Raw genomic sequence first — 144179 nt, 5'->3', positions numbered from 1 at the left:
AATCACAGATCCTGAATCAGCAGAATATACAAAATAAATAGATATTACAATAAATGAGTAGATAAATATCCCTGTATTTCCCAAGTTTATAATGTAACATGGTAGCTCTATCAAATTGAAGCAATAGCTCTGAAACTATGAGTAGATTATTCATTATGCATAAGAGGAAGACAATTTACAGTCCCTAATAGTTACAAATAAAATAAATCAACTAGTACATTCATTCCTTTTCATGGTCCCAAATCTAGGGATTCTTAAATACTGTAATCCAATTATAAAAGATGCATACTAATACTGTATTATGATTGTGATGTGATTTGTCTTTCTATTCAAACTTATATAAATATGTATGAAAGCAGTAAGAACATTGAGCCTTTATTCATGGCTACACTAGTGATGAAAAGATCTGCCATGCAAAGTAAGCAGCAAGGTGGATGACAATCTATGACTTCTTCGGATTAGTCTCAATTGCAGGTTATGTTGGCTTGATCTGACCTTGTCTCCACCATTAAGGAGTATATCATACATTTTAGCATAAAAATAATACAGTACATTTGTAATATTTCTGAAAATTTATGTTAAAAATATAACTATAACTCACCTCCATAAGAGTTTTAGAAGGTGCCATTTCCTGTACATTTTCCTTTCCAATTCCCGAATCATCAGTATCAATAAGACTGGTTACTGGGACATTTTGAGTAGGTTTTAGAAAAGTGAAGTCACTTTCATTTGAATCCAAGGCTACACAAACGTCGTATGAGAATGGTAGTGGCAAAGTGACATTATTATATGTGGAAAGAAATCTGGGATCAACTTGAGAATATATATTTGTACTTAGAGAGTTGAAAGCTTTGGAAGGTTTTAGTTTTCTGCACTTTGACACAATCGCCAACATCACAGTCAACATGAATAAAAAAGAAATCAGAGCTAAGGCTATAACTAAATAGAATTGTAAATTAGACTGAGAGTGGATATCTGTGGATTTGTTACTAAGTTCAGGAAGAACTTGTTGAAAATTTTCTGCGACCACCAGGTTTAAGATAACTGTGGCTGAGAGAGAAGGGGTGCCATTGTCCTTCACCATAATGACAACCCTTTGCCTCAAAGAATCTTTCTCTTGAAAGACACGGGATGTCCTGATTTCTCCTGTTTGATGACCAATGTTAAAATAGGATGGTTCTGTAGTTTGTATAAAATTATAAGAAAGCCATGCATTGTGTCCAGAGTCTTCATCCACTGCTACCACTTTAGTTACTAGATAACCTTGTTCAGAAGCAACAGGAACCATCTCAAACACAGCTGAAGAATCACTTTCTGGTGAAGGGTACAGAATGTTCGGTGCATTATCATTCTGATCAACTACACAAATCTTCAGGGTTACATTGCTGTACTGAGGCGGAGATCCATTGTCTTGAGCCATTATTTCGATGCGAAATTCCTTCTGTTGCTCATAATCAAATGATCGCTGTGCATAGAGAACTCCAGTCTCTGGGTTTATGGACAGATACGAAGATGCAGGAAATGCCTCTATATTTGTGTAGATAATTGAATATTTAACTTTAGCATTTTCTTCAATATCAAGATCTGAAGCATGTATGCTGTATATTGAGGCTCCTGGTGAATTATTTTCTGGCACATAAGCAACGTAGGAATTCTTTTCAAATATAGGTGGATTATCATTTACATCGGATATCTCCAATCTGATGGTTTTTCTAGAGGACAATGGAGGAGATCCTTTGTCAGTGGCTACCACAGTGATATTATAATGTGATATCGTTTCTCTGTCCATGGACTTTGATGTAACAATTTTATAATAGCTGCCGGATGAGGATATTAATTTAAATGATAATGTATCTTGAATTTGACAGATCACGTCACCATTTTCTCCAGAATCTTTATCATGGACATTGATTAGTGCTACCACTGTGCCAGGTGGTGAATCCTCAGAGATTGGAGTGGAGATGGAAGTAATAGTTATCTCAGGTGCATTATCATTTGAATCTATTACTTGTATTACAACTTTGGCATGAGACGCCAAACTCCTCCCAAGACCCCCGCCATCCTGTGCTTGTACAAACATCTCATAACTCTTTGTCCTCTCAAAATCAACATTTGCTTTAGTTATAATTTTACCATTGTTAGGATCGATACTAAAAACATTCAGTGCATCTTCTGGAATATTACTGAAAGAATACGTGATTTGTGCATTTGAACCTTCATCTTTATCACTTGCTTTTACGTGAAGGACGGAAATATTGGCGGAAGCATTTTCATTCAGACTAACTTTATATACCTCTTGAGTGAACATAGGGAAGTTATCATTAGAATCAGCAACAAAGATCTTAACCAGTGCAGTGCCAGTTTGTATGGGATTTCCTCCATCAGAGGCTGTTAAGATCAGTTCATAGGAGCTTTGTGTTTCACGATCTAAAGACTTCTCTAAAACCATTTCTTGAAATGTGATCCCTTCCGCATTAGTCTTTTCCTCCAATGTAAAATATTGGTTGGCACTAAGCTTATAATTTTGAATTGAATTAACACCTAAATCAGGGTCTCTTGCATTTTGTAAGACAAATCGTGAACCTGGTGAAGTGGATTCAATAATATCTAATCTGATTGTTTCATGAAAAAATGTTGGTGGATTATCATTTGTATCCTGAATTTCAACCTTCACATGGAAAACATTTAAAGGATTTTCAACCACTGCATCAAAGGTTAGAAAGCATGGATCTGTTGCCCCACACAATGTCTCTCTGTCTATTCTGTCTCTAACATACAGATTTCCATTTTCTAAATTGACAGTGAAATATTTCTCTGAAACATGAGAAACAATACGGAGTTTTCTAAATGACAAATCCTTAATATTCAATCCCAGATCCTTTGCTAAATTTCCTACAGTAGAACCTTTTCTCATTTCTTCAAAAATGGAATAATGAAGCTGACCAGAGACTGAATGACAAAGACAGGAAAATAGGAAAGAAAACATTACTTGCCATCTGATTCCTTTGTAAGTGTTCATCCTTGCCATTTGTATTTGAAATCTCCCAGTGCAGTTTCCTTTTGGATCAACAGCTTTGTAATCCAGTGGGGAAAAATACAGTAACAAATCCAATTTCTAAGGAGAACATGAGCTGATAGATCCTGTTTGTAAGAGAAAGTAAAAAATGACTGTGTTTCTTCTTGCAGATCTGCACTGTGTGTCACTGATAGAAGTGCCAGTGGATCTCTCCATTTCCAGTTTCTTCTCCTTATTGGTGAGCAGCGGCGCTCTGAGGCACAAATGTGGAACTGCAGCTAAGTTACTGTAGTTATTTGTTCTGTACAACACATATTTGGATTAAATAATCAGTAAAACATATTGCAATCAGTATTTTAAATGGTGTAATATAATAGTAATTGCTTTTATTTCTGTATTATTTTCTTTCACTGTATTAATAGCCACCAAGTATTACATCAGTGAACATTTAGTGTCAGTGGTTGTAGCGAAATGTGTTTTCTTTGTTGGTAAAACTCTAAACAATAATAGAATTTCAGGGTAATTTTAATTTGATATGAGTCACATTTCAAACCTGAATCACAGAGATATACAACACTGGGTAATTAAGTTAAGATAATATTTCTGCCTACATTTTGAGCACTTTCACCCAGATCACAACGTTACGTTATTGACTTAACGAGAAGTTAACGTAAGTTAACACATCGTTAAGTGGTAGTGTGTATCTTCAAAGCTCAGTAACACAGTGTTTAGTGATATTTTCACCCGTAACGGGCCCTTGCGTTACTATAACTGATGTTAGTGCTAATTATATGCAAAAGAGGTGCTCCCCGATTCACAGAGCTCGGGTATAATTAACGCAGGAATTTAACAATGCGTTACTTAGGTCATATAGAAAGGGATATATATATTTATCCCTGGGATAAAGGCTAATAGGATATGCAAAGAATATTTTAATTTCTCCTTCTAATCTCTGTTGTTTACGCATAGAATCAGCTTTGCGATTTGCGTTCACACCAGAGAACATAACGTCCATTACTGATAAAGAAGGTTCCTCCTGATAAGTTTAATAATTTCCTCCCGCTGCTCTTGCCACTGCTGTAGCTCATCCTCCACCTACTCCAGCCTCAGCACCTGCTTCCCTAGCCATGGCTCATGCTGCCCGTGCTGCATTTCCTGCTGCCTGTGTTGCAGCTGCTACTGTTCCTGCTGCTGCTCCTCCTGCTACACCAAGGCATCCTACTGCAGCACCCGGAGTAGATGTAGAGTAGACTTCAAGATACCAATTCCGTGTCATCAGCCACTTGATGCAACAGCACAGCCGAGCTATGAGCAACAGCGTGGGCCAATTAACAGGAGCACTGAATGGGCTGACATGGGCTGACATGGGCTGTGCAGTAGGGGATAGAGAGCCTGTGAGCTCCTTCCATGATGAGCACACTGGTAGGATCAAGTGAGTCCCTGCCCACATCAGGAGTCTTCTTGGTTCTGTCCACTCCACCTCCTCATCCATCCTCTCTGGAGTCACCCAAGCCACCTCCAGTGCCCGTCGCAAGAGTGAGGTGTAATAGGCCTTGCACAAGGGGGCCTAGTCAGCCTAGCATTTCGGCATAACTTTGTAAATAGTTTGTTCTTTATTGTTGTTGTTTTTGTTATATATTTCTGCATGAATTAACTGTGTGTGAATAAAGGTTTTGTTCCCAGCTTCTGTCTCATGGTAATTATTGTTATAATATGTACACACATTATTATACACCATACAGTCAAGATTATATACCATATAGGTCAGGCAAACATATCGCACATCCAGGCGTCTTTTCTTCAATGAGATTGTTGTATCGGAATTATTCTACTTTTTGGAGCTTTCCGACTGAGGAGCTAAAGGGAAATACCACTGGGACTTACCGTGTGGAAATGGGCCTGAAGACGTTGTCCCCTTATTTAATTTTCTCAATTTTTGCTCCTTGTACCTTTATTTCCCCTTTTCTGTATATCCCCCTCACATTTGTGCACTTTATTTGGCACGTTTTTGTGTTTATCCCCCTCCCGTATTCTCTATGTAATTTTGTATTCTCCCCCATTTTTTTGCTCCTGTGTATTCCACATCATCGCATTAGTGGATAAGTATTATTATTTCTTTTTTTTTTCACTATTCTGTTTTGCTCGGTTTGACTGTCAGATGTAGTATGCACTAGCCTCTTTTTTCCGGATTCTAATGTGTCTTTATTTTTCTGTTTGAGTGCTGGCCTGCTTTTTATTATTAATATTGAGGGGAGTATAGTCTCCCTAAGTTCTCATTGCACCTCACATCAGGCATATTTTGCTGTTCATATTTTTTCTGTAGTGCTGTATATATCATATACTTTGTGTATATCCTACATTCAATTTAATCACAAAAAACCATAGTATACACTGGCGACACACTTTATTTGAGCTTGGCTAGTCCCACGAATTCGGGTATACCCGGGTGTATTGAGGTTTGTGACTGTTTTCTGCCCGAGTGCATTGAGGTATTTTCCAAGCAGGGATTGAAGCATTTTATTTCCGCTGGCTGCAATACTGCACAGTATATATATATATACTGCATTACAATTCATGAATTTATGCCATCTGGTAGACACGCGAAGCATTGCAGCCTATTAAATCCTAATCATTATCATTTAACAGATCAGCCGCCCGTCAGCCAGGCATGAACCCAGGCAGGGAAGGCAAATGCAACGGGGCTTGTCAGAGGTGAGGAGCGGCGCATTCCAGGTATCTGCCAGGTACATACCGGGTATTTGCTCGAATAAAGTGTGTCGGTGCAGTATTTTATTACATGAACAAGGCACAATAAGGGCCCATAGTTTCCAAGCGAGTTTGAAAAATAAACTTGTGAAGTCTTGAACTGCTTGTGCTGTACAAGCTACATCTATAGCAACATGTTATGTATGTCCATTAAAACACATCCTAACTGCAGGTACTAAAATGCACATTATAAGATGAACTCTATTTTTTTTTACAGTATGTTAGAAAATAAAGAAAACATTGACAACTTTAGTAAAGTTGTTGTCTAAATCAATACTATTCATACTTGATGGATTTTTATCATAGTGAATGGGATGTAAGGTGTTCTCCAGCACATTAATGTGTCTCATGCCCTTTATTTCCTGAGATATCTCTGGTACCATTAGTTGCACTGGCTTTGCCATATTTTTACAGCTTGGAGACTCAGATAAATAGATGTAATTCTGGTTCGACAAACGGCTCAAAGAGCTGACACAGAGATTTAAACCAGATTCACCAACTTCAAAGATAGTGACTATATCACTAGACTATAGCACAAGTTTCACATTTTGGAAAAACACATAGGGTGATTGTGACAGTAGGGGGTAACCAGGCTACATAATAAATGTTAAGCCCTCTGGTTACCCCTAAACCTGTGGGGTCCCTGGTAGCTCCATAAGCCAGGGAGCAGGGATAATACATGTGGGAAATAAAGTGACCCCTGCTTTTTTTGGTTTTCATGTTCCCTTAACCCTAGAACTGTGACATTTCTTATGTGTCAGTTTTAGGTGGGATATTTGGGTGGAAATGCAATCCTTTTGTTTGCAGGAGTTCGGGGGCCAAAGACACCGGTAGTTGTTTAATTCTCCCTGGTGAGCAGGCATAATTTGTCGGTACGTGGGGTGAATTACATCGGGGCTACCCAGTGTTCCCCACACTTCTCGATTTTGAGTCCAAATATCACCAATCCATTTCTCGTATAAGTATAAGGTTCCCCAAAGTATATTCTTTATTAAAGTGTACTTTATAATGTGTTTTACATTTACTATAAGGCTCTCTGCAGTCCGCCAAGGCATATGTTTAAGGTGCCAGCAAGTCTGCATAGAGTCCATAGTTCAAAGGGGAGACGAGATGTTGAGAGGCGTCAGGGTGGTAAGTGGACGGGGCAGGGCGGAGAACTGAGTCCGAAGAACAGAGACCCCCTGCGGAGATGACACGCTGGTTTGCTAGATTCAGTGGAGCCTGTGCAGTAGATGGCAATGGGTTGACTGAGGGAAGCGGTAGAATGTCGGCACATTTCCCATTGGTCAATCCATATGTCCCGCCCACGGGGCATCCCGAGCCAGCTTGACACGCCCCCTCCTCTGACATCAGCCAAAGTATGAGCCAGTTTCTATTGGCTGGCAGGGAGGAATTTTCACGCTCTGATTGGTCGATCCTCCTTCCTCCATGCTGAACATAGGTCAGCAGAGAGTATGTAAGGAGAAGCCCCAGTCAGAGAACAAGACAATTTTGTGGCTTGAGTTGATGAAGCTAGGGCATGCTTCTCAAAGTTGCTCTTTCCCAAATAGCAGAGCAATCGGCTTCGTTTTGAAGCCAGAAAAGTCTAACTCAGACGCAAGGACCAAGTTCTCATATGAGAATGTAGCGGTCAAGAGTTCATGCCGAATACAGTTCCAGGAGTATCGGGACTAGGTCCTGGTCAGGAGGTTTTGTGGAATCTCAGTCCAGGACGGCCGGAACAAGGTTCCGATCAGGGAAAGCCCTTGCAAGCTGGTGGCCTGCACCTAGTAAAGGCTAGATCTCACACGCCAGACCCCAGTAAGTGTGTATATTTATGTATTTTTTTGTATTTCCAAGGTTTTATCCAAATAAACCCATTTTATTTCACTGCCTTGTTTTTCCTATTGAATGATCCCTGAAATATAAATGTGTTAAGAGACCTGGTCGACCATGACTGCAATATTTACTAAGCAGAACTCAGCCATAAAACACCTTCCAGTTCTGGAACACACCATACAGCCCATTTAAGCCATTGGTTTGGAAAATGTCTTTCAGCTCCGGAAGATGTCTTATAATCCTCTAATTAAAAATGCCAGTGGGAGCAGCCGGATCGGCATATCATAAGTCTGAAATTAAAGTCAGACAAGTAAAGATTAAAAGTTTACCACACTTAACAGAAGAAAAAAAATGAAAGGGTAAACTCAGAGGTGAAAGTTTACAGAATATACAGTATGTAGATAAGGAGGTCATTTAGATGCACAGGACATTTTTCAAAGTACAAAGTTAGATGAACAAACTGTTGTAACACACTAAAGGGTGCAAGTTACTGTATATACAGTACAGTAGTTGCTCATGTGAAAATTGCACTAAACTGCATTAAACCAAAAGCTAAGAATGCAGCAAATTGGACTGGATGACTACTAGCATAGGCTCCGTGTCATAAAAGCACAGATCCTGAATTAGTAAAATGTATGAAATAAATAGATGTTTACAATAAATGAGAACATGAATATCCCTGTAGATATCAAGTTTCTAATGTAACATGGCAGGTCCCACAAAATTGAAACAATAGCTTTGAAACTATGAGTTCATTATTCATCCAAGATGAAGAAAATGTACAGTCCATAGTAGTTACAACCACAAGAAATCAACTTGTACATTCAATTCTTTTCGTGGACTCAAATCTGGGGATTTTTAAATATTCTAACCCAATTATAAAAATACATATTCAATATTATGATTAAGATGTGATTTGTATTTTTATTCAAAAAAAGACAAAAAGGTTCTGAGCTTTCTGGGGTGGTGTGTGTTTGTATTTCTATTCCAACTTAAGTAATTATGCACGAAAGCAGCTAAAACACACCTCGTCAAAGGTTGCTATTCGTAATTGTAAAACCTTCTATGCAAAGTAAGCAACAAGCTAGAAGGAGAAAATCAACGTGGCTTTATTCTGTAAGCTCGTTAGCGCTGATCCTTGCAATCTGCACGGAAAGCCCTATTGACATGAATGGGGCTTTCCATGCAGATCGCACGGCACAGCGCTAACAGAGCTTAAAGTTTAAGCCCCTATGACGCTACTTTGTATGAGTAGCTTAAATTGCAGGGACGTCAAAGGCTGAAAAAGTTCCTGGCTTGTCTGAAGGATATACTTTATCTGCAAAATTTGTGACTTTGTCTCCACTTAAAATAATAATAATATTATAAAAATAATAAAATAATAATTTTTATAGTATTTATGAAAAATCATGTTACAAATATAACTACAACTCACCTCTATAAAAGTCTTAGAAGGTACAGTTTCTTGTACGTTTTCATTTCCAATTACTGAATCGTCTGCATCAATAAGACTGGTAACTGGGACATTTTGAGTAGGTTTTAGAAAAGTAAAGTCACTTTCATTTGAATCCAAGGCTACACAAACGTCGTATGAGAATGGTAGTGGCAAAGTGACATTATTATATGTGGAAAGAAATCTGGGATCAACTTGAGAATATATATTTGTATTCAGGGAGTTGAAAGCTTTGGAAGATTTTAGTTTTCTGCACTTTGACACTGTCGCCAACATCACAGTCAACATGAATAAAAAAGAAATCAGAGCTAGGGCTACAACTAAATAGAATTGTAAATTAGACTGAGAGTGGATATCTGTGGATTTTTTACTAAGTTCAGGAAGAACTTGTTGAAAATTTTCTGCAACAACCAGGTTTAAAATAACTGTGGCTGACAGATAAGGCGTTCCATTGTCCTTTACCATAACTACAACTCTTTGCCTCAAAGAATCTTTCTCTTGAAAGACACGGGATGTCCTGATTTCCCCTGTGTGGTGACTAATTTTAAAATAAGATGGTTCTGTAGTTTGTATAAAATTATAAGAGAGCCATGCATTGTGTCCAGAGTCAGCATCCACTGCTACTACTTTAGTTACTAGATAACCTTGTTCAGAAGCAACAGGAACCATCTCAAACACAGCGGAACCAACGATTTCTGGTGAAGGGTACAGAATGGTCGGTGCATTATCATTCTGATCAACTACACAAATCCTCAGGGTTACATTGCTGTACTGAGGCGGAGATCCATTGTCTTGAGCCATTATTTGGATGTGAAATTCCTTCTGTTGCTCATAGTCAAATGATCGCTGTGCATAGAGAACTCCAGTCACTGGGTTTATGGACAGATATGAAGATAAAGGAAATTCCTCAATATTTGTGTAGACAATTGAATATTTAACTTTAGCATTTTCTTCAATATCAAGATCTGAAGCATGTATGCTGTATATTGAGGCTCCTGGTGAATTATTTTCTGGCACATAAGCAACGTAGGAATTCTTTTCAAATATAGGTGGATTATCATTTACATCTGATATCTCCAATCTGATGGTTTTTCTAGTGGACAACGGAGGAGATCCTTTGTCAGTGGCTACCACAGTTATATTATAATGTGATATTGTTTCTCTGTCCATGGACTTTGATGTAACGATTTTATAATAGCTGCCGGATGATGATATTAATTTAAATGATAATGTATCTTGAATTTGACAAATGACTTCACCATTTTCTCCAGAATCTATATCATGGACATTGATTAGTGCTACCACTGTGCCAAGTAAGGAGTCCTCAGAGATTGGAGAAGAGACTGAAGTAAGTGTTATCTCAGGTTTATTGTCATTTGAATCTATTATTTGTATTACTACTTTGGCATGAGACGCTAGGCCCCCTCCATCTTGAGCTTGTACAAACATCTCATAACTCTTAGTCGTCTCAAAATCAACATTTGCTTTAGTTATAATTTCACCATTGTTAGGGTCGATACTAAAAACTTTCAGTGCATCTTCTGGAATATTACTGAAAGAATACGTGATTTGTGCATTTGAACCTTCATCTTTATCACTTGCTTTGATGTGAAGAACGGAAATGTTGGCGGAGCCATTTTCATTCATACTAACTTTATATACCTCTTGAGTGAACATAGGAAAGTTATCATTTACATCAGTAACATAAATCTTAACCAGTGCAGTGCCAGTTTGTATGGGATTTCCTCCATCAGAGGCTGTTAAGATCAGTTCATAGGAGCTTTGTGTTTCACGGTCTAAAGACTTCTCTAAAACCATTTCTTGAAATGTGATCCCTTCAGCATTAGTTTTTTCTTCCAATGTAAAATATTGGTTGGCACTAAGCTTATAATTTTGAATTGAATTAACACCTAAATCTGGATCTCTTGCATTTTGTAAGACAAATCGTGAACCTGGTGAAATAGATTCAATAATATCTAATCTGATTGTTTCATGAAAAAATGTTGGTGGATTATCATTTGTATCCTGAATTTCAACCTTCACATGGAAAACATTTAAAGGATTTTCAACCACTGCATCAAAGGTTAGGAAGCATGGATCTGTTGCTCCACACAATGTCTCTCTGTCTATTCTGTCTCTAACATATAGGTTTCCATTTTCTAAATTGACAGTGAAATATTTCTCTGAAACATGAGAAACAATACGGAGTTTTCTAAATGACAATTCCTTAATATTCAATCCCAGATCCTTTGCAATATTTCCCACAGTAGAACCTTTTCTCATTTCTTCAAAAATGGAATAATGAAGCTGACCAGAGACTGAATGACAAAGACAGGAAAATAGGAAAGAAAACATTACTTGCCATCTGATTCCCTTGTATGTGTCATTTTGCTGGATGATCATCCTTGCCATTTGTATTTGAAATCTCCCAGTGCAGTTTTCCTTCTGGATCAACAGCTTTATAATCCAGTGGGGAAAAATATATACAGTAATATATTCAATTTTTGTAAGAAGAACATGAGCTGATTGGTCCTGTTTGTAAGAGAAAGTAAAAATGACTGTGTTTCTTCTTGCAGATCTGCAGTGTGTGTCACTGATAGAAGTGCCAGTGGATCTCTTCATTTCCAGTTTCTTCACCATATTGGTAAACAGCGGCGCTCTGAGGTATAAATGTGGAACTGCAGCTAAGTTAGTTTTTTGTTCTGAACAACATATACAGTATTTGGATTAAATAAGATCAATATTCAGTAAAACATATTGCAATCAGTATTTTAAATGATGTAATTGCTTTTATTTCTGTATTATTTTCTTTCACTGTATTAATAGCCACAAAGTATTGAATCTGTGAACATTTAGTGTCAGTGGTTGTAGTGAAATGTGTTTTCATAGTTGGTAAAAATGCTAAACAATTATAGAATTTCAGGGTAATTTTAATCTGATATGCATCCCATTTCAAATCTGAGTCACAGATATATACAACACTGGGTAATTAAGTTAAATTAATATTTTTGCCTACATTTTGGGCACTTTCACCCAGATCGACAAAGTTATATTATTGACTTAACGAGAAGTTATCTTAAGTTAACTCATCAATAAGTGGTAGAGTGTATCTTCAAAGTTCACTAATGCTGTGTTAAGTGCTATTTTCAGCCGTAACCGGCCTTTGCGTTACTATAACGGACGTTACTTCATCACCGATTCACATAGCTCCAGAATAGTTAACGCAGGAATTTAACAATGCGTTACTTAGGTCATATATAAAGGTGGTGTTAGCTCCCTGGGATATATACTAATAGGATTCTGTATGCAAAGAATATTTTAATTACTCCTACTAATAGCTGTTGTTTTTGCATAGAATTAGTTTTGTGGATTCACGTCCACATTAGGGAACATAACGTCTATTACTGATAACGAAGCTTTGTGGATCTGGGTCTAAGGGACTTAGGGGGTCATGCACTAAGCTCCGTTAAGTCATTTTTAGAGCGCAAAGTGCTCTTAGAACGTGATGTTGCGCTGAACACGATGCACTAAGCCACGCAAACAGGCACTTTGCGCTCTAAAACTGACTTTTTTCAGGAAACTTTTCTAAGTCCAACTTTGCTCGTTCGTTACCCTGTTTGCGTTAAATTCTTCCCTTAAGCGGGATGCACTAAGCAACGCAACCTTAGCGTACGCTGACGTGTTCTGTTGAACGCAACTTTCGCGTACGCTAAGGTTGCGTTGCTTACAACAATTCATCAACAATTAATTAATTAAACCATTAACCAATGAAACCAATTAATTCCTAAACCAACTCAAAATGAATAGTAACACTAACCAATCAAACCAATGAATTACTACAAAATTAATGAATATAAACATTAAAAGACAAAGAAATACATTCAAACAATATCTGAAATAACCATAAAACGCATTAGCTAACATAATACAACATTAACTACAAACGAACACCAATCGCAAATATTTTATTACATTAAGCAGGAAAAAAAACAAACAATCACATCCACATAAGAAATTGAAATTAAAAAAACCAACAGCAATACCAAGCCACAAATGCCCCCCAAATATTGTCATAATAATATTAAAGGGAATGATGCCAGCCAATCAGAATGGCTGTGCTTCATTTGCCTTTAACACAGCAGTGGTCCCTGGCATATTGTTAAAAATGACTCTGTACTGGGAGAGATTGTCCCAGACAAACCATCTGTAATTTTCAAAAGAGCCAAAGTGTTAAAGGGACCCATGCTGTTTATCCGATGGGCCATTAGTCTGTTTGCAGAAATGTCACTGCAAATGTCACTGAAATGTTGCAGCATGTACCCAGCATGTACCCATACAGGACAGATGACAAATTTGGTTTTACATCATATGTGACAGGAAAGCGGTTCAGTATTAAACAATTTCTAACATGTAAAACTGATCATGTAGTATACCTTGTTTCTTGCCCTTGTGGGCTTCAATATGTGGGTCAAACTTCAAGAAAAGTACAAACACGTATACTTGAACATATTGGGAACATAAGGAGAGGTATCACAACACATTTTCTATCTAATCATTTTATCCAAAAACATAACGGAGACACATCGGGTCTTAAGTTTACTATATTAGAACAGGTGTTACCACACTGGAGAGGTGGGAATAGAATCATCTCTCTAAAAAAGAGAGAGAGCTTCTGGATTTTCACCCTTAAAACACTGGTTCCTTTAGGACTTAATGTGGATTTCGAATTAAGTGCTTTCCTTTGAAGTTTTAAGTAAAAGCTTTCTTTATATGAAATATACACTAGAGAGTAAAAAGATTTGTGATGTTATGCATATTGTCTTAAATCACTCATAGTGTTTTTCTTTTCTTTTTCTTTTCCCTTTGGAGATACATCAATCGACGTTTTTAATTAAAGAAACATGTGGGGATTATCTTATGCATTTTTAGTAAATTTTATTGAGTTAGATATGTTTGCCATTTATTATATAATTTTTAGTTATGAGTAAATAATTATTTTTATTAGCACATTTTGTATTAAAGTATAAATTGCATTTTAATATATTTGTATAATATTGTGATGAGATCTGTTAGACTGGTGATTGCAAACAAATTACCCAATTAATTAGATCGTCATATGCTGTGACCTATAGGGAGAAAGGTCATTGTAATTGGGAAGGGTATATATAGTATCCTCCTATGGGTCTACGTCACTCCTGACAAAGCCGTCAACCCTGCACGGCGAAACGCGTAGAGCGTAACCCTCACTACAACATCCTGAGGGAGACAGTCTCCAGCTGATGCTCCGGTGGCGCCAACTACATCCGTGAAACCCGGAAGTGACGTATCGGCATCCAGTTTGCAGCACAGACAAGATACTGGTGGAGAGGGCGGACGCGCTGGAGGTTCACGAGGTCGCGACTCGGTGTATCATCTTTAACCTGTACCAACGCCCGTTATACTCTGGTATCTTGTAAGCCTTGATTTTTACCATTCCGGATAAATTTATTTGGCTTTTTAAATCCTTGGCTGTGTTGTCTCTCTTCAGGGATATAGTTCTCCCTACTTTTCTGCTGTTTATGGACATATTCTTTATCTAGCACCTCTATTTGCTCCTTGGAGCACTGCCATGTCTCATGTTTATATTGCTAAACAGTACACACTATGGTAGTTTGTATATATTTTCCAGGTACTGACGCTCCCCTGATTTCGTTCCATTATCTTGATTGAGGACCCTGAAACAGTCCCAGAAGGGTTTGAGTGTCTTTACTTTTATTTTTTTGCACGGTGAAGTTATATATTTATTATAATTTATTGTTTATCACTGTTATTTGCACTTAGATATAGTGTTTGAGCGCCATCTAGTGTCTTTTGTATGTTATGTACCCAGCATGTACTGGGTCTTGTTGGTGATTGCCCCAGATTTGTTTTAGAATACTCGTCGGCACTACAGTACTGTATGGGTATGGACTTTTTAAACACTAACTATTACATCAACCCCTTGCAAGGATAATAATAAGACATAGCAAAAAAAGGGTGCTAACTACAGAGAATTTATTTGGCCAATTTACAGTATGTTTTTTTATGCATTTGAATAATTCATTTTGTAAACATTAAGGGGAATTTCACTATCTCACATTAGTGAGTAAAGTACAAAAAGTAGTATGAAAATCAGACAATCATTGCACAAATATATGTTTTTTAAAAGACCAAAGTATCTTGTTCAAGGTGGCATGGAGATTGCCCTGGTTCATTACACCTAAAAGACAATGCTGTAGGCATCACTAGGTCATTACTATTTTTTATATACTATACAATACTGTAGTTGGATGAATCCTTGTGTTTTAGGTAATGTAAAAATTATTATTGAAGAAGGCATTTTTTTCTTATACTTAATAACTATATGCATGGTAATTTTAAGAAAGCTTAACCATTTGTGGACAGATAGTGCATTTAGGGGTAGATACTAAAAGGTCTATTAATTTTGCCTACTAATGTGACGCTACCTCAATAGGTAACGTCCATTAGTTTTCCTCAATTTAACGGGTATCTTCAAAGCTAATGATATGCTAAATCAACTGCCATTCGGCAAACTAGCATTGTTACATTACCTGTATGTACGGGGATTATTGTTGCACTGAAATGCATTAAGCAATACACTGCACATACAGATTGGGAAAAAATATAACATGTATTCTAATTAACGCACATGCGTTCCACATGCGCATTACCTAAAAATGCCCATGAGCATGTTGCAATTTCAAATAAATACATATTATGTACTGAATTACTCAGCAATATCAGCTAGACAGTTGACATGGCTGAGCAGGCATCCACCTCTGCTGCTGGTACTGGTGCTCCAGTTTCTGATGCAGCATGAATTAGAAGTCTCAAGTTCACCGAGGAGGATTCTGATAAATTGAGTGGTGGACAATCACTCCAAGTGATTGGGGGCTTGGTGCTCACACACTAGCACCTCAGATAAACAAAGGATTTGGGGAAGGATCCTCAGCAAAATAAATGCCCTAGGAACACAGTCCGCACAGTGGACATGTTGTAGAAGCGTTGGGCGGACAGCAAGCGCAAGCTGTCTGACCATGAGACCTATGTCAGGAAGACAGGAAGAAGTCCGCCTGCTCCCCTTCATCTCCGCTATAGAGCAGCACCAGAGTGAGGTAATTGCCACCTCCCAGGTAGTGGGACATCCTGGACTGGTGGTCATAGATGATCTGGAGAGACATAGTAACTGAAACTACAGTACATATTTTATACACTATATATCAATCTAATGTATAAATGTCACTTTATACAAACCTTGAAGATCAGAACAGAGATTACCGTATTATTTAAAGTGCAGTCACACATACAAGCGCTGAGTAGTTCGCTAAATAACATTTGTGACATGCTTAGATGTCTGCCCTCATAAGATGAGCAAACACTATAGGCCAGGGGAGTGCAAACTTTTGTGCTGCGCCCCTGTCTTGCTGCCCTGGTTCTCCCCCCCCCCCCCACCTTGTATCTGTGTCAAATGACGCTGCGGGGTCATGTGATGTCACATCATGTGACCCGCGGCATCATTTGACGCATATAACGTCACGTCACATGGCCCCGTGGCGTCATTTGATGTTGCGTTGCCATGGCGACGTGTCACATAGCCGGCTGAATCACGGTAAGTGGAGTGTTGCAGGGGCCTCATGCGATCCCCGGCATTTAATTTAGATGCCTTGGGGAAGATCGTGGGGCCTCTGCAACTGCCCGTGCCCCCAAGAAAATTCTCCTACTCCCCTTGGCGGCGCGCCCCCCAGTTTGCGCACCCCTGCTATAGGCCATGCCTTGCACATTGCAGTAAGGTAGCAATCAGTATACTGTTATCCTTTTCCTATTTGAGGACCATATAACTGCTCACTAATCAAAATAACACTAGTTTAATCAACACGTAATGAGTCTCAGCATCTCAAAGAGTTAATGTAAAAGCCGATTAATCATCTAATTAAAGGTATCTAAACACCCACTGTACACAGCCCTTATCTCCAAAGACTCATCACCAGTAACCTGTTTATAGTCTTATGGTTCACGGATGAATGTTGTTCGCTTCCTTCAGCTAATGAGCACCCCACTTCCTTAGCTATATACCTGTGTCCCTCATATCATCTTCCTGTCAAAATGCATTCCATATTTGTCATGTTTAGCATTGCAAACACTTTTAAGGTACTTAACTTAGTGGATACGGTAGAAGGAGTCTGGTGCTATCAGACATCCATCCAGTACGATACTTTATATATGAGAGAATGAGTTATCTCCATAAGTCAAGTATACCATATCAACAGCAGATATAGGGAGACTAATGTCTAGTGTATCCTGTTGGTATACCCAAGCAGCAATTACTGACACAAAGAGTAATCTCCCATCCACTAGTATAGTAGCAATAGTAACAACATGAACATAACTCACTATTGTGGAGATCTGGATCAGTCCTAGGAGGTCCAATGATGTTCAAACATAAAGGTAAGGTAGCAAGATGAGTAGAGAAAAACGGAGCACTATCCACGATGAAAAGAAGGATCCAGAGGGGGCTCAATCATAAAAAATAGTAGACTTTATTGGACCATACAAAAGACCCCAAACAAGGCAGCAAAACACACCACGTTTCGCACGTATAGCGCTTGAACAGAACAACATGAACAGAACTCATCATTGTGGCGATCTGGATCAGTACTGGGAGGTCAAATTATGTGCATCCATAAAGGTAAGGAAGCAAGATGAGTAGAGAGAAATGGAGCACTATCACGATAAAAAGAAGGATCCAGAGGGCTTACTCATAAAAAATAGTAGACTTTATTGGACCATACAAAAGACCCCAAACGAGGCAGCAAAACATAACTAGTTTTGCACGTCGCACTTCATCATGAAATGAACGCGACGCCACATGACTTTGTGACATCATACAGAATAACGCCGCCGTAGTTCAGAGAGGGTAAGGGGAGGGGGGCACGAGCAGGGGGAGAGGGCTGACAAGGGGGCGCAAACAGGAAAGTTTGCTCGGACCTGCACTAGAGGGTGGTAATTACTCTATATACTGGAGTTGCTCCAGTTAAAAATGCAACAACTTGGACTGGGTGAGTCTAATAGCATAGGTTCAGTGTCATAAAATCACAGATCCTGAATTAGTAGAATTTATTAAATAAATAGATGTTTACTATAAATGAGAACATGAATATCCCTGTAGATATCAAGTTTCTTAGGTAACATGGTACAGTAGCTCCAAGGAAATTGAAACTATGAGCTGATTATTCATCCAAGTTGAAGAAAATGTACTGTCCATAGTAGTTACAATCACAAGAAATCAACTTGTAAATTCAATCATTTTCATGGTCTCAAATCTAAAAAATTAAATATTCTAACCCAATTATAAAAATAAATATTACATATTATGATTAAGATAAAAAAAGACAAAACTGTTCTGAGGTTACAGGGGGGGAGTGTGTTTATATTTCTATTCAAATTTAAATAATTATGCACGGAAGCAGCTAAAACACACCTATTCGAAGGTTGTTACTTATAATTGTAAAACCTTCTATGCAAAGTATGCAACAAGCAACATTTGAAGGAGAGAATCTATGTGGCGTCATTCTGTAAGCTCCATTAGTGCTGATCATTGTGATCAGCACAGAAAGCCCCATTGACTTGAATTAGACTTTCTGTGCAGATCACACAGTACAACACTAACAGTACTAAGCCCCTATGACGCTACTTTGTATGAGTAGCCTCAATTGCAAGGACGTCAAAAGCTTATAAAGGTCCTGGCTTGTCCGAAGGACATACTTTATCTGCAATATTTGTGACTTTGTCTCCGTCTGTGAGTAAACATACAAAACATTTTAGCATAAAAATAATAATTTTTATAGTATTTATGAAAATCATGTTATAAATATAACTACAACTCACCTCTATAAGAGTGTTAGATGGTACTGTTTCTTGTACGTTTTCATTTCCAATTACTGTATTGTCAGCATCAATAAGACTGGTAACTGGGACATTTTGAGTAGGTTTTAGAAAAGTAAAGTCACTTTCATTTGAATCCAAGGCTACACAAACGTCGTATGAGAATGGCAGTGGCAAAGTGACATTATTATATGTGGAAAGAAATCTGGGATCAACTTGAGAATATATATTTCTATTCAGGGAGTTGAAAGCTTTGGAAGATTTTAGTTTTCTGCACTTTGACACAATCGCCAACATCACAGTTAACATGAATAAAAAAGAAATCAGAGCTAGGGCTATAACTAAATAGAATTGTAAATTAGACTGAGAGTGGATATCTGTGGATTTGTTACTAAGTTCAGGAAGAACTTGTTGAAAATCTTCTGCGACAACCAGGTTTAAGGTTACTGTGGCTGACAGATAAGGCGTTCCATTGTCCTTCACCATAACTATAACTCTTTGCCTCAAAGCATCTTTCTCTTGAAAGACATGGGATGTCCTAATTTCTCCTGTGTGGTGACTAATTTTAAAATAGGATGGTTCTGAGGTTTGTATAAAATTATAAGAAAGCCATGCATTATGTCCAGAGTCTGCATCCACTGCTACCACTTTAGTTACTAGATAACCTTGTCCAGAAGCAACAGGAACCATCTCAAACACAGCTGAACCATCACTTTCTGGTGAAGGGTACAGAATGGTCGGTGCATTATCATTCTGATCGACTACACAAATCCTCAGCGTTGCATTGCTGTTCAGAGATGGTGATCCATTGTCTTGAGCCATTATTTGGATGTGAAATTCCTTCTGTTGCTCATAGTCAAATGATCGCTGTGCATAGAGAACTCCAGTCACTGGGTTTATGGACAGATACGATGATACAGGAAATTCCTCCATATTTGTGTAGACAATTGAATATTTAACTTTAGCATTTTCTTCAATATCAAGATCAGAAGCATGTATGCTGTATATTGAGGCTCCTGGGGAATTATTTTCTGGCACATAAGCAACATAGGAATGTTTTTCAAAAATAGGTGGATTATCATTTACATCTGATATCTCCAATCTGATGGTTTTTCTAGTGGACAATGGAGGAGATCCTTTGTCAGTGGCTACAACAGTGATATTATAATGTGATATTGTTTCTCTGTCCATGGCTTTTGTTGTAACAATTTTATAATAGCTGCCAGAAGATGATAATAATTTAAATGATAATGCATCATTAATTTGACAAATGACTTCACCATTTTCTCCAGAATCTTTATCATGGACATTGATTAGTGCTACCACTGTTCCAGGTGGTGAATCCTCAGAGATTGGAGTGGAGATGGAGGTAATAGTTACCTCTGGTGCATTATCATTTGCATCTATTATTTGTATTACTACTTTGGCATGAGATGCTAGGCCCCCAACATCTTGAGCTTGTACAAATATTTCATAACTCTTAGTCATCTCAAAATCAACATTTGCTTTAGTTAGAATTTCACCATTGTTAGGATCGATACTAAAAACATTCAGTGCATCTTCTGGAATATTACTGAAAGAATATGTGATTTGTGCATTTGAACCTTCATCTTTATCACTTGCTTTGATGTGAAGAACGGAAATGTTGGCGGAGGCATTTTCATTCAGACTAACTTTATATACCTCTTGAGTGAACATAGGAAAGTTATCATTTACATCAGTAACATAAATCTTAACCAGTGCAGTGCCAGTTTGTATGGGTTTTCCTCCATCATAGGCTGTTAAGATCAGTTCATAGGAGCTTTGTGTTTCACGGTCTAAAGACTTTTCTAAAACCATTTCTTGAAATGTGATCCCTTCAGCATTAGTCTTTTCCCCCAATGTAAAATATTGGTTGGCACTGAGTTTATAATTTTGAATTGAATTAACACCTAAATCTGGATCTCTTGCATTTTGTAAAATAAATCTTGCTCCTGGTAAAGTGGATTCTAAAATTTCTAATCTGATTGTTTCATGAAAAAATGTTGGTGGATTATCATTTGTATCCTGAATTTCAACCTTCACAGGGAAAACATTTAAAGGATTTTCAACCACTGCATCAAAGGTTAGAAAGCATGGATCTGTTGCTCCACACAATGTCTCTCTGTCTATTCTGTCTCTAACATATAGGTTTCCATTTTCTAAATTGACAGTGAAATATTTCTCTGAAACATGAGAAACAATACGGAGTTTTCTAAATGACAAATCCTTAATATTCAATCCCAGATCCTTTGCAATATTTCCCACAGTAGAACCTTTTCTCATTTCTTCAAAAATGGAATACTGAAGCTGACCAGAGACTGAATGACAAAGACAGGAAAATAGGAAAGAAAACATTACTTGCCATCTGATTCCCTTGTATGTGTCATTTTGCCGGATGTTCATCCTTGCCATTTGTATTTGAAATCTCCCAGTGCAGTTTCCTTCTGGATCAACAGTTTTGTAATCCAGTAGAGAAAAATATATACATTAATATATTCAATTTCTAAGGAGGACATGAGCTGATAGATCCTGTTGGTAAGTGAAACTCAAAATGATTGTAGATCTGCAGTGTGTGTTACTGATAGAACTGCTAGTGGATCTCCAGTTACATTTTCTTTGGTAAACAGCGGCGCTCAGAGGCATAAATGTGGAACTGCACACATAATTTTTTGTTCTATACAACATATTTATTAGATTAAATAAGGTAAAGATGTACTATATTGAATAATATTAAAAACACATACTGTATTTTGATAATTGTTTTAAATTGTGTAAAATAATTCCCTTTATTTCTGTATTGTTTTCTCACTTTATAATAGCCCAAAAGTTTTGCATTTGTGAATATTTAATGTCAATGGTTGAAGCGAAATGTTTTTTTCATAGTTATTAAACTCCTAAACCATTCTAGAATTGACTTTCATATCTGAGTTTTTGCTGGGTGAAACACAAGAATAAGAATGGATAATAAGACAATCCAATATTGTTTGCCTACATTTTGGGCACTTTGTCTAAATTTGTTATTTAACTACTTTGCTGGCTAAGAGAGCTGCAAAGTATTGTGCTGCAGTCAAATGGTTGAAGTGCCTCTTTAAAGAAGCATATGACCCCGGCTGTCGGTAGCAGCTGCTGCTGAAAGGCGCTGAAAGGAGGAAGAGAAGGGAGCGCGAGGTCCCTGGACCGGCAGAGAATTAGGTGTGTGTATGTGTGTGTGCTCTCTTACCTTCTCTGCAGCGGGCCGCCTTCTGCAGCATCATATGATATCACATTGTGACATCACATGATGCTGTGATGTCAAGATGCCACAACACTGCTGGAAGAGGGCTGCTCGTCAAAGTAGGACCCCTTTATATTTTACATGGGAGTCCCTATACCTGCATGCCGCCTTGGGCCTCCCAAAACCTAAGGTAAGCCCAACTTCTGGCTGTTCCCTCAGTGGGGAAACCCTATAACCACTGCTGCTGATCCGAGTTTGCCAGTTCGTCTTTGTGACTTTTCTTGCAGAGTTGCTGTCAGGATAGGCGTAGGTGTCTAGACCCTGTACAGTGTGTTAGTCTCAATGATTGAGATAAACGTGGACTTTGCTTATTTCTTCTCCCATACGGATCCCGGAGGAACACTGAAGGTAAGTTGGCTTCAGCAGAGCCTTGCATCTAGTCATCTAGGAATTTTCCCCATATTCCAGTTGTGGATAAGTATTTTTTGTACCTGTTGTATTGTGTTTATTTTACTGTTAGCTCCGGCTAAATTAACTCTGGTTTATTCAACACTTGCATTCTATCTAGTGATTGTATGATCCCTGATTGTCAGGATCAAGGTTCATCAGACTGTTACGGTTTTTAAATATAGTTTAGTATTGAGTTTATACATGGTATATACTTCTGACGCCCTGAAATTCCTTCCACAAGCTATATTTATTGGGCGCTTTCTTGTATGTACGGTACATTAAAACACATCCAAACTACAGTACAGCTACTACACATGCACATTATAACATGAATGTCACGGGAGCCCAGTACTTTAACACCAAAACCACCGGCATCACTAGCACCAGACAGGACAAAGTTATTGAATAAAATGGAGTTTATTCTGGCACGCTAGCAGACAAACAAAGATGTACAAAACATGATACAATACCAACTGGGGGCCTGGGGAGTAGATTCTAGCCTCGCTAGGTGCAGGGGCCTGCTTCAAGAAAGCTTGTCCTGTCTGCTTCTCGGTGAAAGAATAGGAGTCCAAACTCCTATGCAATGCTCTCAAGGAACGTCCATGTATCAATGATATATAATCAAATGTCTTTCCAAATACACACAGCGTTGTAATCCATAACCATGTAAATTGTAACCTATTTCAAGCCACTCTGTGTGGACTCCCACTAACATTTGTAAGAGGTAGATTTTGTATGGGTGTCACTGGCTGAGGTACACTGGTACAAAGTGAATAAAGCAGGAATAACTCGCAAATAACTGAAGATCCAGATGCTGTGGGGCGTGTTCCTACCGAAGTGGTATGCAATGCAAAGAATTTCGTGGATGGCGGTGCAACTGCCTGGAAAAAAATAGCCTGGGACCAAACTTGCAGGAACTGGGTACAAAAGAAATTTATTGGCACATAAAAAACAGCAACAGCAACTCTGACGCGTTTCAGCTGCACCGGGCCTTTGTCAAAGAGTTCTGTCTGTCTGTCTGCTTCTCGCCAAGGATCTCAGAGGGCTGATCACACAGCAGCCCCTCTGAGATATCTCTCCAGCTGGTCACTGTAAAAGATCAAATTCCTTTACAGAATGTCTCTCAGTCTCTCAGATAATCCTCTGAGGGTAGATCTCTACACTCCTTCCCAGAGTGTCTTTCAGTCGGTTAGCCTCTCTGCTCTCAGATGCTCTCTGAAGGCACTCTTTCCCAGAGTGTCTCTCTGAAGGTAGCTCTCAGATGGTTCTCTGAGGGAATCTCCACACTCCTTCCCAGAGTGTCTCTCTGAAAGTAAATCTCCACACTCCTTCCCAGAGTGCCTCTGTCTGTTAGCATCTCTTGCTCTCAGAGGATCTCTGAAGGTAGAACTCAGATGGTTCTCTGAGGGAATCTCCACACTCTATCCCAGAGTGTCTCTGTCTGTTAGCCTTTCTTGCTCTCAGAGGCTCTCTGAAGGTAGAACTCCAAACTCCTTCCCAGAGTATCTCTCTGAAAGAAGATCTCCACACTCCTTCCCAGAGTGTCTCTCAGAAGGCAGAACTGATTCTCTGATCAGCAGCACCCCTTATATAGCCCTCGGTGGCGATCCGTTACATGGGAGATTCTACTGGACAATCAGAGCCCAGATTAAGCACAGATTAAATTAGTGCCACACAGTCAGAGGGCATGCTAAAACCCATCCCTGATTAAATCAGAGTCTATGCAATACAATTCTCTTACTCCCAGATCTGATCAGCAGCCTTTCACCTCCTCCCAGGAGTCCCGACACCTAGCTGTCCCTAATCCTATCAATTCTATAGAAAGCTTCAACTAAGTGGATTGCATTCTCCATAGAAATTACAGTAACAATGGAATATCTCATTTGCTTTCTGGCAGGGCTGACACCCAAAATGTTGATTCACTAAACTATGGGATTGCATTTACAGGTAATAACAAATACAGACTTTGAAATACATTCTTACAGACATGGAAATACATTTTCACATTCCCTGTTCTTCCCCAGATGTTAAATACATTTGGCCAAAATAAGCCTTACAAAGGTGGCCAAGTTACATAGATTTAGGGCTAGCTAGCTGGGTTTCATAACAGTTTTGTGATGCCAGCAACCCCTACCGTCACAATGAACACTATTTGTTATGTGCTACAACATACAGGAAACATTGAAAACCTTAGTAAACTTGTTGTCTAAATCAATACAATCCATACTTGAAACGACATTTTTAATTATGATTAGTAGCAATATTAATGTTTTTTCGTACAGTATGCAGCCCTGCCATACATACAGTTCTGCATATACTGTAGAAGTCTTGAGGCACAAATACAAATATTTGCCTGTTGAGCGTTTATATTCATATTTTTTTTCTTGAAGTACAATGAGATACAGTATACTGTAGATGGATAAACTTTTTGCCAAAGTTCAAATCCGCTGCAGAAGCATAATTTCTTCACAAACAACTTTTCACAAAGTTGTCTGAGTTTGGAAAAGATTGCCTTTTAAAAAAAAAATTATGTGAAAATTTGCTTAATTATAAAAAAAAATCAGTAATGCGAAATCGAAAATTTGCTTCAAAAGTTTGCTTTGACTAACTTTAAAAAACATTAAAAAAGCAACCTCGCAGCCAGAATTGCATGCTTTTGTGCGGTATTTGAATAGCAAAGGTTTCAAATAAACCTTTGCCGGCTTGCAAAGAAATAGAAAAGTTAGTCTGGAATTTCACAGGCTGAACTTTGGCACATTCACCTATTGCTATTAAAAAGTATACTTTTCACAGTACTTTTAGTGCTATTTAGAACCTGACCCAAAACCAAAATACCAGATAATCTAGGTCTGCCCCCACTAATTGATGGTTCTCATGCTAGAATCATGATTTTCTTTCAGAGTGTACTTTCCAATTTGTTTGGAAAGATTCTGTATCCAAATATATACAACTTAAAAGAGCAAAGTTCTTATGTAGATGACATTTCATGGAATAAGCTACAGTACACTGGGTACTAGAAGAGAGAGGCACTACCCTACAAAACAGTAAGATGTTCTTATGGATATACAAATATGTTGGAATAAGGAAATACTAGGTGTAAATATCCTTCCTACCTATCTGCCTATTACGGGCGCAGCCCTCCCAGTCATGCCTAACTGCTAGGGGCTGTTCTTGAATAGCCTAAAACTGAAGTCAAAGATAGGTAAAAATCACAAAAGAGAAGTAAATGTACGGTAAAAGGTAAAGTCAGAGGTGCAAGCTTAGATAAGCTTAAAAGATATGTAACTAATTAGGTAATTTAGAAGCATAGGAAAACATATGAAGAACACGTTAGATAAAGAAGCTGTTCACCACACTAGAACATGACCAGACAGTTACATAATTGTTCTATTCAGGAATGAACTTCATGAAGACATTGATTAGAACTTCAGAAACTTGTACTAGCTAACTCTCCCAGAGGTCCAGTGACATAAAATCACAGTATCAATGTAACGAATAAATACGTGTAGATGTTAACAACAAATGAGAACATGCCCCTGTAGATCTCAATTGTAGCTCCCACAAATGAAAGCAACAGCTTTAAAACTATTAATTAAAATCAAAATATTTCTGGGCAATAACAGCCATTTTCACACAGATTTGCATCTCACCATATTCCTTAAGCACTTATGTCCAAACTGTGCAAAAAACAACCCCATCAATTCTTTTATGCAAGTTGTTTTTGGCTATGCAATTACATTTATTTATTTATAAAATATTTTACCAAGAAGTAATACATTGAGAGTTACCTCTCATTTTCAAGTATGTCCTGGGCACAGAGTAAAACAAATAATACATGGTTACAAGTACAGTTACATAAATGAACAGGGTATACATTATATACAAGACATTGCATGCACAGTTAAAGAAAATATATATTATGAGCGTTTGAAACAGTTACAGACCAGGTTAAAATGTGAGACAGCCTTAGATTTGAAAGAACTTAAACTGGTGGTGGATGTGAGAGTCTCTGGTAGGTTGTTCCAGTTTTGGGGTGCACGGTAGGAGAAGGAGGAACGTCCGGATACTTTGTTGAGCCTTGGGACCATGAACAGTCTTTTGGAGTCTGATCTCAGGTGATAAGTGCTGCAAGTGGTAGGGGTGAGGAGCTTGTTCAGGTAGCTGGGTAGCTTGCCCATGAAGAATTTAAAGGCAAGACAGGAAAGGTGAACTTTGCGCCTAGACTCTAGTGTTGACCAATCTAGTTCTTTGAGCATTTCGCAGTGATGTGTGTTGTAGCTGCATTGGAGAACAAAACGACAAATTGAATTGTAGAGGGTGTCAAGTTTGCTAAGGTGGGTTTGAGGTGCCGAGCCATATACTATGTCTCCATAGTCAATAATTGGCATTAGCATTTGCTGTGCGATACGCTTTCTGACCAGGAGACTTAGGGAGGATTTGTTCCTGTAAAGTACCCCTAGTTTGGCATAGGTCTTGGTTGTCAGGGTATCAATGTGCATCCCGAATGTTAAGTGGGAGTTGAACCATACGCCCAGGTATTTAAAACTAGTGACAGGTGTTAGGGTGGTGTTAGCGTTGGTTCTAATCAGGAGCTCAGTCACTGGAAGCTTTACAAATTTAGTCTTGGTCCCAAATACCATTGTTACAGTCTTGTCAGTGTTTAAAAACAGTTTGTTTTGGGAAATCCAGTTTTCGAGTCTCAAAAAATCAGACTGAAGTATGTATTGAAGGTCAGAGAGGCTATGGCTGTGTGCATATAGGATTGAGTCATCTGCATACATGTGTATTGAGGCTTCCTTACAAGCTGTGGGAAGATCATTAATGAACACTGAGAAGTGTAGGGGCCTCAGAACAGAGCCTTGCGGGACACCACAGGTGATATCCAGGGGGTTGGAGTTAGAGCCTGAGATGGACACATGTTGGGATCTTCCTGATCTTAGGACTGAAACCAGTTTAAAGCATGCTTCCCTATTCCAGAGCTCTGGAGTTTGTTAAGCAGGATAGCATGATCAACTGTGTCAAAAGCCTTTGCAAAATCTAGGAATACTGCACCAGTGAGTTGTCCCCGTTCCATTCCACACTGGATTGATTCCATTGCAAACTTTTAGCAGGGTAGTTACGGTGGAGTGTTTGGGACGAAAGCCAGATTGGTATTGGCTAGGGAAATTTGTCTTGGTATAGAAATCGCTTAATTGGGAGTGGACACATTTTTCCATGATTTTGGATAGAATTGGGAGAAGTGAGATTGGCCTGTAGTTTGAGACAGTGTTTTTGTCCCCACTTTTGAAGATCGGGACAACTCTGGCAGTTTTCTAGGTCTTAGGGATATGGCCTGCAGACAGGATAGAGTTGACTATGGATGCAATTGGTTTGGCAATGGCTGGGGCACCAAGTCGTAGGAACCTAGATTGTAGTAAGTCGGGTCCACATTGGCTGCTTAGTTTTAGTTTGAGGAGCGCTTGTATAATCTCCTCTTCAGATACTGGGCCAAATTGAAAATTGTGGGCAGTGTTGGGAGGGGGTGGGACTATAGGGGTACTCCCAGGATGAGATTCAGGTTTGTGGTTTGGGCTGCGTTTCGCTAATAAGTTAGTGGCACACCCCACAAAGTAATCATTGAATGCATTTGCAATGTCAGTGGGGTTTGTCAGAGTAATATCCCCCTTAGTGATATTACTTGGTTGTTGATGGTTAGGAGGCTGGAATATATTGTTGATAACCTTCCAGAAGTTAGCTGGGTTTGATGTATTCTGGAGGAGATTGTCAGAGTAATATTGGGCTTTTGCATGCCTTGTTTGTCTTGTGCACATGTTCCGCAAGCATCTGTAGTGATTGAGATCCTTGGTGGTGGCAGTTACTTTGTAGCTTTTCCACAAGGCATCCCTGAACTGGTAGAGTGCTATAAGGTCAGGTGTAACCCATGGAAGGTGGGTATGCAAATAAGTCAAACACACTCAATAACATATTTATGGGATATTCATGAGGCTGAGAGATGCAGGTTACCCTGATAGTCGCAACTCAAAATCTTGCCTTCTTCAGGATCATTTACAGTACCTAGTAGCAATCACAGGAAATCAACTCATACATTTATTTATTTTCATGGTCCACAAATGTATATACTGTATTCTTAAACACTTTTATACGATAAAAAATGCATATGAAATATTATAATTAAGATGTGATTTGTCTTTCTATTCACACCTAAAACGTTCTGCATGAAAGTAGCCATAAAACTGAAGAGGTACTTTATTGGTAGGACTACTAGTGATTGTGATACATCACTCCATGCAAGATCTTAAAGAAAGGAGAGAATCTATGGCTGCTATTCATTCAACTGCTACATTGCCAATCCGGCCAGTATCACAGGAAAATAGTTCCTGTCAATTTGAGTTTCTGTGAGATAGTGCCCCAATTGGCACCATCGTAGTTCAATAAAAAAATTCCCTATGATTCTACTTTGTTTGAGTAGTCTCAACTGCAAGGTCCTTTCTATTTTTTGGACATTAAAGACTTAGTTAAGACCTGGTCTGTCTGAAAGCCATGCTTACTCTGCAAAATATCTTCCCATGTTTCCACCAAGCAAGATGCATACATTTAAGTATAACTCACCTCTTTCCGGATGTTAGTGGGTATGGTTTCTTGTACATTTTCATTTCCAATTCCCGAATCGTCGGCATCAATAAGACTGGCTATTGGAACATTTTGATTAGGTTTTAGAAAAGTAAAGTCACTTTGATTTGAATCCAGAGCCACACAAACATCATATGAGAATGGCAGTGGCAAAGTCCCATTATTATATTTGGAAAGGAATCTGGGATCAACCTGAGAATATATATTTGTATTTAGAGAGTTGAAAGCTGTGGAATGTTTTAATTTTCTGCACTTTGAGACGATCGCCATCATCACAGTCAACATGAATAAAAAAGAAATTAGAGCTAGGGATATTACTAAGTAGAATTGTAAATTAGACCGAGAGTGGATATTTGTAGGTAGGTTACTAAGTTCAGGAAGAACTTGTTGAAAACTTTCTGCAACAACCAGGTTTAAGGTTACTGTGGCTGAGAGGGAGGGTACTCCATTGTCCTTCACCATAACTACAACCTTTTGCTTCAAAGTATCTTTCTCTTGAAAGACACGGGATGTCTTGATTTCTCCTGTGTGATAACCGATGTTAAAATAAGATAGTTCTGAGGTTTGAATAAAATGATAAGAAAGCCATGCGTTATGTCCAGAGTCAGCATCCACTGCTACCACTTTAGTTACTAGATATCCTTGTTCAGAAGCAACAGGAACCATCTCAAACATAGCCGAACCATCGCTTTCTGGTGAAGGGTACAGAATGGTCGGTGCATTGTCATTCTTATCCACTATACATATCCTCAGCGTTGCATTGTTGCTCAGAGATGGAGATCCATTATCTTTAGCCATTATTTGGATTTGAAAAACTTTCTGCTGCTCGTAGTCAAATGATCGCTGTGCATAGAGAACTCCAGTCACTGGGTTAATAGACAGATAAGAGGATAGTGGAAAGTCCTCCATATTTGTGTTGAAAATGGAATACAATATTTTAGCGTTTTCCTCAATATCGAGATCTGAAGCATGTATGCTGTATATTGAAGCTCCTGCTTGATTATTTTCTGGCACATAAGCAACATAAGAATGTTTCTCAAACATAGGTAGATTATCATTTACATCTGAAATCTCCAATCTGATGGTTTTTTCAGTGGACAATGGAGGAGATCCTTTGTCGGTGGCTACAACAGTGATATTATAATGTGACATTTTTTCTCTGTCCATGGCATTTGTTGTAATAATTTTATAGTAGCTATCAGATGATGACATTAATTTAAATGATAATTTATCTTTGATTTGACAGATGACTTCACCATTTTCTCCAGAATCTTTATCATGGACATTGATTAGTGCTACCACTGTGCCTGGTAAGGAGTCCTCCGAGATTGGAGAAGAGATTGAAGTAAGGGTTATCTCAGGTGCATTGTCATTTGCATCTATTACTTGTATTACCACATTGGCATGAGATGCCAGGCCACCTCCATCTTTTGCCTGTACAGACATTTCATAACTCTTTGTCACCTCAAAATCCAACCTGTCTGCAATCCTAATTTCACCATTATTTGAATCAATGCTAAAAACATTCAGTGCTTCTACTGGAATGTTACTGAAAGAATATGTGATTTGTGCATTTGAACCATCATCTCTATCAGAAGCACTTAGGATAAGAACTGAAGTGTTGATTGGGGCATTTTCATTTAATCCAACTTTATATACATCTTGAGTGAAAATAGGAAAGTTGTCATTAACATCAGTAGCTAAAATCTTTACTAATGCAGTGCCAGTTTGTATGGGATTTCCCCCATCTGAGACTGTTATTATCAGTTCATAGGAGCTTTGTGTTTCACGATCTAAAGACTTTTGTAACACCAATTCTGGAAATGTAATCCCATCAGTGTTGATCTTTTCCCCAAGTGTAAAATGCTGGTTGGAACTAAGCTTATAATTTTGCACAGAATTAACCCCCAAATCTGGGTCTCTTGCATTTGGTAAAACAAACCGTGCACCTGGTGAAGTATATTCACTCATTTCTAATTCAATTGAATCATGAAAAAATCTTGGAGGATTGTCATTAATATCTTGAATTTCAACTTTAACATTGAAAACATTTAGGGGATTTTCAACAACTGCATCAAAAGTCAGAAAGCAAGTATCTGCTGCCCCACATAAACTCTCTCTGTCTATTCTGTCTGCTATATACAGGTTACCATTTTCTAAATTGACAGTAAAATATTTCTCTGAAAGACGAGAAACAATTCTGAGTTTTCTAAATGACAGCTCCTTAATATTTAATCCAAGATCATTTGCTAAATTTCCTACTGTTAAACCCTTTCTAGCTTCTTCAGAAATGGAGTAGTGAAGCTGACCAGAGACTAAATGACAAAGCCAAGAAAACAAGAAGAAAAATATTACTTGCCATCTGATTCCTTTGAATGTCTGTGCTTGCTGGGTTTTCATTCTTGATATCTGAAATCACCCAGTGTAGTTTCCTGTGATAGCAACAATTTTGTAATCCAGTGGAAATGAAAAATTACAGTGTGATAAAGCCACTTCCTTGGAACAAGAGGAGATAGGTTCTGTTTCTAAGAGAAGCTAAAAATGGTTGTATTTCTTCTTGTAGATCTGCACTGTGCAGGATTGGTGAGGATGACAATGGATCTCTACTTACAGTTTCATCACCTTGTTGGTGAACAGCGGCGCTTTGAGGCATAAATGTGGAACTGCAGCAGAACTGAGATTTTTTTTAGTTCAGAACATATTTTGGGAATAAGATAACTAAATCCCGGTGCCTTGAATAAAAATAAATATGGCAAACAGTGTTTTAAAATAAACAAATATTTATTTTTAATTCTGTGTTACTTTGCCTCACTTTATAAGTAGCTAAAAAAGTGTTGAATTTACGAAAGACTAATGTCAGCATAACAGCCAAAATGTTAATTTCGTTTACAAAATTCATGTTTTTAAATATGGAACAAGACACAAGATTTCAAATAAAATTATAAATATATACTTCAAGAAAGTAACAGAAAAAACGTGTAACTAAACACAATAATTTAGAAAAGACTACATATACCTTCCTCTTTGTAAGGCAGTAATGTATCCTTAACATTTAAATTGTTGTGTTGTTTTTAACATTAATAATATAGGTTAAATTAAACTCTACAAATAACTTAAACAGTATGTAGATTTTCCTATGAAGAAGCCAACCATTAACAACTATTAATAAATGTCCAGCAATCTCTTAGAAAAAAAATGTAACACAGGGGAGTTTATTTATTATAGCTATTGTTAAAACAAATTTTTAATTTAATTTTTTTGCTTTGTTTATATGTCTATTACTGTACCTACGGTACTCTTAACTTGCTTGCTGTGAGGGTGACATGTTTGCTGTGAAGGTGACTTGTTTGCTTTGAAGGTGACTTGTTTGCTGTGAAGGTAACTTGCTTGCTGTGAATGTGACTTTTTGCTGTGAAGGTGACTTGCTCACTGTGAAGGTGACTTGCTTGCTGTGAAAGTAACTTGTTTGCTGTGAAGGTGACTTGCTTGCTGTTCATGAAGGTGACTTGTTTGCTGTGAAGGTGACTTGTTTGCTGTGAAGGTGACTTGTTTGCTGTGAAGGTGACTTGCTTGCTGTGAAGGTGGCTTGCTTGCTGTGAAGGTGACTTGCTTGCTGTGAAGGTGACTTGCTTGCTGTGAAGGTGACTTGTTTGCTGTGAAGGTGACTTGTTTGCTGTGAAGGTGACTTGTTTGCTGTGAAGGGAACTTGCTTGCTGTGAAGGCGTGCAGACTTGTTTTAAGAATTAGTTTCACTGTTTTATGCTCATTGTTTATTTATTTTTCCTGTATTGGAATCCTTAAAGCTGTCTAATTCTCAATTTTTTTTGGAAATATGAAAAAATATTCAGGGCAATTTCACGTATTTTATAATTACATATATACTATTTTCAAACCTTCTGTGCTAATTATTTTATTATTTTTCACCAGATGTAAAGGTCAATTTACCTTAACATGTTGGGGTAACTCTTTTGTTCTTTTTTTAGTCTGTATATTTGTGTTGCTCATTTCCCTCAAAACCTAATCATCACTTTCCATAACTTTCTGGACTCCAAAATACTCATAGAACTGTCTCCAATTAACCACATTTATTTCGATATTCTATACCGTATACACTTGAAGAAAACACACGGGTGAATCTTGACATCTCTGTACACTATAATGCCCAGTTTCGCAAAGCACTTATTCAATGTGACATTCAGTTAATCATAACGAAGTATTCACTGAAGCAAAAATGTGACGGATTTCTCCCATTAAAAAAAGCATGACATTATTTGTAATAACTAGTGATGCACCGGGTACCTGGAAATTACCCGGTACCCAGCATATCCGGCCATATTTTCAGACCCTGGAAATTACCAGGCGCTGGGTACTGGGACCAGTATTGAGTACTGTTGTCCTGCACTGCTCCGTCTGTCCTCTTCCTCTCTCAGCCCCTTCCTCCTCCTCCTCAAACACCCCCTCTCCTCTTCTTCCTCTCTCACCCCCATCCTCCACCTCCTCTCACCTACCTGGCTCCGGTGGTCTGAGGTGGATGGCAGTAGCAGGGTTAGCAGAGGAGGAGAACATCAGGCAGTGGGAGATGACCACATGAGCAGAGCAGTAAAACAGGAGTGGCAGGAATGGCAGACACCGTAAGTCAGTGAAGACTTCCAGGTCTGACCGCTTGGGAGTGCTCCTCCACAGCTGTCCTGCTTTGCCACCCAGCTCCCTTCCCACGATCCTCCGCCATCTTCTCCCGCCGCCTGACGTCCTCCTCTCCCACCACCGCCTGCTGTTATCCTCCTCCTCTGCTGCAGTTGCCGCCGCCCTGCACTTGCAGGCCTTTTCCGACGCCCCCCAAACCTACCCGGCCGGGTACTCAGATGCTCGGCCAGGTAATTTTTCCTTGCTTCCCTGGTACCCGGTATTTTTTAGTACCCGGTACGTCATTAGTAACAACCATTATTCTAACTGACATGCAAATGAGCTCATTACACCTTCAATAATATTAACCAGGAAATAGAGAGATGTAATTTAAGTAATATGTAGCTCTGGGATTGCTCCCAGCCAGAGTGAAATAGGGCATATCCCAACCTCGCCTTCAGCATTCACCAATTGTCAGCAAGGGATAACATACCAAAAATCAGTAACACAGTTTGACTTCATTATTCACTAGTCACTCCTCTTGTTATGATATGTTTAAAAACTTAAGATGTTGATGTAATAGGTCTATGGTTGCTGCCCACAGTAGTTCCACGTCACCCAAAGACGCCCATCTAGGCCAGATTTTACAACGTATGATGGTTGTTAAAAAGGCCTGTATTGGATAAAGCTTCACTATTCATTTGTGGTGTGGATCCATGGATATATTGAACCATTTCATGCTATTACATTACTCAACCCATATAAACATAGTTGGGTGTTAATTCTAGACAGAACGCTTGCTTTGGTGATATTACATTGAGCACATTACCTAATCAGTAGTATAGAAAGAGTATATATGAAACTGCAGTACAGTAATGAGTAATAAAACATGATATACAGTATGGATTGGTGAGAAAAACAACACATTCTTCAGAAGAAGACATTTAAAAAAATGTTCTACAAAAAGCAGTAAAGTACATAATATGTATTACAAATGATTACTAGTTTATGGTAATTGTGAATTTGTTAAAAAAATCTCACACAAACTGATGTAATCTGGAGATTACGTTTTGCTTTATATTTAAGTACTTATGTCATTTACAATCTATTTAGCAAAATAGTGATAACTAAAATAATGTGATTTCGGAAAACTAAAATGAACAATAAGTAAAGTTTGAGAAATATTTTTTTAACATTATAACCCAATATACCAAACACGGGCTATTCCATAAAACACCTTCCAGCTCTGGAAAACATCAGCAAAATCAGTCTTAGACTCTGCAGGAACTAGCAACATTTCGCAAGGCTGAAAACTCCAGGTATGAAATACTGTAAGGCTTTTGTTAAAACAAACAAGTCCTATTTAGTAGAGAACCCATTGACTTATATACTTCTCAAAACACTAATTGAAATACATAGAGAGATACCTGTGCACACAACTGATATACCTGCGTACTCTACTAAATAGGACTCTTTCCTTTTCTTCTCCATGAAAACCCATATTTCAGGGTAGATGTCAGGGTAGATGTCAGGGTAGAAATGTAAAATCTCGATCTAAACTACAGTATTAACTTGTGCTTCGACTTTGTCAATTTTGCCCAAACGTTTTTGGCTAAAAGTTGGAGCGAACTTTGTGAAACGTAAGCAAACCGATTTTGGTCAAGTTCTCACATCTCTACTTCTTAGTAAGTATGACCCTGCTTATATATATATATATACTAAGACAGAGTATTATGGAAGTGCAGACAACTTTGTGAAAATAAGGAGACCAATTTTTGTCAAAGAGCCTAACACGAGCGAAATGCATCAGAGTATTGCTGCCCATCATATCCCTGATGTCACCCTTCCAATAAATTGATTTGAACCTTTTTAATGTGCTGAGCTCCATCATTTTTCCTGCTGCTGTGCACCACTGGTTATCTCCGTGGGAATACAATACTATCATCATTTTGGTGGGAGCATGCCAAGAGTACAGTCTAAGTGGTTACTCCATTTAAGTGGGGTTGAGAACAGGTCACACCAGTTTTACAGGCTATATCTGTCCTATTATCCAACAATCCCCACTTTGGAGAAAATACTGGCTTTGGCCTGCCCACTATGCTGTTAACATCTTTTGCTATCATCAGATCAGGTGCATTCAAAGATATTATTCAACATCCTGCAAGCATTATTTCCACTTGACTCACACGGGAATTTATATATGTATACTGTACTGTACATATCCATCATATGCCCTGTAGCACTATTTTTGCTATTTGATAGTAAGATCTTTGGAGCAGGAAATTATTTTGTCAAGCTACACTTTTTTATTTGATACACTTGTCCCTGATAATTATGTATAACATCTCTGCAAAGCATGGTGGATAAGATTGGAGCTATATGAATTAAATACCCAATACAATACAGGACCATACTATGTTCATGGTGTGATTTGTATTTCCATTTAAAAGTATAAATTCTACACAAACATGGTTGAAATTTCATGCAGGTTCTTAATCATATATTTCTTTTAGAGATGATAAGAACTCCTGTTTAAATGGAGGCATGCAGCTGACCTTTTGCTCATAAATTGACCTGTAACTATTTTGTGATTTCTGGAGGTAAATTAAATATAGCAATAGATATTTGCAGTAATGTAGATTTGGGCTAGATTCTGACCAATTCGGCCAATTTTCTGTTGATTTCTGGCAAACAGTTTTCAGATCCTTACTATTTTGGGACATCAAAGGCTTAGTTAAGACCTGAAGGCCATGCTTAATCAGCAAAATAACTGACCGTATTTCAGCCAAGGAAGAAACATACATGTTAGCATAACTCACCTCCATCAGGATGTTAGTGGGTAAGTTTTCTTTTACATTTTCATTTCCAATTCCCGAATCGTCTGCATCAATAAGACTGGCTATTGGAACATTTTGATTAGGTTTTAGAAAAGTAAAGTCACTTTGATTTGAATCCAGAGCCACACAAACATCGTATGAGAATGGCAGTGGCAAAGTCCCATTATTATATTTGGAAAGGAATCTGGGATCAACCTGAGAATATATATTTGTATTTAGAGGGTTGAAAGCTGTGGAATGTTTTAATTTTCTGCACTTTGAGATGATCGCCATCATCACCGTCAACATGAATAAAAATGAAATTAGAGCTAGGGCTATTACTAAGTAGAATTGTAAATAAGACTGAGAGTGGATATCTGTGGACCGGTTACTAAGTTCAGGAAGAATTTGTTGAAAATTTTCTGCAACAACCAGATTTAAGGTAACTGTGGCTGAGAGAGATGGGTCTCCATTGTCCTTCACCACAACCACAACCCTTTGCTTCAAAGCATCTTTCTCTTGAAAGACACGAGATGTCTTGATTTCCCCGGTGTGCTGACCGATGTTAAAATAAGATAGTTCTGAGGTTTGAATAAAATGATAAGAGAGCCATGCATTATGTCCAGAGTCAGCATCCACTGCTACCACTTTAGTTACTAGATATCCTTGTTCAGAAGCAACAGGAACCATCTCGAACACAGCCGAACCATCGCTTTCTGGTGAAGGGTATAGAATGGTCGGTGCATTGTCATTCTTATCCACTATACATATCCTCAGCGTTGCATTGTTGCTCAGAGATGGAGATCCATTATCTTTAGCCATTATTTGGATTTGAAAAACTTTCTGCTGCTCGTAGTCAAATGATCGCTGTGCATAGAGAACTCCAGTCACTGGGTTAATAGACAGATAAGAGGATAGTGGAAAGTCCTCCATATTTGTGTTGAAAATGGAATACAATATTTTAGCGTTTTCCTCAATATCGAGATCTGAAGCATGTATGCTGTATATTGAAGCTCCTGCTTGATTATTTTCTGGCACATAAGCAACATAAGAATGTTTCTCAAACATAGGTAGATTATCATTTACATCTGAAATCTCCAATCTGATGTTTTTTTCAGTGGACAATGGAGGAGATCCTTTGTCGGTGGCTACAACAGTGATATTATAATGTGACATTTTTTCTCTGTCCATGGCATTTGTTGTAATAATTTTATAGTAGCTATCAGACGATGACATTAATTTAAATGATAATGTATCTTTGATTTGACAGATGACTTCACCATTTTCTCCAGAATCTTTATCATGGACATTGATTAGTGCTACCACTGTGCCAGGTAAGGAGTCCTCCGAGATTGGAGAAGAGATTGAAGTAAGGGTTATCTCAGGTGCATTGTCATTTGCATCTATTACTTGTATTACCACATTGGCATGAGATGCCAGGCCACCTCCATCTTTTGCCTGTACAGACATTTCATAACTCTTTGTCACCTCAAAATCCAACCTGTCTGCAATCCTAATTTCACCATTATTTGAATCAATGCTAAAAACATTCAGTGCTTCTACTGGAATGTTACTGAAAGAATATGTGATTTGTGCATTTGAACCATCATCTCTATCAGAAGCACTTAGGATAAGAACTGAAGTGTTGGTTGGGGCATTTTCATTTAATCCAACTTTATATACATCTTGAGTGAAAATAGGAAAGTTGTCATTAAAATCAGTAGCCAAAATCTTAACTAATGCAGTGCCAGTTTGTATGGGATTTCCCCCATCTGAGACTGTTATTATCAGTTCATAGGAGCTTTGTGTTTCACGATCTAAAGACTTTTGTAACACCAATTCTGGAAATGTAATCCCATCAGTGTTGATCTTTTCCCCAAGTGTAAAATGCTGGTTGGAACTAAGATTATAATTTTGCACAGAATTAACACCCAAATCTGGGTCTCTTGCATTTGGTAAAACAAACCGTGCACCTGGTGAAGTATATTCACTCATTTCTAATTCAATTGAATCATGAAAAAATCTTGGAGGATTGTCATTAATATCTTGAATTTCAACTTTAACATTGAAAACATTTAGGGGATTTTCAACAACTGCATCAAAAGTCAGAAAGCAAGTATCTGCTGCCCCACATAAACTCTCTCTGTCTATTCTGTCTGCTATATACAGGTTACCATTTTCTAAATTGACAGTAAAATATTTCTCTGAAAGACGAGAAACAATTCTGAGTTTTCTAAATGACAGCTCCTTAATATTTAATCCAAGATCATTTGCTAAATTTCCTACTGTTAAACCCTTTCTAGCTTCTTCAGAAATGGAGTAGTGAAGCTGACCAGAGACTAAATGACAAAGCCAAGAAAACAAGAAGAAAAATATTACTTGCCATCTGATTCCTTTGAATGTCTGTGCTTGCTGGGTTTTCATTCTTGATATCTGAAATCACCCAGTGTAGTTTCCTGTGATAGCAACAATTTTGTAATCCAGTGGAAATGAAAAATTACAGTGTGATAAAGCCACTTCCTTGGAACAAGAGGAGATAGGTTCTGTTTCTAAGAGAAGCTAAAAATGGTTGTATTTCTTCTTGCAGATCTGCACTGTGCAGGATTGGTGAGGATGACAATGGATCTCTACTTACAGTTTCATCACCTTGTTGGTGAACAGCGGCGCTTTGAGGCATAAATGTGGAACTGCAGCAGAACTGAGATTTTTTTTGTTCAGAACATATTTTGGGAATAAGATAACTAAATCCCGGTGCCTTGAATAAAAATAAATATGGCAAACAGTGTTTTAAAATAAACAAATATTTATTTTTAATTCTGTGTTACTTTGCCTCACTTTATAAGTAACTAAAAAAGTGTTGAATTTACGAAAGACTAATGTCAGCATAACAGCCAAAATGTTAATTTCGTTTACAAAATTCATGTTTTTAAATATGGAACAAGACACAAGATTTCAAATAAAATTATAAATATATACTTCAAGAAAGTAACAGAAAAAACGTGTAACTAAACACAATAATTTAGAAAAGACTACATATACCTTCCTCTTTGTAAGGCAGTAATGTATCCTTAACATTTAAATTGTTGTGTTGTTTTTAAACATTAATAATATAGGTTAAATTAAACTCTACAAATAACTTAAACAGTATGTAGATTTTCCTATGAAGAAGCCAACCATTAACAACTATTAATAAATGTCCAGCAATCTCTTAGAAAAAAAATGTAACACAGGGGAGTTTATTTATTATAGCTATTGTTAAAACAAATTCTTAATTTAATTTTTTTGCTTTGTTTATATGTCTATTACTGTACCTACGGTACTCTTAACTTACTTGCTGTGAGGGTGACATGTTTGCTGTGAAGGTGACTTGTTTGCTTTGAAGGTGACTTGTTTGCTGTGAAAGTAACTTGTTTGCTGTGAAGGTGACTTGCTTGCTGTGAAGGTGACTTGTTTGCTGTGAAGGTGACTTGTTTGCTGTGATGGTGACTTGCTTGCTGTGAAGGTGACTTGCTTGCTGTGAAGGTGACTTGCTTGCTGTGAAGGTGACTTGTTTGCTGTGAAGGTGACTTGTTTGCTGTGAAGGTGACTTGTTTGCTGTGAAGGGAACTTGCTTGCTGTGAAGGCGTGCAGACTTGTTTTAAGAATTAGTTTCACTGTTTTATGCTCATTGTTTATTTATTTTTCCTGTATTGGAATCCTTAAAGCTGTCTAATTCTCAATTTTTTTTGGAAATATGAAAAAATATTCAGGGCAATTTCACGTATTTTATAATTACATATATACTATTTTCAAACCTTCTGTGCTAATTATTTTATTATTTTTCACCAGATGTAAAGGTCAATTTACCTTAACATGTTGGGGTAACTCTTTTGTTCTTTTTTTAGTCTGTATATTTGTGTTGCTCATTTCCCTCAAAACCTAATCATCACTTTCCATAACTTTCTGGACTCCAAAATACTCATAGAATTGTCTCCAATTGACCACATTTATTTCGATATTCTATACCGTATACACTTGAAGAAAACACACGGGTGAATCTTGAAATCTCTGTACACTATAATGCCCAGATTCGCAAAGCACTTATTCAATGTGACATTCAGTTAATCATAACGCAGTATTCACTGAAGCAAAAATGTGACGGATTTCTCCCATTAAAAAAAGCATGACATTATTTGTAATAACTAGTGATGCACCGGGTACCTGGAAATTACCCGGTACCCAGCATATCCGGCCATATTTTCAGACCCTGGAAATTACCAGGCGCTGGGTACTGGGACCAGTATTGAGTACTGTTGTCCTGCACTGCTCCGTCTGTCCTCTTCCTCTCTCAGCCCCTTCCTCCTCCTCCTCAAACACCCCCTCTCCTCTTCTTCCTCTCTCACCCCCATTCTCCACCTCCTCTCACCTACCTGGCTCCGGTGGTCTGAGGTGGATGGCAGTAGCAGGGTTAGCAGAGGAGGAGAACATCAGGCAGTGGGAGATGACCACATGAGCAGAGCAGTAAAACAGGAGTGGCAGGAACGGCAGACACCGTAAGTCAGTGAAGACTTCCAGGTCTGACCGCTTGGGAGTGCTCCTCCACAGCTGTCCTGCTTTGCCACCCAGCTCCCTTCCCACGATCCTCCGCCATCTTCTCCCGCCGCCTGACGTCCTCATCTCCCACCACCGCCTGCTGTTATCCTCCTCCTCTGCTGCAGTTGCCGCCGCCCTGCACTTGCAGGCCTTTTCCGACGCCCCCCAAACCTACCCGGCCGGGTACTCAGATGCTCGGCCAGGTAATTTTTCCTTGCTTCCCTGGTACCCGGTATTTTTTAGTACCCGGTACGTCATTAGTAACAACCATTATTCTAACTGACATGCAAATGAGCTCATTACACCTTCAATAATATTAACCAGGAAATAGAGAGATGTAATTTAAGTAATATGTAGCTCTGGGATTGCTCCCAGCCAGAGTGAAATAGGGCATATCCCAACCTCGCCTTCAGCATTCACCAATTGTCAGCAAGGGATAACATACCAAAAATCAGTAACACAGTTTGACTTCATTATTCACTAGTCACTCCTCTTGTTATGATATGTTTAAAAACTTAAGATGTTGATGTAATAGGTCTATGGTTGCTGCCCACAGTAGTTCCACGTCACCCAAAGACGCCCATCTAGGCCAGATTTTACAACGTATGATGGTTGTTAAAAAGGCCTGTATTGGATAAAGCTTCACTATTCATTTGTGGTGTGGATCCATGGATATATTGAACCATTTCATGCTATTACATTACTCAACCCATATAAACATAGTTGGGTGTTAATTCTAGACAGAACGCTTGCTTTGGTGATATTACATTGAGCACATTACCTAATCAGTAGTATAGAAAGAGTATATATGAAACTGCAGTACAGTAATGAGTAATAAAACATGATATACAGTATGGATTGGTGAGAAAAACAACACATTCTTCAGAAGAAGACATTTAAAAAAAATGTTCTACAAAAAGCAGTAAAGTACATAATATGTATTACAAATGATTACTAGTTCATGGTAATTGTGAATTTGTTAAAAAAACCTCACACAAACTGATGTAATCTGGAGATTACGTTTTGCTTTATATTTAAGTACTTATGTCATTTACAATCTATTTAGCAAAATAGTGATAACTAAAATAATGTGATTTCGGAAAACTAAAATGAACAATAAGTAAAGTTTGAGGAATATTTTTTTAACATTATAACCCAATATACCAAACACGGGCTATTCCATAAAACACCTTCCGGCTCTGGAAAACATCAGCAAAATCAGTCTTAGATTCTGCAGGAACTAGCAACATTTCGCAAGGCTGAAAACTCCAGGTATGAAATACTGTAAGGCTTTTGTTAAAACAAACAAGTCCTATTTAGTAGAGAACCCATTGACTTATATACTTCTCAAAACACTAATTGAAATACATAGAGAGATACCTGTGCACACAACTGATATACCTGCGTACTCTACTAAATAGGACTCTTTCCTTTTCTTCTCCATGAAAACCCATATTTCAGGGTAGATGTCAGGGTAGATGTCAGGGTAGAAATGTAAAATCTCGATCTAAACTACAGTATTAACTTGTGCTTCGACTTTGTCAATTTTGCCCATACGTTTTTGGCTAAAAGTTGGAGCGAACTTTGTGAAACGTAAGCAAACCGATTTTGGTCAAGTTCTCACATCTCTACTTCTTAGTAAGTATGACCCTGCTTATATATATATATATATACTAAGACAGAGTATTATGGAAGTGCAGACAACTTTGTGAAAATAAGGAGACCAATTTTTGTCAAAGAGCCTAACACGAGCGAAATGCATCAGAGTATTGCTGCCCATCATATCCCTGATGTCACCCTTCCAATAAATTGATTTGAACCTTTTTAATGTGCTGAGCTCCATCATTTTTCCTGCTGCTGTGCACCACTGGTTATCTCCGTGGGAATACAATACTATCATCATTTTGGTGGGAGCATGCCAAGAGTACAGTCTAAGTGGTTACTCCATTTAAGTGGGGTTGAGAACAGGTCACACCAGTTTTACAGGCTATATCTATCCTATTATCCAACAATCCCCACTTTGGAGAAAATACTGGCTTTGGCCTGCCCACTATGCTGTTAACATCTTTTGCTATCATCAGATCAGGTGCATTCAAAGATATTATTCAACATCCTGCAAGCATTATTTCCACTTGACTCACACGGGAATTTATATATGTATAATATCCATCATATGCCCTGTAGCACTATTTTTGCTATTTGATAGTAAGATCTTTGGAGCAGGAAATTATTTTGTCAAGCTACACTTTTTTATTTGATACACTTGTCCCTGATAATTATGTATAACATCTCTGCAAAGCATGGTGGATAAGATTGGAGCTATATGAATTAAATACCCAATACAATACATGACCATACTATGTTCATGGTGTGATTTGTATTTCCATTTAAAAGTATAAATTCTACACAAACACGGTTGAAATTTCATGCAGGTTCTTAATCATATATTTCTTTTAGAGATGATAAGAACTCCTGTTTAAATGGAGGCATGCAGCTGACCTTTTGCTCATAAATTGACCTGTAACTATTTTGTGATTTCTGGAGGTAAATTAAATATAGCAATAGATATTTGCAGTAATGTAGATTTGGGCTAGATTCTGACCAATTCGGCCAATTTTCTGTTGATTTCTGGCAAACAGTTTTCAGATCCTTACTATTTTGGGACATCAAAGGCTTAGTTAAGACCTGAAGGCCATGCTTAATCAGCAAAATAACTGACTGTATTTCAGCCAAGGAAGAAACATACATGTTAGCATAACTCACCTCCATCAGGATGTTAGTGGGTAAGTTTTCTTTTACATTTTCATTTCCAATTCCCGAATCATCTGCATCAATAAGACTGGCTATTGGAACATTTTGATTAGGTTTTAGAAAAGTAAAGTCACTTTGATTTGAATCCAGAGCCACACAAACATCGTATGAGAATGGCAGTGGCAAAGTCCCATTATTATATTTGGAAAGGAATCTGGGATCAACCTGAGAATATATATTTGTATTTAGAGGGTTGAAAGCTGTGGAATGTTTTAATTTTCTGCACTTTGAGATGATCGCCATCATCACCGTCAACATGAATAAAAATGAAATTAGAGCTAGGGCTATTACTAAGTAGAATTGTAAATAAGACTGAGAGTGGATATCTGTGGACCGGTTACTAAGTTCAGGAAGAATTTGTTGAAAATTTTCTGCAACAACCAGATTTAAGGTAACTGTGGCTGAGAGAGATGGGTCTCCATTGTCCTTCACCACAACCACAACCCTTTGCTTCAAAGCATCTTTCTCTTGAAAGACACGAGATGTCTTGATTTCCCCGGTGTGCTGACCGATGTTAAAATAAGATAGTTCTGAGGTTTGAATAAAATGATAAGAAAGCCATGCATTATGTCCAGAGTCAGCATCCACTGCTACCACTTTAGTTACTAGATATCCTTGTTCAGAAGCAACAGGAACCATCTCGAACACAGCCGAACCATCGCTTTCTGGTGAAGGGTATAGAATGGTCGGTGCATTGTCATTCTTATCCACTATACATATCCTCAGCGTTGCATTGTTGCTCAGAGATGGAGATCCATTATCTTTAGCCATTATTTGGATTTGAAAATCTTTCTGCTGCTCGTAGTCAAATGATCGCTGTGCATAGAGAACTCCAGTCACTGGGTTAATAGACAGATAAGAGGATAGTGGAAAGTCCTCCATATTTGTGTTGAAAATGGAATACAATATTTGAGCGTTTTCCTCAATATCGAGATCTGAAGCATGTATGCTGTATATTGAAGCTCCTGCTTGATTATTTTCTGGCACATAAGCAACATAAGAATGTTTCTCAAACATAGGTAGATTATCATTTACATCTGAAATCTCCAATCTGATGGTTTTTTCAGTGGACAATGGAGGAGATCCTTTGTCGGTGGCTACAACAGTGATATTATAATGTGACATTTTTTCTCTGTCCATGGCATTTGTTGTAATAATTTTATAGTAGCTATCAGATGATGACATTAATTTAAATGATAATGTATCTTTGATTTGACAGATGACTTCACCATTTTCTCCAGAATCTTTATCATGGACATTGATTAGTGCTACCACTGTGCCAGGTAAGGAGTCCTCCGAGATTGGAGAAGAGATTGAAGTAAGGGTTATCTCAGGTGCATTGTCATTTGCATCTATTACTTGTATTACCACATTGGCATGAGATGCCAGGCCACCTCCATCTTTTGCCTGTACAGACATTTCATAACTCTTTGTCACCTCAAAATCCAACCTGTCTGCAATCCTAATTTCCCCATTGTATGGATCAATGCTAAAAACTTTCAGTGCTTCTTCTGGAATGTTACTGAAAGAATATGTGATTTGTGCATTTGAACCTTCATCTTTATCAGAAGCCCTTAGGATAAGAACTGAAGTGTTGGTTGGGGCATTTTCATTTAATCCAACTTTATATACATCTTGAGTGAAAATAGGAAAGTTGTCATTAACATCAGTAGCTAAAATCTTTACTAATGCAGTGCCAGTTTGTATGGGATTTCCCCCATCTGAGACTGTTATTATCAGTTCATAGGAGCTTTGTGTTTCACGATCTAAAGACTTTTGTAACACCAATTCTGGAAATGTAATCCCATCAGTGTTTATCTTTTCCCCAAGTGTAAAATGCTGGTTGGAACTAAGTTTATAATGTTTCACAGAATTAACCCCCAAATCTGGGTCTCTTGCATTTGGTAAAACAAACCGTGCGCCTGGTAAAGTAGATTCAAGAATTTCTAATTCAATTGAATCATGAAAAAATCTTGGAGGATTGTCATTAATATCCTGAATTTCAACTTTAACATTGAAAACATTTAGGGGATTTTCAACAACTGCATCAAAGGTCAGAAAGCAAGTATCTGCTATTCCACATAAACTCTCTCTGTCTATTCTTTCTGCTATATACAGGTTACCATTTTCTAAATTGACAGTAAAATATTTCTCTGAAAGACGAGAAACAATTCTGAGTTTTCTAAATGACAGCTCCTTAATATTTAATCCAAGATCATTTGCTAAATTTCCTACTGTTAAACCCTTTCTAGCTTCTTCAGAAATGGAGTAGTGAAGCTGACCAGAGACTAAATGACAAAGCCAAGAAAACAAGAAGAAAAATATTACTTGCCATCTGATTCCTTTGAATGTCTGTGCTTGCTGGGTTTTCATTCTTGATATCTGAAATCACGCAGTGTATTTTTCTTTGATAACAAGTTTGTAATCCAGTGAAAATTAAAAGTTGCGGTGTGATAAAGCCACTTCCTTGGAACAAGAGGAGATAGGTTCTGTTTCTAAGAGAAGCTAAAAATGGTTGTATTTCTTCTTGCAGATTTGCACTGTGCAGGATTGGTGAGGATGACAATGGATCTCTACTTACAGTTTCATCACCTTGTTGGTGAACAGCGGCGCTCTGAGGCATAAATGTGGAACTGCAGGAGAACTGAGATTTTTTTATTCAGAACCTATTTTGTGAATAAGATAACTAAATCCCGGTTCATTGAATAAAAATACATATGGCAAACAGTGTTTTAAAAAAAAAAATATATATATTTATTTTTAATTCTGTGCTACTTTTTCTCACTTTCTAAGTAGCTAAAAAAGTGTTGAATTTTCGAAAGAAATAAAAGAAAAAACGTGTAACTAACCACAATAATTTAGAAAAGTCTACATACTGTATACCTTCCTCTTTATAAGGCAGTAATGTATCCTTAACATTTACGTTTTTGTGTTGTTTTTAAACATTAATATATAGGATAAATTAAACTCTACAAATAACTTAAACAATATGTAGATTTTCCTATGAAGAAGCTTACCATGAAAAACTATTAATAAATGTTCAGCAATCTCTTAGAAAAAATGTAACTCGGAGGAGTTTATTTATTATAGCTATTGTTAAAACAAATTCTTAATTTAAATTTTTGTTTTGCTTATACTGTATGTCTCTTACTTTACCTACGGTACTCTTGACTTGCTTGTTGTGAATGTAATTTGTTTGCTGTGAATATGACTTGCTTGCTGTGATGATGACATGTTTGCTGTGAAGGTGACTTGCATGTGAAGGTGACTTGCTTGCTGTGAAGGTGACTTGCTTGCTGTGAAGGTGACTTGCTTGCTGTGAATGTGACTTGCTTGCTGTGAAGGTGACTTGCTTGCTGTGAAGGTGACTTGTTTGCTGTGAAGGTGACTTGCTTGCTGTGAAGGTGACTTGCTTGCTGTGAAGGTGACTTGCTCGCTGTGAAGGTGACTTGCTTGCGGTGAAGGTGTACAGACTTGTTTTAAGGATTTTTTTCTCTGTTTTATGCTCATTGTTTATATATTTGTTTTTTGTATTGGAATCCTTAAAGCTGCCTAATTCTCCAATTTTTTGTAAATATTAATAAAATATTCAAGGCAATTTCACGCATTTTACACTTACAGATATACAATTTGCAAACCTTCAGTGCTAATTATTTTATTATTTTTCACCAGATGTAAAGGCCAATTTACCTTAACATGTTGGGGTAACTCTTTTGTTTATTTTTTTATTCTGTATATGTGTGTTTCTCTTTTCCCTCATAACCTAATCATCACTTTCCATAACATTCTGGACTCCAAAATACTCATAAAATTGTCTGCAATTGACCACATTTATTTTGATATTCTATACTGTGCACTTGAAGAAAACACATGTGAGGTCTTGAAATCTCTGTACACTATAATGCCCAGATTCGCAAAGCACATATTTAATGTGACATTAATCACGACGCAGTATTCACTGAAGCAAAAAAATGATGGATTTCTCCCATGAAAAAGCATGGCATTATTTGTAATAACTAGTGATGCACCGGGTACCCCGAAATTACCCGGGAACCCAGCATATCCGGCCATATTTTCAGTACATGGAAATTACAGGCGCTGGGACCCGGTGCTAGGTACTGGAACTAATATTGAGTACTGCTGTCCTGCACTGCTCCGTCGGTTCTCATCCTCTCTCACCCCCTTCCTCATCCTCAATCACCCCCACTCCTCCTCTTCCTCTCTCACCCCCATCCTCCACCTCCTCCTCTCACCTATCTGCTTTTGGTGGTCTGAGGTGGAGACCGCAGGAGCACGGTAGCAGAGGAGGAGGACATCTGGCAGTGGGAGAAGTGGACCACAAGAGCAGAGCAGGACAACAGGAGTTGAGCTGCGCTGTAGCAGCGGCAGACACCGGAAGTCAGTGAAGACTTCTGGGTCTGACCGCTGGGTTGTGCTCCTCTATAGCTGTCCTGCTTTGCCACCCAGCTCCATTCCCACGATCCTCTGTCCTCTTCTCCCACCGCTTGGCGTCCTCCTTCTTTCTCGCCACCGCCCGCTGTCATTCTCCTCCTCTGCTGAAGTCGCTGCTGCACTGCACTTACCGCCCTTTTCCGATGCCCCCCAAACCTACCCGGCCAGGTACCCGGATGCTCGGCTGGGTACCCGGATACTTGACTTGGTAATATTTCCTTACTTCCCTGGTACCCGGTATTTTTTAGTACCAGTACATCACTAGTAACAACCATTATTCTAACTGACATGCAAATGACCGCATTTCAACTTCAATAATATTAATTTCACATTCACTAAGCTCCATTAAAGTTAACACCAGGAAATAAAGAGATGTTATTTAAGAAATATCTAGCAATGGGATTGCTCCCAGCTAGACTGAAACAGGGCATATTCCAACCTCGCCTTCAACATTCACCAAATGTCAGCAAAGGATAACATACCAAAAATCAGTAACACATTTTGACTTCATTATTCACTAGTCACTTGTTATGATATGGTTAAAAACTTAAGATGTTAATGTAATAGGTCTATAGTTGCTGCCCACAGTAGTTCCTCATCACCCAAAGATGTCCAACTAGGCCAGATTTTAAAATGTATGATGGTTGTTAAAAAGGCCTGTATTAGCTAAAGCTTCCCTATTCATTTGAGGTGTGGCTCCATGGATATATTCAGACAGTTCATGCTATTACATTACTCAACCCGGATAGGCATATTTGGCTGTTAATTCTAGACGGATCACATGTTTGGTGACATTACGTTGAGCACATTACCTAATCTGTAGTATAGAAAGAGTATACATGAAACTGCAGTACAGTAATGAGTAATAAAACATGATATACAGTATGGATTGGTGAGAAAAACAACACGTTCTACAGAAGAAGACATTAAAAAAATGTTCTACAAAAAGCAGTAAAATACATAATTTTTAATTACAAATGATTACTAATTTATGGGTAAATGTGAATTTGTTAAAAAAAAACTCACACAAAATCATGTAATCTGGATATGTCGTTTTGCTTTATTTTTAAGTACTTATGTAATTTACAATCTATTTAGCAAAATAGTGATCATTAAAATAATGTGATTTCTGAAAACTAAAATGAACAATTAGTAAAGTTTGAGGAACAATTTTTAACATTATAGGCCAAAATACCAAATGGTGCTATTCCATAAGATACCTTCTGGCTCTGAAAAAGATCAGCAAAATCAGTCTTAGATTCTGTAGGTATTGGCGAAATTTCACAAGGCTGAAAACGCCAGACATGAAATACTGTAAGGCTTTTGCTGAAACAAACAAGTCCTATTTATTAGAGTACCCACTGATTATATACTCCCAAAACACTCATTGAAATACATAGAGAGATACCTGTGCACACAACTGAGATACCTGCGTACTCTACTAAATAGGATTATTTCCTTCTCTTCGCCATGAAAACCCATATTCCAGGGTAGATGTCAGGGTAGAAATGTCAAACCTCGATCTAAACTATCAACTTGCGCTTCAACTTAGTCAATTTTGCCCAAAGTTTTTTGGCTAAAAGTTGTTGCGAACTTTGTGAAACGTAATCAAACCGATTTTGGGCAAGTTCTCACATCTCTACTGATTAGTAAATATGATCCTGGAGGTGTGTGTATATCTATCTATCTATCTATCTATCTATCTATCTATCTATCTATCTATCTATCTATCTATCTATCTATCTATCTATCTATCATATATATATATGTATATATATATATATATGAGTTCTTCAGTATTAGGTGATATCTTTTTTATTTGGACATAAATTGTTAGTCCAAATAAAAAAGATATTACCAAATACTGAAGAACTCATTTATTCTGCAGTATCACAACTGGACTAACACGTCTATCTCATCCCAGCCTCTGTCTAAAAGCTGTGTTTAAAACAGTATGCATTGGTTTGAGGATTTGCTTGTGTAATATGAGCTTGAGACAAAAGGTGACACTGTGTGCTCATTTGCATGTCATTTCCCAGAATTCCTTGCTGCAGTGGAAGCGCTGTGTGCTGGGCGATAATGGGGAAGATAGGGTTGCAGACCTGTCTAAGACATGGAGAGAGAGAGAGAGAGAGAGAGAGAGAGAGAGAGAGAGAGAGAGAGAGAGAGAGAGAGAGAGAGAGAGAGAGAGAGAGAGAGAGAGAGAGAGAGAGAGAGAGAGAGAGAGAGAGACTGAAACAGAGTATGATGGAAGTGCAGAGAGATAGAGAGAGAGAGAGAGAGAGAGAGACTAAAACAGAGTATGATGGAAGTGCAGACAAAAAAAGAGATAACTAAATAATTAGTTGTTGCCGAGAATTATTGGTCAATTGAAACCAGAAGAAACTTGGAAGCATATATTGAAACCGAAGGCTACACTCCTTAGTGCATCTACAGATTTTTATTATGAAGACTAGGAAGGACAAAAAGTAGACTTTAAGAAAAACATTTTGATATTACATGTGTAATATTATTGTGCTATAATTAATCACTTGATTCACTTTTTTTTATTTATTTTCACATTTTCACTTAATTTTAGCACTTGCACTAATCATTGGGCCATTTATTCAGTTTCACAAAAGCGCCCGATTACATTTTTCAAATCATGTGTAATTTGTGCCTGGTGGATGAAAAGAAGGCAAGTTTTTCTTAAATGGTGTGGTGCACATTTATAACCAAGGTAAAGCAAAAAGTGTTATACAGTATAACCCAACTGAACTGAATAGTTATAATATAGACACACTGATGTAGTGAAACAAGTCGGACGCTGGTATAGAGAAGTTTCCTCTGATTTAAGTAAAAATATACAACAATAAACAGTGTTAACTCAAATGGGAATAAATGGGTATAATAGATACATTGGACTGGTGGTAAGACAAGTCAGATGTTGGTATAGTCTTTGCCAACCTCAGTAATATACCACAAGGTCAATGCATAGTTTTAACCCAACAGCAGCTCAATCGGTATAGTAGTCTATAGACATACTAGACTGGTAGTGAGACAAGTCAGGTGTACCCATAGGTAAAATAATGGTAGAACCCAACTGGAAAGAAATGGGTTTAATAAACACGCCTGGGGAGTGAAATGACCCACCATGTTGCTATATTCTCTACCCACCAAAGTAAAAATATACCCCAAGGTACACACTAGATGTCATGCATTTAACTAAAGGTAAGAAAATGCAAAGTATTAGCCACAATCAAGGAAAACCAGATGTAAATCGGGAACATAATTAGTGTTTCCTTGCTCAAATTTCTGGAAACAATAAACGTCTTATATACAGTGATTAAACATTATTGGCCCCATGTATCAAATTAATCTGGCTGCAATGCCAAGTTTTTAGAAGAAAAAATACCAGCTTCAGGGTTGGTTTTATTTTTTTGCAGCTGGTAGACTTGATAGTAAGATCTTTGGAGCAGGAAATTATTTCGTCAAGCTTCACTTTTTTATTTGATACACTTATTATTTGATATACTTATGTATAACACCTCTGTAAATCATGGTGGATAAGATTGGAGCTATATGAATTAAATACCCAATACAATACAGGACCATACTACTGTATGTTCATGGTGTGATTTGTATTTCCATTTAAAATTCTACACAAACAGGGCTGAAATTTCGTGCAGGTTCTTAATCATATATTTTTTCTAGAGATGATCAGAACTCCTGTTTAAATGGAGGCATGCAGCTGACCTGTAACTATTTTGTGATTTCCCGGAGGTAAATTAAATATGTAGCAATAGACATTTGCAGTGATGTAAATTTTGGCTAGATTATGACCAATTTGGCAAATTTTCTGGTGATTTCTGGCAAACCATTTTCAGATATGTACACAACACATATGCAATTACTTACACTGTATCTACAAAGAATTCTAAAATGTTCTTATGAAGTTGTTACTCACCTCTATAAAGTTGCTAGTAGGTAATGTTTCTTTTGTGTTTTCACTTCTAATTCCTGAGTCGTCAGCATCAATAAGACTGGCAACCGGGACATTTTGATTTGGTTTAAAAAAAGCAAAGTCACTTTCACTTGACTCTAAAGCTACACAAACATTGTACGAGTAAGGCTGTGGTAAAGTTTCATTGTTGTATTTAGAAAGGAATCTGGGATCACCTTGAGAATATATATTTGCATTTAAAGAGCTGAAAGTTGCAGGTTTTGTTTTTTTGCATTTAGATATAATTGCAAGCATCACGGTTAAAATAAATAAAAAGGAAATTAATCCTAAGGCTATGACCAAATAAATTTGTAAGCTAGACTGATCACCTGACTTTCTTGGTTGGTTGTTAACTTCAGGAAGCATCTGCTGAAAATGTTCTGCAACTATGAGATTTAAAGTAACTGTGGCAGAGAGAGAGGGACTTCCATTGTCCTTCACCATAACTACAACTCTGTGCCTTAAAGCATCTTTCTCTTGAAAGACACGTGATGTCCTGATTTCACCAGTGTGGCAACCAATTATAAAGTGGGACGTTTCTGGTACTTGTACAAAATGATAAGAGAGCCAAGCATTGTGTCCAGAATCCACATCCACTGCTACCACTTTTGTTACAAGAGAACCTTGTTCAGAGGCAAATAGAACCATCTCAAACAAAGTTGAAACTTCCGTTTCTGGTGATGGGTATAGAATATTTGGAGCATTATCATTCTGATCGACAACACAAATCTTCAGTGTTGCATTGCTGTTCAGAGGTGGGGATCCGCTGTCTTTAGCCATTATTAGGATTTGGAATTCCCTGTGCTGCTCATAGTCAAATGATCGCTGTGCATAAAGAACCCCAGTAACTGGGTTGATGGAGAACTGAGAAGATACAGGAATCTCCTCAATACTTGGATTTACAATTTTGTAAATAATACGAGCATTATTATCGATATCAAGATCTGAAGCATGTATATTGTATATTGAAGCTCCTGGTAGATTGTTTTCTGGAACATAAACAACATAGGCCATTTTATCAAAAACAGGTGGATTGTCATTTACATCCAAAATCTCCAAACTGATGGTTTTCCTTGTGGACAGTGGAGGAGATCCTATGTCGCTGGCTACCACAGTGATGTTATAAAGTGAAATTTTTTCTCTGTCCATGATACCTGTTGTAACAATTTTGTAGTAGCTTCCAGAAAATGAGATTAACTTGAAAGGCAACATATCTGTGATTTGACAGTCGATTTCACTGTTCTCTCCAGAATCTCGGTCTCGGACATTGATCAGTGCTATTTCTGTACCAGGTAAGGAATCCTCAGCAAGTGCTGAAGATATTGAGGTGAATATTATCTCAGGTGCATTGTCATTTATATCAGTTACATGAATTATTATCTTGGAGTGAGCCACTTTTCCCCCTCCATCTTTTGCTTGCACCGATAGTTCATAGCTCTTGGCCACTTCAAAATCCAAATTTTGTTCAGTTTTGATCTCACCACTGTTGGAATCAATACTGAAGACATGGAGGGCATTTTCTGGAACATTAGTGAAAGAATATGTTATGTGTGCATTGGAACCTTCATCTTTATCACTCGCACTTAAATAAAGCACTAAAGAATTGATTGGGGTATTTTCATTTAGGCTAATTTTGTATAATTCTTGCGTGAATATAGGAAAATTGTCATTAGCATCATTTACAATGACCTTAATCAGAGCAGTTCCAGTTACTATAGGATTTCCGCCATCAGAGGCTATTAAAATTAAATCATAGCTGCTCTGCATTTCACGGTCTAAGGGTTTTTCTAGCACCATTTCCGGAAGTTTAGTGCCATCAGGGCTGATCTTTTCTCCCAGTCTAAAATAGTTATTGTCACTAAGCTTATAATTTTGTATAGAATTGATACCCACATCCACATCTCTTGCATTTTGTAACATAAACCGTGCTCCTGGTAAAGTAGATTCAATAATGTCTAACTCAATCATTTCTTGAAAAAATGTTGGCGGATTGTCATTTATATCCTGAATTGTAACTTGAGCATGGAAAACATTTAAAGGATTTTCAACAACTGCTTCAAAGGTTAGAATGCAGGGATTTGTTGCTCCACACAATCTCTCCCTATCTAGTCTCTGTGAAACATAAAGGATACCATCTTCCAAATTCACAGTAAAGTATTGCTCTGTGGTACCATGAGCAATGTGGAGGTTTCGAAATGGCAAGTCTTTTACATTCAATCCCAGATCATTTGCAATATTTCCTATTAGAGAACCTATTTTTATTTCTTCAAAAATGGAGTAACTTAACTGACCAGAAACAGACTGAGGGAACCCAAAAAATAAGAAAGAAAACATTACTTGCCACGTCTTTGTCCTGTAGGAATGCTTCTGCTTGAGTCTAATTTCAGCCATGCCTGGTAGTGTAAATATTTCAGTCTTCTTTCAGTTTATAGCAACAACCTTTTGAATCCAGTAGAGAAAATAAATATACTGTGTAAAATCCAGGTATTTTGGAGAATAGCAAGGTTTGGAAGAGTAAGAGGGAATGATTGCTTTTCTTCTTGCAGATGAGTATAGTATGTGATTGGTGGAAGCTACTGTGGATGGATCCCAATATCTACTGTATCTCTTTCGACTTATTGGTGAACAGCGACACTCAGAGTCAGAAGTGTAGAACTGCAACAAAACTTATTTTTAAAATAATTTATATTCAATCTACACAATACTGTATGTAAAATTAAGGACGCTGTGAGATTTTGTACAATATAAATGTGTATAAAGTATCCATGATACAGCTGAATAAAGACATATGGCAGAAAATGTGACTTTGTTCCATTTTTTTAAACAATGTCTTTTCAGTAAAACACAGAGCAACAATGTTCAAACATTGAAACTAAATTTAAGCAACCAAATATATCATTGCCAATTGCTTTTGGTCTCACTGAGTTAAAAAAAAAAAAGTTTACATACAGTACTGTACAATTGGCTATTTCTATTTTAAATAAAAAGTAAATTTTGGATAAGAACAAGAAAGAAAATGTAAAATTGCCTGCCTATTTTAAGAGGTCCAGAGAAAATTACTATACATACAGTATAGGCCCAAATACACTATGCTCTGTCAAATCAGTGCAAATAACATCAGGTTACCTAAATTAGCAACATACATTATTTTCCCTCTGTTATTATGAACAGCCTTTAGTGGATATACAATATTAGGGGAAATCCTCTTTTGCATAACATTAGCACTAACAGCCCCAAAAATGTAACCAATACGTTATTTCAAGGAATAACACTGGATTAACGTTAGGTCTCTCTTGGAAATGCATTACGATTAGCATAACATTATCCGGGTACTTACAGTAGCTTCACTCTAGGATTCCATAGGAATTCTGTGTGAGACACACAGTATATATCACATATACAGCCTTTACATTATCCACTGAGATTCCATCTGTATATACTTACTCTATGACCAACGTTTTGGCTCCTCTGCGGTTTGAATCTGTTTAAACTTCTGTTGAGCACCATTTTCTATGCTATGATGGATTAATAGATATTGTATTTATTTTTTGACGTACATACTCCGTGGGAGCCCTGTTTACAAGAGGTTCTTTCTCTCCTCTCTCTTGAGGTTGTTTGTTACACAGAGAAATATAGAGTGTGAATATGGAAGTGAATTATGACTTTTATGCAAACAGGTACAGTACATCAATGTTTGAAGTAACTTGCAGTATTGAAAGGGACTGCCAGAGGTAGGAAAATATTACGGGTAAAAAGGCAATAGAAACGTTGGTCAGAAAGTTGAAAACATAGCCCGAGATAAAGAACTGTAATCTTCTAAAAAGACAACATTTCAATACCACAATATCTAATTAAACCTGTTTGTATTCAAGAAAACAAAAACTCTTTTTAACGTGCATCCTGTTTTTCGATTTCTCCAAGGGGCAAAATATAAGATTTAATAGGAACTAAACTGAACAAGAGCCCATTGGTGCTAAAAACCTGTACCTTCTTTAATTAAAACTTTTAGTCCAATGGAAAATTCCATTTATCTACCTTATTAAAAAAATGGTGATAACAAGACTGCATCGAACTACAGTACATCACCATGGACCACAACATCCAATGTTACAAATGCACTCCTTCTCAATAATTTAAACTTTCCCAATTCCTTTTTTATCTCATTGTGTAGCTAAGGTTTGTTTCAGTCCAACGTTTTTCCAATATATAGCTCAACATTTAACTTTCCACAACAAAGTTCCGTTTTCTAGGGTTTACTGGACAACTCAAAACAAACAATTTTTATCCTTACTATTCTCTAATCTACTATTCTTGAAACATGACAAACAAATAAAGCTACAAGAGCTAAATAAATAAATTACAAGGTAGAGATGGGCATAACCAAGTTTGCGAAATCAGAAATGACGAGAACTTTATATTCCAAAACCCTTACGATTTTAAAAACCAAAACCCCAAAATGATTTAGAACCACAAACCAGACCATAAGGCCAAGTGGTCATCTCAGAATTCTCACCATGTTTTTTTTTTTTTTTTTTTCTGTAATTTGGTAAAAATCAAAAACCAAACAAATCAAAGCAAATTTTGACAAAACCAGAACCAAAACAAATATATTTTTAGAACCAAAACATGAGTGAAAATGGCCAACCTTACTATAAAATACAATCGTCTTTTGTGGTCTTATGTTAAAGTTACGGTAATATTTATTGCTTGACTGCTACTTGACATATTGATAAACTGGCATATAACACCTCACGATGAGGCTACTGTACATGTAGTTTTTGTCCTTTAAGAAAGGAAGAACAGTGGCAGGATGCAATGGTAATATCAATCATGACTTAAAAAGTGATCCAAGTATCCACCATTGTGGTGCAAAGCACGTACTGCTGATGAAGGTGCTTTGCACCAAAACATTGGATGCTTTGATGATTTTTTAAGACATTAAATGACCTTTTCTTTGCACTTCATTGATCTCCTGAGTTTTTGGTGTTCTTGGCAACTGCTTGTCCATATTTCATGTATCTTGACCAGATTATTTTTACCTTAGCACCAGATCTATTTCGTATTATCTCTTTAGACCCCAGGTAGGGGCATCCCCCGTTGCTGGCCCTGAGACACTTTTTTGGAAATTCAAATACATAGCATAAGAACCAAGAGTAAATTACATTAGTGCTTCCTCAGTTTTGGTTCTGAGAATTTGAAACCCAATAGTAAAAGGTATGCATCTTTACTGTTTAAAACTATGAAAAGGATTGTTCCATTCAAACAGTACAGTCTGGCACTCAAGTCACTGATTTTCTAGCAGTCTAATAGTCTATGGGCAATGTCAATAAAAAAATTAATTAGTCAGCACTCCTTATATTGAATGCTCAATAGATCCTTTACTACTTGCATCTGTTCACCATGGTATATGTGAAAAGAAAATATTTGTTGAATGCAACAAAAAAGTAATAAATAAAGTAAATAAATAGTCAAATATAATACTAAAGGTGTATACTTCTCTGCGTGAAGGACAACAGTTAAAAAAAATGCATTGTCATGCATCCAGAGAAGTATCCATCATTACTAAAATATTGGATTATTCTTAAAGCGTTGCATTGGACTGTTCCTCTCTTCAAATATACAGTTGTGCGAAAAAGAAAGTACAACCCTATTTGAATTCTATGGTTTTACATATCAGGACATAATAACAATCATCTGTTCCTTAGCAGGTCTTAAAATTAGGTAAATACAACCTCCGATGAACAACACATGACATATTACACCGTGTCATGATTTATTTTACAAAATATAAAGTAATACTACTTCCTCTGTATTACCCTTTGAGAAAGTTGCACGTGCGCGACGAAACGCGTCAGGGGGCGTCATTACGTATCACGCACTGACATTATGTCACTACGCATGCGCACGATCAGGCCGGATCGAGCGCGGGACACTATTGCGGCTGACTACAATAGGAGATTTCTTTTGAAACTGCAAATTGGACTTTTTATATATATTAAATATATCATGGAGTTCGGAGGAGTTTAAGAAAATTGCTCTTTTTTCATTTCTATGCACTCAGGGAGGAGTTTAATTTCCCTACATGCACCTGCTGATGTGAATGACCTTGATTGGTCACAAATCTACTTGTAATGCTGGCTTAGTTTAGAAGGAACTTCTGATTGGACAAAGTAATATCAGGTTTTCTCAGATAGGTTTCATCACACAAACTGCATACAAAATAAATAATTATATATGTAACCATTGAATTCTTACATATTGAATATGTAAATCATCTTCACATTTTAAGATTTTACCAAAGCATTTCATAATTGTATCTGTAAAAAATATATAACTGTGACCCACCTCCATATGATTTCCAGTAGGCAATGTTTCTTTTATATTTTCATTTCCATTTCCTGAATCACTGGCGTCAATAAGACTGGCTGTTGGAACATTTTGATTAGGTGTCAGAAAAGGAAAGTCACTTTCACTTGCATCCAAGGCTACACAAACGTCGTATGAGTAAGGTAGTGGCAAAGTTCCATTACTATACTTGGAAAGGAATCTGGGATCAACTTGAGGATATAGATTTGAAGTTAAAGAACTGAAAGTTGAAGGTTTTGTTTTTTTGCATTTTGATAGGATCGCAAGCATCAAAGTCAAAATAAACAGAAAAGAGATTAAAGCTAAGGCTATGAACAAATAGATATGTAAACTAGATTGAGAGTCTGACTCGTTGGATTGCTTACTAATTTCAGGAATAACCTGTTGAAAACTTTCTGCAACTACCAGGTGTAAAGTAACTGTGGCTGAGAGAGAAGGTTCTCCATTATCCTTCACCATAACCACAACTCTTTGCCTCAAAGCAACTTTTTCTTGAAAGACACGTGATGTCCGGATCTCACCAGTGTGGCGACCAATAATAAAATTAGGTACCTCTGGTACATGTATAAAATGATAAGAAAGCCAAGCATTATGTCCAGAGTCTACATCCACTGCTACCACTTTAGTTATTAGAGATCCTTGTTCAGAATCAAATGGAACCATTTCAAACAATGCTGAACCATCAGTTCCTGGTGATGGGTACAGAATTGTTGGTGCATTATCATTCTGATCTAGTATACAAATCTTCAGCGTTGTATTGCTATTCAGAGATGGAGATCCATGGTCTTTAGCCATTATTACAATATGAAATTCTTTGTGCTGTTCATAGTCAAATGATAACTGCGCATAAAGAACCCCGGTAACTGGATTGATGGAGAAATGAGAGAATACATGAAGTGCTTCAATATTTGTGTTGAAAATGGAGTATATAATACGAGCATTTTCATCAGTATCGCGATCTGAAGCATGTATACTGTATATTGAGGCTCCTGATGGATTATTTTCTGGAATATAAACAACATATGAAGTTTTCTCAAAAATAGGTGGATTGTCATTTACATCCAAAATCTCTAGTGCAATAGTTTTCCTTGTAGACAGTAGAGGAGATCCTTTGTCACTGGCTATAACTGTGATATTATAAGAAGATATTTTTTCTCTGTCCATGACTCCGGTGGTAACTATTTTGTAATAGCTTCCAGAAAATGAAAGTAACTTGAAAGGCAACATATCTGTGATTTGACAGTCAATTTCACTGTTTTCTCCAGAGTCTCGATCACGGACATTGATCAGTGCTATTACTGTGCCAGGTAAGGAGTCCTCATAAACCGATGAAGATATTGAGGTAAAAATAATCTCAGGTGCATTATCATTTACATCAATTATTTGTATTACAATCTTGGAATAAGAAATGTGTCCCCCTCCATCTTTTGCTTGTACGGACAGCTCATAGTTTTTGGTGACCTCAAAATCCAAACTTTCTTTCGTTTTTATCTCGCCACTGTTAGAATCAATACTGAAGACATTGAGGGTATTTACTAGAATATTACTGAAAGAATATGTGATATGTGCATTGGAACCTTCATCTTTATCTCTCGCACATACATGAAGCACTGAAGAATTAACCGGGTAATTTTCATTTAAACTAACCATATATAATTCTTGAGTGAATATAGGAAAGTTGTCGTTAGCATCATTTACAATTATCTTTATCAAAGTAGTTCCAGTTTGTATAGGATTGCCCCCATCAAAAGCTGTTAAAATGAATTCATGTGTACGCTGCTCTTCCCGGTCCAAAGGTTTTTGTAGCACCATTTCTGGAAGTTTATTGCCATCAGGGCTGATCTTTTCTCCCAGTGTAAAATAATTATTGGAACTAAGTTTATAGTCTTGAATAGAATTGATGCCCACATCCACATCTCGTGCATTTGGTAACACAAATCGTACTCCTGGTAAAGTAGATTCAATAATTTCTAACAAAAATATTTCTTGCAAAAATTGTGGTGAATTATCATTTATATCCTGAATTTCAACCTTTACATGGAAAACATTTAATGGATTTTCAACTACTGCTTCAAAAGCTATAACACACAGACTTATTGCTTCACACATTATCTCTCTATCAATTCTGTCTGTAACATATAGGTTACCATTTTCCAAATTCACAGTAAAGTATTGCTCTGTGGTGCTATGAGCAATATGGAGCTTCCGAAATGCCAGTTTGTTTATATCCAAACCTAAATCTTTTCCAATATTTCCTACTAGAGAACCTTTCTTAATTTCTTCAAAAATGGAGTACTGAAGCTGACCAGAAAAAGCCTGAGATAGCAAAGAGAATAAGAAGGAATATGTTACTTGCCATGACATTGTCCTGGTTGAATCCTCCTGCTTGATTTTCATCTTAGCCATTCTAAGCAGTTCAAATATTTCAGTTTTTCTTTCAGTATACAGCAACAATCTTTTAAATCCAGAGGAGAAGAAAAATCTAACATTGGAAATCCACTTTTCTGGTAAAATGTTAAGGGTTGAAGGAGATTTTGGAAATCACTGCATTCCTTCTTGCAGATCTGAATGGTGTCTGATTGGAGGAAGTGCATGTGTATCTCATGTTCTGTCCCAGTCTACTTCTTGGTAAACAGTGACACTCTGAGACAGAAGTGTAGAACTGCAGCAGCACAGATCTGGTCTTTTTAAAAGAATTAGTATTTAAACTACTTACTTTATCTTATAGTTAAGGATGCTGTGGAATTTTATAAAATAGAAAAGCATTTATCACTTTCAATAATACCAGCTGAAAAAAGATGTAACAGAAATTGTGTCATACAGTATCTCTATTTTTTGGCCAAACTATTGTAACTAAAACTATGTAAAGAGTAAGGAGCCAGGGTGTGTGGCAGCCCTGGCTCACCTTTAGAGGTATTTCTCGATTAGACCATGCTACAGTGCTGCGCTGAGCTTTAACGCACCAGGGTCCCTCTTTAAAGATGGGACGAACCCGGGATCGAACCGTCAGGGTAGACCCAGGACGGATCCCTCAGGGTAGAACACCCCACATTCCCCTCCTATCTTCATGCGGGAGCCTTGTCCCTTTAAAAAGTATGAGTCACCCTTGTAGTTCTAATTGTGTCATCTATCCCTATGGGTCATCACCTGCTCTCATGGCCCAAGGTTTACAACCCTGGCCAACTTGGAGGCCATGTTGAACGTACAGTCTTGTTTATCTGAGTCTGCATGAAAATGTGTATATATGTCAAGTGAATGTAACACCCCATCCCGCCTTATTTGTCTCCTTTATGTACCCACCCTCCCGATTTTGTGTTTTTTCCACATGAAAATCTCAATAAAATCTGAGGTATTAAAAAAGAAAAACAAGGAGTGTGAATACCTGTGCATGGCTTCTCAGGCAATCGGTCAGGAGCCTAACACTGGTGCTGGCAGGATTAAGAGAGAGATTCTGGTTTTGCTTTATGAAACTGTTTGTATGGAGTATCCACAACACACAAGCAATAAACTGCAGTTATGCGAACATTTCTCTCTTTTACTCGGCAGAAACAGACTGGGAACACAATGTTTTGGCGACTGGCCCCTTCATTAGGTTGAAAAAGCATAGATTTATTTGTACAGGAAATGGAGAATCAATGAATAATTTATGTGTGCAAAAGAACAAAATCCATGATCTTGTTACAAACACTAACTCTAGATATTTAGAACAGAACTACGCAAACAATTAACACTTGACCAGGGGAACGTAAATGCCTACACTAACTAAATCTAACTCTGCCTACAGCTAGTCCAGGCTCTCACCCAGAGAGAAAAACCTCTAACAGCGCTCAAAGGAGGTATTTGAGTAATAGATATAATGTGATTTAAACAGTGATATAATGATGAACAATAATGTGCAAATCAATAGCAAACAAGTGCAATAGGTGAAAATAAGAATAAATGCTGCTCAAAACCCATAGAAGGATGGTCCACAGAAATCCTTCTTGCTGGAACTTGTGGGATGAAAAGGGGAGCGCAACTCGTTCAGTGGTGGATATGTGGAATAAAAAAATTATACAATAGTGCAACACAGTCTTTGTAGGTTATACTCCAAATTCGGTAGATTTCTATAAATTCAGAACTCACATTTTCTCATAAATTAACGAGCATGTAACCCAAACTGATGTGGGTAGTGTGGTAAATTCGTGTAGGTTCTCTCTCTCTCTATTTCTCAGGGTTCTTGGGGGTACTTTGATTCTCTCAGGTTGCCATGGTATCAGCCATATATATGGGAAAACGGAAAGCCAGACATAGTGTGTTCAAAAATGAACACTTTAATTACTAAAAACCCATATAGGTGTATGCTTACATCAATAAAACTTATACCAGACACATAGGAAAAGCGAACTCTGTGTCTCAATCCTCACCCCCTCTGCCCGACTCTCCCGTCGCATCACTTCTGGTTCACCGGCGTCTCACTTCCAGTATCGCGGCACGGCTGAAATTCACCGAATGGAGGGGAATCTAAGGTGCAGATCGAGTACAGGTGAGCAGCGACAGCAGGGCGCTTCCGACTCTACGCGTTTCGCTGTCGTCGCTTCAGCAGGAGTCTATGATTGGCTTCTCATTCTTCCAACTTATAGCAGTCCTCTTGCTCTCATTGGTCTGTAGGTATATCTATAAGCAATGTCTTCCAGGTGGGGGGAGCGCTCAGATCTCGAAGCGTAGTGCAAGGAAAAAAGATGGAAGAAATACTGATAGTGCAGATCAATAAATAAATGAATGTATGTGCAAACAATAACCTCTAAATCGGTCTCACTCACAATGAAAGGACTAGTTACAAGCGTGTCAGAGATCCTTCTCTCTCTGACAAGAGCCCTTTGGTGGTAAAAGCCCTCTGGTATAGTTCTGTTAAGGCTGTATGTCAGGTGGGCTAGATGTGTCCATACATGCTGGGTGTACCTCCCGGGGGAATAGCAAAAAAAGAGAGCACACAACGGTGTAGTACATAAGGTTATAATGTAGCACAAAACGACACAATAGTAATGCACTCACATTGGTACAAAGTAAGCAGGCGTTGGAGAGGACCGTTGGTGACTCGTGGGGGAGACGCTGCTGATACTGTCACTTCGGAGATCCTTCCGCATGCGTCACATCCGGTGCACTCACATTGGTACAAAGTAAGCAGGCGTTGGAGAGGACCGTTGGTGACTCGTGGGGGAGACGCTGCTGAAACTGTCACTTCGGAGATCCTTCTGCATGCGTCACATCCGGTGACGTCACTTCCTGTGACGCGGCGGTCAGGGCGGAAGAGGCTCTCTACTGCTCCAATCTCCACAGCTTTCTTGCCAGCACCTCCTCACACTAATTCTCTCCAAACACTGTCCTCCAACAAGGAATTTGGAGAGAATTAGTGTGAGGAGGTGCTGGCAAGAAAGCTGTGGAGATTGGAGCGGTAGAGAGCCTCTTCCGCCCTGACCGCCGCGTCACAGGAAGTGACGTCACCGGATGTGACGCATGCGGAAGGATCTCCGAAGTGACAGTATCAGCAGCGTCTCCCCCACGAGTCACCAACGGTCCTCTCCAACGCCTGCTTACTTTGTACCAATGTGAGTGCATTACTATTGTGTCGTTTTGTGCTACATTATAACCTTATGTACTACACCGTTGTGTGCTCTCTTAATTTGCTATTCCCCCGGGAGGTACACCCAGCATGTATGGACACATCTAGCCCACCTGACATACAGCCTTAACAGAACTATACCAGAGGGCTTTTACCACCAAAGGGCTCTTGTCAGAGAGAGAAGGATCTCTGACACGCTTGTAACTAGTCCTTTCATTGTGAGTGAGACCGATTTAGAGGTTATTGTTTGCACATACATTCATTTATTTATTGATCTGCACTATCAGTATTTCTTCCATCTTTTTTCCCTGCACTACATTTCGAGATCTGAGCGCTCCCCCCACCTGGAAGACATCGCAAGAATTGTGGACCTGGACAGTCCTTAAATGGTGTAGAGCTTCTGTTTATTATACTATTCACATTTGGTGAAGGATATTGTATTCACTATATTTATTTATATATTTGTAGTTCACATTTGTATATCACTTTATTTAATTTTTATCACTTTATATCTATTAAGTTTATTATTAGAAGCGCCCGGTATCATTTTTCTTTGTTATATCTATAAGCACCATGATTGGTCTATGTTTAACCAATGGGAGCGCTGTGTGTATGAAGTATAGTACAACATTCTGATGCATTATCACATGCATATACAAATTATTTCGCAAGATACAATACATTATATCTCCTACTGCTGCGACGCATCTGAGTCTAACACATCGCCGGTTTTTCCCTGGCTTTTTCCTGGAATGCAACGCACTTCACCTGGAGCATGCCGCATTCATTTTGTGTTCTCAGCCACGGATCATGCGCGGTTGACGCGCGGTTGATGCGTTTATTGAGAATGGTTCGGATTTAATAGGTTGCAATTCTTCGCGTGCCTGCCAGATGGCAGATATTCATGAATTGTAATGCGCATGCGCTTCAGTAATGTGTCGACTTGCAGGTGTTTCGTTTAAAAAAGATACCACAGTGTGCTATTGTAACTTGGCCTTGAGACTGAAGGAAGAGGTTGCAAAAATGTATCAATTTAGGCTTTTCATATTAAAGAAAGACAAAGACCAGTTTCGGTTACAGTATTCTCCAGAGACCCGCCGCCCGCCATGAGTGTTCAAGTGCAGCCCATTTTCCAAAAACCCGACAGAAGTTACGCGTATTTGATATGGGCCGCGATTAATGCAACAGATGATAAGATGGCAACAGTTGTTCAAATGTATCAGTATTTTATCGAAAACTATGACTTTTACAAATTTTCGCCAGCTCCTCATACGTGGAAGCGTGCAATAAGGAAAAGATAATGTAGCAATCCCTGTTTTTATTGTATTGAGCCACAATTTGTTGGAGGGTATTGGTGTGTACCACCGGCTTTTTCCTGTATCTATGATCATGCAGACAGCAAAAGGCGAAGGGTCGTGTTAAAAACAATTAAGAAACGACAGTCGCTGCAAAGCAATGCACCGGCACCGGCTTCCGATAACGGTCCCACCGTCAGTGACAACCCTAAGCCTGAGTCGAATTTCGCATGCAGTTTCGATCAAGCTTGCATGTACCTAAGCAATTTCCAGCCTCATCAGCTGACTACAGGTGGACTAGTCCCCCTGCAAACTGCAGTGGACCGGCGCCGGCGCCAGCTGAATGGGAAATTCTATGGTGAGTATTGTTGCCGTATTATTTTCTGTGTTTTTTTTTATTTTGACAATACAGTATCAATATCGGTGCGATTCAAAAGTCAAGCGATTCTCCTGTAAGCAATATCATTGGCTGAGCGGCTTCAACAGTACTGCAGATACTGAACAATTGGTGGAACGCTAGGCACATGCGCATTGGAACCTTCTTGAAACGCATATGCGTGTCATTACATCCACGGTAGGCGCATGCGCATGTGAACAGGAGACGCCCCCCAAGAAAATTATTGGTGGGACTGGCTGGTAACTTCTTTAGACCATTACAGTAAAACTTTTCTTTTTGTTTTTCCTCAGAAAAGAAAGTGGCTAATGGAGGGATTTCGATGGATAATATCGCTTTGTGTAACAATGCCTGCACATTGCTGAATCGGATTTAAAAAGCCACGTACCGGAGTCTACAGTTTAGTGGCCGTTGTTATTGATTAGGATAGAATACTGTACCTGAAACAGTATGCTGATGTTTTCCGGCCATACAGTATACAATACTTTTTTATAAACAGTATACTGTGTAATAAACCCGAAAAAATAAAAACTATGCATTTATTCTACATGTATTACCGTACTGTACATACTGTACAGTATGTGTCTTCTATACAGTGCCAGTACATACAGTACAGTACTGTATGTGTCTTCTATTTTTATTTTAATACTCTTGTACTGAGCATGCCTACAGTATACAGTACAGTGTGCCTGGACAGTAGTGTACATTCTAGAAACACTGTATTTTGTTACAGTAGCAAAGGAGCCAATGGAACAATGTAAAATAAATCAACATGTTCTTTTATTGGTGGAGAAAGTACAAAAACATTTATTTACAAATACTGTACAATGTAGAAACATTTTAAGTGCACAGCAATTCAAAACATCAACAGGTGTATGGTTTACTGCTACAGTAGTTAAAATATTTATGTATAGAAAGTAAAAACATTTACAGTCAGTCAGTATGGTTTACAGTCACATGTTTTAAAAAAACAAATTCTTTATTCATAAAATATACAAAACGCAACATCTCCTTTATTAAAGTCAAAACATATACAGTGGGATGGTGTGCAAAACAGTCTGCACCAGTACAGTCCTCGAGGGCAGCAGACAGGCCCGGTTTTCAGGACAACCTTGAAAACCGTGCCTGTTTGCGCCCCTCCGGGACTGGAATTGTGCAGGTCCTGTGTGTGTGTACAGCAGGTTAAAACATTTCTGTATAAATACAAGTTAAAAAACACACAACAACATCTCCTTTATTTAAGTACAGCAGGTCAAAACATGTACAATACAGTTCAGCACAACAGTATGGTCTTACCTGTGATTAAAAAAATTCTTTATTCATAAAATACAGTATACAAAACGCAACATCTCCTTTATTAAAGAAACATACAGAATACAGTACAGTGGGATGGTGTGCAAAACAGTCAGTCAGGCCTGCACCAGTACAGTCCTCGAGGGCAGCAGAGAGGCCCAGTTTTCAGGACAACCTTGAAAACCGTGCCTGTTTGCGGCCCTCCGGGACAGGATTTGTGCAGGTCCTGTGTGTGTGTGTACAGCAAGTTAAAGAAGTAAGTTAAATACAGTACAGCAGGTCAAAACATCTCCTTTATTTAAGTTCAGCAGGTCAAAACATGTATAGCACAGTTCAGTACAATAGTATGGTCTTAGAGTTCCCGTGATTAAGCCATAAAGTTCACCACATTGTCCATCCATGGCCGATTCCTTGCATGGCGCAAAACGCCATTAATGCAGTCTCGAACGCCTTTCATTACAGGATCTGTAATTGGATAAAAGTGCCGCATTTCATCCTGAATGTTCTTTCTTAAATTGGCAGGAAGTGCCTTTTTTACACGATTTCCGTCGTAGTTCACTTTGAAGGCCCAGTCACAGTAGGGAACATGGTGCTTAAAAAGTAACAAGGCATACTTGTGGGGTGCACCAGCACTCATCACCCTATACTTCTCCCTGAGCGTCGGTGGCTGATCGCACAGGGTGATGTCGGGCACCGTATCGATGCGAGCGAATGTAGGTCTTCTGCGAGCGGGTGTGCTTGAGGCGACGGGCAATGTTAGGTTGTCTGGGAGGAAGCTTTCCTCCGGTCTTGGTCGCCGTGTTGTCTCCTGGCGTGGTCTTGACGGGGTTGTCATGTGCTCCTCAACGGCATACATGTACATTACATCTTCTGGTGGAGGGGGTACGCTTGGTGATGGAAGGGGGTCGATGCTCCCATTCATCACATCCATGTCACCCCCCTGCTCCGGCGTCGGGGAAACAAGGGCATTAATACCGAGCAAATGATGTATACCTGCTATGTCAGCCTCTATCTTCTCCATCCGTCGATCCATCCGTTGATTCATATCTAGCATCCGTTGATCCATATGTATCATCCGTTGATCCATATGTAGCATCCGTTGCTCCACATTTAACATGGTCTCCAGAAGCAAATCTATCTTTGCTAGCACAATAGAGTTCCCGGAGAGATCCACACTTATCCCATTCAGCATCTGGTCTAACGAGCTGCTTCTTGTGCATGGCGTGTGGACATCTGGGTGGATGGGTGCAACGGAGGATGAGATGGGGGTTCCATGGAGAGAAGCGGCAGCGACGTCGAAGAAGGGTGGAGGAGGTGACCTGTGGATATCCGGTAAAGGAGAAGCGGCAGCGTCGTCGAAGAGGGATGGAGAAAGTGACCTTTGGATTTCTGGGCAAGAAGCAGAGTCGTCTAAGAAAAAAAGGAGAAAGTGACCCGTGGATTTCAGAGGCGGCAGCGTCGTCGGATAGAACCGGAGAAGATGACCTGTGGCTTTCCGGGAGGGCGGCGGCAGCATCGAGGACGAGGGGCGGAGAAGACGGGCTGAAGATTTCCGGGACAGCGGCGGCAGAGTCGTCGAAGCGTATGTGAGGAAGTGGTCTGCGGGTTCGATGGGTTGGCTGCCAATCGTTTTGCGTCGAGAGTACATCACCGTATATCTTCTTGACATAATAAGGCTGACGTCTATGAAAGCCCTTAGCCTTTGGGGTCAGCAGAAGGTTTGCTTTATTGGCCTTAGCCTGTCGCTTTTGCCTTGGCGTGGAAACAGCAACTGCCTTTCGCTTTTTCTGCATGACAGGCATGGCAGAGGCGAGTGGGTTCCTGCATCCGTAGAATCGGGGTTGCTCCATGGAAGCAGGTGGCACAATGCAGTATCTGGACAAGGGCAAGTTCAGATAAAGATCATCGAGTGGTGGGCTATGCAAAGTGTGTAACCTTTTATGCATTGCGACGAGGTACAGGTGTTGAAAGTGGCGTACTCTAATGTGAGTCATAACCGTATAAATACACCATCCATTTTGTGGATTCACTGCACATTGAATACACATCGACTAAACATCGAATATACATTCTTGTGTTTGTATTTCTTTCTACTCGCAGCAATGGTTGTTAAAAAGATTTCCAAGGATCTCAGCATACGAATTAAGGAGATGTACACGAGCGGACACCGAATTGCTGCTATCCAACGCTGGTTAGCTACTTCTGGGCTCGTTGTGCCAGCAACCACCGTGAGCTATCGTGCACACGGAAAGAACAGAGAACGCAAAAGGGCACCAAGGGTAACTAACGCGTAAGTATATTTATAACACTTTAAAAAAAAAAATTAGATCCAAAAATGTACTGTACATCTACAGTACTGTATCTAATATTTTGTATATTCATATTTATATTATAACAGGATATATATTTTGTATATTTATATTACAACAGGATATATATTTTGTATAATTATATTTATTATTACAACAGTATATATTTTGTATATTTATATTTATATTACAACAGGATATATATTTTGTATATTTATATTTATATTACAACAGTATATATATTTTGTATATTTATATTTATATTACAACAGTATATATATTTTGTATATTTATATTTATATTACAACAGTATATATATTTTGTATATTTATATTTATATTACAACAGTATATATATTTTGTATATTTATATTTATATTACAACAGTATATATATTTTGTATATTTATATTTATATTACAACAGTTTTATATTCTGCATATTAATAGAACAATATATTGTATCCTGTTGATCTACTGTCTCTAATATTTTTACTTTCCGGAATGTTTTTCTTTACAATGTAGGGAGACAACTCTTCTGGTGGACAAAATAAGTGAGGAGAATGATGAGAAGAGTGCATTAAGGGTCAAATACACTCTGCATGCAAATCACAATCTCACTGTATCCGAGACCAGCATAAAGAAGATGAGACGCAGCATTGGATGGAAATATGGACGTGTGAGGTTAGTACTGGACAGTACAGGAGGTAAAAGTTTTGTTTAGGAAACTGTACTGTACCGCTAAAATTATTTAAGTAAGATTTGATGATAATGATTATTCTAGGAGAGATACCTCAGAATCTAGGCCCAATAGAAGTGAGAGAGACACATATAAAGATAATAAAAGACCATCAGAAACAGTAGGGGGAGCTAGAAGTAAAGAAAGATCTACTATGCATTTTTTAGACCAGGGAGCGTCTTCCAGTTCATGGGAGACGAAGAACAAATATGCACCCCTAGAAGACAGGGACAACCAAGTAGGAAACAGAAGGTCAAGAGATTCAGAGGAAAGAGAGGAGGATGTAAGAGGTAAAAAGAAGAAAACAGGAGAGGGGGGAATATGATCACGAACAGGAACATTTTTAATTTAAGTACAAAAGTCCTCACTAACACTCAGGAGGAGGTCATTTCTAAAGGGTTGACATTTGCTCCAACCAGAGGGCCAGACAATTTCAGTCTATTTATTGATGCCAACAGATTTCTAAGGAAATTGACAACCAAAAGGTTTTTTTATCCAAAAATAAAGGTATTTTAAGTAATGTTGAAGAGAGAAGTCAGTCAAAGGAAGATATTTTCCAACACACAAAAATAAGACAAAAATCCACGTTTTACCCCAGTTTCTCAAAGGGACATCATTTAGAAGTATTTTTTCAATTGATAACTAAAGATTTTGAAAAGATAGTGAGTCAAGAGAATAAATATAGGAACAACCTCAGTAAAGAACAAAGAGAAGCAGTCAAACAACTAAGTGAAGATAAAGATATCATTATAAAACAAGCTGATAAGGGGGGTTTGTAATAATGTATAGGGAATTCTACATCAAAGAAGCAGAAAGAATACTAATGGATGAGAATACATATAGAAAATTACCCAAGGATCCAACAAAAGAATTTCAGGCAGAAATAGAGAAGTTTTTACAAGAAGGAAGAGAATTAGGGATACTCACAGAAGAAGAACTAAGATATTTGAAAAATTAATATCCTATGATGCCGATATTCTATTTCCTGCCTAAAATACACAAGAATAAAACCAACCCCCATGGTAGGCCCATTATTTCAGGGATAAACTCTATGACGGCAAATATCTCAGAATATATCGATTATTTTTTGCAAAAATATGTTGTCCAAAATAAATCACATTTAAAAGATACGAGTGAAGTTCCAAGGATTTTAAATAATCTGACATGGAATAATGAGTTTATCCTTGTAACATGTGATGTTTCAGCTTTATATACTTCAATCAGACATCAGTAGGGTATAGAAGCAGTGAAACATGTATTATCAAGAGATTTAAATATATTGGAAGAACAGATGGAGTTTCTATTGAAAGGAATAGAGTTTATCTTGACACATAATTTCTTCAATTTTGATGGCGATCATTTCCTCCAGCTGTGTGGCACGGCAATGGGGACCAGGTTCGCACCGAGTTATGCCAACATTTTCATGGGAATATGGGAAGAGGATGATATTGGTCTAACCATGAATTCGGTGCGAACCTGGTCCTATGGAAGAGATACATCAATGATGTGCTCATAGTTTGGAGGGAAAGTGAACAAGAGCTGGATAAGTTTCTGGAATATATAAATAAGAATGACCGCAACTTATGTTTCACATCAAATAATAGTAAATTAGAGATATAATTTCTGGATCTGATAATATATATAGAGGATGGGGCTATTAAAACTAAAAATCTATTTAAAAAAGTAGATGTCAATAATTATATCGATAACTCTAGTTGCCACCATCCTAAATGGTTAGCAAATATCCCCTACGGACAGCTGCGTCAGATTAAAAGAAATTGTACCGATGATAAATGCACAAACAACAGTCAGAAATTCTGATAGAGAAGTTTAGAGAAAAAGGATATTGTGAAAGTAACATAAAGAAAGCGGTAATGAGAACAAATGAGTTACAAAGGGAAAAAATCCTCTATCCAAATATAACTGATGAAAGGCCATCAAAAAAGAAGATTGACTTCCAGTCGACATTTATCACACAATATAATCGAGAAGCAAATAAAATGAAAGATGTGATTTTTAGACATTGGCATGTCCTTAGAAATGACCCAATCCTAGGAAGTGAGATACCAGAAAGACCACAAGTTATTTTTAAGAAAGCAAACAATTTGAAGAGTAGACTAGCTCCAAGCACTTTTAAGAAAGGAAAAATAGAAATTTCGAGTACTACATGGCTGAAATCTCCTATAGGTTTCCATAAGTGTGGCAGATGTAAGGCCTGTGAATATGGTTCAAATGAGAAAACACATTTTTATTCAAATACAACAAAAGAGAAATTCAGTACAACAGATTTCATCAACTGTACAATGGATTTTGTAGTTTATTTAATTGAATGTCCATGTGGACAACAGTACATAGGCCGCACGACCCGCCCACTGAAAATCAGAATATTAGTACATATAGGAAATATACGAAGAAAACTGCAGAGCCATACAGTACCGAAACATTTTGAATTATGTCATGGAAGTAATCCAAAAGGTCTGACTTTCAGAGGGATAGAGAGAGTGAAGGCTCATTGGAGTGGCGGCAACAGGGTGTCTCTCTTATAACAAAGGGAGACATTCTGGATACATAAAATGAAAACCATGAGCCATCAAGGCATGAATGTCGATATAGACATTGCCGCTTTCCTGTGACCCTTTGCCATCACTATACCCTTATAGAGATAGGACAATCTTCATGTATTTTTTATTTCATTTTTATTTTATATTATATGTAAAGTTTTGCTTTTTTATATCCCTAGTGAGTGATTACATTGATTTTATAGTATTTTGATTGTTTAGAATTTATTCATAGGATTGATATGATGATTTGGATATAATTCCATGTACTTAATCCTGTTTTCTTCTTCTTTTCCTCTTTTTCCCTTCATCTACCTCGTCCTCCATCTCCTCTGTATAATATGAGGAATATGCATTTATAGTCTATATTGTCAATTTTAGATAATAAAGTAATATGTTCCCGTTTCCCAAAGATAATCATGATCGCTTTTGGATGGTGTGAGATGTCGGCCACATCCTATAAATAATAGACAGATTTGTTTATATCATTTTATTAGAGGTAGGAGATATAATGTATTGTATCTTGCAAAATAATTTGTATATGCATGTGATAATGCGTCAGAATGTTGTACTATACTTCGTACACACAGCGCTCCCATTGGTTAAACATAGACCAATCATGGTGCTTATAAATATACCTACAGACCAATGAGAGCAAGAGAACTGCTATAAGTTGGAAGAATGAGAAGCCAATCATAGACTCCTGACGAAGCGACGACAGCGAAACGCATAGAGTCAGAAGCGCCCTGCTGTCGCCACTCACCTATACTCGATCTGCACCTTAGAGTCCCCTCCATTCGGTGAATTTCAACCGTGCCGCAATACCGGAAGTGAGACGCTGGTGAACCGGAAGTGACGCGACGGGAGAGTCGGGCAGAGGGGTTGAGGATTGGGACACAGAGTTCGCTTTTCCTATGTGTCTGGTATAAGTTTTATTGATGTAAGCACACACCTATATGGGTTTTTAGTAATTAAAGTGTTCATTTTTGTACGGTACACACTATGTCTGGCTTTCCATTTTCCCATATATATGGCTGATACCTTGGCAACCTGAGAGAATCAAAGTACCCCCAAGAACCCTGAGAAATAGAGAGAGAACCTACACGAATTTACCACACTACCCACATCAGTTTGGGTTACATGCTCATTAATTTATGAGAAAATGTGAGTTCTGAATTTATAGAAATCTACTGGATTTGGAGTATAACCGACAAAGACTGTGTTGCACTATTGTATCAGTTTTTTATTCCACAAATCCACCACTGAACGAGTTGCGCTCCCCTTTTCTTCCCACAAGTCTCACCCAGAGAGAATGTCAATTTTGTAAAGAAAAAATAGGACCAAAAATGCACAGGAGAAATAGAAAAAAAAAAAAACATAGTGTAATCTGTATATACTACAGGCAAAAATCCTGCTATAAATTATTGCACTTAAAGGATAGTAAATCAATATCAGCAAAATTGATTAATCTTAGCTGCTTCAGTTGTATTGAGAAGATCTTGAACGTCAGGTTCAGCTGGGGTCCAAGTCAAAAATACAACTGCTGGGCTCAGCCGGACTGGGAAAATTGGCTCAGCTCTCAGAGGAATTGTTTAGATAAGGAAAGAAAGGATTGTACAGATGTACAAACAATTTATTAAGCTAAAAAACACACATACAGTAAAAAGATATATCTGCCACAATCAATGCACACATCAGCCGAATCCACCGACTTGCTTAGTCTCAAGAAAAACATCCTGCGTTCTTCTCCCACTGTCTTGTCCTACACACGATCTTTCCCAACACACAGGGGTCTTCGGGAGCTCAAAGGGACGCCACGTGTCCTTTTCTACCAGTATCTCCGTGCACCCGGATCGCTTCCGCTTCACGTGAGTATTCAACTCACGTCTCGCGAGATTTCCGTTGGATAGTCAGTCATTCGGCAATACTGCATGCATGTCCTCCTGGGAATTCTTCAAACATACTCAGTATCCACATCATCTACCCAACTAGTTTCACCTATTGGCTTCATCAGGGGCATGTAAGGGAGCTACTCACCCTCTCCCTATTTATACCTTTTCAAGATGATGTTGTCAAAAAAGGTATTTATTCAAACCCTGTGAAGTAACCGAACACAGCTGTATGCACAACGTTTCGGACCACCATAGGTCCTTTATCAAGGTCCTATTTTTCTTTACAAAACTAACTAGATATATTTGAAAATATCACATAATGTTGTGCATCGGTATATGCAAAAAAATCTATCTCAATATAACATTTTGAACATAATAAAATAATCTTTAACTAGTCATCTAGTTAACCTTGGTGACTTGGGGATAAGTGTTAACCCCAAGTGTACTGTAAATACCATTAAAATTCCAGCAGAGACAATTGTGTTGTACAAGCATCTATGATAATATACAGTATACCCGATATAAACAAAAGTCTTGTCTGATATACCAATATTCTGTATGTTACATGCACCTAGTAGAATTGTGAAATGTGTAGGTCTTAGCATGATTAGTATACATACAGATGTAGCAGCCGTTATTGCTTCAGCAGGCATGTTGCAGCGGGACACACACAATGCGGCAGCGGGAGCAACTGCCAATGTAAACGCATTGGCCTTGTGAAAAAAATGAGCAGGCTAACGTGACAGTGGGTGCAATAACGCCTGCTACAACGGCACATCCATATTGTCTACATTTGGTAAATACAATCGTAGTAATATCATACTGAGTCAATAGACATGTGTTTCTAAACATGGTAATAATAGAGGCAAAATGGTACACCAAATTACGGACAACCACAAACAAATGTAACTAAAAACCATGGGGAGAGTGGCAACAGAATCCAGTACAATGAAAAAAGATAGTGACCCATGTGGGACTGCTACAGTAGATTGGACACAAGTGGGGACTTGAGCAAGGAATGAAGATAAAACAAGAATGCATGACGCTCTGAAAACAAAGGAAATGGAAGAAAGTAACTCTAGGTTACCAATCAGATGATCACAGAGCCGGCACCTCAATTAAAGGGAATAGCTCTGATCTGGCATACTGTAATCTGAACAAATAATGCCTGTAGATTATACATAAAGGAGTAAAGGTATACAAGCGTACTATGCCAGGTCTTCATTATCAATTGAAGATAAAATGTTTTCAAACAAAAAACTATGATATATAAAGGATTACTCGTTATATTCATGCACTAATACGGAAAATCCCATTGGCTTTAGTTGTATATAGTAAAAAATAAATAAAGTAGTCTATACTTTGTAAGATAAAATGATACCAACAAAGTTGATAAGAACATACAGTAAATATATTCATGGATACAGACATATCAAGTTACAGATATACATTTTATTTATTTATTTATTTATCAAATGTTTTACCAGGAAGTAATACATTGAGTTACCTCTCATTTTCAAGTATGTCCTGGGCAAAGAGTTATGATGACAATAAATAGTTACATTAAATGAATATAGGTTATACATTCAATTTATAGATATTTCATGGACAATTAAAGATAACATATGAATTGTATCAGAGCATCTTTAACATCAGAGAATGGCAGCAAATGGCTGACTCCTGTGTTCTCATATCAAAGAGAGCCCTGAGGTTACGTGATAGCAGATGAAAGCAAACAGACATACCCAGCAAAACTGCAGGAGTGGGGGGAGGAGGAAGAGATGGTGACAAACTCCAGGATTTTCAAGATGTGCCTGCCCTTTCTTGATGAAATTAACCCTGCTCACGCTGGCTTAGTGGACGTGAGCAGTAAAGGGGAAGATTGGTGGGAAGCCACTATATGGGGAGCCACATTTGGTGTGACTCCCGTGTTCTCGTATCAAAGAGAGACCTGAGGTTAAGTGACAGCAGATGAAAGCAAACAGACATACCCAGCAAAACTGCAGGAGTGGGGGGAGGAGGAAGAGAAGGTGACAAACTCCAGGATTTTCAAGATGTGCCTGCCCTTTCTTGATGAAATTAACCCTGCTCACGCTGGCTTAGTGGACGTGAGCATTAAAGGGGAAGATTGGTGGGGAGCCACTATATGGGGAGCCACATTTGGTGTGACTCCTGTGTTCTCGTATCAAAGAGATACCTGAGGTGAAGTGATAGCAGCTCAAAACAATCAGGGCCTCCCAGCAAAATGCAGCATGAGGGGGGGGGGTAAGGGGGATGGGGGGAGGTGTTAAAGGATCTACTTGACAACTAGGGATTGATAAAGTAGAAAATGATAAATGAACTCCATAGGCATTGGTACAGCAGTGGGTGCTTAAACCTAATCTAGTGTAGACTAGGTCCCTACATTCAACTAGCGAGCAAGACAAGATGATCGAGCCATAGAAAATAAACTGCATCGGTCCGAAACTTGATTTCCAGAGTGTCAGAAGCATCATAGAAAAATGATATCATTGATTATTATATTATATTATATTAATGAATCTGTTTAGGAAATAGAGCTCCTAATGTATGGAAGCAGTATATTTCTCTATGGCGCAGGATTCTCCTATGATCACTTACTGTAGGAGGATTTTTTTTACAAACCTGAAACTTTATATGCACATGCAAAGAAATGTTTAGATACAGGTGAGTCTGCTACCTCATTACATTACATTTGTGTTGATAAAGGTGTTACTTCATAGATCTAAAAGCATAGAGTTTATCACATAGACCTTTCAATGCATACACTACAAAAGGTGTGTTACATGTAAAATACCTTAGTTTGATCAATTTAACAGTAATTTATTTCTATCTGAGGGTGTTTAAATATGTGGCTAATTTATCCTTCACCTTACGTATTGAAACATTCAGGAGATGTATTTTCTGCCTATCAGATTCCAATGTGAATTTAATTGTTGAATGGGCTGTTTTAACTTCCTCTAACATGGCGTGTAATTGTTCCACACGCCTTGTTCAGATAAAGAAAATATCGTCACTATACCGTCCCCAGTTATGTATGTGCGCATTATGGTTTTAATTGTTAAGAAACAATTATTTTTCAATTATATACTGTACATAAAAATGTGTTCATGTATGAGGGGGCACTATGAACCCTCATGGCTGTACCTTGAATCTTCATATAATCAGTATCAAAACTAAATATATTTTTTTGGCAACACAATTTCCAAAAGCCTTAATAGGGAGATTATCACAGATCATAGTAGATTTCAATGCTTATTTTACAGCAAAAACTCGTTCCTTATGTGGGATAGCAGTATAACATTTTTGAACATCAATTGTACATAATATCAGACTCTTTAAGATCAGAAATCATTGACATATTGTTCAGAAAATATGTGGTGTCTTTAATATAAGTATTGAATCCCAGCATTTGGCTTTAGGAAACAATCCAAGTACTGTGAACGCGTTTGTAAGAGGTTATGCATCCCTGAATCTATCAGATAGACCAGTTGGTTTGACATATTTTTGTGTATTTTGGCATTTATATAGAGCACTAGAGTGATGATAAAATTCTTCAAAAAGAACTCTGCTGTGTTCTAGTAAATAATGCCCTTATCAAGAGCCTACACTACCACCTCTTTGACGTTAGTTTCAATCATACACGTTGAGTCAGAGGAAAGTAGTCAGTCATTTTCTGTATTACTTAATTGGCATCTAGTCCCTGCGATGTACATATATCCCTGTCCATCACTATTACTCTCCCTCCTTAGTCGGTGTTTTTTAACAATTATGTTTTTGGGAAGTGTGTCGTGTGAACATACAGTAGCTTTAACTTCTCTTTTTGATATTAGAGTTGACCTTTTCATTGTAATTTATTGTTCTGAAATCATGATGTTCAGTTTGTTCTTTATTTTATACAGTTGTACATGTCCCCATGTTCCTTTGGATATCATTGAGTGATACAATTTATGATATTATTTCTCACTGTCCTGCCAAACAGTTTTTATGGTCAAGTATTGTGATACACTGTTCTGCATTTGTACTTTGACATTGTAACTCATTCAGTCCGAGTTATCTTTTTGATAATGATCCTCATACAGTACTGTACATGTCTTCTGATCATCATCATCTGGAAGAAGTCCTCCACCTCCAAAATGATCTTCCAGGAACAGTACTATGGCTCAAAGACTCTTTTCTTCATGTTGCTCCAACACATTTTCTGATTTCATCCACCCATTTTACTTTTGGTCATCTTCTTGGTCTTTTGATATCTCTTGGAATACAGTTGAGTACCATTTTATCCAACGATGGTCAAATCGACTAGTGAAATTTCCAGCCATCTATCACTTTAATTTCACCTACTGTATGTGACAATGTCAGACTTTTGTTTGCTTCCTAACCCATTCATTCTTTCTCCCATCTCTTCGTGTTCTACCCACCACCATCTCTTCATACTTCTTTTAGGTGTCTGAACTATCTTGACATTTCACATCCATACAGTATGTGAGGAAATGTAACCCTTTTTACAGAGTTCAAGGAAGTGGCACAGTGACTTGTTTAAAAGTTCTGCGAGTTTCAAGTCCCAACCAGAAGTAATGTTGTATACAATCATTTTCTAATTACTTGTAAAGTGAGTTTTTAGAATATTGACAAGCCTGTACAATTTCAATTCTTCCTAATAACATAGCAAGTTAAGATCATCTTTAATTCTGACTATAATTATCATTAAGAATGTTATCCTTACTGTGTTAAATATTTGGGTTGTATTAGTACTGCAGAGGGCTAGAACACCAGCAATATATACTATTGGTATTTCAGAAAACACTGAGGGAAATCAGTTGTAAATTTATGAAATGATAGGTGAAAACTCACTATTTAAACTATGGGGAAATACAGGGATAGTCTGACCAATATATACATATGTTATACTGTACATATGTATTGCTTTTAGTGCAAACTTGGACTTACTTTCAGAATGTACAAAATAGAGAAGTTAATTATTAGAAGAGGTTGACACAGAAATTCTGCGCATCAAAAAAAGCCAATAGTGGCAATTGACAAAATAGGGAGCAATTTAAAAATAACATGCCAGAAGCCTAGTCCGTTGGTATTTCAATAATACCAATTTCCATTTGGAATCCTGAAGTTCAGTTTGTTCCAAGTACAAAATATGACACAGACAAATACTATCATCTTCTCCAACCAAGTGTTACTATCCTTAACTCATTTATCAACAGCATTAGTGTAAAAGACTAACTCCACAGATGCTTTAAAATTGAATTTAATTAACACCTTCAAAGTTGTTCGTGTTAGCAAACTGTGGCCACTATTAGATCTCTGTGTCCCTGAATATCTATAATCCTAAATCATATCAGAAGATCAAAGTTTAATGTCCATTTGGGCCATACTTTCTAAGCAGTTTACTGCTTTAAGATACCTTAAAGCCCACTGACTTAAAGACGACTGCTTATTAAATATATTCATTATCTCTTCTTCAGGGTGAGATTATGGAATAATGTAGCATTCTCACACATTAATAGATTTATGACCCGACAGGAGGAAAGAAACAAACAATCTTCCTCTTCCTGTGTTTGACTAGAGATTTTATACTGTAATGCTAATCGTCACAGTTCAGAAGTCACTTGGGGTGGACAAAGCAGCATCATGGTTTTATAGTAAGTCTGCGACAACAAAAATGCATGTAGTTTATATACACAACCTTCAGTGCATTCCTAAATATCATGATCTAAAAAACTTTAAATTTTTCAAGAAAATAATTAAAACAAATACTAAAAAAGAGTAACTTACCTCCATAAGATTGCTAGTAGGTAATGTTTCTTTTATATTGTCATTTCCAATTCCCGAATCATCAGCATCGATAAGACTGGCTATTGGGACATTTTGAGCCGTCTTTAGAAAAGCAAAGTCACTTTCACTTGAATCCAGAGCTACACAAACATCATAGGAGTAAGGTAGTGGTAAAGTCCCATTATTGTATTTAGAAAGGAATCTGGGATCAACTTGAGAATAAATATTTGTACTTAAAGAATTGAAGGCAGAAGATTTTGTTTTTTTGCAATTGGATACTATCGCAAGCAACACTGTTACAACAAATAAGAAGGAAATCAAAGCTAAAGCTATGACCAAATAGAATTGTAAACTGGATTGAGTGTCAGACTCATTGGATTGGTTACTAACTATGGGAATCAGCTGTTGAAAGCTTTCTGCAACTACCAGACTCAAGGCAACTGTGGCTGAAAGAGAGGGGTATCCATTGTCCTTCACCATAACTACAACTCTTTGCCTCAAAGCATCTTTCTCTTGGAATGCACGCGAAGTCCTGATCTCACCTGTGTGGCGACCAATAATGAAATTGGACTTTTCTGGTACTTGTACAAAACGATAAGACAGCCAAGCATTGTGCCCAGAATCCTCATCCACCGTGACCACCTTAGTTACTAGAGATCCTTGTTCAGCATCAAAAGAGACCATCTCAAACACAGCTGACCCATCATTTCCCTGTAATGGGTACAAAATCTTTGGAGCATTATCATTCTGATCTTCTACACAAATCTTCAGGGTTGTGTTACTGCTCAGAGATGGGGAACCATTGTCTTTAGCCATTATTTGGATTTCAAATTCCCTGTGTTGCTCATAGTCAAATGATCGCTGTGCATAAACAGTCCCAGTTAAGGAGTTGATAGAAAAATAAGAAGATGTTGGAATTTCCTCCATGTTTGTATAGTAAATTGAGTAAACAATTTGAGCATTTTCATTATTATCTATGTCTGAAGCAAATATATTAAATATTGAAGCTCCTGGTAAATTGTTTTCTGGAACATACGATACATAAGCCGATTTTTCAAATACTGGTGGATTGTCGTTTACGTCTGCTATTTCAAATCTGAGGACTTTACTTGTAGAAAGTGGAGGAGTTCCTTTGTCAGTGGCAAAAATTGTAATATTATAGCAAGATAGCTTTTCTCTATCCAGGGCTCTCATTGTGACAATTTTATAGTAGCTTCCCGAGGATGAAATTAATTGAAAAGGATATGTATCTGTTATTTCACAATCAACTTCACCATTTTCTTCAGTGTCTTGATCATGAACATTGATTAGTGCCACAACTGTTCCAGGTAAGGAATTCTCCAGAATTGGATTACTAATGGAGGTAATTATTATCTCAGGTGTGTTGTCATTCGCATCTATTATTTCTATCACGATCTCAGAATGGGAAACTAGGCCACCACCGTCCTTTGCTTCTACAGAGATTTCGTAAATTCTGATTAGCTCAAAATCCAATTTTTCGGTAGTTTTAATCTCACCAGTGTTGGTATCAATACTGAAAGTATGTAGAACATTTTCTTGAATGTTGCTGAAATTATATGAGATTTTTGCATTGGAACCTTCATCTTTATCAGTAGCATTTAGACGAAGAACTATAGAATTGATAGGGGTATCTTCATTTAATATAACTTTGTATAGCTCCTGACTGAATACTGGAAAATTGTCATTGGAATCAGTAACAAAAATCTTAACCAGTGCAGTGCCCGTTTGTATTGGATTTCCTCCATCAAAGGCTGTCAATATCAATTCATATGTGTTTTGTGTCTCACGGTCCAAGGACTTTTCTAGCACCAGTTCTGGAATTTTACTGCCGTCAGAGCTGGTCTTTTTACCTAATGTAAAATGCTGATTGGAGCTCAGTTTGTAATTTTGTAAAGAATTGATACCCACATCTAGATCTCTTGCACTGTGTAAAGCAATTCGTGCTCCCGGTGAAGTAGATTCAATAATATCTACCTGAAAGGTTTCTTGAGAAAATCTTGGAGGGTTGTCATTTATATCTTGTATTTCAACTTTCACATGGTAAACATTTAAGGGATTTTCAACCACTGCATCAAAGGTTAGAAAGCAAATAGCTGCTGTTCCACACAGTGTCTCTCTGTCTATCCTACCTGTAATATAGAGGTTTCCATCTTCTATATTCACATTAAAGTACTTCTCAGATAAACGGGAAACAATACGGATTTTTCTAAATGACAATTCCTTAATATTTAATCCCAGATCGTTTGCAATATTTCCTATGTTGGAATCCTTACTTATCTCTTCAAAAATAGAGTAAACAAGCTGACTAGAAACCTCCCTACAGAGCCAAGAAAATAAGATGTAAAATAATACTTGCCATTTGATTATCCAGTATGTCTTTGTTTGCTGGATTCCTACTTTGGCCATTCCTCAGCAGCTGATATTACCAAATCCTTTGCAATCCAGTGTAGAAAAGAAAACCACAATGCACAGGAGAAAACACAATCCAGTGTAGAGGAGGAAAACACAATATACAAGCAATTTCCTTTTCAGAAAAATAGTATATTGACTCTGATTTAAAGGGAAAATGAAATACTTGCTTTCCCTTAGAAGATCTGAACTGTGTATGGCTGGTGAAAATGGCAGTGGATCTCCATTAAATGTTGTTTCACCTTCTTGGTAAACAGTGACACACTGAGTCAGAATGTGGAACTGCGGGACTGAACTGATCAGAACAAGAAGTGTTGCATTTAAAAAGGACATTTTTAAAATGAAAACAAAAGTGCATTGGATTTTAAGTAATCTAACTGTAAGTAAAATAATATTGCCTCAAAGATAACTGAAAATAATGGTGGCTATCATTTTTCTTTTAATCTTATTGAAAGCATACCCTTTACACCACAATAAGAGTTGATCTTTATGGCAGATATAAAAATATTTTATTGGTTTTATTATTATATTTACCTTATCTTGGTCAAAATCTTTCATTATGTTAACACCAAAAACATCTTGGTTTAAGTTAGTTTAATGCATTTAGATGCGAGTCAGTTGAATAATTATTTCTAAATAAACAAAATATAAACATGGGTTTTAATAAAACCTGAATGGTAACATATACTGTACTGTACCAAAGTTGTTTTAAAAACAAAAGAGTTCATGTCAAAGCCCCAAGTTAAAAGCACTTAGCTAACCCACACACTTAGTCAGTCACTCTCTGGCAGGACCTTCATGTCCTAAGTGCATGAAATATGATGCACTTATAAAGTTCCTGAAAATAGTCTCTCACACACAAAATGCAAATCATACAGGTAATGCTATCACAGATAGCCGGCCATATTTTCTTTCATTTAATTAAATAACCAGCTAGACTTAGCAAACGGTTGGAAATAGGTACAGATGTAGGTACTCACTGTTTTCGGTACAGTGGCGGCCGCTTTCATTCTCCTGCGGCCGCCACCACAATGTGCGGGCAGACGCAGCTGATTTATTTTTTTCGACGCGTGACGCGCGTCACTGGTGCGCCGGTCACGCGTGCCAGGGTGCGTGCGCGCGTGCCAGGGAACCGCCGGCATCCCCGAAGGTTGAAGGGGTGGCGGGGTAAAGGGGGGATGTGTGTGTGCGCCCCCGGAACCCGGAGAAACAGAGGCGGAGGAGCCAGGGGGTCGCGAGGGGAGGGGAAGATGCGGCTGGCGCGCGGCCAAGTTCGGCGCCAGCCGAAAAAAGCCATGGGAAGACACGGGTAAATCTTATAATGAAGCTGGCCGCAGCAGTACCGTGATGAGGCGTGAGATTAAACCCGCAGGAACACTTTGTTGATTGCAGTCCGACCAGGTGCAGTCAACAGAATTATTTGTGGGGTTTATTTATGTAATTACAATTCAGTATGTGTTCGGCAGATGGACATTATAACTTCATACAGAAATTGAATTGCCATATTCACAGATACTATAGAACAAGGCTAATCTTGATCAGAACTCTTCTGCTGCATCGCTTTTCTTCATATTCAATGATGGATCAAACCAGCTTCTACTGACACAAGAACCTTCTGAAGGCTGTGCCATTGAAAGGTTTAAGGCTCAGGGTACACGTGACCCTAACACTGATACAAATACTAAAGTAGGAAAAGAAAACACTGTAGAACCAAAAATTCCAAAGGTGAAAACTCTATGACAGGGAAGAAGCTAGGGAAAACCATAGGTATTAAATTGCCCAGAAAAGCTGCATCTGCACCAGATGCCCCAATAACCATCACACCCAGCTCACCCCACATCAGACCAGTGCATCCCACTCCAGACAAACCTCACCCCACCTCACACCCAACTCAGCCCAACTCTAACACAGTTCACCCGACTCCAGACCCAGCTCAACCGAACTTGGACACAGCTCATCCAACTGCAGACCCAGCGCACCTAACTCTAGACCACACCCATCCCAACTCAGAATCTTCTCACCCCAGTCCACCCCCATCTCAGCCCAACTCGGACCCAGCACACCCCAACAAGTACCAAGCTCTAGTTTAGCTGTAACTTGTGTCTTGTTCAGGAACAGCATGGCATTGTCAAGTGATATTAAAATTGACTATTGCGATGCCACTATACAGTACAGCATTCTGAACATTGCGCACCAGTGACCAGACCTGTCACTGATGGTGCCCGGGCACTGCATGTGGAGCTAAGACCGAATAAAATGGAATTAAAATTTGACCTTCTTTTGGGGAAGATGGACTGTATGTTGAGGCGCATGGATGGTCTCTGTTGGCAGCAAGAGAGACCATGACATCTGGAGGAAGTCTCTTCTTCCCCATGTGCCTGCATGCAATACCGACATCATGGGAAACCTGTACAGCCCAAAAATAGCATCCATCTCATTCAGGGAACATGACATGGTGCCTATGATCCCCCATGTTACTGATGCTGACCTGCAAGAAAGTGGTATCCCGGAGCAGTTACCTTTGCTTGTTTGCCAAAGCATACCTGCGGCACCTGAACAATGGAGGCATAAACTAACCTATATCACATTCAGTGGGGATCCAGAAGATGACATCCCTCTTGCAGTAATACCCAGGGAAATTTTTCAAATGTATGTGACACGCTGCAGGGAACAGCCACATCCATTTGCCCAGCTAATCTTCCAGCCTCACGTGAAGTGTCAACATTATGTTCAGTGGGCCAGACATGTGAACTTTGACGGCTCCAGAGGTAAGAAGGCAATTTCTAACAATTTGAGGAGAGTTATTTTAGATGAACTTGGGAAGCAGTGTACATGCACTACTGCTGAATTCAAGATAGTGAAAGACACCATCAATAGACTTTTCCAACATGAGGACAGTGGGCTGATTTTTTTTTTTTTTTAAATGAATAAAGTTTTTAATAATAAGTCAGGTGGTGTGCAATTGTTAAGGTGTGTGCAATTGTTTTGTCATTGTTTTAGTCCTTGTTTTGCAGATACTGCAGGTTGATCAACGTCAACACCTTATTCGTGTAGGTAACACATCCAGCGACACAGAACATCACTATTTGATAATTAAGGAAATGTAAGCCTTACATTCAATTGGCATATATAGCACCTGTACCACAAATGCACACACATTAATCAAACACATATGCTTTCCATACAGCTCACAGAGCGCGCGCATGCACAGCAGTGTAACGACAAGGCAGCACAGTTTAATGAATGCATCTATTTTTTCTTGATTATCTTACAGGTGAAACTTTACAAAAGACTGACAGAAGATAATGTTGGCAGAAGAGTGTATTATTATTATTGAATTATTGTAAGAAGATGACATTTTCCAATGTCGGTATTAATTTTCTCTGTCATTTACTGCAATAATAAATTCTAATCTATCATTAAAGTTTTAGTGATCTGAAGTTTTTTCTTTTTTTTTGCAGATGTGGGTTACATTGAATTTACAATAAAGACACACTAGCATCACCTAGCGTTACTGCAAAATACTATGATAGCTGCCAAACTCTATTTGCAAGCCGCGGGTCACCCTCAGGCCCGGGGATGCGACATGCAAAGAAATCCTGAGGGATTGTATTTGACTTATTGTGGTGACCAATAAAGTAAATATTGCTACATCTGTACAAGAGTGGATGTGATCATTTACAGTTTAATGAACCATTTCTTGACAAACTACTATATGCTAATGGAAACTATTTATGGCATTGGGACAGGTTGTACAGTAGGTTCAAGGAAATATGGGACCTAACCCAGTGAGTACAAAGATATTAAAAAGGCAAGTAAAGCATAGAAAGTGGAAGGGCGCACTCTCTTTTAATCTTATTATGTTGCTGTTGATTGTGATGTTCTAGAAATATTGGGGGGGGTGGGGAGGACTTTAGCTGCTGAGCAAACTAAAAGACGCAAAAATGGAAATAAGTAATAATATTAATAATATAAGTTTTCATTTGTATATGAGAGTAGAAAATATGATACATGCCCAACAAGTTATAGGTTTATAACTAATAAATGGCAGATTTCAAAAGCAAATGACCCAATTATGGTTCCAATGTAGTTGTTATTAAAGTATTCAAAAAATATAACGCACAGGTAAGGTTGAACAGATACATTCTTTGCTGCAGTCAGTGCCGTCTTAACTCCCCACCAGACCTGGACCGACAGCACACTACGGGTCTAATTGCTCTATAGATCATGGAGTGTGGGTTCAGTGGCGTCTGGATTTTGGCTTGTGAGTGATCCATCCTGAAACCTTGGTCATTTCTACCTACCTCTGTCCAGTCCCTAAACTGTGGGTAAGTCTCTGATCTCTTATCTTTCAGTGACTTATTCAGTCTTTTCTCCTATGGTCTATTCAGATTTTTATATTGCATTGATTTTATCTATTTCACTGGGTCTCTTAGTGAAGGGGGCTATCTGGTATCTTTCATTTAGACAGGGTCATATATTGAGTCCAAGTATTGAATCAGTACTAATCTTATTGTGCTCTACATCCCTTATATGTTTTCCCTACAAGTGACTGCGAGAGCATCAAGCACCACAAGGTGGAGCTGCTGTACTGACCACCAGGAGTGCTGTCTTCACTTTCTCCTGCATCACTGTGAGACTGTGCTGTTTACTGGAGTCAGAGGCAGATCGAAATTACTTGCACATGCGCAGTGATGTCCCTTCACGATCAGAGGGGGATAACAGCTGACGCACGCGCAGTTAGGACATGCCACGTTGGCAGATGCTAGCCTGCAAGAGGAGAAGTTCCATCGCGTGATGTCATTCACAGGACACTGCGGAGCGGCAGCCAGAGCTACTACATATAACAGCTGAGACTGCTATCTCACTCCTCGGCACTCCACACGAGCACAAGGAGCAGAGCCACAGGGTTTGATTACTGTCTTCATACAGGGTTTGATTACTGTCTTCATTTGCTATTCCCATTAACCTTTCATTGACTGTTGTGGACTCCTGGTGCTTCTTTGCCAGCTGCTTTCTTGCAAGCCGTGTTCAGCCTTTACTGTACCATTGCCCACAGTTTCTTGTGGTACTTGAACTACTGGCATTGACTTTAGTGGATTCTTGCTGCCCTGCTATTAGCTGTTTAACTGTATTTAGCCTACACTGTATGTTTGCTATCTATTTTCAGGGGTGTCTGAGTTGACCAGTTATAGGGGAAGGGAGGCTTAGGGAAGTACCTCTGGGACCTTTTGGACCAGGGGGAATGGGCCAGATGAAGAGGCAGTCCCTCGAAACGTCGCCCCCCTAGCATACTTGCCGTTCTCCGTTTTTTGTGTATATTCCTTGTGTTTCATGTTTTTTCCCCTTTTCCTTTCCCCCCCCCCCACCCCTCACTTTGTGACATGCCCATTTGTGATACTGGTTTCTGCAAACACATTTGATTTATTTCTGGTTCGTTTTATTATTAAATGTTTATTCTGCATTACAACTGTTTTCATCATTTAGCTATTAGACAGTGAGTGCTGGTACTTACGTAGATTTGTTAGTACTATACAGGGGAATAAGGGTCCCCTTTGGTTCCGTGCACCCTGCAATTGCATAAATTTAACACTATCAGAATGCTGTCTATCGTCCCCTTTTACCCTTAGGTTGTACAGTAGGTTCAAGGAAATATGGGACCTAACCCAGTGAGTACAAAGATATTAAAAAGGCAAGTAAAGCATAGAAAGTGGAAGGGCGCACTCTCTTTTAATCTTATTATGTTGCTGTTGATTGTGATGTTCTAGAAATATTGGGGGGGTGGGGAGCACTTTAGCTGCTGAGCAAACTAAAAGACGCAAAAATGGAAATCAGTAATAATATTAATAATATAAGTTTTCATTTGTATATGAGAGTAGAAAATATGATACATGCCCAACAAGTTATAGGTTTATAACTAATAAATGGCAGATTTCAAAAGCAAATGACCCAATTATGGTTCCAATGTAGTTGTTATTAAAGTATTCAAAAAATATAATGCACAGGTAAGGTTGAACAGATACATTCTTTGCTGCAGTCAGTGCCGTCTTAACTCCCCACCAGACCTGGACCGACAGCACACTACGGGTCTAATTGCTCTATAGATCATGGAGTGTGGGTTCAGTGGCGTCTGGATTTTGGCTTGTGAGTGATCCATCCTGAAACCTTGGTCATTTCTACCTACCTCTGTCCAGTCCCTAAACTGTGGGTAAGTCTCTGATCTCTTATCTTTCAGTGACTTATTCAGTCTTTTCTCCTATGGTCTATTCAGATTTTTATATTGCATTGATTTTATCTATTTCACTGGGTCTCTTAGTGAAGGGGGCTATCTGGTATCTTTCATTTAGACAGGGTCATATATTGAGTCCAAGTATTGAATCAGTACTAATCTTATTGTGCTCTACATCCCTTATATGTTTTCCCTACAAGTGACTGCGAGAGCATCAAGCACCACAAGGTGGAGCTGCTGTACTGACCACCAGGAGTGCTGTCTTCACTTTCTCCTGCATCACTGTGAGACTGTGCTGTTTACTGGAGTCAGAGGCAGATCGAAATTACTTGCACATGCGCAGTGATGTCCCTTCACGATCAGAGGGGGATAACAGCTGACGCACGCGCAGTTAGGACATGCCACGTTGGCAGATGCTAGCCTGCAAGAGGAGAAGTTCCATCGCGTGATGTCATTCACAGGACACTGCGGAGCGGCAGCCAGAGCTACTACATATAACAGCTGAGACTGCTATCTCACTCCTCGGCACTCCACACGAGCACAAGGAGCAGAGCCACAGGGTTTGATTACTGTCTTCATACAGGGTTTGATTACTGTCTTCATTTGCTATTCCCATTAACCTTTCATTGACTGTTGTGGACTCCTGGTGCTTCTTTGCCAGCTGCTTTCTTGCAAGCCGTGTTCAGCCTTTACTGTACCATTGCCCACAGTTTCTTGTGGTACTTGAACTACTGGCATTGACTTTAGTGGATTCTTGCTGCCCTGCTATTAGCTGTTTAACTGTATTTAGCCTACACTGTATGTTTGCTATCTATTTTCAGGGGTGTCTGAGTTGACCAGTTATAGGGGAAGGGAGGCTTAGGGAAGTACCTCTGGGACCTTTTGGACCAGGGGGAATGGGCCAGATGAAGAGGCAGTCCCTCGAAACGTCGCCCCCCTAGCATACTTGCCGTTCTCCGTTTTTTGTGTATATTCCTTGTGTTTCATGTTTTTTCCCCTTTTCCTTTCCCCCCCCCCCACCCCTCACTTTGTGACATGCCCATTTGTGATACTGGTTTCTGCAAACACATTTGATTTATTTCTGGTTCGTTTTATTATTAAATGTTTATTCTGCATTACAACTGTTTTCATCATTTAGCTATTAGACAGTGAGTGCTGGTACTTACGTAGATTTGTTAGTACTATACAGGGGAATAAGGGTCCCCTTTGGTTCCGTGCACCCTGCAATTGCATAAATTTAACACTATCAGAATGCTGTCTATCGTCCCCTTTTACCCTTAGGTTGTACAGTAGGTTCAAGGAAATATGGGACCTAACCCAGTGAGTACAAAGATATTAAAAAGGCAAGTAAAGCATAGAAAGTGGAAGGGCGCACTCTCTTTTAATCTTATTATGTTGCTGTTGATTGTGATGTTCTAGAAATATTGGGGGGGTGGGGAGCACTTTAGCTGCTGAGCAAACTAAAAGACGCAAAAATGGAAATCAGTAATAATATTAATAATATAAGTTTTCATTTGTATATGAGAGTAGAAAATATGATACATGCCCAACAAGTTATAGGTTTATAACTAATAAATGGCAGATTTCAAAAGCAAATGACCCAATTACGATTTCAATGTAGTTGTTATTAAAGTATTCCAAAAATATAACGCACAGGTAAGGTTGAACAGATACATTCTTTGCTGCAGTCAGTGCCGTCTTAACGCATGGGCACGCTGGGCAGTTGCCCGGGGGCTCCACGAGCATAGGGGCCCCATGCGAATCTATGCACAGACTGGAATTTAACACTAATTTTCCGATCACCCGCCTCAAGATTCAAATCTCCCGCTAACTCGGTAGAAGGAGAAAAATTACGACTTGTAGCGGAGAGTTGGCAGGGCCCAGTGCACTGCTTTGCCCGGGGGCCAAAATGCTGTTAAGACGGCCCTGGCTGCAGTGTTCTTATAGGAAAAGGACGTGTGTACTGTATCAACCTCCAATACAGTTGAACACCAATTCTGGGGACTCCACACAGTATGTTGTTAAAATAAATTACCTATCTTTATGGACTCTCTTCCCTTCACCAAGAAGAGTCATCAGGATCAATTTTGCCAGCACAAGTTGGAAAGGAAAAGTTCAGATTGAACAACATGATATGTCAGTAAAATGTTCTGAAAAAATATGCTGAAGTAAAATATTGTAAATGGAAAGAAAAGTTTAACAAGAAAAAGGTAAATATTATGAACACTGTTAATGATTTGGTTGTTATGCCAAGCTCTATTGCATTTACAGAATTGTGCTCAGCTTCAGAATAACAGAGGTTTCCACAATTACAATTCCCCCCAGGTCTACTTCATATCGATAGTCCCAAGAATGATAAACATATTTCCACAATGGCACAAGAAAGGAAATTTTGATTGACAACAACCTGACCTTTACTCCAGAGAATGGGTGATCGATGCCACCGCCATCGCTCCGTAGTACTAAGACTCACCAGGAAGTGGTAGGCTTTAAAAAAAACTTTATTCAGCTACATAAAACAGATACTGGAACAAGGACAGACAACTAGGAGGAGGTTCCCTAGTTGTCTGTCCTTGTTCCAGTATCTGTTTTATGTAGCTGAATAAAGTTTTTTTTTAAAACCTACCACTTCCTGGTGAGTCTGAGTACTACGGAGCGATGGCGGCGGCGGCATCGATCACCCAGTCTCTGCTGTACATCGGATCGTGGCCACGCACTGAGGAATACAGGTCTCCTGCCTTGGGGATCCGTTCATGCCAGGAGAAGAAGGAAAAGAAGTTCGGTTGTCAATGTGAGTATTGCTACTCCTTACCGAAATTGCCTGTGTTTATTGCAGCTATACTCTTAACAGTATAAGGGTCTGCACACAGCTTACACCTCGCGCTACAAGCGTCTCCAATAGGCTATTAACTCCTCATTCAAGCTCCACTATAAACACCATTATCTACTGTCATTACCCAGTGTGTGGAACCTTGAGCTACAGACGGCCTACACTGCTTCTGACCTTTACTCCAGGTTCATCCAAAAGGACTACAGATGCCGTGAGTCAAATCAGCATGGACCTAACCAGGGTCCCATAAATGGCAGGCACTTCTTTTCTTAAAAACAACATTTTTGACATTGATTTTAGTAAATTCATTGATTTTACCAGCCAAACTCTCCAAGCTGAGGATTGATTTGCCCTATTAGCATTGGGACAATTAGATAAAGATTGTTGGATGCCTCGGCTTGAGGGTAAAGCCTCTAGATGACTAAAGATCTGGAGATTATAATTGTCATTTTATCAACTGAACTGATTTTGTAATCTGCCTTAAATTATTTTATTGCCAAACATTTCCTCCCCTGCAGGGTCCCTCAAATTAGTAATATCTCCCCTCAATCTGTCACAAATATAACCATAAATCGCTGCCACCAAAACCAAGCTAGCATGACCCCTATTAAAACAATACATGTATTTTTAAGATGTAACTTGTAACTCATGTTACTGATTGTGTGCCAGATTATACTGAATATTTTAATGGTATTAACATAACACATATTTAAAGCTACCCCTGCTCCCTAGTAAAATTCCCCTCTGTATATTTCAGATATAATTTTTTTAAAGTCAACACTTAAGTGCTCACTTAAGATCCCTTTTGTAGGGCTTATTCATCACACTGTTAGAAATGGTCGTTCGTTGTGAAAATCCACACTTTTGCCTGGAAATACATCTCGCAGTACCCATTAAACAGTTCTCATATCAACAAATCTGTTCCGTTTAAAAATGAAAATGAGGAGACTACTACAGTAATTACTCTCTTTCTTTATACAGTGTCGAGAAAATGTTTGTGAACCCCAATGATAATTATGGAAATTCCACAGTGTTTCCATGATAACCTTCTTGAATCAAAATCAGTCATTTCTTAAATATCCAATAGGGTTAATATTAACCAATTCTATGTCTTTTGAAACAAAATGATGTATGAATTAGCCAAACAACAAGTAATTCAGTCAGAGTATGTGTAAAAGTAAGTGAAACCCTGATTTTATCAGCAAAATTAAAGAGGATCATTAGAATCAGGTGTTTAAATAATTAGGTAGATCTTCAGGTGTGAGTTTGGGAGGACCCACCCTATATAAAGATCAGAATCTTGTGGATTTTGGCCTTTACCATACAGGTGTGTGGAAACACATCATGCCACGGTCAAAATAAATCTCTGAGGACCTCAGAAAAGTAGTTATTGATGCTGATCAGTCTAGAAAAGTTTACAAAACAATTTCTAAGGATTTGGGGCTCTGCCAATCCTGTCAGACAGTCTACAAATGGAGAAAGATCAAGACCACAGTCACTCTACCCAGGAGCGGTCATCCTAGTAAAATCTCTCCAAGAACAAACCAGCAAATCATCCAGGAAGACACAAAGAACCCCAGAGTAACATCCAAGGATCTGCAGGCCACTCTTGCCTTGGTTAATGTGAGTGTTCATTACTCAACTACAGTGTATCAGGAAAAGACTGAACAAGAATGGTGTTCATGGAAGGATACAAAAAAATAGATGAATCAGAGCACTACAGGATTTATTTAAGAAAATGTATTGTCCAAATAGAAGCACAATGTTTCGGCCCGTAGCTGGCCTTTATCAAGTGACAGTGGCATGATAACAGCCAGCTACAGGCTGAAACGTTCATCATCATTTCCCCAGGACAATGCGGCTACTAGAAATTTTTAACTTTCTTCCTACAAGAAAATAACCAAATGATGATAGTGTAAGCAAAATTTTCCAGTTGACAGACTTGTGGAAACCTGAATCAACATTTTATCAACTACTAAACCCATTGTTACATTTTTTGATTTAAAACCTTTGTCCTGTTACTCGTTTTTTTACTACAGTATATGAACATGTATATGTGAGTATACTATTTAGACATGTAGCATGTGATACTGTCTTTAGTCACTCACATTGCCCTGTTCTTCTTAAAATAATAGCACCACATACATAAGTTACAATAATAATACAATGAGAATACAGCTTTTGGGAAAACTAACATTATCTATTTGCTATTAAGTTACTATTATATATTTTTCTCCATTTCCAGTAATGAACCTGTTTCTAGAAAATGAATCCAGCAATGCATTTTTAAACATAACAATGAGTTTAGAACGTTCAGGGTAAATCCCAAGGACCAGCACTCCATGTAATCCAAAAATTATGGTGAAAAATGGAGTACTAACAAAGGCAGACATCACAGGGTGGCCTCAATAAAAAAGTTTTATTAACGTCTCATGGACTCAGAACAAACAAAAATGCACCACCTACGCGTTTCGCACTATAGGAGCACTTTATCCATAAAAGAATGTAATAGACATTCTGCTCAATTCCTGATATTGGAATATCCTTATATTCCTGATAATAATGCTGTATTGGGGAGTGAGATTGGGCCATGAGCAATAGTTATTATATAGCCTAGGACTAGAGCCAGAATGTCTCTTGCACTCTATGGCGACATGTACTGTGGCACTGGAAATGTTAACTCAATTACAAATTTAATTGGATCTCACCTGTATAGTTCCAGTAGGTAATGTTTCCTTCACTGAATTGCTTCCAGTCGCTGAATCGTCAGCATCAATGAGCCTCTCTGTTGGGACTTGTTGGTTAGGTTTAAGGAATGCAAATTCATTTTCACTTGAATCCAGGGCAACACAAACTTCATATGAGTATGGCAATGACAATGTCCCATTATTATACATAGATGAGAATCCAGGACCAACTTGTGAATAAATATCTGTATTGTGAACTCCAAAAGCATGGGGAGACTTTGATTTTCTGTATCTTGATATGATAGAAAGCATTACTGTCAAAATGAATAAAAATGAAATCAGAGCTAATGCTATTACCAAATATATTTCTAAATTAGATTGAGAATCCATGTCAATGGAGTGGTTGATCAATTCAGGAATTGCCTGTTGAACATTCTCTGCAACAATCAGGTTTAACATAACTGTGGCTGAGAGAGAGGGACTTCCATTGTCCTTTACCATAATGATAACTCTTTGTTTCAAAGCATCTTTGTCTTGAAGGACACGTGATGTCCTGATTTCACCTGTGTGGCGACCAATATTAAAGTAAGTCTGTTCCGAAGCTTGCAGAAAATTATAAGATAGCCATGCATTGTGTCCAGAGTCGGCATCTACTGCCACCACTTTAGTCACTAGATATCCTTGGTCAGAAAATCGGGGAACCATTTCGAACAGAGATGACCCATCAGTTTCAGGTGAAGGATACAGAATCTTTGGTGCATTATCATTCTTATCAACAATACACACCTTCAAAGTAACATTAGTGCTCAGAGGAGGAGAACCACTATCTTTGCTCATAATGTGAATTTCAAATTCTTTGTACTGCTCATAGTCAAAAGATTGCTGAGCATAAATAACACCAGTACGAGAATTAATTGAGAAAAAAGAGGATATAGGGAATTTTAAAATAGTTAGGTTAAGAATGGAGTAAATTATTTGAGCATTTTGATCAAGGTCATAATCTGATGCATGTACACTACATACTGAGCCTCCTGGTAAATTATTTTCTGGAACATAAGCAACATAGCTTTGTTTCTCAAATATAGGTGGGTTGTCATTGACATCGGAGATCTCCAATTCAATGGTTTTGTTGGTGGACAGGGCAGGAGAACCTTTATCTGTGGCTAGGAGATTTATTTTATAATTAGATTTGTTCTCCCTGTCCATGGCACTTGTAGTGAGTAATTTGTATGATCCCCTTGAATATAATGTCAATCTAAAGTGTACTATGCCTATAATTTCGCAATCAACCTCACCATTTTCTCCAGAGTCTCGATCGAGTACATTAATTAATGCTATTACTGTGCCAGGTAAGGAATCCTCAGGAATATGTGGAGTGATAGAGGTGAGTATTATCTCAGGTACATTGTCATTTGCATCCATAATCTGTATAACTACTTTACAATGTGCCACTAGGCCACCTCCATCTTTTGCCTCTACAACCATCTCATAACTTTTCATCACCTCAAAGTCTAGCTTTTCTCGGTTCCTTATTTCCCCGATTGTATGATCGATACTAAAAATACTGTGGGCAGCACTTTCAATGCTCCTAAAAGAGTATGTGATGTCTCCATAAGAACCTTCATCCTTATCACTTGCAATGACTTTTATGACTAAAGAGTTATTTGGAGCATCTTCCTTTAAACTCACATTATATATCTCTTGACTAAATATTGGAGAATTATCATTGGCATCAGTGACAACAATCTTAATCACAGCAGTTCCCGTTTTGATAGGATCCCCCCCATCAGAGGCTATCAAAATTAATCCATGTGTGTTCTGCTGTTCACGATCCAGTAGTCTCTCCAAGACAAGTTCTGGATATTTATTTCCATCATTTCCAGTCATTTCTCCCAATGCAAAATGTATGTTGGGGCTTATTGTATAATTCTGTAAGGAATTGATGCCTACATCAGGATCTTGTGCCTTCTCCAGAATAAAACGTGTTCCAGGCAAAGTAGATTCAACAATTTCTAAGTCTATAATGTTTTTAAAAAAGCTTGGGGAATTGTCATTTATATCTTGAATTTCTACTTTGATCTGAAAAGCATTTAATGGATTTTCCACCACTGCTTCAAATGTTACAGAACAAATTGTTGTCCTTCCACACATACTCTCTCTATCTATCCTGTCTTTCACATATAGGTTTCCATTTTCTAAATTGACTGCAAAATACTCCTCTGATGCTCTATGGGTAATACGAAATTTCCGATGTGTCAGGTCCTTTATATTCAAGCCCAAATCTTTTGCAATATTTCCCACAATAGAACCTATTCTCATTTCTTCATAGATTGAGTATTGCAGCTGACCAGAAACCACCCACCAGCAACAGAAAAACAAGCAAAATAGTACTTGCCATTTTACAGTCCTCTCTTTCTCTCTTTGCCAGATTTTCATTTCAGAAATAGTTGCAGATAGAATCCACTCCGGCAATTCACTTTTACTTTAAAATTCTAATGCTTCAGGTATTTCTGAGAATGTCAGCAGAATGATTCAGATTGCAAGAGAAGCTGAGAAAAATGGTCCTCCTCTTGTTTCCCTGGTATATAATGTATCTGCAGATCTGCAGTATAATACCAATTCAAACAACTTATTGGCCAACAGCGGCACACTGAGTATTAAGATGGTAACTGCAACAGAACTGCACATCATTCTCAGAACCTAGGGCTAAACACATTATAGTTATTGATACTGCAAATAATATTTAATTTCTATAGGTTTTTAATTCCACTAATTCTTTGTCCTGACTCTGAGGATCTCATAGCTGAATCATTCTTGACTAAAATCTACCTTACAAAAGTGGCAAATCAGCTGTTTCCTGCTACAGTTATCATGTTTCCTTCTATTTTCCACTCTTATATTTCAAACTAGACAATGCATTGGATTCAATATTAGTAGAAGTGTATGAGCTATTCTATAAAAGGAATAAACAGCTCTAGGTTAAAATACTGTGTATTTCTCTAGAAATAAACACCTGTAGGAAAACACTTTCTTTAAAGTGAACTATTGCATACATGTAAATTGCATTCATGCGGCAAGTGCCTTTTAAACAAATGCTATTATTGCATTGATACTATTTAATATATAGGGGCAATGTTTAAAAGTCTCATGGCTGAAAAAGTAGAGCAAAAAAAAAAGATTTAGAATTATCAAAATGATGTACAGGATACAATGGGATTTTTTGGTTTTGACAAATATAGAACAGGTTTTTTTGCTCCATACAGTTTTCAGACTTGTCAACTATCACTGATTTTCTGTGGTTTTCCTGATTTGTTGACAGTCCTGATGCCTTCAATGGAGTCTTCTTGATATAAAAAAGAGCACTTTTTCATTATAATTATTATCACTGTTTCTTTGTAAATCGCCAACTTATACCGCAGCATGGTACAATGGGGGTACGGAGTTATGTATATTACATAAACAGAATGACATGCCAAATAAGGATAAATAAGCACAGACACATACGGAAGGTAATGGTGGGTCCTGTTCATGAAAGTAGAGAGAGAGTGTGGGCAATGTTGGAATCAAAGGTAGCGATTGTTCATAGTGGGACAGAATATGCCTCAGGGTGGAATATGGTCCAGTCGCACAGCTAATCCCATTAAGGTTTGGGGGTGAGGATGTTAATGGGTGTTAGCGTGGAATTCGGTCCAGCCGCACAGCTGGTCTTCATAGGGTTGGAGGGGGTTGGATGTTAGGGATATGCCAGATAGGCTTTCTTGGTAAGGTGGATTTTCAGAGAGGTTTGAGTCTGATTGTGCGTGGTAGGGAAATCCAGAGAAAGGGTGCAACATGGGAGAAGTCTTGTAGGTGGGAGTGAGTGGAGATAATAAGGCAGGAGGAAAGGCAGATTTCATGGGCAGAATATAAGGGGTGTTCAGAGATATATTTTGGGATGATGGTTGAGATGTAAGGGGGCAGCATTGTTGAGAGCTTTGTAGGTCAGAACTAGGATTTTAAATTTCATTCTAGAGCTTATGGGAAGCCAGTGTAGGGATACGCATAGTGGCACAGCTGAAGTGGAGCGGTGAGTGAAGTAGACAAGTCTTGCATTTTGGGTGGATTGGAGTTGGGATAGGTGGACAAGGGAAATGCCATCTAGGAGAAGGTTTCAGTAGTCAAGGCGGGTCAAGATGAGTGAGTGAATTAGGATTTTAGTTGCATCATGAGTGAGAAAAGGGCGTATCGAGCGATATTTCGATGCTGCAGATGGCAGGACTTAGTGAGAGAGTGAATTGGAGAAATTAAGGAGAGGGCAGAATCAGCGATGATCCCTAGATAGCGGGCTTGTGGTGTTGATGACATTGTGGTACGATTGAGAGTCAGAGAGAGTTTGGGTATAGGGGTGGCAGTGGAGGGGTGAAAGAGTGGGACATTCAGGAGGAGAAAGGGGGGGGGGTCAGGGGATAAGAGGTCAATTTGGTTATCATCGGCATAGAGATGATACTATAAGCCAAAATATTGTATTAGTTCACCAAGAGAAGACGTATAAAGTGAGGATAGCAGAGGGCCAAGGACAGAGCCTTGTGGGACCACAACAGAAAGAGGAAGTTGCGAGAAGGAGACACCAGAGAAGGAAACACTGAAAGAACCGCTGGATAGGTAGGGCGTGAACCAGGAGAGGGCTGAGCCGCGGATGCCAATGGAGGGGAGTGAGTGCAGGAGAACAGGGTGATCAACAGAGAGATCCAGGAGAATTAGTAAGGAGAAGTGACCCTTAGGGGTCTATTGTAGTAGCTTCGATAACTCTTATATGCAGACAGCAATAGCCTCTCCGACCTTGAACACATACTTCAATCTGACTTTTTGATACTTGAAAATGGGATTTACCAAAACAAACTGTTTTTAAACACTGACAAGACTGTAATAATGGTATTTGAGACCAAGGCTAAATTTTTTAAAACTTTCAATGACTGAGATCCAGATCAGAAGCAATGCTTATACCACCCTAGCTCCTGTTATTAGTTTTAAATACTTGGGCATATGGTTTGACTCCCATTTAACATTTGTGATGCACATTTATACCCTGACATTCAAAACCTATGCCAAACTAGGTGTACTTTATAGGAACAAATCCTCCCCACGTCTGCTGGTCAGAAAGCGTATCGCACAGCAGATGCTAATGCCAATCATCGACTACGGGGACATAGGATATGGCTTGGCACCCTAAACCCACCTTAGCAAACTTGATACCTGTACAATTCAATATGACATTTTGTTCTCCAATGCAACTGCAACACACATCAGTGCGAAATCTTCAAAGAACTAAATTGGTCATCACTTGAGTCTAGGCGCAAAGTTCATCTTTCCTGTCTTGCCTTCAAATAATTTCTGGGCAAGCGACTCTACCCGCCTATCAGAACAAGCTCCTCACCCCTACCACATGTAGCACTTAACATCTGAGATCTGACTCCAAAAAACTGCTCATGGTCCCAAGGTTCAGCAAAGTATCTGGCCACTCCTCCTTCTCTTACCGTGCACCCCATAACTGGAACAATCTACCGGAGACTTTCACAGCTGCCATCAGTCTAAGTTCTTTCAAAACTAAAGCTTTCTCACATTTTAATCTGGTCTGAAAGTGTTACATATGCCTATAATATATATTATCTTTAACTGTGCGTGCAGTTTTGTATATAATGTATGCCCAGGACATAATTGAAAACGAGACGTAACTCTCAATGTATTACTTCCTGGTAAAACATTTTATAAATAAATAAATAAAAATAAAATGAATGCTTCAATTACCAGGGAAGAGATAGAAAACGCCATCAAGAGACTTAAAAATGGGAAGGCACAAGGGCCTGATAGCTTCACAGGAAAATTCTCTAAGATTCTGGTGCCAGAAGTAGGCCTGCCCCTGCAAAAGGCATTCAAAGAGATAGTAGATAGAAGGGAAAAATCTGATACAGTTAAATCCACTTTCATTAGAATTCCACATAAGGGTTGTAAAGACCCACTATTGCACGAATCCTACAGAGCAATATCTTTATTAAACCAAGATGTTAAAATTATCTAAAAAATCTTAGCAGATAGACTAGCCACAGTCTTCCCAAGACTGATTGATAAAGACGAGACAGGGTTTAATGAAGGGTAGATCCTAAGTTAAAAATATAAGGAAAGTATTGGCAGCCCTGCATTGGACCAAATCAAACTCACAAGACGATAAGAATAATGTGATTAACTCTGTAGATACTGAAAAAACTTTCAATAATGTTAGATGGGATTTCCTGTTCGATATACTTAAAAGAATGGGAATATCGGTTTAAAACTATTATATATATGAGGGTTTGGATATTGGCAGCAGGAGTACTCTCATGAATTTAATTTAAACAGGGGATCGAGATAAGGGTGCCCATTGTCGCAATTACTGTTCAACATAGCATTGGAACCATTATGTACTTTAGAAACATGGCAGACTTTAAAGTTATTCAAATTGTAAATACAGAATTAAAATTGGCACTTTTTGCGGATGACTTTCTGATGTTTGGCTCAAATCCGTAGGCATTGGTTAAAAATATATATACACCATGCTTAGGAAATATGGAAAATGTATGGGTTTTAAAGTTAACACATCCAAAACGGATATACTCGTGTTGTCCAGCAAAAATAATGTTAGGTGGGAACAAGATCTTATCTTTAAAAAGACAAGAAAGATGATCAAATACCAGGGCATCAATATAGACCCTGAGCTAGAACAACTTTTTGCAAGTAATTTCAAATCAATCTTTATCAAAAGTTATTAAAGAACTAGAAGGGTGGCAAAGTCCCCTGTTGAACATGGGAGGTACTGTTGATGCCAATTAGTTAAGATGATCAGCTTCGAGAGGTTTATATATGTCCACTACAGATGCTGCCTATCCTAGTTCAACATGCAGATATAAATGTGATTACTAGTACAATTAATACATTTATATGGAACAAAGGCAGAAATAGAATACAAATGTCAAAACTATTTCTCCCAAAGGAGCTTGGCAATGTGAGTTTACCTGACATAGAAAGTATAACTTAGCATGCACAGTCAAGCACATGGGAGACTGGTTAACAGACAAAAAAAGGTGTGTGGTGTGGGAGCAAGTAAAAAACACTAGAAAATGGGCCTCAGAAGGAAGTAATTTAAGATAAAACATTATTTAATGGTTTATTTTGTGTTAACTCAAAGTAACAGGGTAATAATATCTGCTCCATCTGTACACGATTTATTTTTAATTGGAAAGGTGCTTTTGGCCTTTTATGGGGTACGTTGCATATTCAAGTAAAGCATTTACTCAAATGCAAAAGTAATTTTTATACTATGTAGTATAGAGTTATATTTCTTTATTAACTTTCAACAAAAACAATTATAAAGTACTTGTCAATGGAAATTGATAACTTAAAAGTAAAGTGATCAAAGTATTTGATACATCTATTTTAGTTTTCACCCCAATGAACAATCATAGCAATGCAAAGTCAATAACGAAAAAGTCATATACACTGTAGTATATTTAAAGGTGTATTCACTGGCGCCCAGTTTACTCTTCTCACAATTAGAGTATGAGCAAAATTATTTCATTTTTTTACTTTTGATACATTTGTCACCATTTTTAAGTAAATAGGAATAATTTTAGTTCACCCACCATAAACCTATTATGTGCCTGGAAAAAGAAATAAGTTATCCATTGTACAGTAAATTAGAAAAAAACATAACTTTCAAATTCTTTACGACAAAAAAGTCAAGCCAACATTTTGTATAGCTTTTGATCGAATATGTACTGAAAGGATAATACATCTCCAACAAACTTCCTAACCAAATCATAATGTACTACACAAATGGTATTCAATGTAGTAAGAATTTCGCTCACCTTTAGATGGGAATCACTTTGCGTGACGTTGATGTCTTCATTGTACATTAACAACAATGCAGAGTTGTCATTTGACACATTATTCAACTTTCCATTTTCAACATTTACATCCAAATAAGTTAACTGATTATTTCCCGAGTCTGCAGCAAAGCATAGTTCATAAGGAACTGGTAAGGTGCCATGAGAATAGTTTGTTGGTGGAAGAGATGTTGACTCTTTGAAGCACCGCTTTACTAACATCAGAAGGACGGTTATGAGAAATAGAAAGGAAATTAAGGCTAAAGCCATTACCAAGTAAAAATTTAAGTTAGATTCAATATCTAAATTGGTTGGTAGGATGCTGACTTCTGGAAGAGCCTCCTTTACATTTTCTGCAAATACCAAGTTCAGAGTTACTGCAGCTGAAAGAGCCGGCTGCCCATTGTCCTTTACATGTATGACCAATTTCTGTTTCATACCATCTTTTTCCAGAAAGCTACGGGATGTTCTGATTTCTCCTGTATGAAGTCCAATAATAAATAACCCTGAGCTTGTGGCCTGGAATAGATGATATGATAACCATGCATTATGTCCAGAATCAGCATCTACCGCCACTACTTTGGTTACCAAATACCCAGCTTCAGATGATGGAGGGACTAACTCAAACATGACAGATCCATCAGATCCAAGGAAGGGATACAAAATTTGAGGACTGTTATCATTAGCATCTGTAACAAACACATGTACAGTGACATTACTACTGAGTGATTGGACACCATTGTCTTGAGCTGTAACTATAATTTGAAATTCTCTCAAATGTTCATAGTCAAACATGCGTTGCGCATAAATAATTCCAGTTTGTGAATTAATATAAACATATGACAGCACAGATTTGTCTTTTGTATTATTTGGGTAGATAGAGTATGTAACTTGTGAGTTTTTCTCTAAATCTAAATCTACAGCATTTACTTTAAAAATGGAGGCTCCTGGATTATTATTCTCTGCAACATAAACAGCATAAGAGGTTTGCTCAAATATGGGGGAATTATCATTGATATCTGATATTTGTAGTTCAATAGTTGTGCTAGAAAAAAGAACAGGTTTTCCATTGTCATACGCTGTGATTGTGATATTGTATTCCGAAACATTTTCTCTGTCCAGTATAGTTTTAGTCATGAGTTTGTAATAATTTCCAGATGCAGAAACTAATGTTAGAGAAGGTTGATCTTGAATCTGGCACACGACCTTGCCATTTTCTCCAACATCTCTGTCACTGACATGAATGAGAGCTATTACTGTACCAGGAGGGGAATCTTCGGGCAAAGAAGTTGTAACTGAGGCAAGTTTTATCTCTGGCGCATTGTCGTTCTCATCGGAAACTTCAACCAGAACCTTACAATGAGAAGCAAGGCCTCCCCCATCCTTGGCTTCCACGTCCATTTTAATCACTTTGATTTCTTCAAAGTCTATAGATCCGGAAACTGTAATTTCCCCACTTTGTGGATCCAGGTTAAATATATGATTAATGTTGTCTGGCATGCTGCTGAAAGAATAAGTGATTTGAGCATTTGTTCCTTCATCAGTGTCCTGTGCTCTCACTTGAAGTACCAGAGAACCCTTTAAAGCATTTTCCTGTAGGATGACCTTGTACATGTCAGAACTGAAGACAGGGGCATTGTCATTGAAATCAGTTACAACAATTTCAATTTGCAAAGTTCCTGATCTGACAGGATCTCCGCCATCAAATGCAGTTACTATCAAACTGTGGGTGTTTTGCCCTTCTCGATCCAAGGGTTTCTCTAGAAATAACACCATCTGTTTGTCCCCATTTCTGTTCTGTTTCTCTTTAATAGTAAAACAAGGATTATCCTTTAGATTATAGCTCTGTATTGAGTTTCTGCCAAGATCTGGATCATAAGCATTTCCAAGAGGAAAACTAGCTCCTGGTGGAGTGAACTCACTTATCTCTAGCTCAATGTTTTTTTTGTAAAAGCTTGGTGCATTATCATTAATATCCTGAATTGTGACTTTGATGTGAAAAATATTTAATGGATTTTCAAGAACAGTTTCAAAATGAATGATGCAGTCTAATTCCTCTCCACATATCTCTTCTCTGTCAATCCTGTTGTTTATGTACAAATTTCCATTGTCTAGATCTACCTTGAAATACTGCCCATTAGCATCAGAATGAAGATGGAGTTTCCTGTGTGATAAATCTCCTATGTTTAAACCCAAATCCTTAGCAATGTTTCCAACCATAGCTCCAATTCTCATTTCTTCAGGAATGAAATAATGAATGTTCCCAGATATAAGATGACAAAAACAACAAAGCAGAAATGAAAAGAGTACTTGCCATTTCATTGTCCACGTCACAAAATCAGCAATGTTGTCTAAATTCTGTAGTTTTCAGGTCCTTGGAAAAGAGATGCAAGAATCCCCTTTTGTGCCTGTGCAAAATTATTTAGAAGCATTGGTTTGCAGCTACTGTGGTTGTAGTTGCACTGATAAAAACCCTCTGAGAAAAATCTTCTACAGTATACTGTAATGCTGAGCAGAGACAATACAGAGATTCAAATGGATTACAAACTCCAAGCCTAGCACCACGTTGGCCAACAGTGACACTCTGTGTTTCATTTTAGGAATTGCAGGCAATGTGAACAGATTTTTCTGAGCAAGCAATATGAAAATATTGAAATGACACGTCACTATTAGAACAGTGAAATACAAAAAGATGTCTATAAGAACACATAGTTATTTCTAATACATATCAAAGGATTATAAGCAATAGTATTACAAAGCAGCACACGTTTCATTCACCTTGTTAATGTAAAGTAGAAGTTTCCAAATACTGTATGTCAGTTGTGAAAATAATTTCTCTACATTTCTAGACACAAAGAGGCTCAAGAGACAGCTATGGTTTACATATAATGAATATCTGATGAAAATAATCACGTCATTTTTTACACAGTGGAAAACAAAAGTACATTTTAGGTCTAATAAGAGCAGCTAAAGGTTTGTGGATTTATTGGGTGCATTGAATTTGTGCCTCAACTCATATAAAATATTCCATATTATAATATATATATTAAATGCAGGTCTAAAAGCAAGCTATCCATATTTATCAGACACCCTCAATATATAAGGCTGTCACACATTTTAATGTGGTCTGTAACTGTTTCATACGCCCATAATACAAATTATCTTTAACTGTGCATGCAATGTCTTGTATATAATGTATACCCTGCTCATTATGTAACTGTATTTGTAAACATGTATTATTTGTCTTAACTCTGTGCCCAGGACATACTTGAAAATGAGAGGTAACTCTCAATGTACTACTTCCTGGTAAAATATTTTATAAATAAATAATATCAGATCATGCTCCTACAATATATGGGTAGAATTGAATCGAGGACACAGGGAACACAAAGATAGAATTTGGAGATTCCCATTTTATCCTTACGGTAATGAGGAATTTAAATAATTTCTCCTCAATAGCTGGTACTATTTCCAGGAAACAAATGCTACAGATGTACCCAGGCTTAGTGTACTTATGGCTGCAGAAAAAAAGGAAAGACCCGCCGTCTGAACGCGGCCCCTCCGCGGCCATAAAGACAGCAAAGTCCTGAAGGATTAATGCTGCGGGGTTCCATGCATCTGAATGGGACCCTGCAGCATGAATCCTTCACTTGAATGGGCCATCTGCAGTGAGATAAATACCAGTACTCACCATACAGATGAGTTGCGCAGCAGTCTCCAGCTGTCTTTCTACAGTATCTCTCTGTCTGGATCCGTGTCCCCGCTGGCTGAAGGTGAGCAGGCTGTATTTCCATTGCTTTGTGTCCTATCCAGCCTCCTTGATGATGTAGTTGACCAAATATGGCCATAAAGCCTCGTCCCTATAATGTAAAGCCCTATATAAGGGCAGCTACATCATCCATGGGGAAGGAAATACAACCTGCTTATCTTCAGCAAGCAAAGACATGAATCCAGGTGGAGAGATGCAGATGTCTGCAGACGGCCGTGCAGCTTATCTAAAAGGTGAGTATCGGTATTTCTCTCCTTGCAGATGGCCCAAAAATATTAATTCTTTGGGTCCCATTAAGAAGCATGGAACCTACAGACTTAATCTTCCTGGGCCGCTTACTACCCTCAGGGCCACATAAATTGTAGCCGCACCAGAGCAGTGAAAATTGCGACACCGAGGACATTAAGTCTGACTACATCTGCATACATTAAAATGAGGGGAAACTATACTGTGAAACTGCTCAAACAGTAACGAGAGGCAAGATCCTAGTATACAGATGCAGCCACCAGTATTAGAACTCGTCCCTGGGAGATTCTGGGGCAGGCTCACAGTAAATGCCTCAACATTTCTGTGAGACTTTTAATGGCCCATCGGATTAACACAGCAGGGGTCCCTGCAGACCCATTCAGTTTGAATGGGACTGCAGGGACCCCCCCCCCCCCCCCCCCTGTGGCTACATCTGTATATTAAACCACACAACCCCAGCAAGCTCAAACCCCAAAACCTGCCACATCATATATATTTGTGTGTGTGTGTGTGTGTGTGTGTGTTTGTGTGTCAAAAGGAGTGCTACTGGGCGTGGCCAAATGTATGCAACAAAAGACAGAAAAACCAAAAGTTACATATGAAAAAACATATAGTAATTGGTATATAGTTAAATACTTCAATAATAATAATTATTGAAGTATTAAACTATATACCAATTACTATATGTTTTGGCATATTGGATGTAGTTTTGGGCTTTTCTATATATTAAACCAACAAGTAGTTATATGTTACAATCTTTCAAACGTCTCAGGGTCCTTCATTAGTTAGGACCCTTAGAGGTTCGAAAGCTTGTAACATATCAACTACTTGTTGGTCCAATAAAAGGTGTCATACCACCTACTCCCTCTCCCTCCTTTGTTACTACATGGAAGAGAGGACCACCCTTCTGTACAAGCATATATTAACAAATGCAGGAAAGAAACAGGAGCTAAATATATTATAATTAGCAAGGAAATGAACAAGGTGTTCTGTCAAATCCCGCCCCAGAAAACAGAGATAAATATATGGAAGCAAAAAATATATGTGAAATATGGCAATATAGAAAGGAAACAAAGCTCCAATTTAGAGACTTTAACCTTAATAGGTTCGGTAATAAAGCTGGCAAATTATTCGGAAATCTAGGTAGAAGGGCTTCACACCCAAAATACATATTTAGGATGTGAAAAGCTTTGTATGAACTAACATCAGACCTTGGGGAAATAAGCAGTGTTTAGGGACTTTTATCAAAAGTGAAAAGGATGACAAAGTTCAGGGAAATTTCTTAAAAGGGTTAAAGCACCCAAAAATAATGAATGAAGAGCGACAAGATCTTAAAGCTCCTATTACTATGTAAGAGATCTATCAGCACCATCAAAAGACTTAAAAATGGGATGCAACCAGGGCCTGATGGCTTCACAAGAGAATTCTGTAAGATCATGGCGCCAGAGGAAGGCCTGCCCCTGCCAATAGCATTCAAAGAGAAAGTACATGGAAGGGAATACTTTGAAAAGGTAAGTCCGCTTTCATTCAAATTCAACATATGGATGGTAAAGACCCACTATTGCATGAATTCTACAGATCTATATCTTTATTAAACCAAGATGTAAAAATGATCTAAAGTTTATTAACAGATAGACTAGCTGTAGTCTTACCAAAACTGATTCATAAAGATGAGACAGGGTTTATGAAGGGTAGATCCTCAGTTAACAATCTAAGGAAAATATTGGCAGCCCTGCATTGGACCAAATCAAACTCACAAAACAATAAGAATAATGTAATTATCTCTGTAGATACCGAAAAAACTTTCGATAATGTTAGATGGGATTTCCTGTTTGACATACAGTACTGTACTTAAAAGAATGGGAATATTGGTTGCATTTCTTAACGTGCATACAATACTGTATGTATGATGGACCAAAGGATTGGATTATGGCAGCGGGAGTACTCTCATGAATTTAATTTACACAGAGGAACGAGACAAGAGTGCTCTTTATCGCCATTATTGTTCAACATAGCAATGGAACTATTGTCAATGTACCTTAGAAACATGGCAGACTTTGAAGGTATTAAAATTGTAAATACAGAATAAAAATTGGCACTTTTTGCGGATGACTTTCTGATGTTTGGCTCAAATCCGTAGGCATTGGTTAAAAATATATATACACCATGCTTAGGGAACCATTGGTTAAAAAATATACGAGACGCTTAGGGAATATGGACCATGTATGGGGTTTAAAGTCAACACAACCAAAACGGAGATACGAGTGTTGTCTGTCATAAATAACATTAGGTGGGAACAAGATCTTCTCTTTAAAAAGACAAGACAGATGATCAAATACTTGGCCGTCAATATAGACCCTGAGTTAGAAAAACGTTATTCAAGTGCAGCCTCCTTGACAGGATACAGCTATGTATGCATGTTGTCCTCTAGTTTTGTTCCTCTCTGGTCTGTGCTGCTGGTAATGAACCAATAACTGAGAGCAGTAGTCAGGGCTACTTACTTTATACTATATAAATATATAACAAATAAATACTGTTATACTAAAAACATTACTGTAGTCTGCTTCCCTTTGTCTGACCTACGGCCATATGTGGGGTAACATATACTGTACATGAAGGAGGACTCAGGACTCCCCTCAGCATTAGGTGTTAGTCCTTAGGTAAATAAGAGAGGGATTGCACAAATAATTTCAAATAACTCTTTATCAAAGTTATTAAAGAACTGGAAGGGTGGCAAAGTCTCCTGTTTAACTTGGCAGCTACTGTAGATGCCAATTAGTTAAGATTATCAGCGTTGCGAGGATTATATATCCACTACTGATGCTGCCTATCCTAGTTCAACATGAAGATATAAAATCGATTAATAGTGCAACTAATACATTTTTATGGAACAAAGGCAGGAATAGAATAGTGATGTCAAAACTATTGCTTCCAAAGGAGCTTGGCGATGTGAATTTACCTGACATAGAAAGTATAACTTGGCATGCACAGCCAAGAACCTGGGAGACTGGTTAATGGCCAAAAATGTGTGTGGTGTGACAGCAAGTAATAAAAACTAGAAAATAAGCCTCAGAAATATCTAATTTGACACTGGCATTGAAATCGTCCATCCTTGTAGCAGGAGTTATTGCACCCATTAACATGATGTGACTTTAATAGTCGTGCTATTGAAAACAATGCTTAAGGAGATAAAACACGTGCTATTTAATGCGTTATTTTGTGTTAACTCACAGTAACAGGGGTAATAATGTTTGCTCCATCTGGTTTATTTTTAATTGGAAAGGGCATATTCAAGTAAAGCATTTACTCAAATGCAAAAGTATTATTTATATTATTTAGTGTAGAGTTATATTTCTTTATTAACTTTCAACACAAACAAAAATGGCAAAATACTTTCCAAGGAAAATTGACAACTTAAAAGTAGTGGGATCTATGTATTTGATAAATGTAGTGAAGTTTTCCTCCAATGAAAAATCATAGCAATGCAAAGTCAATAATGAATAAAGGCATATAGTATATTTCAAGGTGTATTCACTGGCACCCAGTTTACTCATCTCACAATTAGAGTATGAGCCAAATTATTTCATTTTTATGTTTCATACATTTGACACCATTTTTCCCACCATAACCTTACTATATGTCTGGTAAAAAGAAGATATTCATTGTATATTAGAAAAAAATTGATTTTGAAATTCTTTTTTTATGAAAAAAAAGCCAAGTCAACATTTTGTATAGCTTTTGATCTAAAGGAAATACATCTCCCACAAAGTTCCAAAAAACAAATCATATTGTACTACACAAATCATATTCAAGAATGTATCTCACCTTTAGATGGGAATCACTTTGCGTGACGTTGATGTCTTCATTGTACATTAACAACAATGCAGAGTTGTCATTTGACACATTATTCAACTTTCCATTTTCAACATTTACATCCAAATAAGTAAACTGATTATTTCCCGAGTCTGCAGCAAAGCATAGTTCATAAGGAACTGGTAAGGTGCCATGAGAATAGTTTGTTGGTGGAAGAGATGTTGACTCTTTGAAGCACCGCTTTACTAACATCAGAAGGACGGTTATGAGAAATAGAAAGGAAATTAAGGCTAAAGCCATTACCAAGTAAAAATTTAAGTTAGATTCAATATCTAAATTGGTTGGTAGGATGCTGACTTCTGGAAGAGCCTCCTTTACATTTTCTGCAAATACCAAATTCAGAGTTACTGCAGCTGAAAGAGCCGGCTGCCCATTGTCCTTTACATGTATGACCAATTTCTGTTTCATACCATCTTTTTCCAGAAAGCTACGGGATGTTCTGATTTCTCCTGTATGAAGTCCAATAATAAATAACCCTGAGCTTGTGGCCTGGAATAGATGATATGATAACCATGCATTATGTCCAGAATCAGCATCTACCGCCACTACTTTGGTTACCAAATACCCAGCTTCAGATGATGGAGGGACTAACTCAAACATGACAGATCCATCAGATCCAAGGAAGGGATACAAAATTTGAGGAATGTTATCATTAGCATCTGTAACAAACACATGTACAGTGACATTACTACTGAGTGATGGGACACCATTGTCCTGAGCTGTAACTATAATTTGAAATTCTCTCAAATGTTCGTAGTCAAATATGCGTTGAGCATAAATAATTCCAGTTTGTGAATTAATATAAACATATGACAGCACAGATTTGTTTTTTGTATTATTTGGGTAGATAGAGTATGTAACTTGTGAGTTTTTCTCTAAATCTAAATCTACAGCATTTACTTTAAAAATGGAGGCTCCTGGACTATTATTCTCTGGAACATAAACAGCATAAGAGGTTTGCTCAAAAATGGGGGAATTATCATTGATATCTGTTATTTGTAGTTCAATAATTGTGCTAGAAAAAAGAACAGGTTTTCCATTATCATACGCTGTGATTGTGATATTGTATTCCGAAACATTTTCTCTGTCCAGTATAGTTTTAGTCATGAGTTTATAATAATTTCCAGACGCTGAAACTAATGTTAGAGAAGGTTGATCTTGAATCTGACACACGACCTTGCCATTTTCTCCAACATCTCTGTCACTGACATGAATGAGAGCTATTACTGTACCAGGAGGGGAATCTTCGGGCAAAGAAGTTGTAACTGAGGCAAGTTTTATCTCTGGCGCATTGTCGTTCTCATCGGAAACTTCAACCAGAACCTCACAATGAGAAGCTAGGCCTCCACCATCCTTGGCTTCCACGCCCATTTTAATCACTTTGATTTCTTCAAAGTCTACAGATCCGGAAACTGTAATTTCCCCACTTTGTGGATCCAGGTTAAATATATGATTAATGTTGTCTGGCATGCTGCTGAAAGAATAAGTGATTTGAGCATTTGTTCCTTCATCAGTGTCCTGTGCTCTCACTTGAAGTACCAGAGAACCCTTTAAAGCATTTTCCTGTAGGATGACCATGTAAATTTCAGAACTGAAGACAGGGGCATTGTCATTGAAATCAGTTACTAAAATTTCAATTTGCATAGTTCCTGATCTGACAGGATCTCCGCCATCAAATGCAGTTAGTATCAAACTGTGGGTGTTTTGCCCTTCTCGATCCAAGGGTTTCTCTAGAAATAACTCCACATGTTTGTTCCCATTTCTGTTCTGCTTCTCTTTAATAGTAAAACAAGGATTATCCTTTAGATTATAGCTCTGTATTGAGTTTCTGCCAAGATCTGGATCATAAGCATTTCCAAGAGGAAAACTAGCTCCTGGTGGAGTGAACTCACTTATCTCTAGCTCAATGTTTTTTTTGTAAAAGCTTGGTGCATTATCATTAATATCCTGAATTGTGACTTTGATGTGAAAAATATTTAATGGATTTTCAAGAACAGTTTCAAAATGAATGATGCAGTCTAATTCCTCTCCACATATCTCTTCTCTGTCAATCCTGTTGTTTATGTACAAATTTCCATTGTCTAGATCTACCTTGAAATACTGCCCATTAGCATCAGAATGGAGATGGAGTTTCCTGTGTGATAAATCTCCTATGTTTAAACCCAAATCCTTAGCAATGTTTCCAACCATAGCTCCAATTCTCATTTCTTCAGGAATGAAATAATGAATGTTCCCAGATACAAGATGACAAAAACAACAAAGCAGAAATGAAAAGAGTACTTGCCATTTCATTGTTCACTACACAAAATCAGCAATGTTGTCTAAATTCTGTAGTTTTCAGGTCCTTGGAAAAGAGATGCAAGAATCCCCTTTTGTGCCTGTGCAAAATTATTTAGAAGCATTGGTTTGCAGCTACTGTGGTTGTAGTTGCACTGATAAAAACCCTCTGAGAAAAATCTTCTACAGTATACTGTAATGCTGAGCAGAGACAATACAGAGACTCAAATGGATTACAAACTCCAAGCCTAGCACCACGTTGGCCAACAGTGACACTCTGTGTTTAATTTTAGGAATTGCAGGCAATGTGAACAGATTTTTCTGAGCAAGCAATATGAAAATATTGAAATGACACGTCACTATTAGAGCAGTGAAATACAAAAAGATGTCTATAAGAACACATAGTTATTTCTAATACATGGCAAAGGATTAAAAAGCAATAGTATTACAAAGCAGCACACGTTTCATTCACCTTGTTAATGTAAAGCAGAAGTTCCCAAATACTGTATGTCAGTTGTGAAAATAATTTCTCTACATTTCTAGACACAAAGAAGCTCAAGAGACAGCTATGGTTTACATATAATGAATATCTGATGAAAATAATCACGTCATTTTTTACACAGTGGAAAACAAAAGTACATTTTAGGTCTAATAAGAGCAGCTAAAGGTTTGTGGATTTATTGGGTGCATTGAATTTGTGCCTCAACTCATATAAAATATTCCATATTATAATATATATATTAAATGCAGGTCTAAAAGCAAGCTATCCATATTTATCAGACACCCTCAATATATAAGGCTGTCACACATTTTAATGTTGTCTGTAACTGTTTCATACGCCCATAATACAAATTATCTTTAACTGTGCATGCAATGTCTTGTATATAATGTATACCATGCTCATTATGTAACTGTATTTGTAAACATGTATTATTTGTCTTAACTCTGTGCCCAGGACATACTTGAAAACGAGAGGTAACTCTCAATGTATTACTTTCAGGTAAAATATTTTATAAATAAATAAATAATATCAGATCATGCTCCTACAATATATGGGTAGAATTGAATCTAGGACACAGGGAACACAAAGATAGAATTTGGAGATTCCCATTTTATCCTTACGGTAATGAGGAATTTAAATAATTTCTCCTCAATAGCTGGTACTATTTCCAGGAAACAAATGCTACAGATGTAGCCAGGCTTACTGTCCTTATGGCTGCAGAAAAAAAGGAAAGACCCGCCGCCTGAACGCGGCCACAAAGACAGCAAAGTCCTGAAGGATTAATGCTGCGGGGTTCCATGCATCTGAATGGGACCCTGCAGCATGAATCCTTCACTTGAATGGGCCATCTGCAGCGAGATAAATAACAGTACTCACCATACAGATGAGTTGCGCAGCAGTCTGCAGCTGTCTTTCGATCTCTCTGTCTGGATCCGTGTCCCCGCTGGCTGAAGGTGAGCAGGCTGTATTTCCATTGCTTTGTGTCCTATCCAGCCTCCATGATGATGTAGTTGACCAAATATGGTCATAAAGCCTCGTCCCTATAATGTAAAGCCCTATATAAGGGCAGCTACATCATCCATGGGGAAGGAAATACAACCTGCTTACCAAGCAAAGACATGAATCCAGGTGGAGAGATGCAGACGTCTGCAGACGGCCGCGCAGCTTATCTAAAAGGTGAGTATCGGTATTTCTCTCCTTGCAGATGGCCCAAAAAGATTAATTCTTTGGGTCCCATTAAGAAGCATAGAACCTACAGACTTAATCTTCCTGGGCCGCTTACTACCCTCAGGGCCACAAAAATTGTAGCCGCACCAGAGCAGTGAAAATTGCGGCACCGAGGACATTAAGTCTGACTACATCTGCATACATTAAAATGAGGAGAAACTATACTGTGAAACTGCTCAAACAGTAACGAGAGGCAAGATCCTAGTATACAGATGCAGCCACCAGTATTAGAACTTGTCCCTGGGAGATTCTGGGGCAGGCTCACAGTAAATGCCTCAACATTTCTGTGAGACTCTTAATGGCCCATCGGATTAACACAGCAGGGGTCCCTGCAGACCCATTCAGTTTGAATGGGACTGTAGGGACCCCCCCCCACCCCCGTGGCAGCATCTGTATATTAAACCACACAACCCCAGCAAGCACAAACCACAAAACCTGCCACATCATATATATTTGTGTGTGTGTGTGTGTTTGTGTGTCAAAAGGAGTGCTACTGGGCGTGGCCAAATGTATGCAACAAAAGACAGAAAAACCAAAAGTTACATATGAAAAAACATATAGTAATTGGTATATAGTTAAATACTTCAATAATAATAATTATTGAAGTATTTAACTATATACCAATTACTATATGTTTTGTCATATTGGATGTAGTTTTGGGCTTTTCTATATATTAAACCAACAAGTAGTTATATGTTACAATCTTTCAAACGTCTCAGGGTCCTTCATTAGGTAGGACCCTTAGAGGTTCGAAAGCTTGAAACATATCAACTACTTGTTGGTCCAATAAAAGTGTCATACCACCTACTCCCTCTCCCTCCTTTGTTACTACATGGAAGAGAGGACCACCCTTCTGTACAAGCATATATTAACAAATGCAGGAAAGAAACAGGTGCTAAATATATTATAATTAACAAGGAAATAAACAAGGTGTTCTGTCAAATCCCGCCCCAGAAAACAGAGATAAATATATGGAAGCAAAAAATATATGTGAAATATGGCTATATAGAAAGGAAACAAAGCTCCAATTTAGAGACTTTAACCATAATAGGTTTGGTAATAAAGCTAACAAATTATTTGGAAATCTAGGTATAAGGGCTTCACACCCAAAACACATATTTAGGATGTGAAAAGCTTTGGATGAACTAACATCAGACCTTGGGGAAATAAGCACAGTGTTCAGGGACTTTTATCAAAAGTGAAAAGGATGACAAAGTTCAGGGAAATTTCTTAAAAGGGTTAAAGCACCCAAAAATAATGAATGAAGAGCGACAAGATCTTAAAGCTCCTATTACTATGTAAGAGATCTATCAGCACCATCAAAAGACTTAAAAATGGGAAGCAACCAGGGCCTGATGGCTTCACAAGAGAATTCTGTAAGATCATGGCGCCAGAGGAAGGCCTGCCCCTGTCAATAGCATTCAAAGAGAAAGTACATGGAAGGGAATACTTTGAAAAGGTAAGTCTGCTTTCATTCGAATTCAACATATGGATGGTAAAGACCCACTATTGCATGAATTCTACAGACCTATATCTTTATTAAACCAATATGTAAAAATGATCTAAAGTTTATTAACAGATAGACTAGCTGTAGTCTTACCAAAACTGATTCATAAAGATGAGACAGGGTTTATGAAGGGTAGATCCTCAGTAAAAAATCTAAGGAAAGTATTGTCAGCCCTGCATTGGACCAAATCAAACTCACAAAACAATAAGAATAATGTAATTATCTCTGTAGATACCGAAAAAACTTTCGATAATGTTAGATGAGATTTCCTGTTTGACATACAGTACTGTACTTAAAAGAATGGGAAAATTGGTTGCATTTCTTAACGTGCATACAATATGTATGATGGACCAAAGGATTGGATTATGGCAGCGGGAGTACTCTCATGAATTTAATTTACACAGAGTAACAAGACAAGGGTGCTCTTTATCGCCATTATTGTTCAACATAGCAATGGAACTATTGTCAATGTACCTTAGAAACATGGCAGACTTTAAAGGTATTAAAATTGTAAATACAGAATTTAAATTGGCACTTTATGCGGACGTCCTTCTGATGTTTGGCTAAAATCAGGAAACATTGGTTAAAAAATATACGAGACGCTTAGGGAATATGGACCATGTATGGGGTTTAAAGTCAACACATCCAAAACGGAGATACGAGTGTTGTCTGTCATAAATAACATTAGGTGGGAACAAGATCTTCTCTTTAAAAAGACAAGACAGATGATCAAATACTTGGACGTCAATATAGACCCTGAGTTAGAAAAACGTTATTCAAGTGCAGCCTCCTTGACAGGATACAGCTATGTATGCATGCTGTCCTCTAGCTTTGTTCCTCTCTGGTGTGTGCTGCTGGTAATGAACCAATAACTGAGAGCAGTAGTCGGGGCTACTTACTTTATACTATATAAATATATAACAAATAAATACTGTTATACTAAAAACATTACTGTAGTCTGCTTCCCTTTGTCTGACCTATGACCATATGTGGGGTAACATATACTGTACATGAAGGAGGACTCAGGACTCCCCTCAGCATTAGGTGTTAGTCCTGAGGTAAATAAGAGAGGGATTGCACAAATAATTTCAAATAACTCTTTATCAAAGTTATTAAAGAACTGGAAAGGTGGCAAAGTCACCTGTTTAACTTGGCAGCTACTGTAGATGCCAATTAGTTAAGATTATCAGCGTTGCGAGGATTATATATCCACTACTGATGCTGCCTATCCTAGTTCAACATGAAGATATAAAATCGATTAATAGTGCAACTAATGCATTTTTATGGAACAAAGGCAGAAATAGAATAGCGATGTCAAAACTATTGCTTCCAAAGGAGCTTGGCGATGTGAATTTACCTGACATAGAAAGTATAACTTGGCATGCACAGCCAAGAACCTGGGAGACTGGTTAATGGCCAAAAATGTGTGTGGTGTGACAGCAAGTAATAAATACTAGAAAATAAGCCTCAGAAATATCTAATTTGACACTGGCATTGAAATCGTCCATCCTTGTAGCTGGAGTTATTGCACTATTAACATGATGTGACTCATTATTTAATAGTCGTGCTATTGAAAACAATGGTTAAGGAGATAAAACACGTGCTATTTAATGCGTTATTTTGTGTTAACTCACAGTAACAGGGGTAATAATGTCTGCTCCATCTGGTTTATTTTTAATTGGAAAGGGCATATTCAAGTAAAGCATTGACTCAAATGCAAAAGTATTATTTATATTATTTAGTGTAGAGTTATATTTCTTTATTAACTTTCAACACAAACAAAAATTGCAAAATACTTTCCAAGGAAAATTGACAACTTAAAAGTAGTGGGATCTATGTATTTGATAAATCTAGTGAAGTTTTCCTCCAATGAAAAATCATAGCAATGCAAAGTCAATAATGAATAAAGGCATATAGTATATTTCAAGGTGTATTCACTGGCGCCAAGTTTACTCATCTCACAATTAGAGTATGAGCAAAATTATTTCATTTTTATGTTTCATACATTTGACACCATTTTACCCACCATAACCTTATTATATGTCTGGTAAAAAAAGAAGATATTCATTGTATATTACAAAAAAAATGATTTTGAAATTCTTTTTTTATGAAAAAAAAGCCAAGTCAACATTTTGTATAGCTTTTGATCTAAAGGAAATACATCTCCAACAAAGTTCCAAAAAACAAATCATATTGTACTACACAAATCATATTCAAGAATGTATCTCACCTTTAGATGGGAATCACTTTGCGTGACGTTGATGTCTTCATTGTACATTAACAACAATGCAGAGTTGTCATTTGACACATTATTCAACTTTCCATTTTCAACATTTACATCCAAATAAGTAAACTGATTATTTCCAGAGTCTGCAGCAAGGCATAGTTCATAAGGAACTGGTAAGGTGCCATGAGAATAGTTTGTTGGTGGAAGAGATGTTGACTCTTTGAAGCACCGCTTTACTAACATCAGTAGGACGGTTATGAGAAATAGAAAGGAAATTAAGGCTAAAGCTATTACCAAGTAAAAATTTAAGTTAGATTCAATATCTAAATTGGTTGGTAGGATGCTGACTTCTGGAAGAGCCTCCTTTACATTTTCTGCAAATACCAAGTTCAGAGTTACTGCAGCTGAAAGAGCCGGCTGCCCATTGTCCTTTACATGTATGACCAATTTCTGTTTCATACCATCTTTTTCCAGAAAGCTACGGGATGTTCTGATTTCTCCTGTATGAAGTCCAATAATAAATAACCCTGAGCTTGTGGCCTGGAATAGATGATATGATAACCATGCATTATGTCCAGAATCAGTGCAGTAGGAACCTCTGCTCTGCTGTGGCTGCAGGAACACAGGAACCCGAATGAATCAACTCCGTGCTGTAACCTCTGGTCTGGACGGCCTCCGTTGGGCTCAGTTGTGATGTTATTCCCTGTCCCAGGGGAGCATGGGAATGGCTCCATTGGCACCATCAAAGAGAGCGCAATCGACGTTCAGCAGCTGATACGTGCGCCAACACACAACTGAGCAGTATATTGTACTTATCTTGACCCAGAGGAGCACCATCCCCTACTCCATATCTTAGCTGAGCGAGGGCTCCCCTCTTTTTTGTTTGTGTTGAGCAGGGGATTCCCAAGTTGTCCACGATCAGGGACGTGGCTAGATGCAGTGCGTTAAATGACATCACTACCTCAGAGTGCTGAGCAAACTGCTTCCTGACTACCGCACATTTCCCAGATCTTAATAATGCGCTTATTTTCTTTAAATACTTAGTACCACCAATCAAAACGGCCCAACGCATTTCGTCGTTGGCACGCAACTTACTCAGGGGAAACTATATATATATATCCCCTGAGCAAGCTATCCATATTTATTAGTCTCCCTGAATATAAGCTAAGTGCCTTCATATTTATATTTTTTTATTAATTAAATATTTTATATATTTCCAACCAGAGAACCAATTCCTAATGCTCACATTATATAATAGAAGTGTGGTAATAAATGTAATAACCAAATGTATTAATCCTCTGACTAAAGTCAAAGTTTTTTCTGTTTTTTTTAAGCTAATGAACTAGCTTAATTTTTTGCCATGTTTGAGTAGAATTACAGTATTTGATGATAAAAATCCAGGAAACAGAAATGTATGTAGCTAATAATACAATAATGCAGCTCTTTCTAGACAAAACTTTTCCAATCATCTTTTAGACATAAAACAAGGACCCCAGAGTGCAAAAATTCCCAAAGCTCCATTAAAACTTTGACTACAAAGTTATCTAAATAAGTAACGTCCGTTAGTTTTCCTCAATTTAATGGGTATCCTCCAAGCTGAGATTCAAAAACAATGTCCGTTCGCCAAACTACAGTAGCATTATGATGTTAGCTGTATGAACAGGGTTTATCATTGCGCTGAGATTTATTAAACAATACACTGCACATGAACATTTGGTAAAAATATAACTCACGTTCCAACTAACGCACATGCTTTCCACTCACATTACACATGTGCATTACCTAACACAGTGCCCATGAGCATGTTGCAAATTCAAATAAATACACATTACTCAGCCATATCTGCAATACAGTTGAACTGTTGACATGATTGATGAGCAGGGATCCACCTCTGTTGCTGGTACCGTGATCTTGCTCCTGATGCCTCTAGAAACCGAAGTCTGAAGTTTACTGAAGAGGAACTTGAGATTCTGATTAATGGAGTGGTGGGGAACCACTCCAAATTATTGGGGACTTTGTGCTCATGCACTAGCACTACAAAAAAACAGAGGATTTGGGGAATACAGTCCGCTCAGTGGACATGCTGAAAAAAAGATGGCCTGCCAGCCAACAAAAGCTGACTGACCAATGCGGCCCATGCCAGGAAGACCGGGGGACGGAGGGGCGAGGGGTGGACCACCTTCATCTGATGGCTATAGTGCAGCACCTGAGTGAGATAATTGCCACATATTTCCATGCATTAACATTAATGGAGGATTGTGAATCTGCATTGTTAGGTTAATGGCTGGGACTCTGCTACAACAGATGCCGATCTAATGATAGATATTGGCAACAACCTCTTTGTAAGTATGCAAACTTGCATCATTTTTTAAATTTGCGGCTATCAAGAAAGGTGTGAAGACATGGAACTGCAAAAAAAAAACCTGCCAACCGAGAAAATCTTCCTTATAGACCATTTTGATGCCAACATTTCCAAGAGTTTTGGGAAAAAAATTCACAAACGTTGGTGAAAATAGGTTAATAGTGATGGAATTGGTTAGTTTAACCAATATTTGCATTTTTAAAAGTATACAATATTTGACCCTGCTGCACATTGGCAAATAGCCTTCAACCAAATGTTTTGCTGATTTATGCATTTCTTCCACAAAGAAAAATATAATCTTGCACATGTTTAGCTTTCACTATAATTTGAATTGATAAAAACGATCATGGTGATTGTTGCAAACTATTCATATCAAAACATAAAGTGCTTCTGTACATAAAATGATACTCAAATGGTTGGACAGTATGTACCAAAACAATACAATATATTAAAATGCGTACGAATACTAATGAACAGGCTCACCTCTGTATGGGCTTCATTCTCACATTTTATGTTGAAATCTTCATTGTACATTAACAATAATGCAGAGTTGTCAGTTGCCACATTATGCACCTTGTTCTTTCCACCATTTACATCCGTAAAAGTACATTCATTCTTGCCAGAGTCTGCAGCAAAATATAGGTCATAGGGATATTGTAAAGTTCCATGAGCATAGTTTTCTAGTTGAAGTGATGGCGATGGCTGCAAGCACTTTTTTACTAACATCAAGAGAACGGTTACAAGGAAAAGGAAGGAGATTAATGCCAAAGCCATCACCAAGTAGAAATTTAAATTAGATTCAAGCTCTAAATTGCTTGGCGGATTGTTGACTTCTGGAAGAGCCTCCTTTACATTCTCTGCAAATACCAAGTTCAGTGTCACTGTAGCAGAAAGAGCCGGCTGTCCATTATCATTTACCTGGAGGATCAATTTCTGTTTCATTGCATCTCTTTCCAGGAAGCTACGAGAGATTCTGATTTCTCCTGTATGACGTCCAATACTAAATAACCCTGAGCTTGTGACATGGATGAAATGATAAGATAACCATGCGTTGTGTCCAGAATCAGTATCTACTGCCACTACCTTTGTTACCAAATATCCTGCTGCAGCTGAAGGAGGAACTAACTCAAACCCTACAGAACTATCAGATTCGAGAGAGGGATACAAGATTTGAGGACTGTTATCATTAAGATCTGTAATAAACACATGTACAGTGACATTGCTACTGAGTGATGGAAGACCATTGTCTTGAGCTGTCACTGTCATTTGAAATTCCCTCATTTGTTCATAATCAAATGTGTGCTGTGCATAAATAATTCCAGTTTGTGAATTAATATAAACAGATGAAAGCATAGAGTTATCTTCTGTAATTTTGGGCAATACTGAGTATGTAACTTGAGAGTTCTTTTCCAAGTCTAAATCTATGGCTTTCACTTTGTAAATGGAGGCTCCCGGATTATTGTTCTCAGGAACATACACAATATAAAAGTCTTGGCCAAATGTAGGTGCATTATCATTGATATCTGTTATCTGTAGTTGAATAGTTGTGCTAGTGGAAAGAGGTGGATTTCCATTGTCACATGCCGTGACTGTGATAATATATTCTGAAACAAGTTCTCTGTCCAGCATATTTTTAGTTACGAGTTTATAGTAGTTTCCAGAAGCTGATACCAATGCCATAGTCTGGTCCTGAATATAACATTGCACCTTGCCATTTTCTCCAAAGTCTCTGTCATTGACATGAATAAGTGCGATCACTGTGTCAGGAAGAGAATCTTCTGGTATTGTAGTTGAAACCGAGGCAAGTTTTATCTCAGGGACATTGTCATTCTCATCAGAAACCTCAACCAGCACCTTACAATGAGAAACTAGACCTCCACCATCTGCGGCTTCCACGTCCATTTTAATCACTTTGATTTCTTCAAAGTCGAGGGACCCTGAAATAGTTATTTTACCAGTTTGTTTATCCAGGCTGAAAATATGACGAGCATTGTCCGGCATGCTACTAAAAGAATATGTTATTTGACTATTTAAACCTTCATCGATGTCATGGGCTTCCACTTGAAGTACGAAGGAATCTTTGAACGCATTTTCCTTGATGCTGGCCTTGTAAATGTCAGAGCTGAAAACAGGGGCATTGTCATTGACATCAGTTACTGTAATTTTAATTAGCATAGTACCTGATCTTACTGGATCTCCCCCATCAAATGCAGTCAGTATCAAAGAGTGGATTTTTTGTATTTCTCGATCCAGGTATTTTTCCAGTAATAATTCCACAAATGTATTCCCATCTTTGCTCTGCTTTTCTTTTATAGTAAAATGTGAATTGTCATCGAGTTTGTAGCCCTGTATTGAATTGCTACCAATATCTGGATCATACGCATTTCTTAGAGAAAAACTAGCTCCTGGCAAAGTGGACTCACTTATATCTAGATCAATGCTATTTTTGAAGAATGTTGGTGGATTATCATTAATATCCGTGACTGTGACTTTTACATGAAAAATATTCAAAGGATTTTCAACAACAGTTTCAACGTTAACGATACAATCTAATTCCTCCCCACATAACTCTTCTCGGTCAATCCTATCATGTATGTATAAGTTTCCATTTTTTTGTTCTACACTGAAATACTGTATTTTAGTATCAGAATGGAGATGGAGTTTCCTCTGTAATAAATCTCCTATGTTTAAACCCAAATCCTTACCAATGTTTCCCACAAGTTCTCCTATTTTCATTTCCTCTGCAATAAAATAGTGAGTTTGCCCAGCAATGATGTTAGAGAGGCAACAAAGCATAAATGAAAAGAGTACTTGCCATTTCATTCTTCCAAAAGTCATTGTCCACACCAGTCAAGTAGGATTCTTAATTCTCCAATTCTTCAGATCCTCACAAAATAGACCCAATCAGAACACAAAGTCCTATTTTCTGTTTATATAAATGTGTTAATTAAGCAGTGGTTTTCAGATAGATGTAACATGTCTGAAGGTAAGCCTTTCTCATTGCTGTTATGATAAGAAGTCAAAGCTACAGAGGTTCAGTGAATAAACAGCTCCAAATATTCCACCACATTGGCCAACACTGACATCCAGTGTCCAATTTCAAATATTGCAGCATGCCTGAATTAATATTTTTGAGCTACACATTTTAAAGTTTTCCAAAATTTCATTTCATTTTGATACAGAAGGAATTAAATACAAAATAGAAACAAAATGTCTGCAAGAACATTGTTTAGAAGTGAACTAGTGCTTAGAACATATGCAATTTTTTAAAAATAACTTGTACATCCTTCTTGAATCTTTTACAAGGGCTTCCAATAATGCAGTGGTTTATATTTTGAATATCTGCTTGAATTTTTTTTTTCATTTTCTACACAATGGATTATAAAAGTACATATCAGATTATACAAAAGTATGGAAAATCTATGTCTGTTATGCTAACATGCAGTAAACACTTTAATATAGTGGCTTGACGTGCAGTTAACTTTCCTTTTTATGTCCACATCAAATGTAAGATATTTGTTAATAATCTACTTGCACGAACTGTCATGTCACATTTATCTCCGACGCCACACCTCCCAGATTATTTTAACACAGATATATTGATAAAATTATGTCATAAAACACTGAACAAGAAATAAATTGTCAAGCACTGAATTTTTAACCAATTTTTTCAGTTGCTTATAAACACTCCTAAATCCCCTCACTAATGCTAGCTAAGAAAAATCAATGCCAACATTTTGGATAGTACATAAGTTACTCAAAATAAATGTATTAGCCTAAATTTATTTTGAAAAATGTTGGAGCAAAATACATTGACAGGGCAGGGGACCAAGTCCTACTCCCTTATATGAACAATATATTTCCGCTACCTGAGAGCGTGGCAGAGGGTCAGGCAATATGACACAACACAGGGCTTTGGGTAACCGGAGCGTATATTTATAGATTCTTATTGTTGCAGGGTACATGCAACTACACACGTGGGTTTCTTGCCAAGGCTTATTTATTTAGCCTTAACAGATATACAACACACAAAACAAAAATAGCTTTTCTTCAGCAAAAACAAAACGAAACAGTTTCTCTTTAGCAGACAGTGTGTAACTCAGGCAGCAATCCCTTTTCTAAGCAGGAGACAGACAGTTTATAATTCAGTTACTTTGTTTATCAGACCTTGTATCAGGAAATCTCTTTAGCAGCAGCTTACTCCTCTCTCATCAACAACCAAGATCCATGTGTCTATAGCCTGGGTTTTAACTCACCTTGATTAGGCAGCTGGGATCCAACTAATTGTCCTGAGGTTCCCAGCTGAAGTTAACCTAGTCAGTGCTGCACTGCAGACTAGACATAGGTTTTCCAGGCATATAACTGGTGACTTTTATTTACCCTGTCACATTCCTCCCCTGTTAGTGTGTGGCTGGGGCTACGCATGGCTGAAGCCCGACCATCCACCCCTTCTCTAGAAAAGAAGTCAGCATTTGCGTTCTCTTTTCCCGGCCTATGCTGAATCTCAAATGAGAAAGCTTGGAGGGCCATATACCACCTAGTCAATCTAGCATTAGAATCCTTCATGCTATTTAACCACTTCAGTGGAGCATGATCCGTCACCAAAGTAAAATGGACTAATGCCAGGTAATGCCTCAAAGCCTCGATTGCCCACTTTACTGCGAGGCACTCTTTCTCAATCACTGAGTAGTTTTTTTCCCTTGAGAACAATTTCCTACTCAGGAAAAGGATAGGATGTTCAACTCCCTCAAACTGTTGTGACAACACTGCCCCTAGCCCTATCTCTGATGCATCTGTTTGCACTATAAAAGGGCTGTTGAAGTCTGGGCTTCTAAGGATGGGACCCTCTGATAGACACCTTTTTATGTCCTCAAAGGCTCTCTGACAATCCCTTGACCACATCACTTGTGTAGGGGCACACTTTTTTGTGAGGTCCGTTAAAGGGGCTGCCACTTCCGAATAGTTGGGGATGAACCGCCAGTAGTACCCTGCTAAACCCAGCAGAGAGCGTACCTGCGTTTTTGTTTGGGGGGTCGGAACTTCTTTCAGGGCAGCTACCTTGTCGGCTAGTGGCCTTACTTTTCCACCTCCCACTGTATACCCTAAATATTTGGTTTCCGCTTTACCCAAGGCACATTTCTTAGGGTTGGCTGTGAGCCCTGCCTCTCTTAGAGATTTGAGGACCGCTTTCAGCCTATTTAGATGGGCCCGCCAGTGTTCACTATAAATGACAATGTCATCTAGGTAGGCTGCGGCATAAGTCCTATGGGGCTCAGTACCTTATCCATGAGTCTCTGAAATGTGGCTGGGGCTCCATGCAGTCCAAATGGCATTGTCACAAACTGGTATAAACCCATGGGAGTGGCAAAGGCTGTTTTGCATTTGGACTTTTCCTCTAAGGGTATTTGCCAGTATCCTTTTGTCAAGTCCAACGGGGATATATATTCCGCGTTACCAAGGTCGTCAATTAATTCGTCCACCCTTGGCATCAGATATGCGTCAAACTTGGATACCGCATTAACCTTTCGGAGGGCCACACAAAATCTTACCTTCCCATTGGGTTTAGGGACCATAATTAGTGGACTACACCACTCACTGCATGATTCCTCAATCACTCCTAAGTGTAACATTTCTTGTACCTCCTTCTCTACCAGAGCCCTACGACTTTCAGGCAACCTATAAGGACGGGAACGTACTTTTAACCCAGGTGCTGTCTCGATTGCATGGGAAATTACGTTAGTTTGTCCTGGTAAGTCAGAAAAAACATCCTGGAATTGTGTAATTATTGCTAACAAGTCCCCTTTTTGTTCAGAGGACAACTGTTTACCCATTGGGATTTTATCGTCACTCACGATGTTCTCCCGTGGAGGCTGAGGACCCAAGTCCGTTTCCTCCTCCACCGGGTGGATGAATAGAGACTGCTGCATCTTCCAGGGTTTCAGCAAGTTCACATGGTAAATTTGTTTACCCTTCCTGGACCCTGGTTGAGCGATCTCGTAATCCACATCAATCGTACGGCGGAGTACTTCGCATGGGCCCTGCCATTTGGCCAGGAGTTTACTCTCGCAACTGGGTAATAATAACATCACCTGGTCTCCTGGGTGAAACACTCTCATGCGAGCATTCTGATTGTAATGTCTCTCCTGACTGTTCTGGGCTGATCTAAGATTCTCCCTGGCGAAATGGCCGACCACATCTAGGCGCTTCCTAAGGTCTAGTACATATTGCAGGGAATTCTTAGAAGGGGACTGCTGTTCCTCCCAGGACTCCTTTAGAAGGTCTAGGATACCCCGGGGTTGGCGGCCATAGAGCAATTCAAATGGAGAGAATCCCGTGGAGGCCTGGGGAACTTCCTGCACTGCAAACAGCAGAAAAGGGAGAAGTTCATCCCAGGCTCTCTTCTCTGAATCTACAAATTTCCTCAGCATCCCTTTTAGAGTTCGGTTAAATCTTTCCACCAATCCGTCAGTCTGTGGATGGTAGACCGATGTCCGAACAGACTTGACCTCTAGTAACTTTAAGACATCCTGCATCAGTTTAGCCATGAAATTTGTACCTTGGTCTGTCAACATAACATGGGGAAGTCCAACCCGTGAGAACAGTTCCAACAACTTGTTGGCTACTTGCTTCACCGTTGCTGTTCTCAGGGGGAACGCCTCAGGATACCTTGTTGCATAGTCCACTATTATAAGGATAAACCTGTGTCCTTTCACAGAAGGTTCTAGAGGTCCTACCAAGTCTACCCCAATCCTCTCAAAGGGAACTGACACCAAGGGTAGAGGAACCAAAGGGGCTGGTTTTTGTCCTTTTGGACTAGTTAGCTGGCACTCTGGACATGCTGCACATAGCTTAGCAATATCACTATGCATCCCTGGCCAATAGAATCGGGATGAAATATGGTCCAATGTTTTATCCCTGCCCAGGTGACCACCCCAAGGGACAGTATGGGCTAGAGTGAACACAGATTTAACAAACGCCTTGGGAACCAATATCTGTCTGGTGACCTCCCCTGTTTGTGTCTGCCTATTCACCCTATAAAGGATATCCTTTGAAAGCTCAAAATTGGGGAATACTATCACCCCCTGTGCATCTAAAATCTGTTCATCAATTTTCACCACCTTGTCATACTGTCTAGCAAGGACTGGGTCTTCCCTTTGCTTCTGGCGAACGTCAGGGAGGTACAGGTCTGGTAAATCTCCAGGGCCTATATCCCCCTCCCTTTGGCCATCCCAGCCATCACTTGTGACCTCTGACTCACCTTGAAACCCAGATTTCTGCAACCAGTCCTGTTTGTCCAAGCGTCTTTGCTTCCGGGTCTTTTGAACCCGGTGACTACTTGGAAAAAGGTCTGCTGAGAAGGGGAACAGTTTGCCAGGGTTCTCCTGAGCCCTAGAAGGAGGCTCCTCGTGAAAGACTGGGGCCATTAGGTCCGAAAAGAAAGGCCAGTCCCGACCGAGCACAACGGGGGCAGGGAGCCAAGGAGCGACTCCTACTTCGAGGTAAGCCTTTTACCTGTAGCCGGATTTTGGCCGTCGGATAGCGTTTTACATCGCCGTGTATACATTCTATGCTCCACGGGGAGTCAAAAGAACACACGTTGGGCGGTAACAGTTCCTGTAGGACCAGAGTTTTCCCAGAGCCCAAATCTACAAGGGCCTGGACGTTTTTTCCCCCAATCAGGGCTGGAAGTAGCCAGGGCTTGTAATTTTCCCCAGTAAAGGCCGAGGCGACGTTTCTGCTGAATGAACAATCCATCTGTGGACAGTCCACATACCGGTGGCCTTGTTCTCCGCAGGCGGAACATGGAGAGGGTTCCCTCACAGGAGGGGGTTGTGGATAGTGCTCCGCTGGACCAGTTACTGGAGACCAGGCATCTGGTGGGTCCTGTGGGCGCCGTCCTCAGAAGTTCCTCTCATTTTGCGACGAGCCGACATCTGGAAGGAGATGAGGGTCTCGGCGGGGACCAGCATTTGGACTCCGTCCTTGCTGGAACGACTGCTCCTTCTGTTGGACTTGGCGGTTCCGTGACGGGCCGTAGGTTCCCCGTTGATCCGACCTCCCTCTTTGGGCGTCCGCAAGTGCCAGTGGAGTCGGGTCCAGGACACTCGCCTGCTGCTCAGCCCCAAGGAAGATCTCCACGAGTCGGACCGCCAAAGCTAGGTTTTCAGCAGCGTGGTGTTTTACCCACGAGCGTGCGGAAGGGGGTATTATTTGTAGAAATTGTTCCAAAACCACCTGCTCAAGAATTGCCTCCTTAGTGCACTCCTCGGGTTGTATCCAGCGCGTACACAAGTCCAATAATCGCTGAGCGAGGACCGGGGGTCTCATCTTAGCGGTGTTCTTCATGTTCCGGAACTGCTGGTAAGTCTCTGGGGTCAGACCTAAGCGATCCAGTATGGCGGCTTTTACTTGTCAGTAGTCCATTGCCTGATCTGCTGGGAGACCCTGATATGAGGCCTGGGCTTCTCCTTTGAGGAGCGGGGCCAAAGCAGTTGCCCAGCGATCTGTAGCCCAGCCTTGAGCTTCGGCAACTCTTTCAAAAGTCAGTAAAAAAGTCTCTGGATCCTCATTCGGGGCCATTTTCCTCAGGAGTATAGGGGGTCTGCTTGCTAGTTCTGCACTGGCAGACCCTTGGAATTGGTTCAGCAGCTTGGCAATCCGTTCATCCTTTGCTGCTTGTAGTCTTTCATCTCTCTCCGCTTGCAGCCGGGCCTGTTCCTGCATTAACAGTCCCTGCTGTTTGGTCTGCTCCTGCATTAACTGTCCCTGCTGTCTGGCTTGCTCACACAGAAACTCTTTCAACATTTCTTCCATTCTTGTGTGTGTGTGTGTGTGGCCCTTTAACTGCAGGAGCCTTTTGAAAAAAACCTTCCCAATTCTTGACACCATATGTTGCAGGGTACATGCAACTACACACGTGGGTTTCTTGCCAAGGCTTATTTGTTTAGCCTTAACAGATATACAACACACCAAACAAAAATAGCTTTTCTTCAGCAAAAACAAAACGAAACAGTTTCTCTTTAGCAGACAGTGTGTAACTCAGGCAGCAATCCCTTTTCTAAGCAGGAGACAGACAGTTTATAATTCAGTTACTTTGTTTATCAGGCCTTGTATCAGGAAATCTCTAGAAGCAGCTTACTCCTCTCTCATCAACAACCAAGATCCATGTGTCTATAGCCTGGGTTTTAACACACCTTGATTAGGCAGCTGGGATCCAACTAATTGTCCTGAGGTTCCCAGCTGAAGTTAACCTAGTCAGTGCTGCACTGCAGACTAGACATAGGTTTTCCAGGCATATAACTGGTGGCTTTTATTTACCCTGTCACACTTATGAACACACAAATAATCTTTAATCAGGGGGATCATATACCATCAACAATATTACATATGCAATTATACCTTAACATGTATAGCTGCGCGTTTATCTGACAGTATCTCCCACATGTCCCAATTAACCCGTATTATTAGGGGCCCTTAGAAGATGCCAGTACAGCATTTGAGCTCTTAATGTGTGTTGGGGTAAATGCGGCAGGCCTGGTTCTTCACAAAGCCTTCGTTACCAACTCATTATGTGCAAATCTACTGTACAACTGTGTTTGTAAAGGGAATCCCCTTGGGGGGGGGGGGCGGGGTACTCACGACTCCCTACACATGATTAGCAGCTGCTTGGGATGGACCTTGGCTGTACTTTCTATGACTGCCACCAATCAGCTATCCTGGAATCTTCCTGCTCACAGGCTTCCCCTCCAATCTCACTGGCACAGCCACATTCTCCTCCTTTGTCTCTGCAGTTCTGCAGGGCAGGAACTTCTGTGTATAAAGTCTGTGTCGGTCTCTCCCCACGTGCTCCGCTTGGGGATCTTATTCATTCCCTCTCCTGGCTCTCCCTTTCCTGAGTCACAGCAATTGGCTGAAGGGCATGCCAATCAGTCCCTCTCTAGAACATGCTGAGTAGACTCACTCCCAATATCCACTGCTCGGCAGCGTGTGTACACAACTTGATCCTATCAAGGGGGTTACACTACCTATATCATATAAAAAATTTAATTATACTACATTCATCCTATTGGTTAAAACAGAAAAATTGTAATTATATTAAGTTATATTATTCATAAAATGTAATGTCATATTAGAAGGTGTTAGATATTAGCTAAATTACAAAAATAATATTTTACCTACTGCTGAAGTCCAAACCTTTTTTGTTTGGGAAGGTAAGCGAAGTGAACATTACTGAGGCCAAATATTTAAATACGCCCCTTACTGTTGCATATACTGCATGTGAACTACAGTATGTAGTATGTTCATTTTTGGTATCAATCTCTTTCTGTCTGTATGAAATATACAAATGTTCAACAAGATCTCTGTATTAAGGCACTTTCTTTCTCATAAAAAAGTCTCCCCACAATTACATTTATTAATGCAACTGCTATTTACACACACACAAAACAGTTAAATGGCAGAAAAACCTTAAATGCATAGGCCATCCAGTTTGCTATACCCTACTTTGTAGATCTTAGACCCATATTTACTTCCAGCGCAAGTAGGTGTTTTATGGAATAGTAAATTAGTAAAAGTAAAGTAAAGAGTAAATATGTGCCAAAGTAGGAGTAGTCATACGCCAAAATTAAACTCAGAGAATTAACTATTTCCCCCGCATAATACTTTTGCTATTCTGAAGAAAGTATGATACAGAATTGAATACTCCAGGTGCAACTGCCTGTTCTCTACCGCATCACAGTACAAAAGTGTGGCCATCTCTCACGTTTCTCAGGTGATGTATTCCATCTACTTTCCCTCTAACTCATGACGAGATGTCAAGTTGTCACTCCTGTATGTCAGACTGAATTATGATTTGTGTGGTTGAAGTTCAGCGCATGTCCGGCAGATGGCAAACTGAATGTCTTTGCCTATGGGGGACATTGGATGCTACAGTACATATATTCTCAATGTCTGAAAACAGGTGTCTTTAAGGCCAGTTACAAAGCATGGACATTACAGTAATCCAATGTTAAATGACCTTGGTCACTCAAAACATTATCAAATTTAGGCGTTTCACATTTTATTACAAAACCGAATGTTCAGCACGTATTTAACATTGACTTCACTGCCGACTCTTGCATGGAACATACAGTACGATGTCAACTCCTTTTAGTAGACCCCAATGCAGTTTCGTGTACATGATATTTTCTGCTATTAATGCTGGAACAGATAAGGCAGCTTTATCTGATATCTATGACTATATCATTGAAAAGTATGAATACTTCAAAAATTCACCGAACCAGCACAGTTGGAAGAATTGTATACATAATTTGTCAATGATTCATTGATTTATTAGAACAACCCTGTGTGCAGGCAGTAAAAGAGGTTGTTGGTCACTGCATCCATGTTTTGCTGGTAAGTTTGATCATAGCAACTTCAAAAGGTGAAAGATCGGGACAAAGAGATGGAATAATCATACTTCCCGAGCCTCCAATGTGCCACCACTGGTTTACCAGCCTGAATACCTGCCTCAATACCAATACTACTACCATTAGGGTCCAACTGGCACTGAAAAACCCCTACCAGAGTACCAGCCTCAACCTGAATATACCTGTATGGCTCTGTCTGGCTGCATCCCGACTACATGGTCGACTCGAGCAGCTACACACAGTACACCCCTGAAATTGGATCATCTCCACCTGTTTGGCAAGGTTTATATTGAAGGTAAATTTAATGTATTGTACAGTAGTAACTGTAATTGTCAATGCCATGTATACTGTACTGTATGCATGCCATAGCCCGTAAATGCATTGACGCATGTGCACTTTGATGTGCATTCACGCATGCGTACTACAGTACCTGTATACTTAAAGCATCATCGACATTTTTTTTCCAGAAATGAAAGCATCAAATCGACAAAAGATAATGTTGATGGAAGTCGAAAAACACTACAGGCATACCCCGGTTTAAGGACACTCACTTTAAGTACACTCGCGAGTAAGTACATCTCGCTCATTAGGCAAACGGCAGCTCACGCATGCGCCTGTCAGCACGTCCTGAACAGCAATACTGGCTCCCTACCTGTACCAAAGCTGTGCGCAAGTGGGGCGACTATAGAGCCTGTTACAAATGCGTTATTTACATCAGTTATACACGTATATGACGATTGCAGTACAGTACATGCATCGATAAGTGGGAAAAAGGTAGTGCTTCACTTTAAGTACATTTTCGCTTTACATACATGTTCCGGCCCCATTGCGTACGTTAATGCGGGGTATGCCTGTATATTTTAAACTTTCATTTTTTTACTTTTATATTACCAGCTTTACTATTCTAACAATGTGATATCATATTCATGTTTCTTAACTTTTACTATACTTTCTAAATGCTTGTATTTCACGCTTGTTTGGCACAGCACAGATAGATTTATGTCACCTTTAATAAAATTTCACACAAATGTTTCATGCTTTAATTTCACTTCCTGGTGAATGACACGCAGGGCTATTGCAGTAGACAAAACAGACTCCTTGAGCCACACCTCCCCCCACATCGCGACTATAATCAGCTACAGTAGCTCCCTCGGGCCATAAAAATTTCAGACTGAAACCTTTCAAGCTTTGGCTGCAAGGTTTCAAATGAGCTGTCCCCGGGCAACTGAGAAATTCCACTTCCTGGTTAATGACACAAATGGCTGTGCATGCCATATATATGCATGCTCAAATGACACAAGATCTGCATTGAGCATTACAATGTCTTGAATAACAATGGAACACTGAACTTGTAAAAAAGATGTTCAAACCAAAAAATAAATTAGATTTTTTTTTCTCTAAATAAGGAATAAATTGTTGGGCTTAGAAAAAACATAATATGATGGATATTTGTCATATTTAACTAAATGAAAAAATGAAAAATCCTCCAATTTTTTTGTCAATGATATTGCATACTACAGTATACTGTATCTTTGCATGTGCAATTTATGCCAGATAATTGGGACAAAAAGATATATATATTTTCAATATTAACATTATTAACAAGATTACATTTCATGCTTGTGGGGCAAAGCACCTTCGGTATGCTTGCTGTAGATAAGCAGACATATTACACACACACGGTCTAAAGCAGTGATCACTATTTTTTACATTTCACAAAGTTCTACTCTCTCATGGAGAGAACAGTTTTTTTCCTTCTGCTATTTGATTGTTTCGGTAGACAAAACAGACTATGACATGCATAATTTCAACCAGGTTCCATAGTTTCACGCATGTTCGTGTGTGTTTCAACCGGGTTCCATAGTGACACGCATGCGCAGAAATACTGTGACACGCGTACTGTATGCGTTTCAACAAGGATCCACAGCGAGGCGCATGCACAGCACTCTACTACTACTATATGTACGATTATAAATATTGAATATTGTCTCTTTCTTTACAGGCCGACACCCAAGAGCCAGTCTGTTCGATGAAAAATAAAAGAACATTTTAAATTTGGAAGAAGAGACTTTGTATTTTTGTATTATTAATTTTTACTTTATTATCGTGTGCATTAAAACATTTCAATCTCTAAAAATACTTTTTGGTGTGTTTACGTTTTTACTCTTTAGATTTCAATTAAATACACTTGAAGTACATATAGTACTAAACATCTCTGTGATATCGGATCATGCGCAAATGAACGGGAATAAGTGACAGTTGCATTGCAATTAGATTTTTAAGACACAATAACTCGAGATCACCGACTTGAATTTCTGGCCGGTCTTGCATACAATACTAAATTTCAATTTCTGCACTCTTTCAAATTACGGTAAAATTACGGCTAACTCTCGTGAAATTTACAGAATTTTCACGGCAAGCGGTAGAGAACAGGCAGTTGCACCTGTATGTCATCATTATAAGAAGTTAGTAAATTATGCAGGAAAGTTACAGTACAGAAATTGTTCAATACCTACAAGTCAGAAGAATTATTTGATAGGGAATCCATCAGAACTTAAAGTACTTCACAAATTCAAGGGGCAAAACCTGCATTTTGGGTATTGGGAAGTAAACATTCCAGTCCTAACTTTCCATCACCATGATCAAAAATCCTCATTAATTGCAGCAGATCCCTGACTATACTGTATGTATTCTGACATTTTTCAACCTTGTCCTTGCCTGACCAGAAAGGCAGACTTTTGACTGTCTGCCAGGCTGCTAATTCAGGGATCCCAAGTTGGTTGACGTTTGTTTTACTGTCTCTTGAATTTTCAAATGTGGTTTGTACAAGCCATTTTTCAATGGTATTGCCTTATGGTACATTGATCTTGCATGCTACCTATTTTTGCCCCAGGGTTTCACCGCTGCTCTTTCCCAAAATTCCCAAATATACCATGCCCCCTTCCTGAGCCTGTCTAATAAATGTACCTTGCTAAACTCTGCTCTATTGCCTGCATACATGCAGTACCTACAAGTAAAATTCTTAAATATAATTTACCAACAAATACTAAACACACCGAAAATTATATAAAATGACTTAAATATACCAATATACAAACTTACCTCAGGGCGGACATCACTTGCACATTTTATATTAATGTCTTCATTGTATATGAGTAACAAAGCAGAGTAGTCAGTGGACATGTTATTTATTTAGCAATTTTCCCTATATATGTCTATAAAAATAAATGAATTCTTGCCAGAGGCTGAAACAAAGCCTAGGTCATAGGGATATGGTAAAGTGCTATGAGTATAGCCCTTTTTTTTAACCAGGACCAGGAGGTTACAAGGAATAAAAAGGCTATCAATGCTAAAGTGTCACACATAAAGATATTATATTAGATTCAGTATCTATATTACTTGGTGGGTTGTTGACTTCCGGAAGGGCCTCCTTTACTGGTTCTGCAAATACCACATTCAGAGTCACTGTAGCAGAAAGAGCAGGCTGTCCATTATCCTTCACGTGGATGATCAATGTCTGTATCATAGCATCTTCTTCCAAAAAGCTACATGAAGTTCTGATTTCTCCTGTATGATGTCCAATACTAAATAACCCTGAGCTTGTAGACTTTATTAAATGGTAAGATAACCATGCGTTGAGTCCAAAATCCGCATCTCTCACCCTCAGATGAAGGAGGGACAAATTGAAATATAACAGAACTTTCAGATCCAAGAGAGGTATACAATATTTCAGGACTAGTATCATTTAGGTCTGTAATGAACACTTGTACAGTAGCATTGCTACAAAGTGGTGGCCATAAGAGACACCTACAAGCTCATATTGAACCCCCAAAATAACCAAAACATGTTGTGTTTATTTTGGGGGTTCAATATGAGCTTGTAGGTGTCCTGTATGTTTTACAATTCTTGTTCAGCTGGTCTTAACTGATTGGAGGGTGGCTCCTCCTACCTAATTGAAGCTCATCCCCTCCCACATTTAAATGGTTAAAATCTCACTCCATTGCATCTCCCACTCTAGGGGAAATTGCTTGCTTGCAGTTTGATTGTGACAAATCTAATACAGAGTGCTTTTCCTGGTAATGTACAGGTTAATAAGAGCTTCAATCAGACTTAGAACTATGCAACTAATTTTGACAGATTTATTATAAATCATTCTTCCTGGTAATGTACAGGTTATTAAGAATTTATATTAGTGTTAGGTACCCTTGAGATGGGGTCTGCCGTGTAGTGGCTCAAGGGCTTACAACACTTTGGCCAAAATGTTAAACTAAAAGACCATTTTATTTAATAGATATCTATACATATATATTTAGGCACTGTACCGTGTATAAGTTTCACTGGATGTGCACTGAGCTCTGTCTGTGTTTCATGTTCTGTCTCTGGTTTTAAATACAAAGTGGTGGCACCATTGTCTTGAGCTGTTACTGTTATTTGAAACTCTCTTAGCTATTCATAATCAAATGTGCGCTGTGCATATATGACTCCAGTTTGTGAATTAATGTAAACCAATGTAGCAGCAGAATTATTACAGTATCTGTATTCATGGAAAAGATTGAGTATGTGACCTGTGAATTCTGTTCCGAGTCTAAATCTGCAGCTTTAACTTTGCATATGGAAGCTCCTGAATTATTTTTCTCTGGAACATACACAACATATGGGTCTTGTTCAAATGTAAATGCATTATCACTGATATATGTTATATGTAGATGAATAGTTGAGCTTGAGGAAAGAGACGGCTTGCCATTGTCATGGGCTGTAACCATGATATTCAATTCTGGACCACTTTCTCTGTCCAGCATATTTACAGTTATCAGTTTATAAGAAATTCTAGACATCAATGTCAAATAAGTCTGTTGTTGAATATGTCATGTAACCTTACATTTTGCCCAGAATCTGTCACTGACATGTACAGTATGACTGTACCAGAAGGTGAATCTTCAGGGATAGAGGTTGTGTTTGAGACAAACTTTATTTCATTGTCATCGACTACATTTACAAATATTTTACAATGACAAGCCAGACCTCCTCAGTCCTTTGCTTTCACCCCATTTTAATCACTTTGACTTCTTCAAAGTCTATAGAATCTGTTTATTTAATTTCTCCACTTTGAGGATCCAATTTAAATATATGCCGAGCATTGGATGGAACGCAACTCAAAGAATATGTGATTTGACCATTAACACTTCATCAATGTCAATGGCTGTAACTTTAAATACTAAAGTACAATTTGAAGAGTTCTTTTAGACTGTCTTTGTAGTGATCTACACTGAAAACAGGGGCATTGTGCTTTACATTAGTAACTGTAATGTTAATGTGTATAGTGCCTGATCTGACGGGATCCTCACCATCAAATGCAGTTAATATCAAACTGTGGGTGTTTTGCACTTCCCGATATAGGGGTTTATTAAGTAATAATTCTGCATAAATATTCCCATCTGTACTCTGCTTTTCTTTAATAGTAAAACATGAATTCACACTAACCTTGTAGTTTTTTTTAGTGAATTTCTCGCAATATCTGGGTCATGAGCATTTTCTATAAAAAAGTAGCCCCAGTTAAAGTAGACAATTATTTCTAGCGCTGCTATTTGTTTGTAGAAATATGGTGGATTATCATTAAAATCCTCAACTGTGACATTGAAGTGAAAAATATTCAAAGGATTTCCAAAAACAGCCTCAAATTTAATATAACAGTCTAATTCTACACCACATATCTCGTCCCGTTCAGTTCTTTCCTTTATGTACAACTTCCATTTAAATCTACAAAGAAAGACAGTACTGCACATCAGCATCAGAATGGAGATGGAGATTCCTGTTCAATAAACCTCCTATGCACAATCCCAAATCCTCAGCAATATTCCCCACAGAACTTCCAGTTCTCATTTCCTCAGGAATAAAATAGTGAATTTGCCCAGATAAAATGTGACAGCTAAAACAAAGTAGAAATGATGTGTGCATTTGCCATTTCATTTTCTGAACACCCATTGATAGACATTCCAACTATGTCTATGTTCTGTATTTGGAAAGATGCTCAGAAACCAGTTAGAAAAAAGAAATTAGTCAGAAGAAGAAATCCCCTTTTGTGCTCATTTGACATTGCAAGAACTTTGGAAAATCAGAGGTTTGTAGCTTGCTGAGTTGTTAAAGCTTAGCTGAGAATTGTCTCAATTTCTATGTCCACAATAGAGAGGCTCAAATGAGTCACTATCTTCTAGATCTTGCACCACATTAGCCAACAGCGACACCAAGGGCCTCATGCAGTAAGCGCCGATAAGGCTTTTATCGGCATTTTCCCGCCAAAATTGGATTTGAGATTCAGTAAGCGCCGATAAGTGGTCAAAATCGACATTTTTTCTTCCCAATAAAAATTTATCGCATGCGGCTGCTGATAACCCACTTATCAGCACTTTTCAGCACTTTTTGAAATCGGCTGTATTCTAGTAGCCCTGATCAGCTTATCAGTGCTGATCGTCACTCAAAACTGGAGATATCTTCGGCAATTTGTCCCACCAACTAAAGTTGGCAAGTTGGAGGGAAGAAGGATCGGCAAGGTTGCCGGGACGGCACTTAGAACAAATAGCTCATCTCTACATCAATGGAGTCAATGGAGCGGGGACTTATAACTTTATAGGACTGTTTACGTTCTATTGCTCATAATACAAATGTGCTTGGCATTACAGTGTCGATGTCATTCACTTCATTGTGTCACCGCTTACGTTTATTATTGGCAGAACATTGTACTTTTATATGTTATGATGATTTGCGTGTCACATTAGTCTTAATGTTATGATGTGTCAAGGGAAACTCCTATAGTAAACTCTTAAAGGAACAGGTCACATAATATGAAACATGTTACTTAAGTGTGCTTCAAATTATTATATGATGTAACAGATTTCACACATCTAAAAGATCAAGCGTATAGTAATGTTGGTATACATTAGAGAATGCTTTGAATGTGTAACGCATGCTCAAATGTCAATGTAGCTGTTTTCATGTTTACATGTACTTTGTGACCTCCCTCTTTTGATGACGTCCACAATTGGACACTCAATAACATTGCATGTTTACATTGTACACGATGCATTATAATCACTTCATGCTAAGTTATACACAGATCTATAATAGTTACTCATTTTTACACGATTGAAACATAATCAATAGCAAGTATCCTGATGGCATTAAATTATGCATATACACATTACAATTAGTTCATGTGAACATGTGACAATAACATACGAAATTAGACATGTAGCAACGTACTTTTTCAACGTCAATGTCATGGTTGTATCCTAATGAGATGACTGAGAGTTGCGTTCAGAAGTGGTACATGCATTACACATTCCATAAATACTTCCGAATAAATGGTTGTACAAAGCCTAACGTTACATCATTGTCAAATATCATGATTGCCTGGTGAACACACATAAATAATCCTTTTAATTCGTACTGGATACCCGTTTGGAGTTAACTACTTGGATATGTCAATGTAACACCTTGCACTTCATCAAGTCACCTGACATCATCACATAGGTATTTAAAGGAGGCTAATTACCTGCGCATTGACAGCTACAGACCTGAAAATGATGCGAATGTTTATGAGACGGAGGAAGATTCTATTGGAGGAGAGGCTAGCTGAGGGTCAGGATGTCACAGGCCAAGGAAGGGACAGGGACAGAGACAGGGACAGGGACACGGAGAGGGCGAGGGAGAGGGCAAGGAGATGAGAGGAGAAGAGAGAGGAGAGAAGTTGTGCCTCGTCCTCGTTTGTACAGGGAGAGAACCATGTTAGATGGGATGAGTGAGGAGGAGATTATAAGTCACTATCATTTGAGTTCAGCAGCAATCTTAACTCTTTATGAAGAGATATGGGGAGATTTAGATTTTGTGACAGCCAGAGGTTGTGCAGTCCCTGGGCTTGTTAAAATGCTGTGCTCATTACATTATCTTGCTTCCGCGTCATTCCAGACAACTGTGGGCATAGTGGGCGGGGTCTCGCAATCTACATTCTCGCGGGCCTTTACCCAGTTTCTATGTGCACTGAATAGACGCGCTAGGAATTATATTAATTTTCCTACAGAGCACACAGAGTGGCTGGAAGTCAGGAATGGCTTTTATACCATAGCCGGGATACCATGTGTGATGGATGCAATAGATTGCACTAATGTTGCTTTGATCCCGCCTAGTCAGAGTGAGCATGCTTACTGCAATTGTAAGCACTACCATTCACTGAATGTACAGGTGGTATGCGATGCCACGATGAAGATTATGCATGTGGTAGCCAAATTCCCTGGTTCCAGTTAAGATTCCTCTATCCTGATAAACTCATCAGTCTTCCATGCTTTCGAAGAAGGCTATTTTGGACCTGGTTGGCTGGTGGGTGAGTACATATTATTATGTGTTAACAAACAACTCTAGTTTTTCTATGAACTGTTGAATGTAATAATGTTAACACAAATTGTATCATATTTGTGCACGATGGATTATAGGTGACTCAGGATAGGGAAATAGGCCGTGGCTGTTGACCCCGGTGGCAAACCCTCAATGTGAAGCAGAGGAGAGGTATAACGTGGCACAGAGAGGACATTTGGGCTTCTGAAGACACGATTCATGTGTTTAGATAGAACTGGTGGGGCACTTCAATATAAGCCTGCTAAACTGTCAGATATTATAATTGCATGTTGCATTTTGCACTATCTGGCACTCCACAATAATTTAGAAACCGACATACGTCAGGGCTTGGAGGAGGGGCATCCCGTAAATTTACCAGCTGACAATGAGCAAACAGACAGTGGTGTGGAGACACGTCGGAATGTCATAAACACATATTTTTCATGTAAGCAAATACATATATGTTCATAGTACTACATAGATGTATTAATTCATTATAATGATAAATACATGTGTCCAAATACCATTCACTTAGGAAACAGATGAATATGGTTCTCACACCTTTCTCTTCTCTGCTGTGTGGACAATTGCATGTGGCACCGGTATGTCATTCATCAACAGGTTGTATTATACTTCTTACCACTAAAAGGTGTTGTGTGTACGTGAGGAAATAATGTGTACTAGATCTATATTTTCTGTACATGCTCTTTCTGGTTATGCATACACAATAAACCTACTATGTCGATAGCCAATAGCTAGTGCAGTATGGTTACATACAATTTCTCTTTTGGAGTGTGACATGTGTGTCACAATTATGTGTAGACTATTGTGTATTTAAGATCATATTTGACGTATTCTAGATTTTGTTTCATATCACATACAAAATTGTCACTTCTGTGTGTTGCTTGCTTACCTTAATGAACATGTCATGACAATGATTTATATTCATTCATGTTTTCTTTTTCAAGGTATATCACTCCAAGGACTGCTCATGGTATGTATTTGAATTCACATCTGTCATAAGATGTGCAAACATCGATACATGTATAGTTACAGGATGTATAAAGAGAACGTAATGAAAAAGATGTGACAATTGAAATATGTCGTTTCTGTATTGTGTCCGTGCGTTTATCTACACTTGGTGGTTCTTTTTCTGTGTGTTTTCAAATCATTACGTACATTACATAACATGTAATTTTGCCAACGTAACAACATCCATTCATGCACATGAGCAATGTTAACACTCAATGCATGTTTGTATGAAAATACCCAAATGTGTTAAACATCATTAACATTGCAATGTATGTGATTATTTCTTCTCTCACTTCATCTTCATGTTGATTACTACATTGTCACATGTGTATGTATAAGTGAAAGATGTGTGTTGATTTGACGTTCATCTAACATTTGTCAAAATGTTAACACCATTCCAAAGTATAGTTCTTTGGATTCTCAACTTTTCCTAAATCATTCAACACAATGACAATGTAGTTAATAAAATTTTTATTTCATTCACGTTAGTTATTCATAATGATCATGATCCTTTATAAGTACTGTCAACATATGAACATAAATGAAGAAGACATTTGCATATGCACACATTTCAGCAACATAGTGTGTGTGTTTTAGTTTTTGTGTGATGCATGTATTTCTACCAGAAATAATATAAACCAACATCATAATGTTGCTTTTATCATCGGCGTCACTTAGCTATGTATGTGTTGAACGTTTACTAATAACACTAAACTATAGTTACTCGTGTGAATTAAATGTACACACAAATGTTCATGGTTTAATGATCTGTACCTAACATTCATTAGCTCATGCATGTTAGGTTACCACTACAACTTAGGTGATAATATAACATTCACACGACTAAAAACTTTCTATCACCTCACTATTGTTATTGTGTACGTTCAGATACAATGTCTACGAGTTGTTATGTAGCATTTACATTCTTTGACAAGTCACACGTGAGATTATAATATATAGTGGATTAATGTGTTTGCTGAGTGCTGATGTTGGTTGCATATATCACATGGCAATACATATAATGTTAGTAGAAAATAAAAAAATATCAATAAAAGTTCTAACTTCAGTGCTTAGCAACATCATTATGATAATTAAGTGCATAGTAAATATTTGCACAATAGGATAACATTATCCAGTGATTGTTAATCTGCGCACCAATCATTGAAAGCATTGTTACATATGTATTATAATAGTCGTTCGCTAGTCATCACAATCATCTAATATAACGATTGGCCCATCTGAAATCATACATTGGTCCCATGTATTCATCCTCGACATCTGTGAAATACAGCAAACACATGATGTTCAAAGATGCCACATTTATCTATGTTTCAGCATGACAACGCTTAACACATCTCTATATGATTGTGGATATTCACGCATAAGTTACGTATATGTTTAAACTGCAAAGATAAAACTACAGATACAGAACTATCTCATTTTTCGAATGGCGTTGCTGGCATTACTACTGATATGTTTGTTCCGGTGCCTGTATACATAATAATGTGCGCGCACAACGTCTGTTACGCGCGCACGTCATGAATGGGTGGACTAAGTCTTAGCGCATGCGCAAAACGATGTGTACGCTGTGCGTTCAATACATGTCCCTCCATGGTGCTGCTAGCAGTACGCATATCATGGCTGAAAGTTATGATATGGAAGCGAAACAAATTCTCTTCTACACACGTATATATCTAAACTTTTTCAACGGACGTGTGCCCACGGCCCAAACGGACGATCAGCCAATGAGCGAACAAAATACGTGTGACATCATGTGAAGGCACCGTCAAATGCATGCAAACACCCCTCCCACTGAATGAACATTGGCCTCCAGCGCTGTGCACATACCGCCCCACCGACGAGCATGCATGACACACTGCACTGACCGTAACAATAAGCTACAGGCACAGCCAATACTGTTTCACGTGCGCACATCAGTTGGGGGTGGGGCTTGCATCGGTAACCTTTTTAAGGACGCCTTGGGACTTGACCACGTTCCCACGTCATATGTGGGTGACACTTTGTTTTTATATGTTGAATGCTAAACAATGAGGTGTGTGTGTGTTACAGTTAGTGTAACATGTTGAAATGATACTTTAAAAGCGATTATCATCTATGATTTAGGACTCCGTCACCAATGTGTAGTAATGGTTCATCATGTAGTATATTGTTATAGGAAATAATCTCTTTGTGCACGCTACATGTAAGGCTGTCTGCAATGTTAAGCTGTATCCACTCATTTGGCTAACAAATGGTGTATATTATTAATGTACACATATATAATTTGAGTAAAGGCATAACGAAATTTGTATTTACCATTCTTGTAGAAGTCAAAACTGATTTGGCTGCAACAACTCGCTCCAGGAAGGCACAACAGTATCATCCATGGTTGAGGCAACCGTTGAATCCTGAATCACACACATCTCCATGAGGCCGTCATATGGATCTGCAGTGACTTCTTCAAACAAGACGTCCAGAAGTACGTACAGTTGTTG

The 144179-nt window shown here is 38.4% G+C and overlaps 5 protein-coding genes across 5 annotated transcripts; all 5 read right to left on the bottom strand.

Moving 5' to 3' along the window:
• Nucleotides 1-80614: 80614 nt before the first annotated feature.
• LOC142494744 (protocadherin gamma-B2-like) lies at nt 80615-84859 on the bottom strand. The gene is made up of 4 exons (XM_075599180.1): nt 84774-84859; nt 83395-83523; nt 80799-83136; nt 80615-80671 (listed from the first exon to the last, which is right to left on the bottom strand). Exons 1-4 carry the CDS (start codon nt 84857-84859, stop codon nt 80615-80617), a joined length of 2610 nt encoding a protein of 869 aa, XP_075455295.1.
• A 10121-nt stretch (nt 84860-94980) lies between these two features.
• LOC142494743 (protocadherin gamma-B2-like) lies at nt 94981-97293 on the bottom strand. Its single transcript, XM_075599179.1, has one exon. It carries the CDS (start codon nt 97291-97293, stop codon nt 94981-94983), a length of 2313 nt encoding a protein of 770 aa, XP_075455294.1.
• A 5429-nt stretch (nt 97294-102722) lies between these two features.
• Nucleotides 102723-105104, bottom strand: LOC142494742 (protocadherin gamma-B2-like). The gene has a single exon (XM_075599177.1). The coding sequence runs from the start codon at nt 105102-105104 to the stop codon at nt 102723-102725; it is 2382 nt and encodes a 793-aa protein (XP_075455292.1).
• Nucleotides 105105-110667: 5563 nt separating this feature from the next.
• Nucleotides 110668-113346, bottom strand: LOC142494741 (protocadherin gamma-B2-like). The gene has a single exon (XM_075599176.1). The coding sequence runs from the start codon at nt 113047-113049 to the stop codon at nt 110668-110670; it is 2382 nt and encodes a 793-aa protein (XP_075455291.1). The 5' UTR covers nt 113050-113346.
• A 5112-nt stretch (nt 113347-118458) lies between these two features.
• LOC142494740 (protocadherin gamma-B2-like) lies at nt 118459-123697 on the bottom strand. Its single transcript, XM_075599175.1, has 2 exons — nt 121343-123697; nt 118459-119037 (listed from the first exon to the last, which is right to left on the bottom strand). Exons 1-2 carry the CDS (start codon nt 123695-123697, stop codon nt 118459-118461), a joined length of 2934 nt encoding a protein of 977 aa, XP_075455290.1.
• Between the last annotated feature and the right edge of the window lie 20482 nt (nt 123698-144179).

The sequence above is a fragment of the Ascaphus truei genome, chromosome 5, assembly GCF_040206685.1.
Source record: "Ascaphus truei isolate aAscTru1 chromosome 5, aAscTru1.hap1, whole genome shotgun sequence".
Taxonomy (NCBI): domain Eukaryota; kingdom Metazoa; phylum Chordata; class Amphibia; order Anura; family Ascaphidae; genus Ascaphus; species Ascaphus truei.
Note: the sequence above shows the minus strand (reverse complement) of the source record. Positions and strands in the feature narration are given on the sequence as shown.

Bases quoted from the DNA above. Each gene is read 5' to 3' on its own strand.
- LOC142494741 (XM_075599176.1), bottom strand. From the start codon at position 113,049: ATGAAATGGCAAGTACTCTTTTCATTTCTGCTTTGTTGTTTTTGTCAT.
- LOC142494742 (XM_075599177.1), bottom strand. From the start codon at position 105,104: ATGAGAATTGGAGCTATGGTTGGAAACATTGCTAAGGATTTGGGTTTA.
- LOC142494743 (XM_075599179.1), bottom strand. From the start codon at position 97,293: ATGAGAATAGGTTCTATTGTGGGAAATATTGCAAAAGATTTGGGCTTG.
- LOC142494740 (XM_075599175.1), bottom strand. From the start codon at position 123,697: ATGACTTTTGGAAGAATGAAATGGCAAGTACTCTTTTCATTTATGCTT. The intron at 119,038-121,342 runs GTGAGCCTGTTC...CATCTATTCCAG, and splicing joins AGAATGAAGCCCATACAGAG to GCCACAAGCTCAGGGTTATT.
- LOC142494744 (XM_075599180.1), bottom strand. From the start codon at position 84,859: ATGGCACAGCCTTCAGAAGGTTCTTGTGTCAGTAGAAGCTGGTTTGAT. The intron at 83,524-84,773 runs GTTCTGATCAAG...TGTTCTGATCAG, and splicing joins AAAAGCGATGCAGCAGAAGA to TTCAGTCCCGCAGTTCCACA. The intron at 83,137-83,394 runs GTATTTCATTTT...TTGGCTCTGTAG, and splicing joins GATCTTCTAAGGGAAAGCAA to GGAGGTTTCTAGTCAGCTTG.